This window comes from Salvelinus fontinalis, chromosome 40 (assembly GCF_029448725.1).
Source record: "Salvelinus fontinalis isolate EN_2023a chromosome 40, ASM2944872v1, whole genome shotgun sequence".
Taxonomy (NCBI): Eukaryota; Metazoa; Chordata; class Actinopteri; order Salmoniformes; family Salmonidae; genus Salvelinus; species Salvelinus fontinalis.
The window spans coordinates 14,913,907-15,031,012 of NC_074704.1; the positions used below are offsets into that span (position 1 = coordinate 14,913,907).

The 117,106-nt window shown below is 43.7% G+C and overlaps 5 protein-coding genes across 5 annotated transcripts; 4 read left to right on the forward strand and 1 right to left on the reverse strand.

The window, feature by feature from the left end:
• The first annotated feature begins 21,621 nt into the window (after nucleotides 1-21,621).
• LOC129839294 (paralemmin-2-like) lies at nucleotides 21,622-43,168 on the forward strand. Its single transcript, XM_055906609.1, has 7 exons — nucleotides 21,622-21,702; nucleotides 22,773-22,853; nucleotides 25,454-25,569; nucleotides 38,822-38,894; nucleotides 40,138-40,165; nucleotides 40,464-40,520; nucleotides 41,277-43,168. Exons 1-7 carry the CDS (start codon nucleotides 21,658-21,660, stop codon nucleotides 42,377-42,379), a joined length of 1,503 nt encoding a protein of 500 aa, XP_055762584.1. The 5' UTR covers nucleotides 21,622-21,657; the 3' UTR covers nucleotides 42,380-43,168.
• A 3,927-nt stretch (nucleotides 43,169-47,095) lies between these two features.
• LOC129839295 (uncharacterized) lies at nucleotides 47,096-50,598 on the forward strand. The gene is made up of 3 exons (XM_055906610.1): nucleotides 47,096-48,781; nucleotides 49,319-49,563; nucleotides 50,231-50,598. The coding sequence occupies exons 1-3, from the start codon at nucleotides 48,593-48,595 to the stop codon at nucleotides 50,424-50,426; spliced, it is 630 nt and encodes a 209-aa protein (XP_055762585.1). The 5' UTR covers nucleotides 47,096-48,592; the 3' UTR covers nucleotides 50,427-50,598.
• Nucleotides 50,599-55,033: 4,435 nt separating this feature from the next.
• On the forward strand, nucleotides 55,034-70,220 carry LOC129839576 (uncharacterized). Its single transcript, XM_055907105.1, has 3 exons — nucleotides 55,034-57,957; nucleotides 59,004-59,077; nucleotides 66,445-70,220. The coding sequence occupies exons 1-3, from the start codon at nucleotides 55,128-55,130 to the stop codon at nucleotides 66,544-66,546; spliced, it is 3,006 nt and encodes a 1,001-aa protein (XP_055763080.1). The 5' UTR covers nucleotides 55,034-55,127; the 3' UTR covers nucleotides 66,547-70,220.
• A 6,453-nt stretch (nucleotides 70,221-76,673) lies between these two features.
• LOC129839282 (uncharacterized) lies at nucleotides 76,674-95,436 on the reverse strand. The gene is made up of 9 exons (XM_055906592.1): nucleotides 95,070-95,436; nucleotides 93,236-93,625; nucleotides 92,779-93,078; nucleotides 92,633-92,665; nucleotides 85,596-85,697; nucleotides 85,360-85,390; nucleotides 84,976-85,025; nucleotides 84,821-84,855; nucleotides 76,674-77,044 (listed from the first exon to the last, which is right to left on the reverse strand). Exons 1-9 carry the CDS (start codon nucleotides 95,434-95,436, stop codon nucleotides 76,949-76,951), a joined length of 1,404 nt encoding a protein of 467 aa, XP_055762567.1. The 3' UTR covers nucleotides 76,674-76,948.
• Nucleotides 95,437-106,985: 11,549 nt separating this feature from the next.
• Nucleotides 106,986-113,526, forward strand: LOC129839648 (Kruppel-like factor 1). The gene is made up of 3 exons (XM_055907189.1): nucleotides 106,986-107,425; nucleotides 107,844-108,777; nucleotides 112,717-113,526. The coding sequence occupies exons 1-3, from the start codon at nucleotides 107,348-107,350 to the stop codon at nucleotides 112,890-112,892; spliced, it is 1,188 nt and encodes a 395-aa protein (XP_055763164.1). The 5' UTR covers nucleotides 106,986-107,347; the 3' UTR covers nucleotides 112,893-113,526.
• The last annotated feature ends 3,580 nt before the right edge of the window (nucleotides 113,527-117,106 follow it).

Sequence of the window (117,106 nt, forward strand, 5' to 3'; positions counted from 1 at the left end):
TTTTTTTCTACCTCTTTGTTTCCATTTTACTGTCTCTCTTCCAATTCCTCTATCGTTGTCTGTTTCTTTCTTCCAATTCCTCTATCGTTGTCTGTTTCTTTCTTCCAATTCCTCTATCGTTGTCTGTTTCTCTCTTTCTCTTTCATTCCTTCTCGCAGGTTCCGTTCTGCTCACTTACATAACAGTTCCTGTACATGACATTGACTAATTATTACCATTAGAAGTACTGTAGCAGAGATCCCATGCTCTCTACACTGTAGTACATATAACTCCAGTGATCTGTCTCATCAGTCTGTGTGATGTCAGTCTGCTTTGTCTTTCATACCTGATATTAGAGGTTCCCCAGGTGTTTGTGGTATGTGTAAGTGGGAATCTTTTTGTGTCTCCGTATTCTTTTCACCAAACAACCGTTGTTTGTCAATGTCTGGACTTGTCCGGGAAGGTAGTGTGAACTGGAGAAGGTACAGTTTACATTTTGTGTGTCTCCCACTGTCTAGAATCATGTGACAGTGACCCAACAAAATAAAAAGTACTCTTTTGAAAAGTTTACTTTCTCCTATACCCACAGTACAAACCCCTCCTCCACACCTGCTGGCAAGGCAACACTACAGACCACATAAAACACCAAGACAATTATGTGACACTTTAAATCATTTATTATTGATGTCGAGGTAATGGTCTGGGGGTGATAATATAAACAAGGAAATGGGGCCTATTCTGACATGATAAAGTCAGCTGTTTAGCTCTTAGTAATTACCTAGCCCTTTATCATAGCGAGCAACCCATGAAACTGGTGTGTGTGTGTGGGAGGGCAAGTCCAAGGTAACGAAATTACGCCGACTCAGGTTTTTCACTTTAAAATGTATGCCAAACAAAAACCAATGATTGCAAAGTTAAAGAAACCATACAGCTCTATGCACAAGGACTACTTTTAACAATTTCCACAGAAAGAAATACAAAAACACATTTACTCGAAAAGTGCAGATGCACATTTTGGTAACATAATTACAGTTTGTGTGGTACAAACTGTAATTATTTTACCAAACTTTGCACATTTTATCGTGGAATTGCCCAGTAGTAGTTCTTTTACCTGAGACCCTAGTTAAGGAAGCTATTCCAGGCACCTGATTTATGATGGGGAGGAGGGGCCAATTTAAGGTTGTCACAATGTTTATCTAACCTTAACTCTCTTTGCTATCTAACAATGATAGTAGCCGTTGAGACTGCTATTTACTGCAGTGTGTGTGTGTGTGTGTGTGTGTGTGTGAGCAGTGCTTACTCAGTGTAAGGTAGAGGAGCCTGGTTTGTGAATGATGTTTTTGATCAATGGGCATTTCAGCTGCCCGCAGGTTGTCATGACGCCAAGAGGTTGCCATGGTGTGAAAGGGCTGACTTGTCTTATGGGTGTGGACTAACCTAAGGCTCCTTTTTGGCTTTGAGTCAGTTTCGTTGGTATGGTCTCTTGTCTACAATAGAATCATTCACTACATTGTACAACATTAGCTGATTGTTTGCTCATCGTGATAAGGACTCTTATTTTGGAGTCTCCTTTGAAAACCATTTGCATGATCACCTACTGTTTGTTAGATATGTGCTCGTGTGGCCAGGCATGCTTAATCTGTGCAAGCAGTGTGAAATACCAATGCAACTGCCATGTTTGGATGTCTGGGGGTGAAACCTGACATCGGTCTAATATATGGTATCTGTTTGCTTCAGGTTGCTTAGGCCACACCCACCACCCCTGAGATGTTTGCTTAGGCCACGCCCACCACCCCGAGGAGTTTGCTTAGGTCAGTTGGGTAGCCTACTTGACAGTTAATAACATGGTGACTCAGATTTAAATGGTTCCACTCAGACCAGATCAGATGGGTGATTTGACATAAGCTGAGGTCAAAGGTCACTCTTAGTTCCTCAGCACTGTGAGCTGGGTCACCAGTACACCAGGGTCAGGAGGTGACTGTGTGGGATACCATGGTATGTCTGCATACCAGAGACATCTCTTAGACAATGTGTACTCCCCTTAGATTCCCAAGGTTTTGTCAACATGGCTAGATTCATAAAGACATGCTTGTGAATCACAACCTGCTGGTGTATCACAGCCCCAGATGGTAAGCATAAGTTGGCCGAGAGACGAAACCCAACGTTGGCCTTTGGAGTGATACCATACTCTAAATCCCACTGTTTGTTTGATTTCCTTATTAATCCAATCACCCACATTTTCTCTGATTAACAATCCCACAGAAGAGGGGTGATGTATTGTCTCTCATTTCCTCCTCCAGTGGGTTGGAATGGGACTATGTTTGTCCCGTTGGAACGGGGCTACGTTTGTCCCGTTGGAACGGGGCTACGTTTGTCCCGTTGGAACGGGGCTACGTTTGTCCCGTTGGAACGGGGCTACGTTTGTCCCGTTGGAACGGGGCTACGTTTGTCCCGTTGGAACGGGGCTACGTTTGTCCCGTTGGAACGGGGCTACGTTTGTCCCGTTGGAACGGGGCTACGTTTACGTTTGTCCCGTTGGAACGGGGCTACGTTTACGTTTGTCCCGTTGGAACGGGGCTACGTTTACGTTTGTCCCGTTGGAACGGGACTATGTTTGTCCTGGGTGATGATGAGGAATGTTGACGTTAAACATTACAACTGTTGTCTGTCTGTCTGCAGATGGAGCACATCTATTCAAGGACTTTGTCTCTGTTTCAGAAGTAGGGTAAGGAGTCACTGTGACCTGTCTGAAATGGGTCCTTCGGTTTAGATGAGGTTTCTCTGTTAGCTTAGCTTAGACTCGTTAGCTTAGCTGCTAGGCCCCAAGGCAAACAAAGTCTTCACCCAATGATAACAGTGGAGATGAACTGAGACCAGATGACACCAGTCCTGGTTACCTCTCTCCAAACCTGTTTCAGAGTTACACAGATATGCATACATGCAGGCACACACACACATACACACACGCTATAATCCTTTACACACACACACACAGACATAACAGGGGAAACCACTGAAGCAAGCCAGTACATGTCACACCTCACAGAGCTGGGATGAGACTACTGCTGCTGCTGCAGCTGCACCCAGACAATGTTAGGCGGAGGTGACTCAATATTCTCATTACAGAACAGCCCAAAATAGTTTGATCAAAAGTAGGTCAAATGACAGAACCATACAATATCATATCCTATTGTCTGTGTGAGCAGCTAGGTTTAGGTGTGTTAGGCTTGTTTGGATTAGGCATGTTTGTATTATGCTCGAGTGTGTGAGAATACACGTGGCCCTGTGTATATTCAACGAGCTGGTTTGACATGTCATTTTGTGCTTTAACTGATGGAATCAGTGATGACAAAGGGGATAATAAGTAGGGATGTCAGTTCTCAGAAACATCTGAACGTCTCTGGCGACAATTGGAAATCATGTGTGTGTGACATGTTTGTGCTGTGAGGCAGCCCGAGGTGTCTTGTCAGAACAGGTGTCTCATCCTGGGCCCCTGTTAGTCTCTTGATCTTATTCTCTCTTGCGCTCGATTGCTCTCTCTCTCCGTTGCTCACTCTGTTTCTCTCTGACACTTTCAATTCAATTCAAGAAACAAAGTTTATTGATATGGAAAGTGTAGCAACTTACAAAGTCAAACATTTTGCCAAAGCAAACGTGTAAGAACATTTTAAAGAAAGAATTAATATGTACCCAGCAGTTCTATCTCCGACTCCTCCCCTATCCGACTCCTCCCTCTCTCCTGGTTATGTCAATCAACTGGTGCTTCACCGTGTGTGTGTGTGTGGTGCGATTTGTGTTACCTGTCAGGTTGTGTTTAAACAGTGGTTCTAGATACGAGACCTACATGCTGACCTTTCACCCCTCTCTCACCTCTATATATACACACACTCCCACATTTCCTGACGATATAGAGCCTGACATATGAGTGCTTATGATTAACTCAAATAAGCCACACACACACATACACACACACGTATCACAGACATATCAGTGTTTCAACAGCATGTCGTGTCCTGCTCTGTCTCAGTAGAATGTTGTTGTCCTCTCATCTCTTGTTCTCTCTCTCTCTCATGGCTTAGTCTTAGACAGTCAGCATGGCTTACTCTGCAACTACATAGAACCCTCAGCTCTCTGCCTGATCAATGGCAAAAGTTAAACTTTTTTTTTGTCTGGTACTTTATCCTTTTAACTCCCCTCAATTCACTGAATGTGTCCCAATGCCACACTATTCCCTACGTAATACACTACTTTTGACCCAGGCCCATAGTGCACTACTTTTGACCAGAGCTCTATGTAGGCAATGGGTTGCCATTGGGACGCAGCCAGTGTAGCTCAGATAGTTCAGCTGGTAATTCCCCTCAGAGATGTGTTCAGTAGGCCAGGCTTAGAGAGCTGCCTCCAGGGCTGAGGGATCAGGTAGGCAGTGAGCGAAGTGATGGTGTGTGTGTTGTACCTTAGTGTTCCATGACTACACCAGTGGAGGATATTGCAGAGAGCGCGGTGGAGGAGGAGAAGCCTGGCCCCTGGACAAACAGAGACACTATTGTGTGTGTGTGTGCGGAACTCAAAGGAGCACCTGACAGAGGGGGCATTGATGCACCCTGGGCTGAGACTCCTTACAGCCCAGCACTATGAAGAGGAGGAAACATCCCACACAAACCTACATGTTATTTGTCATGGGACATGATGTACTGTATAATGACATTACTGTGCACTCCAGGCACCGTTGCAGATAATGATGCAATACTGAAATAATCAAGTGGTGTGTGTGTGAAGGAAGTCATTGAATCCACTAGACATTGGTTGTGTGGGGTAACTTGATAAATGACTAAGAATAGTGATCTGTAGTTTACTTTGGTAATCCCTGCCACACTCCCAGTCTGTTCACTGTTGACACTGGGCTGCTATTGCAGCATACACATACATACAAACACCGCTCAATAGGAATGCAGTGTTTTCATTCCCCTGACCCAGCCTGTCACAAAGAAATTATAGTGGGCAGTGTGCTGTTGGATCTGGCCCAAGCAAACACCATAGATTCCTGTCATCACACACACACAATATATATACAGTGCCAGTCATAAGTTTGGACACACCTACTCGTTCAAGGGCTTGTCTTTATTTTTACTGTTTTATACTTTGTAGAATAATAGTGAAGACATCAACTATGAAATAACACATGTAGTAACCAAAAAAGTGTTAAACAAATCAAAATATATTTTAGTTTCTTCAAATTAGCCACCCTTTGCCTTGATGACAACTTTGCACACTTGGCATTCTCTCAACCAGCTTCACCTGGAATGCTTTTCCAACCATCTTGAAGGAGTTCCCACAAATGCTGAGCACTTGTTGGCTGCTTTTCCTTCACTCTGTAGTCCAACTCATCCCAAACCATCTCAATTGGGTTGAGTTCGGGTGATTTGTGGAGGCCAGGTCATCTGATGCAGCACTCCATCACTCTCCTTCTTTGTCAAATAGCCTTTACACAGCCTGGAGGTGTGTTTTGGGTCATTGTCCTGTTGAAAAACAAATGACAGTCCAACTAAGCGCAAACCAGGTGGGATGGCATATCTCTGCAGAATGCTGTGGTAGCCATGCTGGTTAAGTGTGCCTTGAATTCTAAATAAATCACTGCCAGTGTCACCAGCAAAGCACCATCACACCACCTCCTCCATGCTTCACGTGCAGAGATCATCTGTTCACCTACTCTGCGTCTCACAAAGACACAGCGGTTGGAACCAAAAATGTGTTTTTGGCCAAAGCAAGTCTCTTCTTATTGGTGTCCTTTAGTAGTGGTTTCTTTGCAGTAATTCGACCATGAAGGCCTGATTTGCGCAGTCTCCTCTGAACAGTTGATGTTATGCTGTGTCTGTTACTTGAGCTCTGAAGCATTTATTTGGGCTGAAATTTCTGAGGCTTGTAACTCCAATGAACGTATCCTCTGCAGCAGAGGTAACTGTGGGTCTTCCTTTCCTGTGGTGGTCCTCATGAGAGCCAGTTTCATCATAGCACTTGATGTTTTTTTTTTTCAAGTTCTTGAAATGTTCCGTATTGACTGATCATGTCTTAAAGTAATGATGGACTCTCGTTTCTTTGTTTATTTGAGCTATTCTTGCCATAATATGAACTTTGTCTTTTACCAAATAGGGCTATCTTCTGTATACTACCACTACCTTGTCACATCACAACTGATTGGCTCAAACAAATTAAGAAGGAAAGAAATTCCACAAAATAAAATGTAACATGGCACATCTGTTAATTGAAATGCATTCCAGGTGACAACCTCATGAAGCTGGTTGAGAGAATGCCAAGAGTGTGCAAAGCTGTCATTAAGGCAAAGGGTGGCTACTTTGAGGAATCTCATATGAAATATATTTTGATTGAACTTTTTTTGCATACTACATGATTCCATATGTGTTATGTCATACTTTTGATGTCTTCACTATTATTCTACAATGTAGAAATTAGTCAAATTTAAAGAAAACCCCTTGAATGAGCAGGTGTCCAAATTTGACTTGTACTGTATATCAGATAACACTCGGTCACGTACACGGTCTTCTCATCTCTCTCACACACACTCGCAACACTATGATTGATTTATCTGTCTCCTCCTAGGTTGGTGTCTGTATCTAAACCAGCAGCACAACCATGACAAAGAGGGTTTCTCTACTAGACTGACCCTCTGTGAGGAACTGAAAATCTATGGGTGATGAAAAAGCACTTTGCAACAAATCGCCCCTTCAAGCTATAGACTCTATGATTGAGTGTACACACACACACACACAGAGAGGAATTGCCTTTGATTATTTTCTTACACACATAAAGAATGAGGACTCTTTCCAGGAACTCTATGTTATGATTGGTGGGGTCTATTTCAATCAACTTCTGACTGGCAGCCAATAACAACAGCAGGGGATGTGTGTGAGCTCTGGGTCTTTGTGATTGGATGGCTCGTCGCCGATCGTCTGGAGGACGCTTACTGGTGTGTGCTCTTTCCCTCTTCCCAAACAGAGAGAGAGATGCGATGCCAGTTTCCAATGGCCTTGGACTGTAGCAGTGTGTCTACACTGATATTCCCTGAATCTGATATTATTGATGTCAGACAGAGGAAGAAGCCTTGATTCTTAATTTTAATTTGTTGGGCCCATGGTGCTATTCAGCATCCTTTTGAAAGGCTGTCTTGTTGTGTTGGGTGCTGAAGCCTGCCCCCCCCCCACAGACACTCACACCACCTTATCCCCACAACACATCTCTCTCACATTCACACACCAGACCGGACTTCCTTTCTGTCGTCAAGAGGTGGCCAGTCAAGGCTAGTCGAGCACAGTTGCACTTCCCCCCCAGAGGCTAGGGGGCGTAGAGCCCAGATAATTCTGATTTGTTGAAGTCCTCTCGGAAAGTAAAATACTGCCTCTGGCCGCTCAGACTTAAAATATACTTATTCACACTCTAGATTGGATTAACTCTGTCTCCATGGCAACAAGTGAGCCCTTTTACATCTCATCTTCAGTCCCAAGTGACCCAACCTTCAGTGCAATACGTATTGCTCCAGTGCAACCTCCAGTGTAGTGTATTCCATTGTCTTACCCCATGGCATGACACCTTAGTGGTAGCTTACTAGTGCAGATCAGAACCCTGGGGTACTAGTGGAATAGCCTGGATAGGATACAAATCTGTTTATGCTTTAGCCACTACTGTACAACTGTTGTCTGCACCCTGAAATCATCATACATGTGAATGAAGCCATACTTGTTCATTTACTTTACATTACTGTGCTAATTGAGGTAGTGTGGACATGCTCCACTAACAAGTACTACCTCTACCTGTGCTTATGGACAAAGGGTGTGTGTGTGTGTGTGTGTGTGTGTGTGTGTTTCCTGTTTGAACCTCACAGGGTCAGCCCGGTCTCTGTCCCTCTCTAACTCCAAATGTCGGGAGGAAATGGAGCAGAAACAATCATTGCTTTGAAGTGTGTCGTGCTGCGTCGGTCGCCGACGGCAACACGGGGGTAATTGTGTCAGTGTGCGTGGCTGAACTCTGTTTGATCGCCACGGTGATGTCACTGTATGGACTAATTTAGCCTTTTACCAACCTGACCCTCATCATTTGATCTGAGACTTGACTAGAAACCCCTCACTGTTACTGGGTCTGGGCTTGGACGTAACCTTCACTACTGTCTGTGTGCTCATGGCTGCATGCTTGTTTGACACAACCCCCAACACGTCCACCTCAATGTGTACTTGTGCATGACACGTCCATAACCTATTACTGCTGAGTAACCGTGTGTCTGTGAGAGACCGACATGGTGGCGGCACCTTGAGGGAAGAATGCTCCATATAAACCATATAACCCCCTGCTCAGTGGCGTAGCTTCAGCCGGTGCGGTCGCACCAGGGCCCGTACCAGGGCCCGTGACGCACCAGGGCCCCCTATGTCATTTGAATAGCGCTCCACCATGCCCAAGTATTAATTGTTGACGCGGGTCCATCACGTCTACGATTTGACGAGAAGATCTTTCTTTAAAGTAGGCTATATGATAAATGATCCCGCTGATGGTTTCAGCAACATTTTTTTTTGCCACTACATAAGTCAGCGTGATATTTTAGTGTATTGATGACAATAAATCCATTTAACTTGCTAAATAAATCATATTATTCAACAGTTTCAATACCAAGTTTAAGATAATGAAATGGATTCTGGGACTCATTGTCCAAATACTCTCCAAAGCGTTGTTTCTGTCATCGTTTTCAGCAAAAACTGAGCTAGCTATCAAGAGACAACGGCCTATAAATTAATAAAGAGAGAAAGTCGAGAATAAAAAATTACGGATTTAAAAAGTGGAGCCCAAAAGAGGAAGGGCAAAAATAAGAAAGCAAAGCAAGAATCAAAATTTGTTTCATTTTTCAAGTGCAGCCATTGCTGGCACAAGCCATGTAGCGGGACCAGAAGAGGATGTAGGTTTCTCATCGCCAGCAGCAGCTTTTAGCGGGTCAAGTGAGCCACGGCCAAGCTGTTTCATCCTGCCAGAAGAAGCAACTGTGACAGAGGAGGATACTGGTTGTCAGGTATCGGCGGATACGACCCTGAGCACAAGCCAGGCCGGACAAGCTATCCCCGGGCGGGGAGGAAGAGGAGCAGGGCGAGGCTAGAATCGTGGCGGCTGAGGAAACAGGTGGAAGTGGGACAGATGGCCTTTTTACCAATCCAACTGACAGGGGGCATTATGCAACAAATGTGGATGCAAAAGATAAACGGCACGTTATTGCATTAGGCTCGTGTAAGCCTACTGGCCCATTCCCAAGAGATGACGAAAGGTGGTGCTTTTCCAAGTCGTATTACACCACTACAACCAAGGCTGGAATCAAATGACCACGTACATGGCTATGTTGTGCGTATTGTGAGCCTTGCTGGCTGTTCGGAGATCGGAGTGCCCCTTCTCTGGTGAATGGGGTGAGAGATTGGCGCCATCTAACATCCAAAATAGCATGTCATGAGACATCCCAGAATCACATGGCTGCCTGTTTGGTATATGAGCAATGGAAGCTCAATGGCACCTTTGATGCAGAAATGGAGAAAGGCGTACGTAACACAGCAAATTTCGGGCAACAGGTGTTTGAGCGCATAGTTAATGTAACTTTCACACTTGCATCATGTAATTTGGCGTTGAGGGCACTGTGAAAAGCTGGGGCAGACCAACAGTGGGAAGTTTCTCAGGAAAATTCAACTGCTGTCATTTTACGACCCAGTTCTGAAATAACTTTTAGAATGCCCATCGGGATCCGTTAACTATCTCAGTCCTCAAATCCAAAATCAGCTGATTTTATATCTTTGCCGAACAAGTGAAATGTGACATTCAGGGAGAGATGCAGGAAGACCCATTTAAAAAAATATATATATATACTTCAATTTTTTTGTATTATGGACACCACACCGGATGTATCCAAAGTAGACCAGTTAAGCCAAGTTTATCGCTATGTGAGAGTGATAAGGGATGTAAATAATGTCACCACAGATCTGACCATCAGTTGTTTTGGGGATTTCTGTAGACTGCTGACACATCAGCAGCTGAGCTTCAACATAAAATGCTGGGCAGCATAGAGGATAATGGGCTGGATATTTCAAAATGTCTTAGGCAGGGGTATGATGGAGCTGCTAACATGAGCAGGGTCTATTCGGGGTGTGCCGGCCAGAATATCAGAAAGAGCGACGCTTGCTGTTTATGTGCATTGCAACTCTGTCACATTGACAACTCTGTCAAGAATGTGCCAAATATGATTTTTTTATGATGCTGTTGAACTGTTATACACCTTCTTCGGCATAGCATAAAGAGATGGTGAGTGTTATTTGAGTTTGCACCAGAAAAGAAAATGTAACTCTAAAACGACCAGCGGGTAGGGCCCAGTCATCTAGATATGAGTCCCTTGCTGCCCTGAGATACAGATATGTGGACGTAATGAAGGCCCTCACCAAGACTGGTGCTGTTAAGTGTCAGGAAGGACGAGAGGGATGATGCAGCAGCACTTGAAAAGAAAGTGGTTTTAGTCTGCAGACTAAGGTTTTAGAAAATGTGAACGTCGTCTCCAAAACGTTTCTGACTTAGAATATGTGGACAACTACAAATACCTAGGTGTCTGGTTAGACTGTAAACTCTCCTTCCAGACTCACATTAAACATCTCCAAACCAAAATTAAATCTAGAATCGGCTTCCTATTTCACAACAAGGCCTCCTTCACTCATGCTGCCAAACATACCCTCGTAAAACTGACCGTCCTTCTGATCCTCGACTTCGGTGATGTCATTTACAAAATAGCCTCCAACACTCTACTCAGCAAATTGGATGCAGTCTATCACAGTGCCATCTGTTTTGTCACCAAGGCCCCATATACTACCCACTACCCTGTGACAAGTACACTCTCGTTGGCTGGCCCTTGCTCCCATACTCGTCGCCAAACCCACTGGCTCCATGTCATCTACAAGTCTCTGCTAGGTAAAGCTCCGCCTTATCTCAGCTCACTGGTCACCATAGCAGCACCCACCCGTAGCACATGCTCCAGCAGATATATCTCACTGGTCACCCCCAAAGCCAATTCTTCCTTTGGCTGCCTCTCCTTCCAGTTCTCTGCTGCCAATGACTGGAACGAACTGCAAAAATCACTAAAGATGGAGACTCTTACCTCCCTCACTAGCTTTAAGCACCAGCTGTCAGAGCAGCTCACAGATCACTGCAACTGTACATAGCTCATCTGTAAATAGCCCATCCAATCTACCTCATCCCTATACTGTATTTTTTTAAATATATATATCTTGCTCCTTTGCACCCCAGTATCTCTACTTGCACATTCATCTTCTGCACATTCTACCATTCCAGTGTTTAATTGCTATATTGTAATAACTTCGCCACCATGGCCTATTTATTGCCTTACCTCTCTTATCCTACCTCGTTTGCACATATATATTTTTTCCTACTATATTATTGATTATATGTTTGCTTTATTCCATGTGTAACTCTGTGTTGAGGCACAATAGGGACGTAGGACGGCGGACGTAAAGGTAACGTAAAGGTAATGGCGGACTGAACGAAGTTATGTAGAGCACCTCAAGATAAAACATAATATTCTAAATATCTGCTAAATTAGACTAAAATATTAGCACTAAATAATCTGATGGGTGATAACCTTCAATCTGGATAATAACACAAAACAAATCCTAAGACTAGAGACATTTATCGACAAATATTACGAAAACAAGCAATACCCAAACATGACGGAGAGTAAGACAGGGGAACCGATTCAAAAACAAAAACGTGACTCCTCAACCGACACTGATCTAATATTCTCACCACCGGCAATGGTAAAGGTCGAAACCGATCTGTTTAAATCAATAAATGACAAACTGGGTATACTTGAATTAGTTAGTAAAGATATAAAAGAGTTGAAGGCAAGCCTAGAGATGAGTGATGAAAAAGCTGCGACATTGGAGAAGGAACACACGCAAATAATGGTTAAAAGCCTGGGTAAGACTTGCTGGGACCAAAATTGGCATGAATGATCAGTTTCCGAAAGAAATTGCAGAACGGCGCAAAGTTCTGTATCCAATTTTCAAAGAAAATAGATTAAAAGCGAAACGAGTAGCTCTCGTCGTTGATAAACTATATATTGATAACCAGTTGTTCAGAGACACAAAGACTACTCCATGGTTATTTTAAAAATTACAAAGTTCTCATAGATGAGGAAAATAAACACAATTCAAGTCCGGTTATTGATTGTAACAATACAATACAAAATATAGCTTTTCTATAAATCCTCACATATAACTAATTGAACACAAGCACTATTTCTACATAGTGAAGATAAAAACTAAGTAAACAGAAGGCACAGTATGTGTGGATGGTGTGGTGTTAACTTAAGATCCAGTGTAATATATTATAAAAATAAAGCGAACTGGATGGAATATGGGGAAAAATGCACCAAATTCTTTTTCAATCTTCAATATAGAAATGCTACCCCAAAAAAAACGTATTAAAACTTGTTACGCATGATTCACCAAATGATATTTTGAAAGAGGAAGTAAAGTACTTTAATAATATGTTTTCGTTTCAGGCTCCTCCATCTCCACTAACTGAAACTAATTGTATGGATTTTTTCCCTAATAATAATGTAAAATTAACATCTGTACAGAAAGACTCATGTGAAGGCCTAATTACAGAGGAGGAACTACTTGATGCAATTGGGGCCTTTAATGATGGGAAAACTCCAGGACTGGATGGCATACCAGTGGAAGTATACAAACATTTTTTTGATATACTCAAAGGACCATTATTAGCTTGTTTTAACCACTCCTATATAAATGATAGATTATCAGACACGCAACAAGGTGTGATATCATTATTACTGAAACAGGACCCAAGTGGTATATATAAAGATCCAGTCCATTTAAAAAAATGGAGACCTCTTACACTTCAGTGTTGTGATGCAAAAATCCTAGCAAAATGCTTGGCGCATAGAATAAAAAAAGTTTTGTCAGATATTATTCATCCTAATCAGACAGGTTTTTTACATGGATGATACATTGGAGATAATATAAGGCAAGTACTGGAAACAATAGAACACTATGACATATCGGGGACACCAGGCCTGGTTTTCATAGCTGATTTTGAAAAGGCTTTTGATAAAGTACGACTGGAGTTTATATATAAATGCCTAGAATATTTCAATTTTGGGGAATCTCTTATAAAATGGGTAAAAATTATGTATAGTAACCCTAGGTGTAAAATAGTAAATAATGGCTACATCTCAGAAAGTTTTAAACTATCTAGAGGAGTAAAACAAGGTTGTCCACTATCGGCATATCTATTTATTATTGCCATCGAAATGTTAGCTGTTAAAATTAGATCAAACATTAATATTAAGGGATTAGAAATCCAGGGCCTAAAAACTAAGGTGTCATTGTACGCTGATGATTCATGTTTTCTTTTAAAACCACAACTAGAATCTCTCCACGGCCTCTTAGAGGATCTAGATACTTTTGCTATCCTCTCTGGATTAAAACCAAATTATGATAAATGTACCATATGTCACAAGCCGGCTCATAGCCTGTGACAAAAATGAGGGGACACGAACAACAGGTATAGGCCAATTAAAAAGTGTTCTTTATTACAAACAAAACTATTAACTTAAAACTAAGAAAAAGGAATGAGGTGTGGAAGTATTATAATGTAAGGTGTATGTAAAGTGCATGGATGCATGAATAAGTGTGTGTGAACATGACTGAGTGAAAACTATGCAAAACTACAAAGGAACAAACAAATCATGAGCATACCTGGAGGAGCAGAGAGAGAGAGAGATGATTAGTAAGCAGTTTTATACCCTGAGCCCAGGTGGCTCCAATCACTTAACGACCCTCCTCTGCCTGCAGGAGGAACCGCCCCCTGCACTGCAGAGGAGGAGCCGTGACACATATTACGTATTGGATCACTAAAAAATACACATTTTACATTGCCATGTAGTTTACCAATTAAATGGTCTGACGGAGATGTGGACATACTCGGTATACAAATCCCAAAAGAAAGAAATGATCTCACTCCAATACATTTTTATAGAAAGTTAGCAAAAATAGATAAGATCTTGCTACCATGGAAAGGAAAATACCTGTCTATTTGTGGGAAAGTCACACTGATTAACTCTTTAATCATATCACAGTTTACCTATTTGCTTATGGTTTTGCCTACACCTAGTGACCTGCTTTTTAAATTATATGAACAAAAGATATTCCATTTTATTTGGAACGGCAAGCCAGATAAAATTAAAAGGGCCTATTTATATAACGAATATGAATTCGGAGGGCAGAAATTATTAAATATTAAAGCATTAGACCTCTCACTAAAGGCATCAGTCATACAAAAGTTATACTTAAATCCAAACTGGTTCTCTAGTAGATTGGTGCGAATGTCTCATCCTATGTTCAAGAAGGGCCTTTTCCCCTTTATTCAGATTACACCTGCTCACTTTCGGGTTGCTTGAAAAGGAAATAATCTCCAAAATATCTTTATTTTTTAAACAAGCCTTAGAAAGTTGGTTGCAATTACAGTTTAATCCACCTGAAAGGACGGAACAAATAGTACAACAAATATTGTGGTTAAATTCAAATATAGTAATTGATAAAAAAACTGTATTTATCGAAGAAATGTTTAAAAAAGGTATAATTTTTGTGAATGATATCATAAATAGGACTGGTGGAGTAATGTCACACATGCAGCTAACACAGACATATGGAAATGTCTGCTCTACCCAAAATTACAACCAATTAATTGCAGCATTACCACAAAAATGGAAGAGGCAGGTAGAAGGGGATAAAAGTAAGGAACTTGTATGTCGGCCTTATATTAAAGAACATAAATGGTTAAAGAAAAGTGTGATAAATAAAAACATATACCAATTTAATTTAAGGACCAAAAAACTTACAGCTGTGCCATATAAATTGCAAAATAGTTGGGAAGAGATTTTCGATGTACTGTTAGAGCTGTCGCTCTCCTCATCCTCAGATGAGGTGAGGAGAGAAGGATCTTCAGACCAATATGCGGAGTCAGGGAAATATGCCATCTTTTATTATTAATACGAAAACTGATGACAGGAAAACAAACACTTTCAAAATTTACAAAATAACAAAACGACGTACACGCAACCTGAACATAAACTTACATGGACAAACGTAAACTCACGAACAGGAACGGACATCGAAACATACGAACAGCCAAACAGCTCCAAAAGTGAATACAACGAACATAACGAAGACATCACAGGAGACAATCACCCACAAACACACAGTGATAATGCCCTACCTAAATATGACTCTTGATTAGAGGAAAATGCAAACCACCTGCCTCTAATCAAGAGCCATACCAGGCAAACCGAAACCAACATAGAAACAGGTAACATAGACTGCCCACCCAAAACACATGCCCTGACCAAAAACACATAAAAACTAACATAAATAGGTCAGGACTGTTACAGTACCCCCCCCCCCAAGGTGCGAACGCCGGGCGCACCAGCACAAAGTCCAGGGGAGGGTCCGGGTGGGCAGTTGACCACGGTGGTGGTTCCGGTTCCGGACGCTGTCCCCATACCACCATAGTCACTCCCCTCTTCTGTCTACCCCTACCACTGACCACCCAAACATTACCTTCCCCTAAATAATCAGCTAGCACCGGAACAAGGGGCAGCACCGGGACAAGGGGTAGCACCGGGACAAGGGGCAGCACAAAAACAAGGGGCAGCACCAGGATAAGGACCATCACTGGAATAAGGGGCAGCACCGGGACAAGGGGCAGCACCGGGACAAGGGGCAGCACCGGGACAAGGGGCAGCACCGGGACAAGGGGCAGCACCGGGACAAGGGGCAGCACCGGGACAAGGGGCAGCACCGGGACAAGGGGCAGCACCGGGACAAGGGGCAGCACCGGGACAAGGGGCAGCACCGGGACAAGGGGCAGCACCGGGACAAGGGGCAGCACCGGGACAAGGGGCAGCACCGGGACAAGGGGCAGCACCGGGACAAGGGGCAGCACCGGGACAAGGGGCAGCACCGGGACAAGGGGCAGCACCGGGACAAGGGGCAGCACCGGGACAAGGGGCAGCACCGGGACAAGGGGCAGCACCGGGACAAGGGGCAGCACCGGGGTAAGGGGCAGCTCCAGGGTAAGGGGCAGCTCCGGACTGAGGAATGGCAGCTCCGGACTGAGGGACTGCAGCTCCGGACTGAGGGACTGCAGCTCCGGACTGAGGGACTGCAGCTCCGGACTGAGGGACGGCCCATGGCTGGCTGACAGATCTGGCTGCTCATGGCTGGCTGACGGATCTGGCTGCTCATGGCTGGCTGACGGATCTGGCTGCTCATGGCTGGCTGACGGATCTGGCTGCTCATGGCTGGCTGACGGATCTGGCTGCTCATGGCTGGCTGACGGATCTGGCTGCTCATGGCTAGCTGACGGATCTGGCTGCTCATGGCTAGCTGACGGATCTGGCTGCTCATGGCTAGCTGACGGATCTGGCTGCTCATGGCTAGCTGACGGATCTGGCTGCTCATGGCTAGCTGACGGATCTGGCTGCTCATGGCTAGCTGACGGATCTGGCTGCTCATGGCTGGCTGACGGATCTGGCTGCTCATGGCTGGCTGACGGATCTGGCTGCTCATGGCTGGTTGGCGGCTCTGGCAGATCCTGTCTGGTTGGCGGCTCTGGCAGATCCTGTCTGGTTGGCGGCTCTGGCAGATCCTGTCTGGTTGGCGGCTCTGGCAGATCCTGTCTGACGGACGGCTCTAGCGGCTCCTGTCTGGCTGGCGGCTCTAGCGGCTCCTGTCTGGCGGACGGCTCAGTGGGCTCATGGCAGACGGGCGGCTTTGCAGGCTCATGGCAGACGGGCGGCTTTGCAGGCTCATTGCAGACGGATGGCTCAGATGGCGCTGGGGAGACGGATGGCTCAGATGGCGCTGGGGAGACGGATGGCTCAGATGGCGCTGGGGAGACGAGCAGTTCAGTCAACGCTGTGCAGACGGCAGACTCCTGCCGGCTGAGGCGCACTGTAGGCCTGGTGCGTGGTGCCGGGACTGGTGGCACCGGGCTGGGGACACGCATCTCAGGGCTAGTGCGGGGAGCAGCAACAGGACGCACAGGACTCTGGGGACACACAGGAGGCTTGGTGCGTGGTTTAGACACTGGTGGTAAAGGGCTGGAGACACGCACCATATAGCTAGTGCGTGGAGGAGGCACTGGTGGTACTGGATTGGGGCGGGGAGGTGGCGCCGGAAATACCGGACCGTGCAGGCGTACTGGCTCCCTTGAACGCCGAGCCTGCCCAACCCTACCTGGTTCTATGCTCCCCGTCGCCTGACCAGTGCGGGGAGGTGGAATAACCCGCACCGGCCTATGTAGGCGAACCGGGGACACCATGCGTAAGGCTGGTGCCATGTACGCCGGCCCGAGGAGACGCACTGGTGACCAGATGCGTTGGGCCGGCTTCATGACATACGGCTCAACGCTCAGTCTAGCCCGGCCGATACGTGGAGCTGAAATGTACCGAACCGGGCTATGCACGCGTACAGGAGACACCGTGCGCTCTACTGCGTAACACGGTGTCTGCCCGTACTCCCGCTCTCCACGGTAAGTACAAGGAGTAGGCGCAGGTTTCCTACCTGACTTCGCCACACTCCCTTTAAGGCCCCCCCCAAGAAATTTTTGGGTTGTACTCACGGGCTTCCAGCCTTGTCTTCGTGCTGCCTCCTCATATCGCCTCCTCTCGGCTTTAGCTGCCTCCAGCTCTTCACGAGGAAGGCGATATTCTCCCGGTTGAGCCCACGGCCCCTTACCATCCAGTATCTCCTCCCATGTCCATGAATCCTGTGTAGGTAGGTCCTGTTGCCGCCTTCCATGCCGCTTGGTCCTATGGTGGGTAATTCTGTTAGAGCTGTCGCTCTCCTCATCCTCAGATGAGGTGAGGAGAGAAGGATCTTCAGACCAATATGCGGAGTCAGGGAAATATGCCATCTTTTATTATTAATACGAAAACTGATGACAGGAAAACAAACACTTTCAAAATTTACAAAATAACAAAACGACGTACACGCAACCTGAACATAAACTTACATGGACAAACGTAAACTCACGAACAGGAACGGACATCGAAACATACGAACAGCCAAACAGCTCCAAAAGTGAATACAACGAACATAACGAAGACATCACAGGAGACAATCACCCACAAACACACAGTGATAATGCCCTACCTAAATATGACTCTTGATTAGAGGAAAATGCAAACCACCTGCCTCTAATCAAGAGCCATACCAGGCAAACCGAAACCAACATAGAAACAGGTAACATAGACTGCCCACCCAAAACACATGCCCTGACCAAAAACACATAAAAACTAACATAAATAGGTCAGGACTGTTACATGTACCCATTCCATGGCACATGGTTTATGAATTGATACGCAAAACAACGCCGGATTCAAAACTTCGAATTTTTCGATTTAAATTATTGTACAAAATTCTTGCAACTAATAGAATGTTATATATATGGGGGATACAAACTTCCCAGCTCTGTAGATTCTGCTGTGAGGAGGCAGAGTCATTAGACCATTTATTTTGGTATTGTCCGCATGTAGCTCGTTTTTGGTCACAGGTCCAGGAATGGTTGAAGAATTGCAACATTTGCGTAGAACTAACGCTACAGATAGCAATACTGGGGGATTTGAAAAGCCATAGTCAATCAATCAATAATATAACAATTATTTTAGCAAAACATTTTATTTTTAATTTACAATCCGTGGAAGCTATGAGAATAGGAAGATTCAAATCTTTTGTGAAGCATCACAGCACAGTTGAAAAATATATGGCAAATAAAAATCCGAAATGGATGATGTTGGAAGATAGATGGGAAAGGTTGGGTGGAGCTGAAGGGTGGGACTAATAACAAGATAAACAATGTGGGGCATACGGGATCTGTGAAATGTGTATAGGTGCGGAGCTATTGTGAAATAGCACAGTTACAAGTGGAAATCAAACTGGATGGACAACAGAAATAGAGGAAGGACTAAGAACAAACAAGAGAGAACTATTATAAAGTAGACTGTGTCTGTAAAATGTGTATAAGATGTATAAATTGAAGGTAAAAACAGAAATGTTTATCAGTTTACTCCAATTGGGGGATCGGTGGTAGGGTTTGCGGGGAATAATAATAAAGGTATACTCTTTTAAAAAAGTATGTATGTCTATGTAGGTATGTGTATGTATATATGTGTATATGTATGCATACGTGAATGGATATATATATTTACCCAAAAAAATATGGGGGATTGGAAATGATGCAGACAATTACATTGGAAGCAACATTCTGTCCGCAATATTAAGCTGATCCACCCCCCCCAAAAAAATAAAAAAAATGTTTTAAAAAAACTCTGTGTTGTATGTGACTAACTGCTTTGCTGTATCTTGGCCAGGTTGAGAATAGCTGTGTTTCGGTGTTTCTGTCGAGAGATTGATCTATATATTTATGTTTTATAATATAGGCTATTGCCTATTATTTGCAGATAAAATAGGGTGTTTCTTGACCGATTTGTGCTTTCGGTGGTGTTGATCAACTTATACAGGTTAATTTCTGACCGCTGTCCATGGTGCTGAATGTATTGGCTATATTGCGGCTTCTCTGGGAACAGCTTCAAATGTGCCCTTAGATTAGGTTCTGTTCTGCTATTACAATGTTTAGTAATATTAACACACAGCCTTACCAACAAAATAATTGACATTTTAAGGGAAATATGGGTGGTGATATGGGCACCTGGGCCCGTCATGATTAAGATAGGCTACCGCCCCGCTATACAACCACGTGTTCCCACAGAGAACGCTACGCTAGCAGAAACCATGTAGCCTCCCCACAGGGCAAATATACATCCTTTTACACACTGTGTGTGTTGCACACCAAGGCTCTGGGAGTGTTTGCACTGAAGCCATGCCAACCAAATAAACGTTAACCACCGCTAGCTAGTGTGGTCGGTCCAGAAGACGAGGTTTCTCATCTACTCTAGCGGATTTACACACACACACACACACACACACACACACACACACACACACACACACACACACACACACACACACACACACACACACACACACACACACACACACTGAACCAGTTCCTCCTCTAGACTTAACCATCCTGCTTGTGCCTCTTTTCTCTATCAATCTCAACTAGTTGGTTGATGAACTGAACTGAGGGAACTCTCTAGGGAACTTGTTCGGGGGGATTGGAACATACTTAGTAGTTAATGTCTTTGGGGGGGTCTGAGAGCATTGCCATAGTAACAGTTACTGGTACCTTGTGTGTGTATATATGTAAGTTATCGTTACTCATTGTGTATTTGTTCCTCGTGTTATTATTTCTCTCTGCATTGTTGGGAATGACCCGTATGTAAGCATTTCACTGTTAGTCTACACTTACAATTTGATTTGTAAGTGTCATTGAGTTAACAGTGTAGTGCGTAGGGACCTGGTCTGGGCGGAGTGTCTGTTACACACCGGCCCTCATGTGGCGTAGAAGCATGTAGGAGATCTCCACAACTCAGTGAATACTGTGAAGACAATGGATTACGCACTTGGACTAATACTAAGTCATTGTGTGCAAGTTTTTCTCCAACTTTCTCTCTCCCTCTCTGCTGTGTATCATCATACTGTATCTAATTATCAGACTCCGTCTGTAGGGAGCTCAACAATGCTCCTCATCAAAGACAGTTTGTTTATCTCCTCACTGCTATTCCTGGCTGCCCTTGAGACCTAACGTCGTCCCTACGGAGGCTCATAAGCTGGTTATAAGCTGTCATAGCCCCAATGCCTCCAAACACCAGGGAGGTTGGGGTTTGAGGGAGCTATCAGGGTGTTTTCTAAGGCTTGGAGCAGAGGATAGGAACTGTGTGGAGAAGGATGAAGGGTAGGTGGTGATTGGTTGCCAGATCGCAGGTATAAACGAGTGATTGTCGTGTTTTCCTAGTGGATTGGGTCCAGTCTCCAATATTCCCTTGGGAAGTAGGAAATATCACTGTTTCTACACAGTAGAAATATATCTCCTGGTCCTCTATCGATCAGTTGGTAGAGCATGGCGGTTGCAAAGCCAGGATAGTGGGTTCAATTCCTGGGACTACCCATATGTAAAATGTATGCAGGCATGACCAAGTCGCTTTAGATAAAAGCATATATGGCATATATGATCTGTTTCTAGGCTCTATAATAAAGGTTGGCGGGTACAGCACATCCTCCAGGCTGTGTTCGTACGTACCAAGTCAGGCTAGTCATATTGTCCCGCTGTGTGTCAGCTGTGAGGATCCAAACATGTAGTTACAGTCATTTGCCTTGTGATGCCTGAGGCCATGTCACAAGGGATACGTAATGTGAAACAACACAAGCTAGATAGAAACGTCCAGATGAATTCCCAGAAAAACAACTAAGGCTTCCAGGTATCTCAGGGTCAGAGTGCTGATCTAGGATCAGGTCCCCACCTGTCCATATAACCATATTAATTGTGCTCTAAAAGGCAAAACTGTTCCTAGAGCAGCACTTTAACTACTTCCTTAGGTAAATGATGGATGTAACCTATAACCTTTAACCCCTTGTCTTGTCATACAGATTGAAGATGGACGAGGCAGAGAAGTACACACAGAGACTGCAGGCGATCACTGTGAGTCAAGCACCTGACACACACACACCCACACATACAGACCCATGGAAACTAAGCACTGCTCCTTGCGCTGTCTGTCCATAGCTACTGAATAATTTACCCATAGTGCAGTGTGTTGCACCAGGCCGCCTCCCTCAGCCCAGTAAAACAACGCCACAGTATTTCCATGGAGACACAGTGATTATTATAGGATGGCTACCTCTCTAGGATAATGGTGACAGGTTTGACCAGGTGTTTTCCTCTTTATTACCTCTTCTTTCTGTTTTCTCTTTATTCTCCCTCTGTTTCTATTTTTTCCTCTTTGTTTATCCCTCCACCTCTCTCATTGTCTCGCGCCCCTTCTCGCCCCTCTCTCTCGCTCTCCCCCCTCTCTCTCGCTCTCCCCCCTCTCTCTCTCGCTCTCGCACCTCTCTCTCTCGCTCTCCCACCTCTCTCTCTCGCTCTCCCACCTCTCTCTCTCGCTCTCCCACCTCTCTCTCTCGCTCTCTCCCCCCTCTCTCTCTCGCTCTCTCCCCCCTCTCTCGCTCTCTCTCCCCTCTCTCCCCTCTCTCTCGCTCTCTCCCCTCTCTCTCGCTCTCGCCCCTCTCTCTCGCTCTCCCCCCTCTCTCTCGCTCTCCCCCCTCTCTCTCTCGCTCTCGCACCTCTCTCTCTCGCTCTCCCACCTCTCTCTCTCGCTCTCTCCCCCCTCTCTCGCTCTCTCTCGCTCTCTCTCCCCTCTCTCCCCTCTCTCTCGCTCTCTCCCCTCTCTCTCGCTCTCTCCCCCCTCTCTCTCGCTCTCTCCCCCCTCTCTCTCGCTCTCCCCCCTCTCTCTCGCTCTCCCCCCTCTCTCTCGCTCTCCCCCCTCTCTCTCGCTCTCCCCCCTCTCTCTCGCTCTCCCCCCCTCTCTCTCGCTCTCCCCCCTCTCTCTCGCTCTCTCCCCCTCTCTCTCGCTCTCTCTCCCCTCTCTCTCGCTCTCTCTCTCTCTCGCTCTCTCTCTCACCTCTCTCTCGCTCTCTCGCTCTCTCTCTCTCCCCTCTCTCTCGCTCCCTCTCTCTCCCCCTCTCTCTTGCACTCTCTCCCCTCTCTCTCAGGAGAAGCGTCGTCTGCAGGAGGAACAGGAGAGGGCCAAGAGGGAGATGGAGGAGGAGAGGCTGAGGCTACAGCAGCTCAAGGTGACACACACACACACACCCTGAAGGTCTGACCGTCACCCCTCTCACTGTCCCCGACCCGTCATCCCTCTCACTGTCCCCGACCCATCACCCCTCTCACTGTGTAGGACTATTTATTCTGAGGTGTAACGTCAAATGGCCAGAAAAGTGACCACACACACTCAGACACACGCTCTCTCTGTGAATATGGTGGTGGATACTGGACAGAACCTCCACACTCATTCTTCTTTCCCCACAAATGTAGAATGTAGCCATAATGTTGTTCCGCCAAAATCCTGTACGGACTCATTCCAGCGTGTTAGCAAGGGGCTTACTTCAGTTCCAAATTCCATTCCAAGCAACACACAACTCCTAGTCTACTTGAGAACACACCCTTCCTGAAACTGCCTGCCAGAGTTGGGAGGTTTGGCCTTCCTTCACTAGAATGGTGTGTGTGTGTTTACGTGCTCTGCTCTCTGCACTGGACGGCTCTATTGTTTTCACACCACTTCCAACTGCCTGCCGGGCGCATTCCTCAAATCCTTGCTGTGTGCTTGTGTACACCCAATGAGAAAATGGTTTCAGGTGACTGGTCTGCCTTAGTCTGCTACCTGGAGCCACCTCCAAGAATGATTACCCCAACCACCCTTATGAGGCTAAATTATAACGAACTTGCATTAACCATAGTTTTTAGTTGGCTAACTTCTAACCTACAAGAACGCCTCTGTCTACAACTGTACTGTACCGACTACTGAAGGAACAAACCCTGCTCTGTACTCCTCAGAGGTAAAGGTAGTACTGAGCTCTCAATGGCTGTCACCAGCAGTGATCTCTCGACTTCCTCAGAGGTCAATTACAGCCTGCTATCACACCCACAGCTTTAAAGCCTTCTAATTGTTATCGTCATGCAACGTGATCTCATGTTTGTCCTCTGGGGGAAGGATGTGGACTGTTTTGTATTCAGCCACTCTTTGAGGACAATGGGTATTTCTTAATTATGCAAAAAGTTGTGATGGTGTCCACACTCAAAAAGATGTCCCATAAAGCTTACTGTATTTCAAAAATATATATTATTATTTTCCCCGCGTCAGGGATAGCGTGCGCAGATGTTTCGGCTTTGCATCCTTCTTCAGTACCTACACACTGTAAAGCCGAAACGTCTGTGTACTCTATCCCTGATGCAGTGAAAATACATCTTTTTTTATAGTCAAATGTAGTAAAGTTTATGCGACATCTTTTTGAGTGCTGACCCATCATGTCTTTTTACTTATCTGAATTTCTTGGTTTTACCCACCAATCAAACTTCTGACCCTCTTGATGAGGTATTTCTTAGAAGGAGAAAACGATCCATTTAATTGAACTTCATATTAGTCCTGTTGGGTTAGAGGGAGGTGTTCTGCAAACACACATGTTGGCTCTGAGAGGACCTGTGCTGCTACAGCAACAGGAAGGAAGTGCTCTCTGCAGACTTCCTGTCAGTGGTCTGCTATACATTTCACCTTCAGCTGAGGTGGTGAGACGGGGCCAGCGGGGAGGAGCGGAGAGGGGGAGAGGAGGCCAACGGGGGGGGGGGGGGAAGTGGTAGGATAGGAGAGACCTTGTGTCCCAATTTGTTACCTTGCTCGCAAAAGTGTGCACTCATTCACTCCCCCTCATGCATTTAAAAGCATTGGATTGGTGTAAGCATGGGCTAGTAATCTTTTAAATCTATAAGGTGAAGTGAGCAAGTGCACACTTGGGGCAGAAAGGAGTGTGTTCCTGTCTGAATGTATGGGATATGAGTTAAAGGGATGGGACACCTGTTGAGGGCTTTATTGAAGTGTTAAAGGGATGGGACACCTGTTGAGGCCTTTATTGAAGTGTTAAAGGGATGGGACACCTGTTGAGGGCTTTATTGAAGTGTTAAAGGGATGGGACACCTGTTGAGGGCTTTATTGAAGTGTTAAAGGGATGGGACACCTGTTGAGGGCTTTATTGAAGTGTTAAAGGGATGGGACACCTGTTGAGCGGTTTATTGAAAGGAAGTGGAGTAGGGAATGAGGTCTAATAGAGAGATGTGACCTAAGCTGATTGGATGGGGAGGTTTAAAGGTCACAGCCACCGACTGACACCATAACAATAGTGTGTGAGAATGAAGACAAACCTGTCAGATTTAAAGACAATGCCATGTTGCATTAAGCTCATGTTGTGTCTGAGTAGGAGTGCATGGTTTGGATGATGCCTATGACGTTGACAACGTTGACTGACATACTTCTCTTGCTCTCCCTGTGTCCTCCCTCCCTCCCTCTCTCCCTGTGTCCTCCCTCCCTCTCTCTCTCCTTGTGTCCTCCCTCCCTCTCTCCATGTGTCCTCTCTCCCTCTCTCTCTCCATGTGCCCTCCCTGTGTCCTCCCTCCCTCTCTCGCGCTCCCCATGTGCCCACCCTGTCTCCATGTGTATTCTCTCCATGTGTCCTCCCTCTCTCTCTCCATGTGCCCTCCCTGTCTCCATGTGTCCTCCCTCCCTCTCTCTCTCCATGTGTCCTCTCTCCCTGTGTCCTCCCTCCCTCTCTCCATGTGTCCTCTCTCCATGTGCCCTCCCTGTGTCCTCCCTCTATCTCTCGCGCTTTCTCTCTCCATCCAGAGGAAGTCTCTTAGAGACCAATGGCTGATGGATGGCCCCTCTTCCCCAACATCCTCAGAGCCTCGTTCCCCGCTGTGGGGCTCCCAGGTCCAGGAGATGGAGCAACGCATAGACAAGTAGGAATCTCCTATTATACACCCCATACTCACCACATTACCTGTATAGGGCTACCTGTATACTCACCACATTACCTGTATAGGGCTATCTGTATACTCACCACATTACCTGTATAGGACTACCTGTATACTCACCACATTACCTGTATAGGGCTACCTGTATACTCACTACATTACCTGTATAGGGCTACCTGTAAACTCACTACATTACCTGTATAGAGCTACCTGTATACTCACCACATTATATGTATAGGGCTACCTGTATACTCACCACATTACCTGTATAGGGCTACCTGTATACTCACCACATTACCTGTATAGGGCTACCTGTATACTCACCACATTACCTGTATAGGGCTACCTGTATACTCGCCACATTACCTGTATACTCACCACATTACCTGTATAGGGCTACCTGTATACACACCACATTACCTGTATAGGGCTACCTGTATACACACCACATTACCTGTATAGGGCTACCTGTATACACACCACATTACCTGTATAGGGCTACCTGTATACACACCACATTACCTGTATAGGGCTACCTGTATACACACCAAATTACCTGTATAGGGCTACCTGTATACTCACCACATTACCTGTATAGGGCTACCTGTATACTCACCACATTACCTGTATAGGGCTACCTGTATACTCGCCACATTACCTGTATACTCACCACATTACCTGTATAGGGCTACCTGTATACACACCACATTACCTGTATAGGGCTACCTGTATACACACCACATTACCTGTATAGGGCTACCTGTATACACACCACATTACCTGTATAGGGCTACCTGTATACACACCACATTACCTGTATAGGGCTACCTGTATACACACCAAATTACCTGTATAGGGCTACCTGTATACTCACCACATTACCTGTATAGGGCTACCTGTATACACACCACATTACCTGTATAGGGCTACCTGTATACACACCACATTAACTGTATAGGGCTACCTGTATACACACCACATTACCTGTATAGGGCTACCTGTATACACACCACATTGCCTGTATAGGGCTACCTGTATACACACCACATTACCTGTATAGGGCTACCTGTATACACACCACATTACCTGTATAGGGCTACCTGTATACACACCACTACCTGTATACTCACCACATTACCTGTATAGGGCTACCTGTATACTCGCCACATTACCTGTATAGGGCTACCTGTATACACACCACATTACCTGTATACTCACCACATTACCTGTATAGGGCTACCTGTATACACACCACATTACCTGTATAGGGCTACCTGTATACACACCACATTACCTGTATAGGGCTACCTGTATACACACCACATTACCTGTATACTCGCCACATTACCTGTATATATAGGGCTACCTGTATACACACCACATTACCTGTATACTCGCCACATTACCTGTATAGGGCTACCTGTATACTCGCCACATTACCTGTATAGGGCTACCTGTATACTCACCACATTACCTGTATAGGGCTACCTGTAAACTCACTACATTACCTGTATAGAGCTACCTGTATACTCACCACATTATATGTATAGGGCTACCTGTATACTCACCACATTACCTGTATAGGGCTACCTGTATACTCACCACATTACCTGTATAGGGCTACCTGTATACTCACCACATTACCTGTATAGGGCTACCTGTATACTCACTACATTACCTGTATAGGGCTACTTGTATACTCACTACATTACCTGTATAGGGCTACCTGTATACTCACCACATTACCTGTATAGGGCTACCTGTATACTCACCACATTACCTGTATAGGGCTACCTGTATACTCACCACATTACCTGTATACTCACCACATTACCTGTATAGGGCTACCTGTATACACACCACATTACCTGTATAGGGCTACCTGTATACACACCACATTACCTGTATAGGGCTACCTGTATACACACCACATTACCTGTATAGGGCTACCTGTATACACACCACATTACCTGTATAGGGCTACCTGTATACACACCAAATTACCTGTATAGGGCTACCTGTATACTCACCACATTACCTGTATAGGGCTACCTGTATACTCACCACATTACCTGTATAGGGCTACCTGTATACTCGCCACATTACCTGTATACTCACCACATTACCTGTATAGGGCTACCTGTATACACACCACATTACCTGTATAGGGCTACCTGTATACACACCACATTACCTGTATAGGGCTACCTGTATACTCACCACATTACCTGTATAGGGCTACCTGTATACACACCACATTACCTGTATAGGGCTACCTGTATACACACCACATTAACTGTATAGGGCTACCTGTATACACACCACATTACCTGTATAGGGCTACCTGTATACACACCACATTGCCTGTATAGGGCTACCTGTATACACACCACATTACCTGTATAGGGCTACCTGTATACACACCACATTACCTGTATAGGGCTACCTGTATACACACCACTACCTGTATACTCACCACATTACCTGTATAGGGCTACCTGTATACTCGCCACATTACCTGTATAGGGCTACCTGTATACACACCACATTACCTGTATACTCACCACATTACCTGTATAGGGCTACCTGTATACACACCACATTACCTGTATAGGGCTACCTGTATACACACCACATTACCTGTATAGGGCTACCTGTATACACACCACATTACCTGTATACTCGCCACATTACCTGTATATATAGGGCTACCTGTATACACACCACATTACCTGTATACTCGCCACATTACCTGTATAGGGCTACCTGTATACTCGCCACATTACCTGTATAGGGCTACCTGTATACTCACCACATTACCTGTATAGGGCTATCTGTATACTCACCACATTACCTGTATAGGACTACCTGTATACTCACCACATTACCTGTATAGGGCTACCTGTATACTCACTACATTACCTGTATAGGGCTACCTGTAAACTCACTACATTACCTGTATAGAGCTACCTGTATACTCACCACATTATATGTATAGGGCTACCTGTATACTCACCACATTACCTGTATAGGGCTACCTGTATACTCACCACATTACCTGTATAGGGCTACCTGTATACTCACCACATTACCTGTATAGGGCTACCTGTATACTCACTACATTACCTGTATAGGGCTACTTGTATACTCACTACATTACCTGTATAGGGCTACCTGTATACTCACCACATTACCTGTATAGGGCTACCTGTATACTCACCACATTACCTGTATAGGGCTACCTGTATACTCACCACATTACCTGTATACTCACCACATTACCTGTATAGGGCTACCTGTATACACACCACATTACCTGTATAGGGCTACCTGTATACACACCACATTACCTGTATAGGGCTACCTGTATACACACCACATTACCTGTATAGGGCTACCTGTATACACACCACATTACCTGTATAGGGCTACCTGTATACACACCAAATTACCTGTATAGGGCTACCTGTATACTCACCACATTACCTGTATAGGGCTACCTGTATACTCACCACATTACCTGTATAGGGCTACCTGTATACTCGCCACATTACCTGTATACTCACCACATTACCTGTATAGGGCTACCTGTATACACACCACATTACCTGTATAGGGCTACCTGTATACACACCACATTACCTGTATAGGGCTACCTGTATACACACCACATTACCTGTATAGGGCTACCTGTATACACACCACATTACCTGTATAGGGCTACCTGTATACACACCAAATTACCTGTATAGGGCTACCTGTATACTCACCACATTACCTGTATAGGGCTACCTGTATACACACCACATTACCTGTATAGGGCTACCTGTATACTCACCACATTACCTGTATAGGGCTACCTGTATACTCACCACATTACCTGTATAGGGCTACCTGTATACTCACCACATTACCTGTATACTCACCACATTACCTGTATAGGGCTACCTGTATACACACCACATTACCTGTATAGGGCTACCTGTATACACACCACATTACCTGTATAGGGCTACCTGTATACACACCACATTACCTGTATAGGGCTACCTGTATACACACCACATTACCTGTATAGGGCTACCTGTATACACACCAAATTACCTGTATAGGGCTACCTGTATACTCACCACATTACCTGTATAGGGCTACCTGTATACTCACCACATTACCTGTATAGGGCTACCTGTATACTCGCCACATTACCTGTATACTCACCACATTACCTGTATAGGGCTACCTGTATACACACCACATTACCTGTATAGGGCTACCTGTATACACACCACATTACCTGTATAGGGCTACCTGTATACACACCACATTACCTGTATAGGGCTACCTGTATACACACCACATTACCTGTATAGGGCTACCTGTATACACACCAAATTACCTGTATAGGGCTACCTGTATACTCACCACATTACCTGTATAGGGCTACCTGTATACACACCACATTACCTGTATAGGGCTACCTGTATACACACCACATTAACTGTATAGGGCTACCTGTATACACACCACATTACCTGTATAGGGCTACCTGTATACACACCACATTGCCTGTATAGGGCTACCTGTATACACACCACATTACCTGTATAGGGCTACCTGTATACACACCACATTACCTGTATAGGGCTACCTGTATACACACCACTACCTGTATACTCACCACATTACCTGTATAGGGCTACCTGTATACTCGCCACATTACCTGTATAGGGCTACCTGTATACACACCACATTACCTGTATACTCACCACATTACCTGTATAGGGCTACCTGTATACACACCACATTACCTGTATAGGGCTACCTGTATACACACCACATTACCTGTATAGGGCTACCTGTATACACACCACATTACCTGTATACTCGCCACATTACCTGTATATATAGGGCTACCTGTATACACACCACATTACCTGTATACTCGCCACATTACCTGTATAGGGCTACCTGTATACTCGCCACATTACCTGTATAGGGCTACCTGTATACTCACCACATTACCTGTATAGGGCTATCTGTATACTCACCACATTACCTGTATAGGACTACCTGTATACTCACCACATTACCTGTATAGGGCTACCTGTATACTCACTACATTACCTGTATAGGGCTACCTGTAAACTCACTACATTACCTGTATAGAGCTACCTGTATACTCACCACATTATATGTATAGGGCTACCTGTATACTCACCACATTACCTGTATAGGGCTACCTGTATACTCACCACATTACCTGTATAGGGCTACCTGTATACTCACCACATTACCTGTATAGGGCTACCTGTATACTCACTACATTACCTGTATAGGGCTACTTGTATACTCACTACATTACCTGTATAGGCCTACCTGTATACTCACCACATTACCTGTATAGGGCTACCTGTATACTCACCACATTACCTGTATAGGGCTACCTGTATACTCACCACATTACCTGTATACTCACCACATTACCTGTATAGGGCTACCTGTATACACACCACATTACCTGTATAGGGCTACCTGTATACACACCACATTACCTGTATAGGGCTACCTGTATACACACCACATTACCTGTATAGGGCTACCTGTATACACACCACATTACCTGTATAGGGCTACCTGTATACACACCAAATTACCTGTATAGGGCTACCTGTATACTCACCACATTACCTGTATAGGGCTACCTGTATACTCACCACATTACCTGTATAGGGCTACCTGTATACTCGCCACATTACCTGTATACTCACCACATTACCTGTATAGGGCTACCTGTATACACACCACATTACCTGTATAGGGCTACCTGTATACACACCACATTACCTGTATAGGGCTACCTGTATACACACCACATTACCTGTATAGGGCTACCTGTATACACACCACATTACCTGTATAGGGCTACCTGTATACACACCAAATTACCTGTATAGGGCTACCTGTATACTCACCACATTACCTGTATAGGGCTACCTGTATACACACCACATTACCTGTATAGGGCTACCTGTATACACACCACATTAACTGTATAGGGCTACCTGTATACACACCACATTACCTGTATAGGGCTACCTGTATACACACCACATTGCCTGTATAGGGCTACCTGTATACACACCACATTACCTGTATAGGGCTACCTGTATACACACCACATTACCTGTATAGGGCTACCTGTATACACACCACTACCTGTATACTCACCACATTACCTGTATAGGGCTACCTGTATACTCGCCACATTACCTGTATAGGGCTACCTGTATACACACCACATTACCTGTATACTCACCACATTACCTGTATAGGGCTACCTGTATACACACCACATTACCTGTATAGGGCTACCTGTATACACACCACATTACCTGTATAGGGCTACCTGTATACACACCACATTACCTGTATACTCGCCACATTACCTGTATATATAGGGCTACCTGTATACACACCACATTACCTGTATACTCGCCACATTACCTGTATAGGGCTACCTGTATACTCGCCACATTACCTGTATAGGGCTACCTGTATACTCACCACATTACCTGTATAGGGCTATCTGTATACTCACCACATTACCTGTATAGGACTACCTGTATACTCACCACATTACCTGTATAGGGCTACCTGTATACTCACTACATTACCTGTATAGGGCTACCTGTAAACTCACTACATTACCTGTATAGAGCTACCTGTATACTCACCACATTATATGTATAGGGCTACCTGTATACTCACCACATTACCTGTATAGGGCTACCTGTATACTCACCACATTACCTGTATAGGGCTACCTGTATACTCACCACATTACCTGTATAGGGCTACCTGTATACTCACTACATTACCTGTATAGGGCTACTTGTATACTCACTACATTACCTGTATAGGGCTACCTGTATACTCACCACATTACCTGTATAGGGCTACCTGTATACTCACCACATTACCTGTATAGGGCTACCTGTATACTCGCCACATTACCTGTATACTCACCACATTACCTGTATAGGGCTACCTGTATACACACCACATTACCTGTATAGGGCTACCTGTATACACACCACATTACCTGTATAGGGCTACCTGTATACACACCACATTACCTGTATAGGGCTACCTGTATACACACCACATTACCTGTATAGGGCTACCTGTATACACACCAAATTACCTGTATAGGGCTACCTGTATACTCACCACATTACCTGTATAGGGCTACCTGTATACACACCACATTACCTGTATAGGGCTACCTGTATACACACCACATTAACTGTATAGGGCTACCTGTATACACACCACATTACCTGTATAGGGCTACCTGTATACACACCACATTGCCTGTATAGGGCTACCTGTATACACACCACATTACCTGTATAGGGCTACCTGTATACACACCACATTACCTGTATAGGGCTACCTGTATACACACCACTACCTGTATACTCACCACATTACCTGTATAGGGCTACCTGTATACTCGCCACATTACCTGTATAGGGCTACCTGTATACACACCACATTACCTGTATACTCACCACATTACCTGTATAGGGCTACCTGTATACACACCACATTACCTGTATAGGGCTACCTGTATACACACCACATTACCTGTATAGGGCTACCTGTATACACACCACATTACCTGTATACTCGCCACATTACCTGTATATATAGGGCTACCTGTATACACACCACATTACCTGTATACTCGCCACATTACCTGTATAGGGCTACCTGTATACTCGCCACATTACCTGTATAGGGCTACCTGTATACTCACCACATTACCTGTATAGGGCTACCTGTATACACACCACATTACCTGTATAGGGCTACCTGTATACACACCACATTACCTGTATAGGGCTACCTGTATACACACCACATTACCTGTATAGGGCTACCTGTATACACACCACATTACCTGTATAGGGCTACCTGTATACACACCACATTGCCTGTATAGGGCTACCTGTATACACACCACATTACCTGTATAGGGCTACCTGTATACACACCACATTACCTGTATAGGGCTACCTGTATACACACCACTACCTGTATACTCACCACATTACCTGTATAGGGCTACCTGTATACTCGCCACATTACCTGTATAGGGCTACCTGTATACACACCACATTACCTGTATACTCACCACATTACCTGTATAGGGCTACCTGTATACACACCACATTACCTGTATAGGGCTACCTGTATACACACCACATTACCTGTATAGGGCTACCTGTATACACACCACATTACCTGTATACTCGCCACATTACCTGTATATATAGGGCTACCTGTATACACACCACATTACCTGTATACTCACCACATTACATGTATAGGGCTACCTGTATACTCACCACATTACCTGTATAGGGCTACCTGTATACACACCACTACCTGTATACTCGCCACATTACCTGTATAGGGCTACCTGTATACTCACCACATTACCTGTATAGGGCTACCTGTATACTCACCACATTACCTGTATAGGGCTACCTGTATACACACCACATTACCTGTATAGGGCTACCTGTATACACACCACATTGCCTGTATAGGGCTACCTGTATACACACCACATTACCTGTATAGGGCTACCTGTATACTCACCACATTACCTGTATAGGGCTACCTGTATACACACCACATTACCTGTATACTCACCACATTACCTGTATAGGGCTACCTGTATACACACCACTACCTGTATACTCGCCACATTACCTGTATAGGGCTACCTGTATACACACCACATTACCTGTATAGGGCTACCTGTATACACACCACATTACCTGTATAGGGCTACCTGTATACACACCACATTACCTGTATAGGGCTACCTGTATACTCACCACATTACCTGTATAGGGCTACCTGTATACACACCACATTACCTGTATAGGGCTACCTGTATACTCGCCACATTACCTGTATAGGGCTACCTGTATACACACCACATTACCTGTATACTCACCACATTACCTGTATAGGGCTACCTGTATACACACCACATTACCTGTATAGAGCTACCTGTATACACACCACATTACCTGTATAGGGCTACCTGTATACACACCACATTACCTGTATACTCACCACATTACATGTATAGGGCTACCTGTATACTCACCACATTACCTGTATAGGGCTACCTGTATACACACCACTACCTGTATACTCGCCACATTACCTGTATAGGGCTACCTGTATACTCACCACATTACCTGTATAGGGCTACCTGTATACACACCACATTACCTGTATAGGGCTACCTGTATACTCACCACATTACCTGTATAGGGCTACCTGTATACACACCACATTACCTGTATAGGGCTACCTGTATACACACCACATTACCTGTATAGGGCTACCTGTATACTCGCCACATTACCTGTATAGGGCTACCTGTATACACACCACATTACCTGTATACTCGCCACATTACCTGTATAGGGCTACCTGTATACTCACCACATTACCTGTATAGGGCTACCTGTATACTCACCACTACCTGTATACTCGCCACATTACCTGTATAGGGCTACCTGTATACACACCACATTACCTGTATAGGGCTACCTGTATACACACCACATTACCTGTATAGGGCTACCTGTATACACACCACATTACCTGTATAGGGCTACCTGTATACACACCACATTACCTGTATAGGGCTACCTGTATACACACCAAATTACCTGTATAGGGCTACCTGTATACTCACCACATTACCTGTATAGGGCTACCTGTATACACACCACATTACCTGTATAGGGCTACCTGTATACACACCACATTAACTGTATAGGGCTACCTGTATACACACCACATTACCTGTATAGGGCTACCTGTATACACACCACATTGCCTGTATAGGGCTACCTGTATACACACCACATTACCTGTATAGGGCTACCTGTATACACACCACATTACCTGTATAGGGCTACCTGTATACACACCACTACCTGTATACTCACCACATTACCTGTATAGGGCTACCTGTATACTCGCCACATTACCTGTATAGGGCTACCTGTATACACACCACATTACCTGTATACTCACCACATTACCTGTATAGGGCTACCTGTATACACACCACATTACCTGTATAGGGCTACCTGTATACACACCACATTACCTGTATAGGGCTACCTGTATACACACCACATTACCTGTATACTCGCCACATTACCTGTATATATAGGGCTACCTGTATACACACCACATTACCTGTATACTCGCCACATTACCTGTATAGGGCTACCTGTATACTCGCCACATTACCTGTATAGGGCTACCTGTATACTCACCACATTACCTGTATAGGGCTACCTGTATACACACCACATTACCTGTATAGGGCTACCTGTATACACACCACATTACCTGTATAGGGCTACCTGTATACACACCACATTACCTGTATAGGGCTACCTGTATACACACCACATTACCTGTATAGGGCTACCTGTATACACACCACATTGCCTGTATAGGGCTACCTGTATACACACCACATTACCTGTATAGGGCTACCTGTATACACACCACATTACCTGTATAGGGCTACCTGTATACACACCACTACCTGTATACTCACCACATTACCTGTATAGGGCTACCTGTATACTCGCCACATTACCTGTATAGGGCTACCTGTATACACACCACATTACCTGTATACTCACCACATTACCTGTATAGGGCTACCTGTATACACACCACATTACCTGTATAGGGCTACCTGTATACACACCACATTACCTGTATAGGGCTACCTGTATACACACCACATTACCTGTATACTCGCCACATTACCTGTATATATAGGGCTACCTGTATACACACCACATTACCTGTATAGGGCTACCTGTATACACACCACTACCTGTATACTCACCACATTACATGTATAGGGCTACCTGTATACTCACCACATTACCTGTATAGGGCTACCTGTATACACACCACTACCTGTATACTCGCCACATTACCTGTATAGGGCTACCTGTATACTCACCACATTACCTGTATAGGGCTACCTGTATACTCACCACATTACCTGTATAGGGCTACCTGTATACACACCACATTACCTGTATAGGGCTACCTGTATACACACCACATTGCCTGTATAGGGCTACCTGTATACACACCACATTACCTGTATAGGGCTACCTGTATACTCACCACATTACCTGTATAGGGCTACCTGTATACACACCACATTACCTGTATACTCACCACATTACCTGTATAGGGCTACCTGTATACACACCACTACCTGTATACTCGCCACATTACCTGTATAGGGCTACCTGTATACACACCACATTACCTGTATAGGGCTACCTGTATACACACCACATTACCTGTATAGGGCTACCTGTATACACACCACATTACCTGTATAGGGCTACCTGTATACTCACCACATTACCTGTATAGGGCTACCTGTATACACACCACATTACCTGTATAGGGCTACCTGTATACTCGCCACATTACCTGTATAGGGCTACCTGTATACACACCACATTACCTGTATACTCACCACATTACCTGTATAGGGCTACCTGTATACACACCACATTACCTGTATAGGGCTACCTGTATACACACCACATTACCTGTATAGGGCTACCTGTATACACACCACATTACCTGTATACTCACCACATTACATGTATAGGGCTACCTGTATACTCACCACATTACCTGTATAGGGCTACCTGTATACACACCACTACCTGTATACTCGCCACATTACCTGTATAGGGCTACCTGTATACTCACCACATTACCTGTATAGGGCTACCTGTATACACACCACATTACCTGTATAGGGCTACCTGTATACTCACCACATTACCTGTATAGGGCTACCTGTATACACACCACATTACCTGTATAGGGCTACCTGTATACACACCACATTACCTGTATAGGGCTACCTGTATACTCGCCACATTACCTGTATAGGGCTACCTGTATACACACCACATTACCTGTATAGGGCTACCTGTATACTCACCACTACCTGTATACTCGCCACATTACCTGTATAGGGCTACCTGTACAGCTACACAGTAGCTGTATGAAGACTCTTAGAGAATAAGACATTCTATACTCTCCATGTTGTCTGTCTAGGGTTGTGGCTGTTTGTTAGACCTCTGCACCTCGTAGTGGTTATAGCCTCTACACCTCGTAGTGGTTATAGCCTCTACACCTCGTAGTGGTTATAGCCTCTACACCTCGTAGTGGTTATAGCCTCTACACCTCGTAGTGGTTATAGCCTCTACACCTCGTAGTGTTTATAGCCTCTACACCTCGTAGTGGTTATAGCCTCTACACCTCGTAGTGGTTATAGCCTCTACACCTCGTAGTGGTTATAGCCTCTACACCTCGTAGTGGTTATAGCCTCTACACCTCGTAGTGGTTATAGCCTCTACACGTCGTAGTGGTTATAGTCTCTACACCTCGTAGTGGTTATAGCCTCTACACCTCGTAGTGGTTATAGCCTCTACACCTCGTAGTGGTTATAGCCTCTACACCTCGTAGTGGTTATAGCCTCTACACCTCGTAGTGGTTATAGCCTCTGCACCTCGTAGTGGTTATAGCCTCTGCACCTCGTAGTGGTTATAGTCTCTGCACCTCGTAGTGGTTATAGTCTCTGCACCTCGTAGTGGTTATAGTCTCTGCACCTCGTAGTGGTTATAGCCTCTGCACCTCGTAGTGGTTATAGCCTCTGCACCTCGTAGTGGTTATAGTCTCTGCACCTCGTAGTGGCTATAGTCTCTGCACCTCGTAGTGGTTATAGTCTCTGCACCTCGTAGTGGTTATAGTCTCTGCACCTCGTAGTGGTTATAGTCTCTACACCTCGTAGTGGTTATAGTCTCTGCACCTCGTAGTGGTTATAGTCTCTGCACCTCGTGGTGGTTATAGTCTCTGCACCTCGTGGTGGTTATAGTCTCTACACCTCGTAGTGGTTATAGTCTCTACACCTCGTAGTGTATTTTCATGTATTGTAAGTGTCTGATAGCACTACCTTTTATCAATGCGAGGTTAAAAGTGAATGATTTATTCTGGCTGAGGTTGGAACTGAACGCTAAAAGACTGTGTGTGTGTGTGTGTGTGTGTGTGTGTGTGTGTGTGTGTGTGTCAGGTTGCAGACAGAGAGTCAACGGTTAGCGGAGGAGGAGGAGAAACTGGAGCAGCAGATGGAAGATGGCCGAGCTGTGAGTGACACACACTATGTCTTACTATACTTGTGAAGACCTTTTGAGGACCAACAATTGATTCACATTTTCCCCCTAAACTGTCATTCTAACCCCTAAGCCTAAAATATACTTTTTACAAGTGAGGACTGGCAAAATGTCCTCACTTGGTTTACTATTCTTGTGAGGACTTCTGGCACTAAAATGTGTACACCTACACAGACACAGAGAGAGAGAGAATTAGGATGGCCAAGCTGTGAGTAACGCACACAAACACTCACTGATACACAAGCACACAGACCAATTGACTGGGTTAGCTAGAACAAGTAGCCCCAATCATTACGTCCGTTCTTCCCACCAGTCCTGACCGACGAGGCTCCTTTCAGAGGAATAATACATTTTTCCATAATAATACGTTAATGCAGCTTTGATGTAGCCCCTCTCGTTCAGAAGCAGGAGCTTTAGAAAGACCACGCCCTCCTTGCATAAACAATGTTCCACTTAGACGTGTGTAATCGCTCCACCTCAAGGCAACCGTGACTGTTTACCTCAGAATGACCTTATACAACAAAGAATTCTCCTCTTCAAGTCTTTTGTTCTTTTGTTTGTATTTCTTCTCCTAACCTTGATTTTTAGAGGTTGTAAAGACGGGAATCACAAACCGAGCGTGTTATTTAGTCTCGTAGCCAAGGAGCAGACAGGTGATGGTTGACTCATATGATAGTGGGGGTTTTTGTGACATGGCAGAGGAACTACCCTCAACACTGGGCTCTTGTTATAAAGGGGGTGTCCTCCCACCCTCTTTAAAGGTCGACTCAGTGATCTGACGTAGAAGCAGAAAATAAACGGCATAGTGGGTCAATTTCCGTAACAACTAAGAGCGCTGAAGCGCGAGGCTCAACTTCTATGCTGTTTCGGTGCCCTGGCAACCAGGCTGTAACTAAGAGAACCCTGTACACACGCGCAGATACTGTGTGAGAGGGAAGTCTTTGCATCTCACTCATCTCAATATCTGTCATTTCACAGAGTCTACCTTTTTAAAGTAGGCATATTTAGTATTGAATAGTCACTGGTGGATGGTGGGGCCCTAAAGTCTAATTGGCTCCCTCTTGTGGGTTGAAAATGCATGAATGACATTGCTCATCTACCCTTTATAATGTTATTCCTCATCTAGGGTCACGGTTACAACTTGAGACTGAAAGTAATAAAAGAATGGTATGTGGTTGGAGTGTCTAACCCCGCCCCCGTCTGTCTCCTCCAATAGAATGCGGTGGTGGTGGAGGCTACAGCAGGTAGGTGTCACCCGTCTCTGAATGAATGAACGACTGTCTAGCTGTCACCACCGGTTACCGTTAGCAACTGCTAGTAGCAGTCGTCGTTCCACTGGCTTTATGTTACTTGACCCAATCAATTGAATTGTTGAAAGATAACATAACACGTCTTTGTTTCTGTTTGAGTTGATAATGAATGTGTTGTGCGGTAAAAAGACATCGTAAATAACCCAATAGATTTCAACAGAATCGGGACTGTTGAATGCTGGGCTTAATAAACACTGATTAAAAAAAGTCTTATTTCCATCTATTCCCACAGAAGCTGTCCAAGCAGTTATCTTGGAGAATGGACAGGAAGAAGTAGAGGCTGAATCCGGTAAGGGGTTAACAATGTTACCATCATCTCTCCTTCACTCTGAATCAACTGAAATGGGTTCTAGTCCCAGAAGACACTACAGACTGTACTGGCCTTTGATGGTATTTGTATTACAAAGGTAATACGTTGTATTCATTCGTCAGTGGAAGTTCATACATGCATACAGTATCTATGCATTTGAATGACATGGAATACATATAAATTGATGCTGATGAAGAATCTCATGTGTGAAGTTATCAGGGAAAAGCATAGAAATATAATTTCTAGAACATGAACATTCCTTTAGACCACTGCTGTTTGGCTGCACCATGATGGGTCTAGTAATTCTATTTCTATGGGGCAAAGAGCACACAACACAAGCCAAGTCAGTGGAAATGTTCTGGTTGGTTGGATTCAGGGTCACAGGGACTGGCAACATGCCATGCTGAAATGTCACTCCTATCATTATGACTGTCTGTCATGAGTCCAGAACAGAACAGTGTTGATTCTGGAAGCTGCTCTCTCTTCACTTCTTTTGGATTTCTAACATCACTCGTCCCATTGGCCGGCCTCTTTTCTTGTCTTTCTCCTTCACTCTCCATAACCTTCTCCAAGTTTCTACAAGTGTTCCACTCTCCTGCTTCTTCTGTGCTCACTATTCTAGCTGGACTTTCCAGAGCTTGGTAAGAGTAATGTGCATCCTTGCCAAGGGTCTTGCTGATAGAAGACTGGGAAGATGATTGAAACATTTCCTAACTATGATCTGTCTTGTCACAGTTCTAGGAACAGTTGAGGCAGCACTATTGGAACGAGCTGAGATCCTCACCAATGGGAGAGGAGAGGGGGAGGGGCAAGCTGCTACCCACGATGCATCAGAGGAGGGCGGACCGCCCAACGGCACCAACGGTCCAGTCACGGTCGTCCCTGAAGATGGTGCCATTACCATGACGTTCCTGGGGTTCACGGAGGCGGAGCCAGTACTTGAGGAAGGAGGAGTGATCATGATGCAAGCGGAGCGAGTGATTATCAATGACGAGGGAGACGAGCTGGCAAATGACCTTTCCTCTACGGGTCAGGAACAGGATGTAGACTCGGTAGCGTCCAATAAGAGCTCAGAATCTCCTGAGGAAGGAGGAATTGAGGAGGCAAAACCAGAGACAACTCCTGAAGAGTCCTCAGAAGTAGCAAAAGAGACTGAGGCAGACACAGTAACAGGAGGTTTAGGAGAAGGACAGATGGACACAGTAACCAGAGATTTAGGAGAAGGACAGATGGACACAGTAGCCAGAGATTTAGGAGAAGGACAGATGGACACAGTAGCCAGAGATTTAGGAGAAGGACAGATGGACACAGTAGCCAGAGATTTAGGAGAAGGACAGATGCACACAGTAACAGGAGATTTAGGAGAAGGACAGATGGAGGGTGTGGCAAACGGTGGTGGAGAGGAAGAGGCACAGCCAGTAGAGGAAGCTCCTGTGTCTGACCTGCAGGTCCCAGATGATGGCGTTGTGGCTGCCGTTCCCATCTACTCTGAGTCCTTACTCACCCCCAGGCCCGACGCAGAGGGAGAGGCTGCAGGCGAGCCGGCAGAGGGCGATGTGGAAGTGAAGACTGAAGTGGAAGTCAAGGGGGAAGAGGCGGCCTCGGTGTCCCCGGAATCAGCCATCCTCCCTGGGGGCCAGTTCCTGGAGGTGTCCCTAGTGGAGCCCCGGACTGAGGCAGACCCTGAGCAGGAGCCCCTGCTGTTCCCATCCAAGGCCCAGACGCTGGAGCAGGCTCCAGTCGCCCCAGAGACACTGACCGCTACCAGGGGAGAGGCGGAGGGAGGTGTCGGTGTGGCTCCCAAACGCCAGACCTGCCAGTGCTGCGCCGTCATGTGATCAATCATTTCGCTCTCTATCTCTCTTCCAAATTCTCCAATGCTTTCTCTGTGTAATACTACAAGAGGGACTTGACTCTGCCTCTAACACTGTGAACGATGGGGGGGTGGTAAGATGGTGTGTTATTACTGAAGTGCCTTGTGGATCTCCTTCCCTATGAGTATAGCTCAGTTACCCATCCAGAGGTACCTGGGTTTTGTTCAGTAGGGTGAAGTGCTTTGAAATGAAAAATAAAGAACAGTGTTTTTCTTATTGGACCAGGTTCAGGTAGGCCCACCCTGTTCAAGTCATGATTGAATCCTGACCAGTACAGTAGGGATGTGACAAAGGCCTGAGGATTGTATCATGACCAGTACAGTAGGGATGTGTCTGAAAGGCCTGAGGATTGTATCATGACCAGTACAGTAGGGATGTGTCAAAGGCCTGAGGGTTGAATCATGACCAGTACAGTAGGGATGTGTCACAAATGAAACCCTAGTCCTTACAAAGTGCTCTACTGTTGACCAGGGTCTATGGTCTCTGGTCGAAAGTAGGTTACTGAGTGTACAAAACATTAGGAACACCTGCTATTTCCATGACAGACTGACCAGGTGAAAGCTATGATCCCTTATTGATGTCACTTGTTAAATCCACTTCAATCAGTGTAGATTAAAGAAGGATTTTTAAAAATGTTTTATCCTTGAGACATGGATTGTGTGTGTGTAGCATTGAGGGCAAGACAACATATTGAAATGTTTTTGAACAGGGTTTGGTAGCAGGTGTCAGGCGCACCGGTTTCAGTGTCAAGAACTGCAATGTTGCTGTGTTTTTCACATGCAATAGCTTTCTGTGTGGATTAAGAAAGGACCACCACTCAAAGGACATCCAACCAACTTGACACACCTGTGGGAAGCATTGGAGTCAACATGGGCCAGCATCCCTGTGGAACGCTTTCAACACCTTGTAGTCCATGCCTGGAAGGAATTGAGGCTGTTCTGTGGGCAAAAAGGGGGTGTAATTATATATTAGGAAGGTGTTCCTCATGTTTTGTACACCGTGTATATAAAGGGAATAGTGGGCCTTTTTGGGTGCACTTATGTCTCAACTTGATAGTCTACATACAGTTTGAGATCTTTATTCCATTGTCTTTCTATTTGTTGTATGTGTTAGCCTTCTTGCCTACTTGAGTGTTATCAAGGTTTGTAAAGTTCCATTAACTTTCAGAAAATTCCCAGGTTTTCCTGGTTGGAGGATTTTGGATCTCCTGCCTATTTCCTTCCTGATTTCAGGGAATCTTCCAACCGGGATTTCTGGAAAGTGGCCAGGACTTTGCAACGTTACCGTTTTCATCTTATTTTGGTCCATTATCAATTGTTAAAGGGAAAGTATGTTTTTATATCTAAATGCATTTTATTTTATCGGTGTATTTTCCATAGAATACACACAGTGCTCTGGCATGTATATAGCTACCATGAAATCAAGCAGCAGTGGGGTTTATGTATAGAATGTATGTTTTCTCAACAGGATACTTTTGAACCAATCAATAATGATTAAACTGATATTTGTGAAATATTATTTGATGTCCTGTCTAACCATTTGTCAACATTGGACAATGAAAAACTACCATGTTGCTCCATTCTAAGATCAAGCACACAGATTATTGAGTAACCTTTGAAGTGAAAAGTCAAAACACACAATGACTGCGTCCCAAATGGCACCCCATTACCTTCATAGTGCACTACCTTTGACCAGGACCCTTTGGGCACTACCTTTGACCAGGACTCTTTGGCACTACCTTTGACCAGGACCCTTTGGGCGAGGACCTTTGGACACTACCTTTGACCAGGACCCTTGGGCACTACCTTTTGACCAGGACCTTTGGACACTACCTTTGACCAGGACCCTTGGGCACTACCTTTGACCAGGACTCTTTGGCACTACCTTTTGACCAGGACCCTTGGGCACTACCTTTGACCAGGACCCTTGGGCACTACCTTTTGACCAGGACCCTTGGGCACTACCTTTGACCAGGACCCTTGGGCACTACCTTTGACCAGGACCCTTGGGCACTACCTTTGACCAGGACCCTTGGGCACTACCTTTGACCAGGACCCTTGGGCACTACCTTTAACCAGGACCCTTGGGCACTACCTTTGACCAGGACCTTTGGACACTACCTTTGACGAGGACCCTTGGGCACTACCTTTGACCAGGACCTTTGGACACTACCTTTGACCAGGACCTTTGGACACTACCTTTGACCAGGACCCTTGGGCACTACCTTTGACCAGGACCCTTGGGCATTAGGGTGCCATTTGGGACGCAGGCACTAACTTTTTCACACATGGGCTTTTGCCATACCACTGTTCTGAACACAGCAAAGGTCAATTGTATTTTATAAACTTGGTGGTTCTGGCCCTGGATGAGGATTATCTGAAAGCTGTGGTATATCAGACCGTATACCACGGGTATGACAAAACATTAATTTGTTTCCTTGGTAACCAGTTTATAATAGCGATAAGGCACCTCAGGGGTTTGTGGTATATGGCCAATATAACATGGCTACGGCCTGTATTCAGGTACTCCGCGTTGATTCGTGCATAAGAACAGTCTTTAGCAGTGGTATATTGGCCAAATACCACACCCCTCTCTTGCCTTATTACTTAAGTATACTATACCAAAGCAATTGGTATACTATTTGTCTGTAGAAAAAACTCTTACTAAGAAATGTAGTATTAATTGGGAGAATATAAAAATGGGGCAGCAGGTAGCCTAGTGGTTAAGAGCATTGGGGCAGTAACCAAAAGGCCACTGGTTCGAATGAGCACACAACTGAACATGAGATGAGCATTAAAAAAAGCTTTTTTTATTTTGCAATCCTGGAATTTGCCATAGAAAAGGGTCATTTGCCTGGCACTCTGCAACTGTGCAACTTTCTGACATTTGAGGAACATTTTACCATAGCAGGACAGCAGAGCTATGACGGGACCCCTCTACCCCAGCACCAGTGTTCTATACACACAGACACATCAATGAAGTATAGATATACAGTAGATAGATACTGTTGATATAGAAATATAAGATAAATATAGTGATACATATTGTAGATATAAAAGATGTACTGTAGCTAGACCCACAGTAGATAGATATGGTGTATAGATATAGTGAAACCTAGATACTGAAGCCATGTTCGCTCTATATGCCACTCGCTCTATATGCCACAGCTCTCCTCTGCTTCCTGTGTTCGAGCCAATCAGCTCCTGCTTCAGCTCTAACCTGTGAGGACCTCCTTAAGCCCATGGATCCACCACGACTAGACCAGCAGCTCTTGGGAAGATGGGCCTTCGTCGCAGACAGTTTGAGCCACCCCTGGTATTACTCAACCATGTTCGCTCTCAAGGTAGCACCCTCTTGTATGTAGAGCACTGCTTTTGACCCTGGTCTAAAGTAAAGCTTTATATAGGGAATAGTGTGCCTTTTGGGTTAATAATACAAATAAATGACATGTCTACTAGGCTACATTTTACTTGTCATTCCCCATTATTCATTGTAATTGTGTTTTGATAGTTTTTTTACACTGTGATTTGTTTCTAATGTTTTTGTGGCTGCTGTATGAAAACGAATAATAACCACATCTCTTCTCTCAGAGAAAAGACAGTCACCATGGAGTTTACATCTGCTACCAACACCAGAACCCCAACACCACCACACCCGTCCACTACCCTCAGGCTGACCGGCATGGCGGCTGGTGCAAGTACTGTATATACCCAACAGCATCTCCATCGTCAACGGCAACAGCACCTTCCAGTTAGACATGAGGGGCTTTTGGAACATCACTGGGGTCTCCCTGGAGACCTCCTGCCCAGATTGCCTGGTGATGAGGTGGGTAGCATGATTAACTACAGTACCCATAATGCTCTGTGTAACATAAACCTGTTTGGTCTTATTAAAGATGTTCTTCAAGCTAACATAATGGTATCCCATCTCCTTTTCATTACAAGGTGAGCTCCGGAATAAGGGTGTCCACGGACCTGTATTAGCTGAGGAAGGTGGAGGGCGGGACGGGAGAGAGGTGGAGGAAGAGGAGATGGAGGAGTTCAGGAAACATGTGGAGTGCCTGGGGCTTCCCGCCGTCAGTGCTGGTGTAGCTTGGGAAATCCCTCTGTGATTCCTATCGTCCCTGATTCCCTACCCTCTTAAGACGGGTAGAAGAAGACCCATCAATGTGATAAAAGTATAGATTCTGGGAGAGAAAGAGAGATGTAGAGACACATGTTCTGTTTTGTAATATAGCAGTTCTGTATGTACTGTTTGTCAATGTACTGTATGATTGTACTGTACTGAATGATTTATCATATCATTCTGTCTTCTTGGCTTCTTTAAAAGATTTAATGGCATTCATTAATTAAAGTACAAGAGCTTCAGTTAATTCACAGAGACAGTGGAATCCAGTAGGAATGTTCACAGCAAATTCTTCAGCGTTGAATCAACTCTGAGTGTTCAGTTTAACACTTTTCCAGAGCTAAATGAAGACTTTGTTAAGAGTTGATGCCGTTACACTTACTCAGTGTTAAGGAATTAACACCTGCAGTTTTACAGTAACTCGTTTTGGGCGTTGACTATTTGAATCAGGTGTGCCAGTTTAGGGTTAAAACAAAAATGTGAAAGGTCTGGGGGGAGAGGAGAGGGTTGGGAAACCATGTTGTAGAGAACGCTGGCGGGCATCACTTTTAGCCTACGCATCAGATTCATCTGCTGTGGTGTTATAAACCTAAATAATACCCCCCCAAATATTTTTGATAGAATGTTGTCACGTTTTAAGAATATTTAGGTGTTTTAAAATATTTGTATAGTGTGTATTTTGAAGTACAGTACCAGTCAAAAACTTGCACACACCTACTCATTCAAGGGTTTTTCTCTATTTTTACTGTTTCCTACATTGTAGAATAAAAGTGAAGACATCAAAACTATAAAATAGCATATATGGAATCATGTAGTAACCAAAAATTGTTAAACAAATCAAAATATATTTTAGATTCTTTAAAAGTAGCCACCCTTAACCTTGATGACAGCTTTGCACCCTCTTGGAATTCTCTAAACCAGCTTCATGAAGTAGTCACCTGGAATGCATTTCAATTAACAGGTGTGTGTTGTTAATTTGTGAAATGTATTTTCTTAATATGTTTGGGCCAATCCGTTGTGCTTTGACAAGGTAGGGGTGGTATACATAAGATAGCCCTATTTGGTAAAAGACAAAGTCCATATTATGGCAAGAACAGCTCAAATAAGCAAAGAGAAACGACAGACCATCATTACTTTAAGACATGAAGGTCAGTCAATCTGGAAAATCAACCAACCCTAAACATTAGGGTTTTACAAGCCAAACTTTTCTTGTCAACAAAGGCATAATCTCTACGAACAATACAAAACCTGTTTTTATCCAGGGTGTTCCAATTTCCGGAACGGTTCTTTCCACAACTAGGCATTTGTATACATGAAAGTAAAAGTTAGAATTGTTATATAAATGCCTAGTTGTGGGACGACGCTAAGCCACACCAGTGCTCTGAACATACAAAAGGTAAATTGCACTGTGTACTGTAGCAGAGCAATAAAAAATAAAAATAAATCACCTTTATTTAACCAGGTAGGCTAGTTGAGAACAAGTTCTCATTTACAACTGCGACCTGGCCAAGATAAAGCAAAACAGAGTTACACATGGGATATACAAACGTACAGTCAATAACACAATTGACTGCAGACTGCAGACTGCAGAAAAACTAGGAGAATCCCAGAAGAATTAGGAGAACACTAGACGTACATATAAATGAGACTTCTGGATTGTTTCATGTTTGTCTCTATGGAATAATGTCTCAGATAAAAGCACACAACTTTTCACCAGATAAGCACAGAACATAGATTAACAAAAAGTATTGTTTTTATTTCGCAACCTTGGAATTGCCTTGGAAAAGTGCCAGTTTACTGGTACTCTGCAACTGTGGAACTTTCTGACGTTGAACATTGTACCATAGCAGAGCTATAAGACTGGACCCCTCTATCCCAGCACCAGTGTTCCATACACACAGACACATCAATGACACATAGACATGCTGTAGATATAGTGATATATATAAGATAGATATAGTGATACATATTGTAGATACTATAGCTATAGATAGACCCACAGTAGATAGATATACTGGTACATAGATATAGTGAGACCTAGACACTGAAGCCATGTTCGCTCTATGTGCCACGACTCTCCTGTACTTCCTGTCTTTTAGCCAATCAGCTCCTGCTGCAGCTCCAGCCTGTGAGGACCTCCTTAAGCCCATGGATCCACCACGACTAGACCAGCAGCTCTTGAGGAAATGGGCCCTCGTCGCAGGCAGCCTGAGCCACCCTGCATCCCTGGAGAATCTCAAGGTAGCACCCTATCCACTATGTGGCACCCTATTCCCTAGAACCCTATACGGACCCTGGTCCAAAGTTAAAACAAGGGATAGGCCTGGAGAAATGTAACCACTCTCAAATTCATAGACAGAGCTATGGATGCAAAGACTGACCATCCAATATATCACATTTATAGTTTTAAGCATGTTTTGAGGCATTTACAATGTTTACAAAACATTGGATTAAAGCAAGCTTATATTTGTGGTTCGGTATTGTGTATGACAGTTGAACTAAGCTCATGAGGCATTTATAAATTATATTCTTCAAGAATCAATTGGTACATATCATAAATGTTTAAGTCCAAAAATGGATGTAACAACTGCAGATTGCCCCCTTTAAATGGCTTTTTAGCACACTTGTCAACTAGGCTACATTTCACCTGCCTTTCCACATGCATTGTACCGGTAATTGTTCTGTGACAATTCTGTATGTTGTAATGATTGTTTCTATTGTTTCTATAGTGGTTTCTGTATGAAAACGAATAATAATCGCAACTCATCTCACTCACAGACCAGAGACGGCATCACCATGGAGTTTTCCCTCTCTACCCCCAACCCCAACCCCACCCAGAACTCCAACACCACCACAACCGTCCACTACACCCAGACTAACCGTTTCGGCAGCCGATGCGAGTATCGAACCTACAATATCTCACTCATCAACGACAACAGCACCTTCCAGTTCGACGTGGGGGGCCGATTCAACCTCACTGGGGTCTTCCTGGCGACCTCCTGCCCAGACTGTCTGGTGATGAAGTGAGTCATTTATAGAATTGTACATTTGAGCCATTTAGCAGACACTCTAATCCAGAACAACTTACTGTTAGGGGGTACTCCAGTGTTTTTCAACTCTGGTCCAGGTGTACGCCCGTTTCTGTTGGAGATCCACACAAACACACCTGATTGTACTAGTCAACTAATCACCAAGGCCTTGACAAGTTGAATCAGGCGTGGTTGCCCAGGGCTACAACAAGAATGTGTACTGTTGGGGGTAGATTAGGACGGGAGTTGAGAAACACCGATGTAGGCTATTCAACTAAGGTCAGGTAGGTAAAAACAACCACATACTGCATTACAATCACTGCAAGTGAACCGTTCTTCAAAACGCCCACTGGGCACAGAAGTCATTTCACTGAAATGACGTGGAAGCAACATTGATTCAACCAGTGTGTGCCCAGTGGATAGCCTCTATCAGCCTCAAACTCAACTCTGGACCTCTAATCAGGGACTGATTTAGACTTGGCACACCAGGTGGGTGCAATTAATGATCAGGTAGAACAGAAGAACCAGCAGGCTATGGATCTCGTAGGGTAAGAGTTGAATACGCCTGCTCTATCAGCTAAACCAGTGACAGGAAGAAAAATAAGTGCTGGTGTGAGTACAAGAAAGAAAAGTACAACAATAAAGTATAATTATTTTTTAGGTGGGAGGTGAGCTCCAGGAGGAGGGAGTCCACGGACCTGTACCTGCTGAGGAACGTGGAGGGCGGGAGAGAGGTGGAGGAAGAGGAGATGGAGGAGTTCAGGAAACAGGTGGAGTGTATGGGGCTGCCTCCGCCAGTGGTGATGGAGCCGGGGAATGCCCTCTGTGGTTTCCATCAGCTCATCTGGAAAAACTGAGGAGAAGGAGAAGAAGAAGACGAAGCTCGATCAGTGTGATCAGAGAGTGGGGGCCGGGAGGCAGATGTAGACACCGTTTCTGTCATCGGTTTTGTAATGCAACATTTCTGTGTTTACTGTTTGTCGATGACCTGTAGAATTTTGATAAAAAGATGCGCGATTTGTCATATTATTCTGGCTTCTTGGCTTCTTTGACAGATTTAATTACGTTCACAGAGTGATTTAATGTCCAAGAGCTTAAGCTAATTCGCAGAGACAGTGGGATCCAGCAGGAATGTCGGGACATCATTAGGACCGCTCCAAACTCTATGCACAATGGGAAAGAAAAGTATTTTTTTAATTGGATTACTTTTGTATAATTTGGCATAACCTCATTTGTCCATGCATTAAAGTGCTCATACTGTTAAATCTCAGATTAAACTGGATGGAACAGTGAACAATTTGTAATTTGTGAGTGAGTGAGTGTTTCTGCAGATGGGGGCGTGCACAAGCAAGGGGGGAAATGTGGGTGTGAGTATGGACAGGGACAGGGCCAGGGAGAGAGTAACCTACTTTCAGAACTATTGGGTACTTGGTCTTACTTTAGGTTCTGATTAGACATGACGTAGCTTTAGGATTGACGTCCCAAATTCCACAACAAGAAGAAGAAGGTCCCCTGTAGATCAGAAACGTTCCAGTCCAGTGGTTGTCGTCACCAGCACAGACGATACCATATCAACAGGTAGGTGCCATAAACTTACTAGGTACTGAGGGGCTCCTTTAAAGTGATGTCACAGTGTGTGCCGTGCACTGTATGTAACCATTGTACTGGTACAGTGTAGTCCTTCTTGTGCGAAGGTTAGCTTTATCAGATTGTAAATTCCTGTTACAGATCTCATTTGTGATATGCTGTTGGTTTAATGTCTTTATTCAATGTTTATTACATGGAAAACAGATTTTATATACCACTAGTTGTTCATATAAAATAATTGCCACCCATAAAAGAAAATAGGAAGTTTATATGCAATACCCCCTGTGGGAAATGTATATTTAATGATGATCACATTTCCTGAAGCTCCTTTGATAAAGTTTAGCCTCGTTGCTAATGAGGAGAAATATTATCCTATTATATTATATCCCACTAATCTGCATCTTTCCCAACTCCCTGTTACCCCACGGCACATGGGAATATCCCGAGACAGTCCCATTGGAGGTTAGCTTTGTGCTCCCTGTAAAATACACTATATATACACAAAAGTATGTGGACACCCCTTTGAATTAGTTAATTCGTGAGTTCAGTCACACCCGTTGCTGACAGTTGTGTAAAATCGAGCACACCGCCATGCAATCTCCATAGACAAACATTGGCAGTAGAATGGCCTTACTGAAGAGCTCAGTGACATTAAAGATGGCACCGTCATAGGATTCCACCTTTCCAACAAGTCAGATTTCTGCCCTGCTAGAGCTGCCCCACACGAAGTAAACAAAAAAAAATCGGACCAACTGGGAACATTTTGTCAGTCCCCACAAGAAAAAAGGTCATTTCTAGCCGTTTATGGTTAAAGAAAGAATTAGTGTTAAGGTTAGGTTTTGGGGTTAAAGTTAGTGTTAACGTTCGAGTCAGGGTTTAGGGAAAATAGGATTTTGAATGGGAATCAATTGTGTGTCCCCACAAGGTTAGTTAAACAAGACTGTCTGTGTGTGTGTGTGTTCCTAAATAGGGATAAAAAGAGCTTTCTTTCTCACAATAGTTAAATGTTTACTCCTCCCTACTGTGGCGAAACATCATTTTCGTGTGTGTGTGTGTGTCCCTCCTCTTTCATAGCCCAAGGACCTGTTCTTCTCTCAAGTGGAGAGTTACATTTGAAATGCATTCAGTGTTGGAATCGAAGTCAGGCTGCGTCCCAATGTACACTACCTTTGTGGTTGACTTGCACGTTTCCAATATTCATATATGTTGTAAAATGTGTGATCTACTTTGAAGATAGAAATGTAATGGTTAGAGGGGACAGCCTTGTCTGTCACAATATAATTTATCTGTAAAAAGGTGCATGTTCAATCTTGAAATTCTAGCTCTATCCACAACATTTTCCCACCAATGGGCAGGCCCCTATGGCCAGTTATAAACCAATCATCCCATGTCCTATCCCATGTTCTTCCATTCATAGTGAAGGTGTCCAGGCTTGTCCGCTCTAACAGGGCATTATTATGTGAATGTAATCATGTCCAGGTCAGGACATAGCATTGTTTTCTGATTGTAATGTGCAGTATGCCAGGCCAGGACCGCTGCACACTGTCGTACTGTCCCAGATCTACTGTTCATCCCATTGGTTCACCCCCAGTCCTCTCTGTTCTGTTCCACATGCCTCTGCTAATGATTCCTTACAGCGCGTGCCAAAACCCAGGGCACTGTTTGTGTGTGTCTGTGTGTGTGTGTTAAAACCCACAGTACTGTGAATCACACTGTGAATGGTTTAGCAGGGAGGGGAAGCAGGGGGGATGGATGTGTAATCTTTTTTTTCTGTCTGGTGCTAGAAACTGAGGACCTGAGTAACCAGGCAGAGAGAGAAGGGGGGAGGCTAGAGATAGCTAGAGAGAAAGTGTGACTGAGAGAGAAGGGGAATAAATGAGATAGCTAGAGAGAAAGTGTGACTGTGAGAGAGAAGGGGGATAAATTAGATAGCTAGAGAGAAAGTGTGACTGTGAGAGAGAAGGGGGATACATGAGATAGCTAGAGAGAAGGTGTGACTGTGAGAGAGAAGGGGGATACATGAGATAGCTAGAGAGAAGGTGTGACTGGGAGAGAAGGGGGATAAATGAGATGGCTAGAGAGAAAGTGTGAATGTGGGAGAGCAGGGGGATAAATGAGATAGCTAGAGAGAAAGTGTGAATGTGGGAGAGAAGGGAGATACATGAGATAGCAAGAGAGAAAGTGTGAATGTGGGAGAGAAGGGAGATAAATTAGATGGCTAGAGAGAAAGTGTGAATGTGGGAGAGCAGGGGGATAAATTAGATGGCTAGAGAGAAAGTGTGACTGTGAGAGAGAAGGGGGATAAATGAGATGGCTAGAGAGAAAGTGTGACTGTGGGAGAGAAGGGAGATAAATTAGATGGCTAGAGAGAAAGTGTGACTGTGGGAGAGAAGGGAGATAAATTAGATGGCTAGAGAGAAAGTGTGACTGTGAGAGAGAAGGGGGATACATGAGATGGCTAGAGAGAAAGTGTGAATGTGGGAGAGCAGGGAGATAAATGAGATAGCTAGAGAGAAAGTGTGAATGTGGGAGAGAAGGGAGATAAATGAGATAGCTAGAGAGAAAGTGTGAATGTGGGAGAGCAGGGAGATAAATGAGATAGCTAGAGAGAAAGTATGAATGTGGGAGAGCAGGGAGATAAATGAGATAGCTAGAGAGAAAGTGTGAATGTGGGAGAGCAGGGAGATAAATGAGATAGCTAGAGAGAAAGTGTGAATGTGGGAGAGCAGGGAGATAAATGAGATAGCTAGAGAGAAAGTGTGAATGTGGGAGAGCAGGGAGATAAATGAGATAGCTAGAGAGAAAGTGTGACTGTGGGAGAGCAGGGAGATAAATGAGATAGCTAGAGAGAAAGTGTGACTGTGAGAGAGAAGGGGAATAAATGAGATGGCTAGAGAGAAAGTGTGACTGTGAGAGAAGGGGAATAAATGAGATGGCTAGAGAGAAAGTGTGACTGAAAGAGAAGGGGGATAAATGAGATGGCTAGAGAGAAAGTGTGACTGTGAGAGAAGGGGAATAAATGAGATGGCTAGAGAGAAAGGGGATAAATGAGATGGCTAGAGAGAAAGTGTTGATGAAAGTAAGGATAGGGAGTAAAATATTCAATAGTGGTTTTGGGGCTTAAGTGATAAATTGGAAAGTGAGACTGTTTTGGAGTGTAAATGAACCTATTAAAGGTATTTGAAAGGGAGAGAGAGAGGTGCCATGGGTGCCATGGCAATAATGAGGACAAAGTACAGACCCATTGTTCTGCTCACTCAGCTGGTGTACAACACTCGCATGCATGTGTGTGAGAGAGAGCATTGCTGAGCCTCTTGCTCTGAGGTGGTTAAGCACATTAAAGATTGACCCACTCAGCAGAAAACTTTCCAAGTTGCACTGCAGAGGTTGCCTGGCTAGCCAACCATATTGCTCCAAACAAACGCCACGCCCATGAACGTTTCTTCTCCTCACTGAAGTATGCAGCGAACTATAAAACAGCGGAAGAATTCAGTTTGAGTCGTCAGCCTACTGCAGAGGAGGAGAATCGTGTGTGTAGTAGTAATTTTTACCTTATTGCCAAAGACTAACACAATGCAATACAATACAATACCATAACCATTCTGCAATGCATTAACAACAACAATTGGTTAGCATTATAACAGGTGTATGAACCATTTAGCTTTACAACACAGAGTGAATGGTGTGTCAAACAGTAAGGAGTATGGGAATACAGTATGAATGACATAATACAACAATATTTTACTTTATGCGTTTGTAGCCTAGAGGATAGAAAATGGATCTGAAAATTGGTCTGAAAATGGGTTTCCACACAATGTTTGTTTTGTTCAGCACCGCTAATCGTTCCATTTCCTCTCTGTCCTCTTTCTCCCAGACCGACCCGCTGAAGACTGACTGTTACAAACTGTTCTAGTCCAGACTGTTATTTCAAGTCAACAGAGACAGCCAATTGGCAGTCTACCCGTCTCATCATGTCAACAATGGAGCCGGTGGCCAACCGACAGAGCTCAGCCGAATCATTGGACAAGTGGGCCAGCGAGGTTTGGTGGACGGAGGAGGGCGAAATGGACCCCACTCTGGCCCAGGACACTACCCCTCCTCCTCACCCGTTGGTCAAACAGGCACCCAGGGCAAAGTCAGAAGACCTGGGGTCGGAATCTCCAGATGCTCCAGAGCCTAGACCTCAAGTGTCTCCCTCAAGTGAGAACCTTAGAGACTCAACAAACAAAATGGCAGGAGTGGTTCCTAAAATGGAGCAGGAGGCACTTTCTGGGGTAAATCAGGTGCCTAGCAGTAGAATCCAGGTGGGTGATAGTGAATTGGAACAAGACCTTAAAATGATAGATGACAATCACTGTGAGATGGAAGATGCCATTGCTTTTCGGTCGCCTCTTGCCTGCACTGACCAAGCCTCACCTGCAGAGGGCGCTCCAGAGACCCAGCCATATCCATTGGAGGAGGAAGAAGAAGAAGAGGAGACCATTGACTGTATCAGTGATGGTAAGGCGGAGGTGATCTCAAACCCTGTAGAGGAGGAAATGTCGTCATCTGACAGCCAGGGTAGCCAGGAGTGGCCCTTGAGATCTCACCTTGATGACGTTGTGGAGGAAGACAAAGAAGAAGAAGATGGTGCCAAGAAAGACAAAGTAGAGGAGTTTCAGTCTGTTGAGATGATGGAAAATGGCGCTGTGCGGTTGGAGTTGAATACAGAATGTTCAGCTAGTAGTGAACTTGAGCAGGGGCTGTCAGAGACGGTGTGTGCTACAGAGCAGGTAGCTGACAAGCAAGAGGCTAGTGAATGCCCAATCAGTAGTGACAGAGAGAAGACAATGTCAGACAATAACAACCATGATACTATGAAGGCTGCTGAAACTAGCACTACCACCCACTCTCCACTAAAAAGAGAGAGTTCCGATGACATATTCTCTGAGTCCCCAGAAAACCCTGAATCAGCTTTTGCCGGTGATGGAGAGGAGAACCTGAGTGTTGACTCCAAGCCTTTAGACATCAGCTCAGCCCGGAGGCAGTGGGTTAGGCTGGACAGTACCAGAAGCAAAGCCCCTCAGCCTGAGCAATCCAACTCCTCTAGATCCTCCTCTTGTAGCCACCTAGTAGACCTGGCTCAGCCCCTGGGTGTAGTTACACCAGATAAACAGCAGGGGGAGCAGTTGTTACGAAATGTCACTGCTGCCCTGACGCATCATAGTAACCAGGAAGTGGCAGCACAACAGGTGTTCAAGGGAGCAACTCCGGCTCCGCCCCTGGCGACGGTCGCCAAGGAGCCAGCTAATCAGGTCAAGGCAGATCTCCTTGGCTCTGGCTGTGTTGTAGTGAAAGAGCAGGCGGGTGGAGAGAGAGAGGAGGGAAAGAGGGAGGGAGACAACAGGCAAACAGGTGGAGAGAGAGGGCATAGAGCGAGTGGACTTGGCGCAGCGGGCGAGGCAGACAGGAAGAAAAGAGTGAAACGGAGCGAAGAAAAGTGGACAAACCCTGGGTTGTTGATGCCGAGAGACAGTCACAGCAAAGCTTCCAAGATGAAGTTGGGAGGGGACTTGTTCGATGACAGCCAGAGTGACAGCGGCGTATCTGCCGACTTCTCCCCTGGTAGTACCGTGGAGCTCCAAACCACCACCTCCACCCCCACCCTCACCTCTCCTCCTGCCGACGAGACCCCCATCGAGAGGGAGATCCGTCGGGCAGTGCAGCGTGAGCAGTCCCTCAGGAGATCCAGGGGCCTCCACAACAAGCCGCCCACCCAGGAATATGTGGACATCCCCCTAAGGAAGTCAGTCTTGACTGAGACCCTGCCTTCCAAACTGGACAAGAGCCAGGAGGGGAAGGACCGTCAGTTTGCGGGGAAGAAGATGCAGAAGGAGATCAGTGTAGAGACCCAGAGGGAACAGGTCCTGGTTCAACTAGGGAAAGTTAGAGGTTCCTATGACAAGGGGACAGTACGCCAGCTCAAGGAAAGGAAGAAGTTATTTGAAGCTTTCCAGGAGCCCAAGGAGACATCCTTGATGATATTGTCCCAGAGCAAGGCACCCTCCTGGGCTTCGGCGAGTGACCTCTCCACCCTGGAGATCCAGGGGAACGACGCTTCATCTGTGTCCTTTGTCGGAGGCTCGTTTGGGGAGAGAAGACGTAGTAGCCTGGAGCTGATGTCCCAGAACCAGAGCCCCTCTGGAACACCTAAAGGCATCACCTACACCCCTCATGGGGCCCCTGTCCCCCGGGGACCCATTCTCTCCGAGAGCACCGGGGGCCAGATCATCATCCTGGATAACCACCACCACCTGGTTCTTCCCGCTCCGGCCCACGTCCACCACGTCTCCAAGCCCCTCAGGCACTCCCACAGTATGGGCACGCTCACCGAGACACAGGGCCTCACCGTGGTCGACTCCGCTTCCATATACTCCTCAACCAGTGCACTCAGCGGAGAAGAGAGAAGGGGTTTTTGGAGGGATGAGGATGGAGGGAGGATGGATCAGGAGGAGGAGGAGGAGGAGGAGGTTCCAAAGGAGAACCCCTTCTTCAAGCTGCGCTCCTCATCGGTGTCTCAGGACAAGGTGGAGCAGGATATCCGGGAAGCCAGGGAGAGAGAGAAGGAGCTGCGGAGGCAGAGGAGCAGTCTGTACGGGGGAGGAGGAGGAGGAGGAGGAGGAGGAGGGGGGAGGCCAGCCAGTAGGGAGGTACAGAGTCCCACTTCTCCTCCTCCTCCACCTCTACTTCTACAGAACGGACTGGCGACCTCTGAACTATCTGTCACCCCCTCATCGCGTACAGCCTCTGCAACACCAACAGGTCAGTGTATAGTGTGTGTGTTCAATTTTTTTCCGTGTGTGTGTTTGTGTGTGTGTGTGTGTGTGTGTGTTTGTGTGTGTGTCAGGAGAGATGATGAAAAGACAATGTAATAGTTCAGTGAGGATATCATTTCATCTCCCATTGGGTCAGGTAGTGTTACATCATCAAACATCTAACACAACATTATCACTGTCATCAGGAGTTCTGCTCCAGAGATCACAGTCTTTGTGTGCATCGCAAATTGTACCCTATTCCCTAAACAGTGCACTACTGTTGACCAGGGCTCTGGTCAAAAATAGTGCACTAAATAGGGAATAGGGTGCCAAAGTAGTGCACGGAATAGGGTGGGTGCCGTTTGGTAAGCAACCCTTGCCAACAGGCTGAATGATACACTACTGGGTAACTAACTAAACTAAAGTTGGGATCTTCTGTACAATTAACTGCCGGATCAAAAGTGAGTGAAAATATATGAAAGTGAAAATCACTGACTCATGTCTTGACCCTTCATTGTGTCAGCAAAACACAAAGCTCTTTAGAAAATCTTTTCCAAGATGAATTGTAGAACCCAGCCTAGAATACATGCTTGTGAGGCAACTTTGGATTCTGGGAGTTGGTAGACACTAAGGGATGTTTAACATGAATGAATATGTAACAAACTAATACAATCTAATGGTTATACATTTCAGAGCGTAAATCACCCTTGGAAATCATTCAAAGTGCTTAGTGATGTGACCAGTATGAAAAACGCTTTTCAAATAAAGCTGTTATCACAGTAATAATTAGTACCAGTGTTATTACGATGTGCTGTGCCAAGGCAAGCTGGGTGTATTGTGTATGTTGTCAGTGGTAGGCCCACAGTAGCTGCCAGACAGACAGGGACAGGCCTGGCTCATCTGGGTACAGTACTGAATAGAGGGACGCCAGGGTTAGGGTGTGCTAATACCACAAGAGTCCTCTGTGACTCCGTGTCTGAGAAATTATAGTTTTATTATAAATTATAGATCATTATGTAACTATAATTTCCTCTCGCCTCCCACTCTCTCCAGCGCGACAGTCTCTTGGGAAGCTGGGCATGTGGCCTCCACCACAGACAGATGGGTATCCGGATAGCCAATCAGAGGTATGTTAATTCCTTCCCTCACCAAACATAATCTATATAGGCCCAGGAGTTTTCCTGAGTAGGTAAAACGTCGGGGCTTAATCATACGCTTTGATGAGCGCTCTTAGTTTATATCATGACGAGCCCTCTTAGTTTATATCATGACGAGCGCTCTTAGTTTATATCATGACGAGCCCTCTTAGTTTATATCATGACGAGCGCTCTTAGTTTATATCATGACGAGCGCTCTTAGTTTATATCATGACGAGCGCTCTTAGTTTATATCATGACGAGCGTTCTTAGTTTATATCATGACGAGCGCTCTTAGTTTATATCATGACGAGCGCTCTTAGTTTATATCATGACGAGCGCTCTTAGTTTATATCATGACGAGCGCTCTTAGTTTATATCATGTTGCACCGGAAGAAACACTGGTGGCTCAAAGTTGATTTCCTGGTTAAGTCACAAGGTCAGTAAAACCACCTGGCCCTAACATACGGTCGTCACTAGTTATCACAGCCACAAAGTCATAAACACTGCCTATTTCTTCTTAAAATTATATTTTAAACTTAACCCTAACTTTAACCACACTGCTAACCTTATCCCTAACTTTAACCATACTGCTAACCTTATCCCTAACTTTAACCATACTGCTAACCTTATTCCCAACTTTAACCACACTGCTAACCTTATCCCTAACTTTAACCACACTGCTAACCTTATTCCTAACTTTAACCACACTGCTAACCTTATCCCTAACTTTAACCACACTGCTAACCTTATCCCTAACTTTAACCACACTGCTAACCTTATCCCTAACTTTAACCACACTGCTAACCTTAACCCTAACTTTAACCACACTGCTAACCTTATCCCTAACTTTAACCACACTGCTAACCTTATCCCTAACTTTAACCACACTGCTAACCTTATCCCTAACTTTAACCACACTGCTAACCTTATCCCTAACTTTAACCACACTGCTAACCTTATCCCTAACTTTAACCACACTGCTAACCCTATCCCGAACTTTAACCACACTGCTAACCTTATCCCTAATGTTAACCACACTGCTAACCCTATCCCTAATGTTAACCACACTGCTAATCTTATCCCTAACTTTAACCACACTGCTAACCTTATCCCTAACTTTAACCACACTGCTAATCTTATCCCTAACTTTAACCACACTGCTAACCTTATCCCTAACTTTAACCACATTGCTAACCTTATCCCTAATGTTAACCACACTGCTAACCTTATCCCTAACTTTAACCACACTGCTAATGTTATCCCGAACTTTAACCACACTGCTAACCTTATCCCAAACTTTAACCACACTGCTAACCTTATCCCTAACTTTAACTACACTGCTAACCTTATCCCCAACTTTAACCACACTGCTAACCTTATCCCTAATGTTAACCACACTGCTAACCCTATCCCTAACTTTAACCACACTGCTAATCTTATCCCTAATGTTAACCACACTGCTAACCTTATCCCTAACTTTAACCACACTGCTAACCTTATCCCGATCTTTAACCACACTGCTAACCTTATCCCTAACTTTAACCACACTGCTAACATTATCCCTAACTTTAACCACACTGCTAACCCTATCCCGAACTTTAACCACACTGCTAACCTTATCCCTAATGTTAACCACACTGCTAACCCTATCCCTAACTTTAACCACACTGCTAACCTTATCCCTAACTTTAACCACACTGCTAACCCTATCCGAACGTTAACCAAACTGCTAACCTTATCCCTAACTTTAACCACACTGCTAACCTTATCCCTAACTTTAACCACACTGCTAACCTTATCCCTAACTTTAACCACACTACTAACCTTATCCCTAATGTTAACCACACTACTAACCTTCTCCCTAATGTTAACCACACTGCTAACCTTATCCCTAACTTTAACCACACTGCTAATCTTATCCCTAATGTTAACCACACTGCTAACCTTATCCCTAATGTTAACCACACTGCTAACCTTATCCCTAATGTTAACCACACTGCTAACATTATCCCAAACTTTAACCACACTGCTAATCTTATCCCGAACTTTAACCACACTGCTAACCCTATCCTGAACTTTAACCACACTGCTAACCCTATCCTGAACTTTAACCACACTGCTAACCTTATCCCTAACTTTAACCACACTGTTAACATTATCCCTAACTTTAACCACACTACTAACCTTATCCATAATGTTAACCACACTACTAACCTTATCCCTAATGTTAACCACACTGCTAACCTTATCCCTAACTTTAACCACACTGCTAACCTTATCCCTAATGTTAACCACACTGCTAATCTTATCCCGAACTTTAACCACACTGCTAACCCTATCCTGAACTTTAACCACACTGCTAACCTTATCCCGAACTTTAACCACACTGCTAACCTTATCCCTAACACCTAACCACACTGCTAACCTTATCCCGATCTTTAACCACACTGCTAACCTTATCCCTAATGTTAACCACACTGCTAACCTTATCCTAAACTTTAACCACACTGCTAATCTTATCCCTAACTTTAACCACACTGCTAACCTTATCCCGAACTTTAACCACACTGCTAACCTTATCCCTAATGTTAACCACACTGCTAACCTTATCCCTAACTTTAACCACACTGCTAACCTTATCCCTAATGTTAACCACACTGCTAACCTTATCCCTAACTTTAACCACACTGCTAATCTTATCCCTAATGTTAACCACACTGCTAACCTTATCCCGAACTTTAACCACACTGCTAACCTTATCCCGAACTTTAACCACACTGCTAACCTTATCCCTAACTTTAACCACACTGCTAACCTTATCCCTAATGTTAACCACACTGCTAACCTTATCCCTAACTTTAACCACACTGCTAACCTTATCCCTAATGTTAACCACACTGCTATTCTTATCCCGAACTTTAACCACACTGCTAACCCTATCCTGAACTTTAACCACACTGCTAACCTTATCCCGAACTTTAACCACACTGCTAACCTTATCCCTAACACCTAACCACACTGCTAACCTTATCCCGATCTTTAACCACACTGCTAACCTTATCCCTAATGTTAACCACACTGCTAACCTTATCTTAAACTTTAACCACACTGCTAATCTTATCCCTAACTTTAACCACACTGCTAACCTTATCCTGAACTTTAACCACACTGCTAACCTTATCCCTAATGTTAACCACACTGCTAACCTTATCCCTAACTTTAACCACACTGCTAACCTTATCCCTAACTTTAACCACACTGCTAACCTTATCCCTAATGTTAACCACACTGCTAACCTTATCCCTAATGTTACCACACTGCTAACCTTATCCCTAATGTTAACCACACTGCTAACCTTATCCCTAATGTTAACCACACTGCTAACCTTATCCCGAACTTTAACCACACTGCTAACCTTATCCCGAACTTTAACCACACTGCTAACCTTATCCCTAACTTTAACCACACTGCTAATCTTACCCCTAACTTTAACCACACTGCTAACCTTATCCCTAATGTTAACCACACTGCTAACCTTATCCCTAATGTTAACCACACTGCTAACCTTATCCCTAATGTTAACCACACTGCTAACCTTATCCCGAACTTTAAATTAAGAAAAAATAAACATTTTTTTTCATGATTTTTTACGATATTACCCAATTTTGACTCTGTGGCTGTGCTATCTACATTCTTAGAAAAAAGGGAGAGGAGAGAACCCTTTTGGGTTCCATGTATAACCCTCTGTGAAACCAAAAAGCATTCTACCTGAAAATAAAAAGGGTTCTTCAAAGGGTTCTCCTATGGGGACAGCTGAAGAACCCTTTTAGGTTCTAGATATCACCTTATTTTTAAGAGTGTAGTGGAAACCATAACATACCCAAACAAACATGTCCTCTCCATACTTCATACATAAACACCAGGACACTATCACTGCATTAGACTCAACATTTAACCATATTTAGCCATTTAGCCATATATACCGTAGCACCAGAGCACGTGTAGATTTTCCATTGGTGGCATTTTCTCAGTGAATTCAGCCCTCAGAGCAAATAACACCACATCTGATAATAAGGAGCTTCCTTAATCAATTGAGATAAGAGAGAGAAGGGGGAGAGAGGGAAGGAGAGGGAGAGAGAGAGAGCAGTGGATTCGAAATATGAATAGAGTTTGGGTATGGAAAGAGCGAGAGAGAGAGAGAAAGAGCAAAAGAGAGACAGAACGAAAGTGGAGAGAAAGAGAGAGTCCCTCCTGAGTTCCTCCACGGTTGCTCTCTTGGGTTACACATCTCTCTGAAGTTGAAGTGACTACAAGATTAGCATCGGCTGACTGCAACTTTATAAATCTGACATAATTGTAAATCAGTCTGACAGCTAGAAGCACTGTTCCCTAGCCTGAGCCCCATGCAGTCCCTTTAGCCTGGTCCCAGATCAGTTTGTGCTGACTGATCAAAGGGGTTCAATTGGCAAGAAAGCACAAAGGGATCTGGGACCAGGCTACAGTCATTCTGCCTGCTACATTATCTACAGTGTATATCTACACAGACTACAGATAAGAAAGATTCAATAATAACGGATGGAGGGAGAAAGATAGCGATGCTTGTCAACTTAGAGCAGAGGCCTGAAAACAGCATAACTTGGTTTAAGGATTACGGTCTAATAAATTCACATTTTAATTTGATTTAAAAAAAAATGTACTTGATCTTTATCTGCATTGTTGGAAAAGGACACATATGTAAGAATTTCACTGTTAGTCAACACCTGTTGTTTACAAACAACGTGACAAATTTGATTTGACATGACCTCGGTGCTAACGATGTTGATCCATGAGATGTGATCTCAAATCATCCTTTTTCATCATCCCCTCTTTTCTAACTCCCTCTACTCTCTATTATACCTCCCTCTACTCTCTATTATAACTCCCTCTACTCTCTATTATAACTCCCTCTACTCTCTATATTAGCTCTCTCTACTCTCTTTTATAACTCTCTCTACTCTCTATTATAACTCCCTCTACTCTCTATTATACCTCCCTCTACTCTCTATTATAACTCCCTCTACTCTCTATTATAACTTCCTCTACTCTCTATTATACCTCCCTCTACTCTCTATTATAACTCCCTCTACTCTCTATTATAACTCCCTCTACTCTCTTTTATAACTCTCTCTACTCTCTATTATAACTCCCTCTACTCTCTATTATACCTCCCTCTACTCTCTATTATAACTCTCTCTACTCTCTATTATAACTCCCTCTACTCTCTATTATAACTCCATCTACTCTCTATTATAACTCCCTCTACTCTCAATTATAACTCCCTCTACTCTCTATTATAACTCCCTCTACTCTCTATTATAACTCCCCCTACTCTCTATTATAACTCTCTCTACTCTCTATTATAACTCCCTCTACTCTCTATTATAACTCCCTCTACTCTCTATTATAACTCTCTCTACTCTCTATTATAACTCTCTCTACTCTCTATTATAACTCCCTCTACTCTCTATTATAACTCCCTCTACTCTCTATTATAACTCTCTCTACTCTCTATTATAACTCCCTCTACTCTCTATTATAACTCCCTCTGCTCTCTATTATAACTCCCTCTACTCTCTATTATAACTCTCTCTACTCTCTATTATAACTCCCTCTACTCTCTATTATAACTCCCTCTACTCTCTATTATAACTCTCTCTACTCTATATTATAACTCTCTCTACTCTCTATTATAACTCTCTCTACTCTCTATTATAACTCCCTCTACTCTCAATTATAACTCCCTCTACTCTCTATTATAACTCCCTCTACTCTCTATTATAACTCCCCCTACTCTCTATTATAACTCTCTCTACTCTCTATTATAACTCCCTCTACTCTCTATTATAACTCCCTCTACTCTCTATTATAACTCTCTCTACTCTCTATTATAACTCTCTCTACTCTCTATTATAACTCCCTCTACTCTCTATTATAACTCCCTCTACTCTCTATTATAACTCTCTCTACTCTCTATTATAACTCCCTCTACTCTCTATTATAACTCCCTCTGCTCTCTATTATAACTCCCTCTACTCTCTATTATAACTCTCTCTACTCTCTATTATAACTCCCTCTACTCTCTATTATAACTCCCTCTACTCTCTATTATAACTCTCTCTACTCTATTATAACTCTCTCTACTCTCTATTATAACTCTCTCTACTCTCTATTATAACTCCCTCTACTCTCTATTATAACTCTCTCTACTCTCTATTATAACTCCCTCTACTCTCTATTATAACTCCCTCTACTCTCTATTATAACTCCCTCTACTCTCTATTATAACTCCCTCTACTCTCTATTATAACTCCCTCTACTCTCTATTATAACTCCCTCTACTCTCTATTATAACTCCCTCTACTCTCAATTATAACTCCCTCTACTCTCTATTATAACTCACTCTACTCTCTATTATAACTCCCTCTACTCTCTATCATAACTCCCTCTACTCTCTATTATAACTCTCTCTACTCTCTATTATAACTCCCTCTACTCTCTATTATAACTCCCTCTACTCTCTATTATAACTCCCTCTACTCTCTATTATAACTCCCTCTACTCTCTATTATAACTCCCTCTACTCTCTATTATAACTCCCTCTACTCTCTATTATAACTCCCTCTACTCTCAATTATAACTCCCTCTACTCTCTATTATAACTCACTCTACTCTCTATTATAACTCCCTCTACTCTCTATCATAACTCCCTCTACTCTCTATTATAACTCCCTCTACTCTCTATTATAACTCCCTCTACTCTCTATTATAACTCCCTCTACTCTCTATTATAACTCTCTCTACTCTATTATAACTCTCTCTACTCTCTATTATAACTCTCTCTACTCTCTATTATAACTCCCTCTACTCTCTATTATAACTCTCTCTACTCTCTATTATAACTCCCTCTACTCTCTATTATAACTCCCTCTACTCTCTATTATAACTCCCTCTACTCTCTATTATAACTCTCTCTACTCTCTATTATAACTCTCTCTATTATAACTCCCTCTACTCTCTATTATAACTCCCTCTACTCTCTATTATAACTCCCTCTACTCTCTATTATAACTCCCTCTACTCTCTATCATAACTCCCTCTACTCTCTATTATAACTCCCTCTACTCTCTATTCCCCGTCATTATAAACTCCTATACTCTTTCTCGATGTCCCCTTCTCTTTTTTTCTCTTTTCACTTTCTACTCTCTTTCGCGTTGTCTGCCTCTCTCATATTTCTCTCTAATCTCTTTCTCACACACACATTTGTCTCCCTCTCTCTCTTTCTACTCACTCACTTTTTCACCTTCTCTTCTTTCCAGGGCCTCCAGAGCCCGCGGACCCCCAGACAGAAGACTCCTCTCCTGCAGCGCTGGGAGTCCGGCCAGGTCATGAACGGCCATGGAGGGGAGGAGGAGGACTAAGACAGGCCTTGTGTCAGTTTGTCCTTTTTGAGCATAATGAACAAGATTACAATGACAATGGGGGACTTGACCCTAGATCAGTACTCCTATTATGAGACGGTTTATGAATACAGGCCCTGATCTACTGCTGAAAGCTCAGCGGAAGGACGGGAAGAAACCAGATCATTGGAATGAAGAATTAGAAACAGACAACCATGGAAGTAGAATATGTGAAAATGCACTGGAGAAACAGAGGTTTTGGGAGTTGGAACTCTGGACTTTTGGAACCATTTGAATGTCATATCAGAACTTTGGAACTGAACTGTAAATTGGAGCTTTGGAATGCAGTGGGAGAGATTGGAACCAATGGATGGTCATTGGAAGATGTTTTTACCAGAAGAGACTGGCCGAATCTCTACAGTACGGTTTTTGTGAGGGTTGAAGGAAGTCGAAATGGGTTACGTTGTATTGCTTCTGAAGCACATGACTCAGCATGGATGTATATGGATATGTATAAAATGCACATTTTGTGATGAATCTATTTTGGGAGAATATTTCCTTCCCCGTAGTTTCTATTTACTATAGATAAGCCGTTTCTACAGTATGTAAGTTGACATTATGATATAATTATGTGTAATTAATTAAGTGATTAACAAATGCAATCTACATTCAGTCAGCTACTACAAATCAAGTGAGTCCACATAGTAAATACTGCTAAATCTAATGTATGATACCGATCTAACATAATCATTCATCAGAGATGGTGTTTTTATGCAAGATGATGTCCATAAAGTAGTCAAGAGGAACAATTACATACATGTAAACCCAATGTCTTTCTGCTTTCATGTTTGTGTCTGATTGCTACTAAAACACACAGGAAGAATGATTAGGTGCACACACAGTAGTGGTGATGTGAGGAGCTGTTGTATCAGCAGGGTGGATCACCCATTGTCACAGTGTAACTCGTGAGACTTGCCCAGTTTTTACTGCCTTTGGGCTGGGCTGACACAGGCATAGGGAGTCCAAATGTCATACACTCAATCAATGAATGACAGCGTAGTGGCAATGACATCAATGGCGTGACTTAGTAGAGTTTTGTTTCAAGTTAAAACGCCTAACATGTACCTTGCCCTTTTTGGGTGGTTGTGTCCAACAATGATTGAGCTAAACGCGCGCTGGAAGTTGCGACTGGCAAACTTGAAGGTCCAGCGTGGGTTTAGTGGGAACACTGAGGCTGTACCTGCTTTAAGTTACAGTTTTAACAGTGGCCAAGTAGGCTAATGTGGCTATTTGATCGTAATGTAGGCCTGCCAGAGTGGCCTACCATCAAAAACAATGGAGAAAATCAAATGTTATTTGTCATATGCGCTGAGTACAACAGGTACAGTGAAATGCACCGTACAGTGAAATGCTTACTTACAAGCCCTTAACCAACAATGCTTTAAGAAGTTTTAAGAAAAATAAGTGTTAAGTAAAAAATAGATAAGTACAAAATAGTAAATAAAACAAACAAATAATTTAACAGCAGCAGTAAAATAACAATAGCGAGGCTATATACAGGGGTTACCAGTACAGAGTCAATGTGCGGGGGCACCGGTTAGTCGAGGTAATATGTACATGTAGGTAGAGTTAAAGTGACTATGCATAGATAATAAACAGAGAGTAGCAGCAGCGTAAAAGAGGGGTCTGGGTAGCCCTTTGATTAGCTGTTCAGGAGTCTTATGGCTTTGGGGTAGAAGCTGTTAAGAAGCCTTTTGGACCTAGACTTGGCACTCTGGTACCGCTTGCTGTGCAGTAGTAGAGAGAACAGTCTATGACTAGGGTGGCTGGGGCCTTGACCATTTTTAGGGCCTTCCTCTGAGACCGCCTGGTATAGAGGTCCTGGATGGCAGGAAGCTTGGCCCCAGTAATGTACTGGGCCGTACGCACTACCCTCTGTAGTGCCTTATGGTCGGAGGCCAAGTGGTTGCCATACCAGGCAATGATGCAACCTGTCAGGATGCTCTTGATGGTGCAGCTGTAGAACCTTTTGAAGATCTGAGGACCCATACCAAATCTTTTCAGTCTCCTGAGGGGGAATAGGATTGGCGTGACCTCTTTACGTGTTTGGACCATGTTAGTTTGTTGGTGATGTGGATCCCAAGGAACTTGAAGCTCTCAACCTGCTCCACTACAGCCCCGTCGATGAGAATGGGGGCATGCTCGGTCCTCCTTTTCCTGTAGTCCACAATCATCTCCTTTGTCTTGATCACGTTGAGGGAGAGGTTCTTGTCCTGGCACCACCCAGCCAGGTCTCTAACCTCCTCCCTATAGGCTGTCTCATCGTTGTCGATGATCAGGCCTACCACTGTTGTGTCACCGGCAAACTTAATGATGGTGTTGGAGTCGTGCATCCCATAACATTTTAACATGAAAATAGTCGTTCTATCATTCAGCCTACAGTAGCAGCCAATGTGTGGTGTTCAATGTAGGCCTACAATCCATGAGAAAAAAACATGCAGGGCTTGACATTAAGGGCTTGTCAGTCACCTCCTTCAAACACATCCCCACAGCATGATGCTGCCACCACCATGCTTCACTGTAGGGATGGTGCCAGGTTTCCTCCAGACATGACGCTTGGCATTCAGGCCAAAGATTTCAATCTTGGTTTCATCAGACCAGATAATCTTGTTTCTCATGGCCTGAGAGTCCTTTAGGTGCCATTTGGCAAACTCCAAGTGGGCTGTCATGTACCTTTCACTGAGGAGTGGCTTCTGGCTGGCCACTCTACCATAAAGGCCTGATTGGTGGAGTGCTGCAGAGATGGTTGAGCTTCTGGAAGGTTCTCCCATCACCTCAGAGGAACTTTGGAGCTCGGTCAGAGTGACCATCGGGTTCTTGGTCACCTCCCTGATTGCTCAGTTTGGCCGGGCGGCCAGCTCTAGGAAGAGCCTTGGTGGTTCCAAACTTCTTTCATTTAAGAATAATGGAGGCCATTGTGTTCTTGGGGATCTTCAATGCTGCAGAAATGTTTTGGTACCCTTCCCCAGATCTGTGCCTCGACACAATCCTGTCTTGGAGCTCTGCGGACAATTCCTTCGACCTCATGGCTTGGTTTTTGTTCTGACATGATATGTCAACTGTGGGACCTTTTATAGACAAGTGTGTGTCTTTCCAAATCATGTCCAATCAATTGAATTTACCACAGGTGGACTCCAATCAAGTTGTAGAAACATCTCAAGGATGATCAATCGAAACAGGATACACCTGAGTTCTAGAAACCTGTTCTCACTTTTTCATTATGTGGTATTGTGTGTAGATTAATGAGGATTTTTTATTTATTTTATTAATTTTAGAATAAGGCTGTAATGTAACAAAATGTGGAAACAGAGAAGGGGTCTGAATACTTCCCAAATGCACTGTACATCTTCTGCGCTCTGTGCCGTAGAGTTGTGCCTCAAGGATGCGTTTTAGGTCCCCTGTTGTTTGTCTGTAAACTAAATTCAACTAAATTGGGAGACATATTGAGACAGCTGATGTACATTTTTATGCAGATGACACTGTTCCTTATTCAAGTAGCAGCAGTTTGACTTTGGCTTTTGAAAAAGCTCAAACCTGTTTTAACATCATTCAACAGAATCTGTTTAATTTGTGAGCTTGTTCTGAATTCCTCTAAAACGTGTATGGTATTTTCCAATAATAAACACTGAAAACCATCTAATTAATTCCTTGGAGACATACAAATATCTGGGAGTTTGGGTGGATGAGAATTTGAGCTTCACCACTCATGTAGAGAACCTTGTCCGGAAACTCAAGCTGCGTTTTGGGTTTTACTACCGACACAAAGCTTGTTTTTCCTTTGCTGCCAGAAAGGAGTTGATTCGTTGTACATTTCTCTCTGTGTTGGACTATGGTGATACTGTTTATGAGCAAGCTTCACGCTCTACACTGAAGGTTCTTGACTCTGTGTCATGCAGCCCTTCGTTTTTGTCACCAATCAGAGACATCTAACTCACCATTGTGATCTCTAGTGTTGTCAGGTGGACATCATTGGCAACACAAACACTGGTAGATTCTTATTCAGAATACCATTTTAGGAAAACTGCCATTTTATCTATCCTCTCTTCCAGCTCGACATGAGAACTCATACAAGCTCAGATCTCTATCTTGCTTTATGCTAAGAGTCCCGAAAATTAGAACCAAGCATGGAAAAAGGTTGTTTGATTTTTCAGCCCCCTGGTGTTGGAATTCCCTCCATGCCAACCTAACACTACAGGACCTGGTGTCTGGAGGAGTTCAAAGGACAAATAGATGAACAGGTTGTTGAGACATGTAGCAGTTTCTAGCTGTCACTGGTTTGCGTTTCCTTATGTTAGGAAGAATGTTGTTTCACTTCACACACCCATCCACTGTTTATTTGCTGTTTTAGTTGTGCTGTTGCCAGTGTCTTCTGTTTGTTTTGTCTTCCAGGTCTTTTTTTTCTCCCCCGGCCCCACAGGAGGCATTTTACCTCTTCCCAGGCCATTATTATAAAGAAGAACTGGTTCTTAATTGACTAGCCTGGTGAAATGAAGGTTAAATAAAATCAATAAAATCACACGCTCACTGAACCATCCACTGACCCACACAGGTGAGATCATAAGACCTGAAGATCACGCTTTTAGTGACCTCCCCAATCTCTCCTTTTAATAATTCAACAGTTCCAGTCTGACTGGACGCAGCCCATTGGTGCTGGCAAACATTATGGGGTGTCTGTCATTGGTGCTGCCATAGCAATGCTGGCTGGCGGTGCGCAAAATTAATAATATGACACGCACACGATTACCCAGCAAGATCATCTGTATAACAACTCATTCATAATACACACATTTTATCTGAGTAATATTGTACGATGCCAAGTCACATGGTAAATCAACCCAACTGTTCATATAGAACATCAAAATGATATCACCTGACAGAACGTCAATATCAAGAATAAATCAGACACACCTCACCACATACTTTAATGATGACACCTGGACAATGAAGTGTGGATACCACCATATGAAGGGATAAAGTACAGAGTTGAACATTTCTATGAGTCTGTACTAAAAGTGCTCTATCTGAAGAACTTGACTGCTGACAATGAAATGCACACTATTGGGGCCCGATGAATGGACGGATGAACAAAACACAACAAGATCTATCTGAACTATGCCTTTGATCATCATTTCTGTAGCCGCAAATCTCCAACCAAAGCAGCTTTATACAAGCCTGAGTTTTACCTTGACAAATCATGCATCCTACAGCGTGAATGCATGGCTGCAGCATTGTGGTGTGAAGGTGTTGAGTGGATTAGTAGGCCTGTTGTGATGGCTCTTTGTGGCAAGGACAGAATAATCAGAGAGTTGTGTGTGTGCATGTGCGTGTGTGTACTGTATATGTGTGTTGTGTCACCCAACATGCCAGTAAACACAGTGTGCCTTCTTCACTGAGATGGGAAAGGTGGGGCGAAAGTTCAGTTTTCATCTCCCATTCATTTACGAGGAATCATGTAAAACCTTATTTCCCTATTGTATGCATGGCCTACTAGGGCTGGGTGGGGCATTGTTATCATACAGTAGCCTACAATAGTCAGGTATGCTGACAAACACCATACAGATACCAGGTGTACGACACCATTTATAGTCCCTACTCACAGGTGTGTGTGCGTGTGCGTGTGTGTGTGTGTGTCTGTGTGTGTGTGTGTGTGTGTGTGTGTCTTCTAGATTAATGGGAGTTTTGCATGCCCTGTGTGGGTGTGTGCTCTGTTCTTTTGATACCTGGCAGAACAGCGAAATGAATGAAATACTTCAGTTAGTAAAACACGCAGAGCTACTGAATATCTTATGGTTGAAGAGGGAGGGTGGTACTCTTAGAGCTACTGAATATATTATGGTTGAAGACGGAGGGCCGTACTCTTAGAGCTACTGAATATCTTATGGTTGAAGACGGAGGGCCGTACTCTTAGAGCTATTGAATATCTTATGGTTGAAGAGGGAGGGCCGTACTCTTAGAGCTGCTGAATATCTTATGGTTGAAGACGGAGGGCCGTACTCTTAGAGCTAATGAATATCTTATGGTTGAAGAGGGAGGGTTGTACTCTTAGAGCTACTGAATATCTTATGGTTGAAGAGGGAGGGCCGTACTCTTAGAGCTGCTGAATATCTTATGGTTGAAGACGGAGGGCCGTACTCTTAGAGCTACTGAATATCTTATGGTTGAAGACGGAGGGCCGTACTCTTAGAGCTGCTGAATATCTTATGGTTGAAGACGGAGGGCCGTACTCTTAGAGCTGCTGAATATCTTATGGTTGAAGACGGAGGATTGTACTCTTAGAGCTGCTGAATGTCTTATGGTTGAAGAGGGAGGGTTGTACTCTTAGAGCTACTGAATATCTTATGGTTGAAGAGGGAGGATTGTACTCTTAGAGCTGCTGAATATCTTATGGTTGAAGACGGAGGGCCGTACTCTTAGAGCTACTGAATATCTTATGGTTGAAGAGGGAGGATTGTACTCTTAGAGCTACTGAATATCTTATGGTTGAAGAGGGAGGGTTGTACTCTTAGAGCTACTGAATATCTTATGGTTGAAGAGGGAGGGTCGTACTCTTAGAGCTGCTGAATATCTTATGGTTGAAGAGGGAGGGCCGTACTCTTTTCACACTACCGAGCAGAGCTTTATTGAGCTGGCCTGGTTATTCATCCAACATAGTGGCTGGACCTGTGCTATAAAGGACCATGTGAAAATCACGGTATTGACAGGGTTAGCACGACGTGTGAAAAAAGCATCGGTGTTGACCCTAAATAAATGACATGTATCTTTCAGGAATGTGATGATCAATGCTCAGCAAGGGTGTAGTGGTCCTACTGTACAATCTCTATTTCCAGACACTTTTAAAACAATGATGTTTCTGCTTCCTTCCAGGCAATAAGCCAGTGGTTATTGCTGAAACAACATCCTTTGTCCTGACCTGAGGGATTGTAGATTTGTGCTCAACATTCACATCACTTATTCAATCCATCATGGGCAGTTACATATTCATACGACAAAAACTCCTGGGATGTATCCAAAATGGTACCCTATTCCCTAGATGTAGTGCATTACTTTTGACCAGGCCCCATAGGGTGACGTGTGTCCCCATATAGTAGGCTATATACTTACAGTGAAGCATTACAGTGAAGAAATAGGGTGCCCAGGTCATCCATTAACTCATATTCATGTGGAGTGTTTTGAACAGAGAGCAGCCTTTGGCTTGAACAGTGGCGCTGGATTAGTGGGTACCCTATTCCCTATGCAGTGCACTACTTTTGCCCAAAGCCCTATGGGCCCTGGTCAAAAGTAGTGCACTATATCAAGAATAGCATGCCATTTGGGACGCAGGCATCGTCAGCAGCTCTTATCTCCTGAAGTCTTATCTCATGGCCACCTGTAACTCACAGGTCCGGCTAACAGCGACCCCATGTAACCCTGTCCAACTTATACAACTAGGAGTCATACAGAGTATCCTTTCTGACCAATTGCCACCGGTACAATGATGCTACTATTACTTGTGTGATTTATAGTCTGTAATAGAAACTCATAAACAAGTATCAGTGATGTATCACCATAATACTTCTCTCCTCTCTCTACCTTTAGTAATGCTTTGTGCTATCGCTCAGTATCGGTCTAGCAGTGTGTCTCATTGACTTCCTCTACCTTTTGGACATCTAAGCAACAACCACACATCTGATAATAATACATAACAATATGTGGTTTCCACTCCTGTATTTATTGTGAACACATTGTTCCAGAGCTCTAGGGTTTGCTGTAACCTGGCCCTCTCTAAGTTTTTCCACTGACAATAACTGTGGGTGAGACATTAAATTGGTGAGGTGGAGCTGAACTGATGCATGTTCAATAATTTCCAACTGACAAATTGTAAAAGAGATGCTATCGCTGTAAAAGTACTAACTCTTCATGGAGAGTGCCCTCTAGTGTCACTTTCAAGGAACTTCAATGTAAAAAAAATTGTTGGACAAATGAATACTCTGAAAATCGTGCCCAGAATAAACTGCCTGCTACTCAGTCCCAGTTGCTAATATATGCATATTATTAGTAGATTTGGATAGAAAACACTCGGAAGTTTCTGAAAATGTTTGAATGATGTCTGTGAGTATAACAGAACTCACATGGCAGGCAAAAACCTGAGACAAATCCAACCAGGAAGTGAGAAATCTGAGGTTTGTAGTTTTTCAACTCTTGGCCTATCGAATACACAGTGTCTATGGGGTCATATTGCACTTCCTAAGGCTTCCACTAGATGACAATAGTCTTTAGAACCTTGTTTGATGCTTCTACTGTGAAGTGGGGGCGAATGAGAGGGGATTGAGTAAGGTCTCTCCCAGAGTGCCATGAGCTGACCATGCACGTTCACGTGAGAGATTTAGCTTGCGTTCCATTGCATTTCTGAAGACAAAGGAATTCTCCGGTTGGAACATTATAGAAGATCTATGTTAAAAACATCCTAAAGATTGATTCTAAACATCGTTTGACATGTTTCTACGGACTGTAACGGAACTGTTTGACTTTGTCTGCTCCTAGTGATCGCGCGTCATGAATTTGGGATACTGGGCTAAACTCGCTAACAAAATGGAGGTATTTGGACATAAAGATGAACTTCAGCGAACAAATCAAACATTTATTGTGGAACTGGGATTCCTGGGAATGCATTCTGATGAAGATCAAAGGTAAGTGAATATTTATAATGCTATTTCTGACTTCTGTTGACTCCAACATGGCGGATATCTGTTTGGCTTGATTTGTTGTCTGAGCACCGTACTCAGATTATTGCATGGTTTGCTTTTTCCGTAAAGTTTTTTAAAAATATTGACACAGCGGTTGCATTAAGGAGAAGTATATCTTTAATTCTGTGAATAACACTTGTATCTTTTATCAATGTTTATCATGAGTATTGCTGTAAATTGATGTGGCTCAGCACATGTGCAAATTCACGGGATGTTTTGGAGGCAAAGCCAAATGTAAACTGAGGTTTTTGGATATAAATATGAACTTGATCGAACAAAACATTGTGTAACATGTTGTCCCGGGAGTGTCATCTGATGAAGAATATCAAAGGTTAGTGATTCATTTTCTCTATTTCTGCTTTTTGTGACTCCTCTCTTTGGTTGGAAAATGGCTGTAGGCTTTCTGTGACTAGTTGCTGACCTAACATAATACGTTCTGCTTTCGCCGAAAAACCTTTTTGAAATCGGACACTGTGGTTGGATAAACGAGAATTTTATCTTTAAAATGGTGTATAATACTTGTATGTTAGAGAAATTTGAATGATGAGATTTCTGTGTATTGAATTTGGCGCCCTGCAATTTCATTGGCTGCTGGCGAGGGGTTCCGCTTTCCCAGACAGGATAAAGGGAAATTTCATATTTTTACATGTGGCCTTACTTTCAGAAAAGAGTGAAAATAAGTCTACATGCATCACACTCAAACACATGAAGCCGCTAGATTAGAATTAAATTACAGCTTTTATTATAAAATAGATTTTATGTACATGAAACAACTTATGAAATTCAATAAGATTCAGTGAAAGTGACCTAATGCAAACTTGTGAAATGCAACACATGTTAGAGGAAATGTGTACTTCTCTGTTCCTCTAATCACGGCTAGGTTTTCAGCAAAAAATGTAAACCGAGAGAACATGTTTCCCATAGATAGATAGAGAGAGAGAGTTGTGATGTATGATTAGACGTGTGGTTGTTGCTTAGATGTCCAAAAGGTGGAGGAAGTCCGAGTAGGCTTACCTTTTAGATAAATTAATATAGATAGATAGAAAAGAAACGGGTTCAAGGAGAGAGGAGAGACGGATAGAGAGGGTAAGGGTTCAGGGAGAGAGAAGAGACGGATAGAGAGGGTAAGGGTTCAGGGAGAGAGAAGATACGGATAGAGAGGGTAAGGGTTCAGGGAGAGAGAAGAGAGAAGAGACGGATAGAGAGGGTAAGGGTTCAGGGAGAGAGAAGAGACGGATAGAGAGGGTAAGGGTTCAGGGAGAGAGAAGAGACGGATAGAGAGGGTAAGGGTTCAGGGAGAGAGAAGAGAGAAGAGACGGATAAAGAGGGTAAGGGTTCAGGGAGAGAGAAGATACGGATAGAGAGGGTAAGGGTACATGGAGAGAGAGAAGAGACGGATAGAGAGGGAAAGGGTTTATGGAGAGAGAAAAAAGGATGGAGAGAGAAAGAGAGAGAAGGATGGCGAGGGAACGAAAAGGTGACAGAGAGAACGAGAGATCAGAAAGAAGGACAGGGAGCATGAAGAGATGTACTGTATAGAGATAAGAAGGGTCAGGGAGAGAGACATAAGAAGATGGACAGAAAAAGGAATAGAGAGAGAGCGAGTGAGAATAGAGGGAACGAGAGAGAGGTGAAGGAGGTCAGGAGGATGGTGTGTTGCCAAACGTAGAGAGAGTTCTCCATGGAGGGGACCTGCTGAAGGCTGTCTCTGCTGCGCTGTCGTCGTTACCCCATTCCTGCACACACAAGCGGTTTCATTATTACAGCACATCTAAGGCAAATTTGAAAACTTCCTTTATCTTTTGAAGCAACACACAAATGCGGTTTCATTACGTAAAATCTAAACACTTCCTTCTGAAGATTCTCTTAGTATCCAAAGACAGTCAGTTTCCCCTGATGGATTATAGCTTCACATGAAGTCATGATGATAGCATTGCGTTGACACTGTCCACGGTAACCCATACACTAACACCTTGTCTGGGGAGAGGGTTTAGCTTAATAAGTCCACCTCATCAAGCTAATTAATGAGATGATTAGAGCTAACGAGAGGAGGAGGGCCTGTGCAGGCTGGCCCAGGTCACAGAGGAGCAGTAATGAGAAGTTGACTCAAAGAGTGCTTGTGTTCAGTAGGGAGGCAGACAGAGACCACAGAGCCCCAGGACAGCAACACATTTAGACCCAACCAAAACATGAGAAAACAAAAAGATCATTACTTGACACATTGGAAAGAATCAACAACAAAAAAACCAGAGCAAACTAGAATACAATTTGTTCCTAAACAGAGAGTGCACAGTGGCATAATAGCTGACCACTGTGACTGACCCAAACTTAAGGAAAGCTTTGACTATGTACAGACTCAGTGAGCATAGCCTTGCTATTGAGAAAGGCTGCCGTAGGCAAACCTTGTTCTCAAGAGAAGACAGGCTACGTGCACACTGCTGTTGTGACAAGAAAAGGGAAACCAGGGAAGAACAAACACCATTGTGAAAACAAACATATTGATGTTTCATTATTTTCCCTTTTGTACTTGAACTATTTGCACATTGTTACAACACTGTATATAGACATAATATGACATTTGAAATGTCTTTATTCTTTTGGAACGTCTGTGAGTGTAATGTTTACAGTTAATTTTACTGTAAATGATCTACTCCACTTGCTTTGGAAATGTTACCATATGTTTCCCATGCCGATAAAACCCATAAATGAGAGCGAGAGAGACCTCCGCAATCTCCCCCAACTCAAGGATCGTGGTGTCAACCCTTCTACAGAGGAAGGACTTCCACCCTGCCACAATCCAAAGAATAAACGCCAATGTACGCCTGGCCCACCATCCCGCCCTCGATCTGGACTGTCTCTAGGACCATGTTCACCTGTACTGGGAGACAGTCCCCATCCTTGCCAAGACTCTCAAGGACGTCGCTTTAAACCGCAGCCCGACCTCTCCACCCAGGAACAGCGAAGCAATCTCCACCCCCCGAGATCACTAAGGCAACACCCCGGACCAGCACCCAGGCTCCCCCAGCCACGGCCAGACGAGGCCTAACCCCCCCCCCCCCCCTCCCTCAGCATGTGTTTAATGCTACGCACAAGCTGTGAGAGGAGCAACTGGCCCAGCCCACCAACTACATGAGTAACATTAAACACATGCTGAGGCTACTATGCTCACAATCAACAAGGAGGCTATCTTAACTGATAAAAACGTCTTCCTCTGTGCCTCATACATTCCCCCCTCAGAGTCACCCTACCTCAATGAAGAGAGTTTCTCCATTCTACTTCAGGCCCAAGACAGCGTACTGGTCTGTGGAGACCTGACTGCTAGAACAGCAGAAGAACTAGACACTATTAAATTTGGCAGTTTGGAACAGAAACTTTATATTTGAAAAATGAGCCTCCTTGGCTAATCTAAAGAAACATAAGAGCAAACCAAAAATAATAGATAATAAAAAATGGCTTGATAATGATAGCAAAAATGTAAGAAAGTCATTGAGAAATATATCTAATGCAAAACAGAGAATCAGACAACAAAAATATACGCCTTCAATATGGGGAAACACTGAAGCAATACAAACACACCCTAAAAACAAAAAGCAACAGCACATTAGAAATCAGCTGGATGTAATTGCGGAATCCATAGAATCAAACCACTTCTGGGAGAATTTGAATATTATTAAACAAACCTCATGAGGAATTGGCTTCCCAATATCCGATATGTGGAGAATCACCTTTACAAACCTCTACAGCAATATAACAAAGGGCCCAGAACAAAAAGATATACAAGAAAAATATAAAATACTTGAATCAGCAGTCAAAGACTATCAGAATCCTGTGGATACCCCAACTACTACTGTGGATACCCCCACTACACTAGTGTAGTGTTAGCTAGCTACATAGTTGTCTTTGCTGTCTTTGTATCTAAGATAATTGTGTAGTCTAGAGTAATTATCGGTTAGCTAGCCAGCTATTTTCGTCCGCCGCGCTGCCGTTCTCCTACCTAGTCAACACTGCTAGCTAGCCAACTTCTACCGAATAGCAGCACTGTAGAAACTATTACATTACAACGGAACGATTTGATTAGTGTAGTGTTAGCTAGCTACATAGTTGTCTTTGCTGTCCTTGTATCTAAGATAATTGTGTAGTTTAGAGTAATTACCTAGCCAGTTATCGAGGTTACCTGGCCAGCTATCGAGGTTACCTGGCCAGCTATCGAGGTTACCTAGCCAGCTACACTTTCAAACAAAGTCAACAACACAGCCACTGCTAGCTAGCCTACTTCAGCAGTACTGTATCATTTTAATAATTTTAGTCAATAAGATTTTTGCAACGTAAGCTTAACTTTCTGAACATTCGAGACGTGTAGTCCACTTGTCATTCCAATCTCCTTTGCATTAGCGTAGCCTCTTCTGTAGCCTGTCAACTATGTGTCTGTCTATCCCTGTTCTCTCCTCTCTGCACAGACCATACAAACGCTTCACACCGCGTGGCCGCGGCCACCCTAACCTGGTGGTCCCAGCGCGCACGACCCACGTGGAGTTCCAGGTCTCCGGTAGCCTCTGGAACTGCCGATCTGCGGCCAACAAGGCAGAGTTCATCTCAGCCTATGCTTCCCTCCAGTCCCTCGACTTCTTGGCACTGACGGAAACATGGATCACCACAGATAACACTGCTACTCCTACTGCTCTCTCCTCGTCTGCCCACGTGTTCTCGCACACCCCGAGAGCTTCTGGTCAGCGGGGTGGTGGCACCGGGATCCTCATCTCTCCCAAGTGGTCATTCTCTCTTTCTCCCCTTACCCATCTGTCTATCGCCTCCTTTGAATTCCATGCTGTCACAGTTACCAGCCCTTTCAAGCTTAACATCCTTATCATTTATCGCCCTCCAGGTTCCCTTGGAGAGTTCATCAATGAGCTTGATGCCTTGATAAGCTCCTTTCCTGAGGACGGCTCACCTCTCACAGTTCTGGGTGACTTTAACCTCCCCACGTCTACCTTTGACTCATTCCTCTCTGCCTCCTTCGTTCCACTCCTCTCCTCTTTTGACCTCACCCTCTCACCTCCCCCCCTACTCACAAGGCAGGCAATACGCTTGACCTCATCTTTACTAGATGCTGTTCTTCCACTAACCTCATTGCAACTCCCCTCCAAGTCTCCAACCACTACCTTGTATCCTTTTCCCACTCGCTCTCATCCAACACTTCCCACACTGCCCCTACTCGGATGGTATCGCGCCGTCCCAACCTTCGCTCTCTCTCCCCCGCTACTCTCTCCTCTTCCATCCTATCATCTCTTCCCTCTGCTCAAACCTTCTCCAACCTATCTCCTGATTCTGCCTCCTCAACCCTCCTCTCCTCCCTTTCTGCATCCTTTGACTCTCTATGTCCCCTATCCTCCAGGCCGGCTCGGTCCTCCCCTCCTGCTCCGTGGCTCGACGACTCATTGCGAGCTCACAGAACAGGGCTCCGGGCAGCCGAGCGGAAATGGAGGAAAACTCGCCTCCCTGCGGACCTGGCATCCTTTCACTCCCTCCTCTCTACATTTTCCTCTTCTGTCTCTGCTGCTAAAGCCACTTTCTACCACTCTAAATTCCAAGCATCTGCCTCTAACCCTAGGAAGCTCTTTGCCACCTTCTCCTCCCTCCTGAATCCTCCTCCCCCCCCCCCCCTCCTCCCTCTCTGCAGATGACTTTGTCAACCATTTTGAAAAGATGGTCGACGACATCCGATCCTCGTTTGCTAAGTCAAACGACACCGCTGGTTCTGCTCACACTGCCCTACCCTGTGCTCTGACCTCTTTCTCCCCTCTCTCTCCAGATGAAATCTTGCATCTTGTGACGGCCGGCCGCCCAACAACCTGCCCGCTTGACCCTATCCCCTCCTCTCTTCTCCAGACCATTTCCGGAGACCTTCTCCCTTACCTCACCTCGCTCATCAACTCATCCTTGACCGCTGGCTACGTCCCTTCCGTCTTCAAGAGAGCGAGAGTTGCACCCCTTCTGAAAAAACCTACACTCGATCCCTCCGATGTCAACAACTACAGACCAGTATCCCTTCTTTCTTTTCTCTCCAAAACTCTTGAACGTGCCGTCCTTGGCCAGCTCTCCTGCTATCTCTCTCAGAATGACCTTCTTGATCCAAATCAGTCAGGTTTCAAGACTAGTCATTCAACTGAGACTGCTCTTCTCAGTATCACGGAGGCGCTCCGCACTGCTAAAGCTAACTCTCTCTCCTCTGCTCTCATCCTTCTAGACCTATCGGCTGCCTTCGATACTGTGAACCATCAGATCCTCCTCTCCACCCTCTCCGAGTTGGGCATCTCCGGCGCAGCCCACGCTTGGATTGCGTCCTACCTGACAGGTCGCTCCTACCAGGTGGCGTGGCGAGAATCTGTCTCCTCACCACGTGCTCTCACCACTGGTGTCCCCCAGGGCTCTGTTCTAGGCCCTCTCCTATTCTCGCTATACACCAAGTCACTTGGCTCTGTCATAACCTCACATGCTCTCTCCTATCATTGCTATGCAGACGACACACAATTAATCTTCTCCTTTCCCCCTTCTGATAACCAGGTGGCGAATCGCATCTCTGCATGTCTGGCAGACATATCAGTGTGGATGACGGATCACCAACTCAAGCTGAACCTCGGCAAGACGGAGCTGCTCTTCCTCCCGGGGAAGGACTGCCCGTTCCATGATCTCGCCATCACGGTTGACAACTCCATTGTGTCCTCCTCCCAGAGCGCTAAGAACCTTGGCGTGATCCTGGACAACACCCTGTCGTTCTCAACTAACATCAAGGCGGTGGCCCGTTCCTGTAGGTTCATGCTCTACAACATCCGCAGAGTACGACCCTGCCTCACACAGGAAGCGGCGCAGGTCCTAATCCAGGCACTTGTCATCTCCCGTCTGGATTACTGCAACTCGCTGTTGGCTGGGCTCCCTGCCTGTGCCATTAAACCCCTACAACTCATCCAGAACGCCGCAGCCCGTCTGGTGTTCAACCTTCCCAAGTTCTCTCACGTCACCTCGCTCCTCCGCTCTCTCCACTGGCTTCCAGTTGAAGCTCGCATCCGCTACAAGACCATGGTGCTTGCCTACGGAGCTGTGAGGGGAACGGCACCTCAGTACCTTCAGGCTCTGATCAGGCCCTACACCCAAACAAGGGCACTGCGTTCATCCACCTCTGGCCTGCTCGCCTCCCTACCACTGAGAAAGTACAGTTCCCGCTCAGCCCAGTCAAAACTGTTCGCTGCTCTGGCACCCCAATGGTGGAACAAACTCCCTCACAACGCCAGGACAGCGGAGTCAATCACCACCTTCCGGAGACACCTGAAACCCCACCTCTTTAAGGAATACCTAGGATAGGATAAAGTAATCCTTCTGACCCCCCCCCTTAAAAGATTTAGATGCACTATTGTAAAGTGGCTGTTCCACTGGATATCTTAAGGTGAATGCACCAATTTGTAAGTCGCTCTGGATAAGAGCGTCTGCTAAATGACTTAAATGTAAATGTAAATGTAAGAATTATTGGAAAAACTATATACTCTCCAACCCAAAAAGTCCTGTGGTGCTGATGGTATTTTAAATGAAATGATCAAATTTACAGATCACAAATACAAATTTGCTATACTCAAACTCTTCAATGTTATCCTCACTGCAGGCATTTCCCCCTATTTTTGGAACCAAGGATTGATCAGACCAATTTATAAAAATGGAGACAAATTTGACCCAAATAATTTGAGGAATTTGCATTAACAGCAACTTGGGGACAATTCTCTGCAGTATCATAAATAGTAGACAACGTAATTTCCTTGATGAACACAACATCCTGAGCAGAAGCCAGAATAAAAAAATTAAAAAGTGTACAGACCACATTTACACCCTCCACACACTAATTGACCAACAAGTAAACCAAAACAAAGGCACGAACGATCTACTCGTGTTTTGTCGACTTCAAGAAAGCATTTGATTCAATTTGACACACAAGTATTTTTTTATAAGCTAATAGAAAGTGGTATTGGAGGGAAAACATAATGATGTTATTAAATCAATGTACACTAAAAACAAATATGCGGTTTGCAACAAGCAAACAGACTTATTTTCTCAGGGACGGGGAGTGAAACAGGGCTGTAAGTCCAACACGATTTAACACCTACATTAATGAACTGGCAAAAACATTAGAAGAATCTGCAGCAACTGGTTCCACCGTACACAACCCCGAAATCAAGTGTCTGCTGTACGCAAATGACCTGGTGCTGCTGTCTCCCACTGAGGGGTTACACCAGCACCAAGATCATCTGCACAGGTTCTGTCAGACCTGGGCTATGACCGTTAACCTAAAAAACCTGAATATAATGATTCTATTTGGACACAGTTCTATTAGGACACATCAAAAACGACACGTATCTAGGACTAAATATCAACAACACGGGTAGCTTTCACATGGCTGTAAACGAGCTGAGACAAAGCTAGAAGAGCATTCTATGCCATTAAAAGGAACATTAAAATCGAAATTCCAATTAGAATCTGGCTCAAAATTTTCCAATCAGTTATAGAACCAATTGCTCTATATGGCAGCGAAGTATGGGATCTGCTCTCTAATAATGAATTCACTAAATGGGGCAAACGTCCCATCGAAATACTGCATGCAGAGATTTGCAAGACTGTATTGCAAGTGCAAAGAAAAACTCAGAATCGGGCCAATACCCCCTCCTTATTCGAATAGATAAAAGAGCCATCAAATTTTACAACCATCTAAAAACAAGTGACCCCAAAACATTCCATCACAATGTCAAGAGATGAAACAAGAGAAGAGTCCCCTCAGCCAGCTGGTTCTGAGGCTCAGTTCCCCTACCCAAACCAACCCCATAGAGCCTCAGGACAGCACTCAGAAAATCTGGTCCAACCAAATCATCACAAAGCAAAAAAATATATATCACCTATTGGAAAGACACCACAAGACAATCAAAGTAAACTTCAATGCTATTTGTCTCTAAACAGACAGTACATGGTGACAGACTATCTGACCACTGTGACTGATAAAAAAAACTGAGGGAAACACTGACTAGGTACAGACTCAGGGAGCCCACAACAGGTCAGCCAGTGAAAAGTGCAATGTAATGTCAATAATATTTCCCGTTTTGTTTTTCCTTTTGCCATGTGGCTTCTCAGTCAGGTTGAGACTAGTCTACTAACATTGCTTATTAAATGTATTACTATTCTCATAAAATATTGTTGTTGTAGTTGCTGTTAATGGTAATCCCATTTCCACTACTACTATTGTTATTGCTATTGATCACTCAATTTTTTATATACTGTATGTATATTTTGACAATGTAAGTAATTTAACTTTCCATGTCAGTAAAGTATATTAGAGAGAGAAACAGAGTTGTGATGTATTATTATCAGCTGTGTGGTTGTTGCTTAGGTGTCCAAAAGGTGAAGGAAGTCAATGAGAGCAGGTTTACCTTTTAGGTAAATAAAAAAAGTATATTCAGTTGAATTGGAGAGAGAGACCTTACCTGAGAGGTAATGCTGACATGTTTGAGGGTAAGGTCTGGAAAACAATAACACACAAATAAAATAATGTAAAAAAGGATGTCAGTGATGATGACTACATGAAAGCATTATGAGACATAAGATCATTGAATCACTCTATTCACTGAAAAACTCTCACCAAGAACATGGTCCTCAGAATGAAGCTTGGCCCATAGGAGAGCCCCCTCCCTAGGAGAGAGAAATACTACTATAAATACTATTTTAAAGGGAGAAATACTACTATAAATACTATTCTAAAGGGAGAAACACTATTAGAAATACTATTCTAAAGGGAGAAATACTATTAGGAATACTATTCTAAAGGGAGAAATACTATTAGAAAACTATTCTAAAGGGAGAAATATTACTATAAATACTATTTTAAAGGGAGAAATACTATTAGAAAACTATTCTAAAGGGAGAAATACTATTAGAAATACTATTCTAAAATATCTCATTCTCTATGATATTACTGTACTTCTCCGAAGGTTAGAAACTCATAGATAGAGGATCCAACACCCACCTTTTACGCTTTTCTTCCGCTATTACCTTAACTGGACAATGAGAAGAGAAATGAGAGAAGATAATTAAAAAGTGAAAAGGTGTATGGTAAAGGACACTTCTTTAAAGGTTTACTAGCCTGGTCCCAGATCAGTTTGTGCTGTCCTGCCAACTCCTATTAAGGTAAACCGCTCCTGGTTGACAAGAGAGCACAAACTGTTCTGGGAACAGAGTATAGGTTAACAGGTGTAACATTACCTTTCCTCTGCACCGCCACACCCACGCCCACCAGTACAATGAAGAACAGAACCACAACAGAAAGACATCCCAACACCAGAGGCCAGTCCACACCAGTCAGCCCTACCAGAAAGACAACATCACCTGTCAATCAACGAGCCCTCATATACAGATGTAGGATCTTAGTTTGAGCCAGTGTGCTACAGCAGGAAAATAATCCTGCAGCAACAGGAAATGTTGTTGTAATTTCCAGATTAAGTTGAAAAACTTTTCGTAATGAAAAATCTGTGGGAACAACAAACTTCAGAATCCTTCACCTCAAATGGATTACACATTTGAAATGTCCTGCATTGCAGGAAAGTTCTTCTGCAACAGGGTGATCAAATTAAGGTCATACCTCTGTAGAGTAGGCAACACGAAAAATACCCAGCACCAGGCCCACACTGTGTCTAACATCAATACCAAACATCAGGCCCACACTGTGTCTAACATCAATACCAAACATCAGGCCCACACTGTGTCTAACATCAATACCAAACATCAGGCCCACACTGTGTCTAACATCAATACCAAACATCAGGCCCACACTGTGTCTAACATCAATACCAAACATCAGGCCCACACTGTGTCTAACATCAATACCAAACATCAAGCCCACACTGTGTCTAATATCAATACCAAACATCAGGCCCACACTGTGTCTAATATCAATACCAAACATCAGGCCCACACTGTGTCTAATATCAATACCAAACATCAGGTCCACACTGTGTCTAATATCAATACCAAACATCAGTCCCACACTGTGTCTAATATCAATACCAAACATCAGGCCCACACTGTGTCTAACATCAATACCAAACATCAAGCCCACACTGTGTCTAACATCAATACCAAACATCAAGCCCACACTGTCTAATATCAATACCAAACATCAGGCCCACACTGTGTCTAACATCAATACCAAACATCAGGCCCACACTGTCTAATATCAATACCAAACATCAGTCCCACACTGTGTCTAATATCAATACCAAACATCAAGCCAACAATGTGTCTAACATCAATACCAAACATCAGGCCCACACTGTGTCTAATATCAATACCAAACATCAGGCCCACACTGTGTCCAATATCAATACCAAACATCAAGCCCACACGGTGTCCAATATCAATACCAAACATCAGGCCCACACTGTGTCTAATATCAATACCAAACATCAGGCCCACACTGTGTCTAACATCAATACCAAACATCAGGCCCGCACTGTGTCTAACATCAATACCAAACATCAAGCCCACACTGTGTCTAACATCAATACCGAACATCAGTCCCACACTGTGTCTAATATCAATACCAAACATCAGGTCCACACTGTGTCTAATATCAATACCAAACATCAGGCCCACACTGTGTCTTATATCAATACCAAACATCAGGCCCACACTGTGTCTAATATCAATACCAAACATCAGGCCCACACTGTGTCCAATATCAATACCAAACATCAGGCCTACACTGTCTAATATCAATACCAAACATCAAGCCCACACTGTCTAATATCAATACCAAACATCAAGCCCACACTGTGTCTAATATCAATACCAAACATCAAGCCCACACTGTGTCTAATATCAATACCAAACATCAGTCCCACACTGTCTAATATCAATACCAAACATCAAGCCCACACTGTCTAATATCAATACCAAACATCAGGCCCACACTGTGTCTAACATCAATACCAAACATCAGTCCCACACTGTGTCTAATATCAATACCAAACATCAAGCCCACACTGTGTCTAATATCAATACCAAACATCAGGCCCACACTGTGTCTAACATCAATACCAAACATCAGGCCCACACTGTGTCTAATATCAATACCGAACATCAGGCCCACACTGTGTCTAACATCAATACCAAACATCAGGCCCACACTGTGTCTAACATCAATACCAAACATCAGGCCCACACTGTGTCTAACATCAATACCCAACATCAGACCCACACTGTCTAATATCAATACCAAACATAAGCCCACACGGTGTCTAATATCAATACCAAACATCAGTCCCCCACTGTGTCTAATATCAATACCAAACATCAGGCCCACACTGTGTCTAACATCAATAGCAAACATCAGGCCCACACTGTGTCTAACATCAATACCAAACATCAGGCCCACACTGTGTCTAATATCAATACCAAACATCAGTCCCACACTGTGTCTAATATCAATACCAAACATCAAGCCCACACTGTGTCTAATATCAATACCAAACATCAGGCCCACACTGTGTCTAACATCAATACCAAACATCAGGCCCACACTGTGTCTAATATCAATACCAAACATCAGTCCCACACTGTGTCTAATATCAATACCAAACATCAGTCCCACACTGTGTCTAATATCAATACCAAACATCAGTCCCACACTGTCTAATTTCAATACCAAACATCAAGCCCACACTGTCTAATATCAATACCAAACATCAGGCCCACACTGTGTCTAATATCAATACCAAACATCAGTCCCACACTGTGTCTAATAGCAATACCAAACATCAGGCCCACACTGTGTCTAATATCAATACCAAACATCAGGCCCACACTGTGTCTAATATCAATACCAAACATCAGGCCCACACTGTGTCTAATATCAATACCAAACATCAGGCCCACACTGTGTCTAAAATCAATACCAAACATCAAGCCCACACTGTGTCTAATATCAATACCAAACATCAGGCCCACACTGTGTCCAATATCAATACCAAACATCAGGTCCACACTGTGTCTAACATCAATACCAAACATCATTCCCACACTGTGTCTAATATCAATACCCAACATCAGGCCCACACTGTGTCTAATATCAATACCAAACATCAGTCCCCCACTGTGTCTAATATCAATACCAAACATCAGGCCCACACTGTGTCTAACATCAATAGCAAACATCAGGCCCACACTGTGTCTAACATCAATACCAAACATCAGGCCCACACTGTGTCTAATATCAATACCAAACATCAGTCCCACACTGTGTCTAATATCAATACCAAACATCAAGCCCACACTGTGTCTAATATCAATACCAAACATCAGGCCCACACTGTGTCTAACATCAATACCAAACATCAGGCCCACACTGTGTCTAATATCAATACCAAACATCAGTCCCACACTGTGTCTAATATCAATACCAAACATCAGTCCCACACTGTGTCTAATATCAATACCAAACATCAGTCCCACACTGTCTAATATCAATACCAAACATCAAGCCCACACTGTCTAATATCAATACCCAACATCAGGCCCACACTGTGTCTAATATCAATACCAAACATCAGTCCCACACTGTGTCTAATATCAATACCAAACATCAAGCCCACACTGTGTCTAATATCAATACCAAACATCAGGCCCACACTATGTCTAATATCAATACCAAACATCAGGCCCACACTGTGTCTAACATCAATACCAAACATCAGTCCCACACTCTGTCTAATATCAATACCAAACATCAGTCCCACACTGTGTCCAATATCAATACCAAACATCAGGCCCACACTGTGTCTAACATCAATACCAAACATCAGGTCCACACTGTGTCTAACATCAATACCAAACATCAGTCCCACACTGTGTCTAATATCAATACCAAACATCAGTCCCACACTGTGTCTAATATCAATACCAAACATCAAGCCCACACTGTGTCTAATATCAATACCAAACATCAGGCCCACACTGTGTCTAACATCAATACCAAACATCAGGCCCACACTGTGTCTAATATCAATACCAAACATCAGTCCCACACTGTGTCTAATATCAATACCAAACATCAGTCCCACACTGTGTCTAATAGCAATACCAAACATCAGGCCCACACTGTCTAATATCAATACCAAACATCAAGCCCACACTGTCTAATATCAATACCAAACATCAGGCCCACACTGTGTCTAATATCAATACCAAACATCAGTCCCACACTGTGTCTAATAGCAATACCAAACATCAGGCCCACACTGTGTCTAATATCAATACCAAACATCAGGCCCACACTGTGTCTAATATCAATACCAAACATCAGGCCCACACTGTGTCTAATATCAATACCAAACATCAGGCCCACACTGTGTCTAAAATCAATACCAAACATCAAGCCCACACTGTGTCTAATATCAATACCAAACATCAGGCCCACACTGTGTCCAATATCAATACCAAACATCAGGTCCACACTGTGTCTAACATCAATACCAAACATCATTCCCACACTGTGTCTAATATCAATACCCAACATCAGGCCCACACTGTGTCTAATATCAATACCAAACATCAGTCCCCCACTGTGTCTAATATCAATACCAAACATCAGGCCCACACTGTGTCTAACATCAATAGCAAACATCAGGCCCACACTGTGTCTAACATCAATACCAAACATCAGGCCCACACTGTGTCTAATATCAATACCAAACATCAGTCCCACACTGTGTCTAATATCAATACCAAACATCAAGCCCACACTGTGTCTAATATCAATACCAAACATCAGGCCCACACTGTGTCTAACATCAATACCAAACATCAGGCCCACACTGTGTCTAATATCAATACCAAACATCAGTCCCACACTGTGTCTAATATCAATACCAAACATCAGTCCCACACTGTGTCTAATATCAATACCAAACATCAGTCCCACACTGTCTAATATCAATACCAAACATCAAGCCCACACTGTCTAATATCAATACCCAACATCAGGCCCACACTGTGTCTAATATCAATACCAAACATCAGTCCCACACTGTGTCTAATATCAATACCAAACATCAAGCCCACACTGTGTCTAATATCAATACCAAACATCAGGCCCACACTGTCTAATATCAATACCAAACATCAGGCCCACACTGTGTCTAACATCAATACCAAACATCAGTCCCACACTCTGTCTAATATCAATACCAAACATCAGTCCCACACTGTGTCCAATATCAATACCAAACATCAGGCCCACACTGTGTCTAACATCAATACCAAACATCAGGTCCACACTGTGTCTAACATCAATACCAAACATCAGTCCCACACTGTGTCTAATATCAATACCAAACATCAGTCCCACACTGTGTCTAATATCAATACCAAACATCAAGCCCACACTGTGTCTAATATCAATACCAAACATCAGGCCCACACTGTGTCTAACATCAATACCAAACATCAGGCCCACACTGTGTCTAATATCAATACCAAACATCAGTCCCACACTGTGTCTAATATCAATACCAAACATCAGTCCCACACTGTGTCTAATATCAATACCAAACATCAGTCCCACACTGTCTAATATCAATACCAAACATCAAGCCCACACTGTCTAATATCAATACCAAACATCAGGCCCACACTGTGTCTAATATCAATACCAAACATCAGTCCCACACTGTGTCTAATAGCAATACCAAACATCAGGCCCACACTGTGTCTAATATCAATACCAAACATCAGGCCCACACTGTGTCTAATATCAATACCAAACATCAGGCCCACACTGTGTCTAATATCAATACCAAACATCAGGCCCACACTGTGTCTAAAATCAATACCAAACATCAAGCCCACACTGTGTCTAATATCAATACCAAACATCAGGCCCACACTGTGTCCAATATCAATACCAAACATCAGGTCCACACTGTGTCTAACATCAATACCAAACATCATTCCCACACTGTGTCTAATATCAATACCCAACATCAGGCCCACACTGTGTCTAATATCAATACCAAACATCAGTCCCACACTGTGTCTAATATCAATACCAAACATCAAGCCCACACTGTGTCTAATATCAATACCAAACATCAGGCCCACACTATGTCTAATATCAATACCAAACATCAGGCCCACACTGTGTCTAACATCAATACCAAACATCAGTCCCACACTCTGTCTAATATCAATACCAAACATCAGTCCCACACTGTGTCCAATATCAATACCAAACATCAGGCCCACACTGTGTCTAACATCAATACCAAACATCAGGTCCACACTGTGTCTAACATCAATACCAAACATCAGTCCCACACTGTGTCTAATATCAATACCAAACATCAGGTCCACACTGTGTCTAACATCAATACCAAACATCAGGCCCACACTCTGTCTAATATCAATACCAAACATCAGTCCCACACTGTGTCCAATATCAATACCAAACATCAGGCCCACACTGTGTCTAACATCAATACCAAACATCAGGTCCACACTGTGTCTAACATCAATACCAAACATCAGTCCCACACTGTGTCTAATATCAATACCAAACATCAGGTCCACACTGTGTCTAACATCAATACCAAACATCATTCCCACACTGTGTCTAATATCAATACCCAACATCAGGCCCACACTGTGTCTAATATCAATACCAAACATCAGTCCCACACTGTGTCTAATATCAATACCAAACATCAAGCCCACACTGTGTCTAATATCAATACCAAACATCAGGCCCACACTATGTCTAATATCAATACCAAACATCAGGCCCACACTGTGTCTAACATCAATACCAAACATCAGTCCCACACTCTGTCTAATATCAATACCAAACATCAGTCCCACACTGTGTCCAATATCAATACCAAACATCAGGCCCACACTGTGTCTAATATCAATACCAAACATCAAGCCCACACTGTGTCTAATATCAATACCAAACATCAAGCCCACACTGTGTCTAACATCAATACCAAACATCAGTCCCACACTGTGTCTAACATCAATACCAAACATCAGGCCCACACTGTGTCTAATATCAATACCAAACATCAGGCCCACACTGTGTCTAACATCAATACCAAACATCAGGCCCACACTGTGTCTATTATCAATACCAAACATCAGGCCCACACTGTGTCTAATATCAATACCAAACATCAGGCCCACACTGTGTCTAATATCAATACCCAGTCAGAGGGTGATTTGTTGATTGTAATGGCTCTGTGAGTTACCTGGTGAGGAGGGAGGGGAGATGGTGGTCTTGTCTGGAAGAGAATGACAGACATTATAGGTGAAAAATAATTAAAGGCTGCCTCTTGAGTTGTATGAGTTGACGCACACAGGCTCAGGCAGACACAGACATCAGAGAGATGCAGACCTATGACTCTTGGCACAGCCAGCAGTGGACTTCTCTCTGAGTGGCTCCACTCTGCTCCCAGCAGGGAACTGTATTGGCACTGGTAGTGGTCCGACAACGGGCCGTCCTGGGCAGGCAGGGATGAGAGAGCAAAAAGGGCACGATGTCGGGTAGCGGGGGCATTACTGGTGGCATCAGGGAAGGTACTTCCCAGGTGGTATAGAGAGAAGCGAGCACCAGGGAAGGCAGGTGAACCAGTACACACCAAGGCCCACTCCCCAGCCTGGCTCTGGAGAGAGAGAGTGGGCACCGGCAACAGCTCTGGGATGACAGGCCCACCAGAGAAAAGATGGAGAGAGAGTATGGATATCAGATTTTTCTCACACACAATTCTAACCTTAACCATTGGGAATAGAATACATAACTGACATTAGATCAGTGTCTAGTTGCAATTTCACCCCTCAACCAGATCTCTCACCTGTGACCGTGACAAGAACTGGATGACTGGCGGTTGAATTAGCCGGTCCCTGACGAGGCACTGTAACCTGGTAGAGGCAGGTGTAGGATCCCCCCTCGCCTCCCCTCACGGGCCCCAGGTGGAAGGCCCCGGTCTGGGCTGTGGAGTGGGACACCAGGGAGGCCTGGGGGTGGACCATGGAGCTCCCCATGGAGTGCCCAGTCGCTTTAGCTGTCCTCAGCAGTAGGAAGGCCTCTGGTTTAGGGCTCTGCTGGGAGTGAGGAGTAGGCAGAGAGCAGTGGAAGGATAACGTCTGGCCGTGCTTCACCTGCCCACCTGCGGGATCAACTGAGAGGAGGGGTGGGAGGAGAGGGAGGGAAGGAGGAGGAGGAGCTCTAGGAGAGGCTACACCTAGAGAGAGAGAGGGAGAGAGGGAGAGGGGGAGAGAGGGAGATGCTGCATTAATTTATCGGGGGGCTAGGGTCAGTCTGTTATATCTGGAGAATTTCTCCTGTCTTATCATGTGTCCTGTGTGAATTTAAGCATTCTCTCTCTCTCTCTATCTCTCTCTCTCTCTCTCTCTCTCTCTCTTTCTCTCTCTCTCTCTCTCTCTCTCTCTCTCTCTCTCTCTCTCGCTCTCTCGCTCTCTCTCTCTCAGGACCTGAGCCCTAGGACCATGCCTCAGGACTACCTGGCCTGATGACTCCTTGCTGTCCCCAGTCCACCTGGTCGTGCTGCTGCTCTAGTTTCAACTGTTCTGCCTGTGGCTATGGAACTCTGACCTCTTCACCGGACATGTTACCTTGTCCCAGACTTGCTGTTTTCAACTCTCTAGAGTCCGCAGGAGCGGCAGAGATACTCTGAATGATCGGCTATGAAAAGCCAACTGACATTTACTCCTGAGGTGCTGACCTGTTGCACCCTCGACAACTACTGTGATTATTATTATTTGACCATGCTGGTCATTTATGAACATTTGAACATCTTGGCCATATTCTGTTATAATCTCCACCCGGCACAGCCAGAAGAGGACTGACCACCCCTCATAGCCTGGTTCCTCTCTAGGTTTCTTCCTAGGTTCTTGCCTTTCCTGAGAGTTTTTCCTAACCACTGTGCTTCTACACCTGCATTGCTTGCTGTTTGGGGTTTTAGGCTGGGTTTCTGTACAGCACTTTGTGACATCAGCTGATGTAAGAAGGGCTTCATAAATACATTTGATTGATTGATTAATTGATTTGCTATAAAGGGGTTGTAATGGTGAAGTCTTCCTACTTTAAGAAAAGTCAAGAAGGGAGCTTCCTTTCAACTCCAAGGAGATGAATTCAAGAGCTTGTTACTTTCGTAATAAACTTTATCAAACCAAATGCATAGTAGTCTATAGGCATTGTGTACTATTTAGCAGAAGCTGTATATCCGGTCTCTGAGGTAATGTGAGAACTGCCATTTTAAGTTTACCCTCTGTTGTCATTCACACTTCCTGCCTTAACTGTCAAGCTTGATGTTTGTGGTTTCTATATGACCTGCAGGGTGTAACAGTACGATACACACATCCAAGCACACACACACGTAACCACTGAGAACACCTATGGCAGTTTTGCCAGTGGTGGTGGAGAAGCGGATGGGAGTGTTTACTGACTTCCACCACCAGTGGCTTTAAACAGTTTCTCACTTTGAAATAGCATTTCCATGTACTGTTACAATAAATCACAGAAAAAGATTATTATCATTATTTGTAGTGATCATGGTGCTTGCAGTAGTTTCTGTCCCAGATCCACGGCTCCAACATACTTGGACATACTTGATCCAAAATCATCAATCATAAATATAAAACTCACTATAAAACTAGAAATCTCACCTTGTTGATTCAGAGTCAGATAGTGGCTGTATGGGCTATACATCCCCTGGCTGTTCTGATACAGGCAGCAGTATAGAACCTCCCGGGCTGAATCCTCCCTCACTCTCACTGTGAACTGGGCCTCCTGTGTCTCACTGGGGAAAGTCATGGTGTCCACCAGCTTTTTAACCCGGTGGAGTCTGAACAGGGTCCCTCCAGGGCCCTCAGGGGCCCGACAGACCAGGACCACAGCCCCCAGGACGGTGTTGCCTACAGAGGAGGCCTGGGTGAGGGAGGGTGTTGGGAGGGAGACCAGGAGGAGGTCTGAGGATACTCTATCTGGGGAGGAGCAGTCAAGTGTGAGACCCACTAATAGTAAACACTGCATTCCACTAAACAGATAGAGGACAGTGGAGGCTGAGGGGAGGACGGCTCATAATAATGGCCGGAACGGAGTAAATGGAATGGCATCAAACACCTGGAAACCACGTGTTTGATGTATTTGATACCATTCCACTAATTCCACTGCGGTCATTACCACGAGCCCGTCCTCCCCAATTAAGGTGCCTCCAACCTCCTGTGACCTAGGATCACATTACCCCAACGAAATAGACTACTTACATTTTCAGGAAATAAAGATGACAGAACTGATGCCAAACATCATTGAAATATCTCTGTAACTGAAATGGCTCAACTACTTTACCCTGAAATCTACAACATAAGTGTCAGTAAATTCATATTCGAAGTACTTACCCCAAAGTTGTAGATAAGAGATAAGCAGAACAAATATCCAAAGTGGGAGATGGTTTCGACAGACAAGCATCTTTGAAGGAGCAAGCAGTCTCTCTTCTGTGTGGATGTGGAAGCATCTGCTCTAGGTGGAGGCAAACAGGATCTGCTGTGTGTGTGTGTGTGTGTGTGTGTGTGTGTGTGTGTGTGTGTGTGTGTGTGTGTGTGTGTGTGTGCGTGCGTGCGTGCGTGCGTGCGTGCGTGCAAAAAGTATGACAATGTCTTAAAATAGGACTGAGGGGAAGTACAACATACAAGCACACTTCCTTTTAAGGTGTTTGTTAATGGGATGTGAGATCCTATGATAATAAACCAAGACCACAGAATGTCCCTGGTGTGTGGATCCATGCATATTGTACACAGAGCATGAGACATACACTGAGTGTACAAAACATTAAGAACACCTGCTCTTTCCATGACATAACTGGCCAGGTGAATCCAGGTGAAAGCTATGATCCCTTATTGATGTCGCTTGTTAAATACACTTCAATCAGTGCAGATAAAGGGGAAGGAGACAGGTTAAAGAAGGACTTTTAAGCCTTGAGACAGTTTAGACTTTGATTGTGTGTGTGCCATTCAGATGGTGAAAGGGCAAGACAAAAGATTTATGCGCCTTTGAACAGGGTATGGTAGTAGATGCCAGGCACACCAGTTTGTGTCAAGAACTGCAACACTGCTGGGTTTTTCACACTCAACAGTTTCCCGTGTGTATCAAGAATGGTCCACCACCCAAAGGACATCCAGCCAACTTGACAAAACTGTGGGAAGCATTGGAGTCAACATGGGCCAGCATCCCTTTGGAACGCTTTCGACACCTTGTGGTGTCCATGCCCCGACGAATTGAGGCTGTTCTCTTTATGTAGTCTTCACAATTTCATTAATCATATGGGTAAGTAGGCAACATGCACAGAGCAGACACAATGAAGTAGTGTAATCCATCTGGAGACGCCTTGCAGTACAACACTGACACCTAGTGGATGAGAAGTTGCACTGTCGTCCTGCCATAGATCATATAGGACTTTTATAAACAAGGACTGGGACAGTTCTGAAGCATAATAAAAACCAAACTTGAACGCTATTTAAAGTCAAATCATTTGTGCTTTTAACATCATATTTCAATGGAATTCATTTATTTAGTGAAACTTAATGTATTGCTTTGACATTTATTAAACAAAGGGATATATCTATTAGCTCTGGTCCATGGCAAGAGTGTGGGTTTCTCTACTAACCTCTACTAGTGAAGGACTGCGCCCTGGACCAGAGCTAGATATTGACTTCAAAGTGGTGATAGTGCGTTCGCTGCGTAAACACGCACAATAATAGAGGTGTCCACAGTGGAAATGTCATAATACCCATGCAACCTAGCGGTCAAACAGGGAAATGGTTACAATCGTTTTTCCACCCTTCATTTATCTCGATAGAGGATTTTAGAAACACTTAAAATAAGTGGAGGACTCCAAATATGCAGAACAAATCGAGAACTCTAAATATGAGGAACTACTCGCTAATGTCCAGTCCCTAGTTAACAAAGTCGACGAAATCGGGGCAAGAGTTGCTTTCCAAAGAGATATCCGGGATTGTAACATACTCTGTTTCACGGAAACATGGCTAGCTGGAGACATACTGTCAGAGTCAGTACAGCCAACAGGATTTTCAGTGCATCGCGCCGACAGGAACAAACATCTCTCTGGTAAGAAGAAGGGCGGGGGTGTATGTTTCATGATTAACGACTCATGGTGTAATTGTAACAACATACAGGAACTCAAGTCCTTTTGTTCACCTGACCTAGAATTCCTCACAATCAAATGCTGACCGTATTATCTCCCAAGAGACCTACCCTCGGTTATTGTCACAGCCGTGTCCCATCGCAAGCAGATACCAAGACAACCACTGGAACTTCACTGGACTTTATGCAAACCGGAAACCATATATCCTGAGGCTGCATTTATTGTAGCTGGGGATTTTAACAAAGCTGATTTGAGAACAAGGCTACCTAAATTCTATCAGCATATCGATTGCAGTACACGAGCGAGGAACATGCTCGACCATTGCTACTCTAACTTCTGCGATGCATACAAGGCCCTCCACCGCCCTCCTTTTGGCAAATCTGACCATGACTCCGTCTTGTTGCTCCCCTCCTATAGGCAGAAACTAAAACAGGATGGCAGCATTCGAGCAAAACTGAAAGCACGTACCACAACATTTAACCATGGCAAGGTGGCTGAGAATATGGTTGAATACGAACAGTGTAGTTATTCTCTCCGTAAGGCACTCAAACAGGTAAAACGTCAGTACAGAGACAAAGTGGAAATGCAATTCAACGGCTCAGAGACGAGACGTACAGTGGGGCAAAAAAGTATTTAGTCAGCCACCAATTGTGCAAGTTCTCCCACTTAAAAAGATGAGAGAGGCCTGTAATTTTCATCATAGGTACACTTCAACTATGACAGACAAAATGAGGGGAAAAAATCCCGAAAATCACATTGTAGGATTTTTTATGAATTTATTTGCAGATTATGGTGGAAAATAAGTAATTGGTCACCTACAAACAAGCAAGATTTCTGGCTCTCACAGACCTGTAACTTCTTTAAGAGGCTCCTCTGTCCTCCACTCGTTACCTGTATTAATGGCACCTGGTTGAACTTGTTATCAGTATAAAAGACACCTGTCCACAACCTCAAACAGTCACACTCCAAACTCCACTATGGCCAAGACCAAAGAGCTGTCAAAGGACACCAGAAACAAAATTGTAGACCTGCACCAGGCTGGGAAGACTGAATCTGCAATAGGTAAGCAGCTTGGTTTGAAGAAATCAACTGTGGGAGCAATTATTAGGAAATGGAAGACATACAAGACCACTGATAATCTCCCTCGATCTGGGGCTCCACGCAAGATCTCACCCCGTGGGGTCAAAAAGATCACAAGAACGGTGAGCAAAAATCTCAGAACCACACGGGGGGACCTAGTGAATGACCTGCAGAGAGCTGGGACCAAAGTAACAAAGCCTACCATCAGTAACAAACTACGCCGCCAGGGACTCAAATCCTGCAGTGCCAGACGTGTCACCCTGCTTAAGCCAGTACATGTCCAGGCCCATCTGAAGTTTGCTAGAGAGCATTTGGATGATCCAGAAGAAGATTGGGAGAATGTCATATGGTCAGATGAAACCAAAATAGAACTTTTTGGTAAAAACTCAACTCGTCGTTTTTGGAGGACAAAGAATGCTGAGTTGCATCCAAAGAACACCATACCTACTGTGAAGCATGGGGGTGGAAACATCATGCTTTGGGGCTGTTTTTCTGCAAAGGGACCAGGACGATTGATCCGTGTAAAGGAAAGAATGAATGGGGCCATGTATCGTGAGATTTTGAGTGAAAACCTCCTTCCATCAGCAAGGGCATTGAAGATGAAACGTGGCTGGGTCTTTCAGCATGACAATGATCCCAAACACACCACCCGGGCAACGAAGGAGTGGCTTCGTAAGAAGCATTTCAAGGTCCTGGAGTGGCCTAGCCAGTCTCCAGATCTCAACCCCATAGAAAATCTTTGGAGGGAGTTGAAAGTCCGTGTTGCCCAGCAACAGCCCCAAAACACCACTGCTCTAGAGGATATCTGCATGGAGGAATGGGCCAAAATACCAGCAACAGTGTGTGAAAACCTTGTGAAGACTTACAGAAAACGTTTGACCTCTGTCATTGTCAACAAAGGGTATATAACAAAGTATTGAGATAAACTTTTGTTATTGACCAAATACTTATTTTCCACCATAGTTTGCAAATAAATTCAAAAAAAATCCTACAATGTGATTTTCTGGATTTTTCTTCTCATTTTGTCTGTCATAGTTGAAGTGTACCTATGATGAAAATTACAGGCCTCTCTCATCTTTTTAAGTGGGAGAACTTGCACAATTGGTGGCTGACTAAATACTTTTTTGCCCCACTGTATGTGGCAGGGTCTACTGACATTCACGGATTACAAAAAGAAACCAGCCCCGTCGCGGACATTGACGTCTTGCTTCCAGACAAATTAAACAACTTCTTTGTGTGCTTTGAGGACAATACAGTGCCACCAACGCGGCCCGCTACCAAAGATTGTGGCCTCTCCTTCTCCATGGCCGACGTGAGTAAAACATTTAAACATGTTAACCCTCGCAAGGCTGCCGGCCCAGATGGCATCCCTAGCCGCGTCCTTAGAGCATGCGCAGACCAGCTGGCTGGTGTGTTTACGGACACATTTAATCAATCCCTATCCCAGTCTGCTGTCCCCACATGCTTCAAGATGGCCACCATTGTTCCTGTTCCCAAGAAAGCCAAGGTAACTGAACTAAATGACTATCGCCCCGTAGCACTCACTTCTGTCATCATGAAGTGCTTTGAGAGACTAGTCAAGGATCATATCACATCCACCCTACCTGTCACCCTAGACCTACTTCAATATGCTTACAGCCCCAATAGGTCCACAGACGACGCAATCACCATCACACTGCACACTGCCCTGTCCCATCTGGACAAGAGGAATACCTATGTAAGAATGCTGTTCATTGACTACAGCTCAACATTCAACACCATAGTACCCTCCAAACTCATCATTAAGCTTGAGTCCCTGGGTCTTGACCCCGCCCTGTGCAACTGGGTCCTGGACTTCCTGACTCCGCTGATTCTCAACACTGGGGCCCCACAAGGGTGCGTTCTCAACCCCCTCCTGTACTCCCTGTTCACCCATGACTGCGTGGCCATGCACGCCTCCAACTCAATCATCAAGTTTGCAGATGACACAACAGTGGTAGGCTTGATTACCAACAACGACGAGACAGCCTACAGGGAGGAGGTGAGGGCCCTTGGAGTGTGGTGTCAGGAAAAAAACCTCTCACTCAATGTCAAAAAAACAAAAGAGAGGATCTTGGACTTCAGGAAACAGCAAAGGGAGCACCCCCCGATCCACATCAACGGGACAGCAGTGGAGAAGGTGTAAAGTTTTAAGTTCCTCGGTGTACATATCACCGACAAACTGAAATGGTCCACGCACACAGACAGTGTGGTGAAGAAGGCGCAACAGCGCCTCTTCAACCTCAGGAGGCTGAAAAAATTGGCTTGTCACCAAAAACCCTCACTAACTTTTACAGGTGCACAATCGAGAGCATCCTGTCGGGCTGTATCACCGCTTGGTACGGCAACTGCATCGCCCACAACCGCAGGGCTCTCCAGAGGGTGGTGCGGTCTGCACAACACATCACGGGGCTAAACTACCTGCCCTCCAGGACACCTACACCACCAGATGTCCCAGGAAGGCAAAAAATATAATCAAGGACAATAACCACCCGAGCCACTGCCTGTTCACCCCGCTTCCATCCAGAAGGCGAGGTCAGTACAGGTGCATCAAAGCAGGGACAGAGAGATTGAAAAACAGCTTCTATCTCAAGGCCATCAGATTATTAAACAGCCATCACTAGCACAGAGAGGCGGCTGCCTACCTACAGACTTGATATCATTGGCCACTTTAATAAATGGATCACCAGTCACTTTAATAATGCCACTTTAAGAATGTTTACATATTTCGCATTACTTATCTCATATGTATATACTGTGTACTGTATCTTACACTATCTATACTATGCTATCTATTGCATCTTAGCCGCTCTGTCACTGCTCATCCATATATTTTATAGTTATATATTTTTATCCCATTCCTTTACTAGATTGTGTGTATTAGTTTTTGTTGTGGAATTGTTAGATATTACCTGTTAGATACTGCTGCACTGTCGGATCTAGAAGCATAAGCATTTCACTACACTCGCAATAACATCTGCTAACCATGTGTATGTGACCAATACAATTGGATTTGATTTGATTTGAAACACAGCCCTTATATTAAGTGTTTCTAAAATCTCCTGTGGGAAAAATGATTGGAGGAAAAACTATTTCCTTGTTTGAGCGCTAGGTTTTATGGGTATTATGACTCATACTGTGGTACTCTATGCCAATACTTATTGATTTTGAAAATAGATTGTTGAACCTAACAGTATGGATTTGACCACTCTTGCTTGCCGCTTTCTTGATAATTTGCACAACACAAAATTATTGAAATCACAGTATTTTTCCTGGCATTTGTGGATGCTCTTCTCATCTAAATAATTTGCTACCTTTTGTTAATTTAAGAATTTGTTGCTCTCCTGCGATTTAATATGTATCATCCAAATGGATGATAAAGTCATCACGGAAACCTCTCCTTCCGTAAAGGACTCCAAATATAATATCAGACACTATTTCATTAGGGGGGGGGGGGGAAATATGGACCGATCTTTATTGACTTGGTCACTAATTGGCAACATTGTCTTGCAGAAAAAGCTCTTTAGGGAGTGCATGCACCTCCAGGAACTGGGTGGAGTGCCTCCTCACATCATCATCAGACACATTAAAGTCCAGGACAGTCTTCCTGGAAGAGGGAGTCAGACTTGCCATGTAATCTGATAGATCTAAATGGTATGTGTATGTGTTAACTTGTCAGAATGGGTGTCAACACTGATGAGTTTAGAAACTGTTTGGTGACATTGAAGAGAACACATGTAATGTTTAAAGTTCATTTATAGCAACTTTCCTGCAATTCTACACATTTTGTCATAGGGAGAGGCAAACGCTTGCAGTTTTTTATGTGATAACTGATGATCAATGGGTCGGTAATTTGACCATCCTTACTACTAGTTTAGATAGCTGGCCGCTAGACTAACTTACCAATCTAAAAATAATTAGCTGACATGGAATGACTGCTGTCATGACTCTCCTGTGACGATCTGAAGGATCAGGTTACACTGGGTCCGCTCTACAGTGTGCTCTGTCTCGTAGAGGGGAAGAGCGGGAAGTCGGCTGTTTTATGGCGGTCGTAAAATACGCCGCCTCTATGCTCTGTAGTGTTTGAGATTGGAATGTAAACTATGGAACACAGAGAGACACTTGGACATCAAAAGTTTTAATAATGAAACAATATTTGTATTTTTGAGAATGAGGGAATGGTCCGTGGACAATCCTGTTCGAAGTTGTTTTGTTTTGTGACATCAGAAAGCAGTAGGACAAGATAACGGTATCTCTGGAAGTGTACATTCCTCAGTTATTAGTTTTCTACCTGAATGTTGTATAAAATGAATGAGTAAATATGAAACTATTTGTGAAAAGATGTAATGTGATGTTAGCCTTCTAAATTATTATTTTTTCTTCATATAAAGGTTTTAACCAAGTCAGTGGCCACGCCCACGTGACCAGACATCACATTAGGCGTCCTGGAACCGCCCCTTCTTCCACAGAGTATAAAACCCACCTCCGACAAAATTTACATTAAATCAGAAAACATGAAGTGGTGGCTACATGTTGAAATGGTTGGCAACTGTGCCAAAGGACAAGACCAGAGAATGTGGAGATCATTCCCACGTTAAAATGGTGAAGAAATCTACAAACGAAAGAACAATTATTCAGACTACAGCTGTTTAAATACTTTAATCTGGTAAACGCATCCAAGCTACATTTCCGAATGGTAGTCTGAATTTGCCAAGAGTGTGCAAAGCTGTCATCAAGGCAAAGGATGGCTGCTTTGGAGAATATAAAATATGAACAGTTGATGTTGAGATGTGTATGTTACTTGAACTCAGTGAAGCATTTATTTGGGCTGCAATCTGAGGTGCAGTTAACTCTAATGAATGTATCCTTTGCAGCAGAGGTAACTTTGGGTCTTCCTTTCCTATGGCGGTCCTCATGAGAGCCAGTTTCAGCATTCCAGGTGACTACCTCATGAAGCTGGTTGAGAGAATGTCAAGAGTGTGCAAAGCTGTCATCAAGACAATGTTGGCTACTTTGAAGAATCACTTTTTTGGTTACTACATGATTCCATATGTGTTATTTCATAGTTTTGATGTCTTCACTACTATTCTACAATGTAGAAAATAGTAAAAAATAAAGAAAAACTTTTGACGTGTACTGTACATGTTTTTATTTTCTAACCCGCAAAACCTGATCAGAACCCGGACAATGTCGCCATGGAGAAAGAGCTGTTCTCTGAGCCCATGCCAGAGTCATTGACCACAGCCTATTGTCTGCAGTTTGGCCCCAGTGTAAAATTCATGAGTATCTACAAGAGGGCGTTTGGCCAAGACCACCAAGTGGCCAAGCACAAGCTCCACTGGAGGTTAACAAAGCTCTTTGTGGACTTTGATGCCACCTATAACATTGAAAACATGAATGCCCTCAACGGCTGCATGGAGGTATATTTGAACCTTGACCCGGAGGTGAAGCTTTTGCAGGAGGAAGATCTTCAAGAGGTGGAGCCTCTGGGGAAGGAGTCTCTCTAGATGAAGGCTCTGGAGGTGGAGAAGGAGGTGGTGGAGTAGGTAGTTGAGGGGGAGGTGGAGAAGGAGGTGGTGGAGAAGGTAGTTGATGTGGAGGAGGTTGAGAAGTAGGTGGAGAAGGATGTGGAGGTGGAGAAGGAGGTGAAGAAGGATGTGGAGGAGATTAAGAAGTAGGTGGAGGTGGAGAAGGATGTGGAGGAGGTTGAGAAGTAGGTGGAGAAGGAGGTGGAGGTTGAGAAAGGTTGAGAAAGAGGTGGAGGTGGATAAGCAGGTGGAGGAGGTTGAGAAGGAGGTGAAGAAGGAGGTGGAAGTTGAGAAAGGTTGAGAAAGAGGTGGAGGTGGAGAAGCAGGTGGAGAGGGATGTGGAGGAGTTTGAGAAGTAGGTGGAGGTGGAGAAGGATGTGGAGGAGTTTGAGAAGTAGGTGGAGAAGGACGTGGAGGTGGAGAAGGGGGTGAAGAAGGATGTGAAGGAGATTAAGAAGTAGGTGGAGGTGGAGAAGGATGTGGAGGAGGTTGAGAAGTAGGTGGAGAAGGAGGTGTGGGTTGAGAAAGGTTGGGAAAGAGGTGGCGGTGGAGAAACAGGTGGAGGAGTTTAAGAAGCAGGTGGAGAAGGAGGTGGAGGATGAGAAAGGTTGAGAAAGAGGTGGAGGTGGAGAAGCAGGTGGAGAAGGATGTGGAGGAGTTTGAGAAGTAGGTGGAGGTGGAGAAGGATATGGAGGAGTTTGAGAAGTAGGTGGAGAAGGACGTGGAGGTGGAGAAGCAGGTGGAGAAGGATTTGGAGGAGGTGGAGAAGGACGTGGAGGTGGGAAAGGGTGTGGAGGAGGTTGAGAAGGAGGTGGAGGTGGAGAAGGATGTGGAGGAGGTTGAGAAGGACGTGGAGGTGGGAAAGGGTGTGGAGGAGGTTGAGAAGGAGGTGGAGAAGGAGGTGGAGGTTGAGAAAGGTTGAAAAAGAGGTGGAGGTGGAGAAGCAGGTGGAGAATGATGTGGAGGAGTTTGAGAAGTAGGTGGAGGTGGAGAAGCATGTGGAGGAGGTTGAGAAGGATGTGGAGGTGGAGAAGGAGGTGGAGAGGGATGTGGAGGAGGTTGAGAAGGAGGTGGAGAAGGAGGAGGAGGTTGAGAAAGGTTGAGAAAGAGGTGGAGATGGAGAAGCAGGTGGAGAAGGATGTGTAGGAGTTTGAGAAGTAGGTGGAGGAGTATGTGGAGGAGTTTGAGAAGTAGGTGGAGAAGGACGTGGAGGTGGAGAAGGAGGTGGAGAAGGATGTGGAGGAGGTTGAGAAGGAGATGGAGAAGGAGGTGGAGGAGTTTGAGAAGTAGGTGGAGGTGGAGAAGGATGTGGATGAGATTGAGAAGCAGGTGGAGAAGGATGTGGAGGTTGAGAAAGGTTGAGAAAGAGGTGGAGGTGGAGAAGCAGGTGGAGAAGGATGTGGAGGACGTTGAGAAGCAGGTGGAGAAGGAGGTGGAGGTTGAGAAAGAGGTGGAGGTGGAGAAGCAGGTGGAGAAGGATGTGGAGGAGTTTGGGAAGTAGGTGGAGAAGGACGTGGAGGTTGAGAAGCAGGTGGTGAAGAAATAAGAAATAAGAACCACCTAGCTACAATTCTTAAAATATTGAATCCAAAAGAAAATGATATTGCTGAGTGATTATCATCATTATCATGGTGTGTTCATAATATATATGTGTTGTTTAGTTCTTTTTAACACTGATCTTGTCTGTCTGTCTGTCTGTCTGTCTGTCTGTCTGTCTGTCTGTCTGTCTGCCTGCCTGTCTGTCTGTCTGTCTGTCTGTCTGTCTGTCTGTCTGTCTGTCTGTCTGTCTGTCCACCCGAAGACGAAGAAGAAAACAAAGTGCATTAGGTTTTTCAGGGGAGTTTGGACATTTCGGACCAGCTTTTCCAACCTTCCCAAGGATAACTGAGCCCCACCTGAGCTGCCTGCATCTCACACACACACACAACAAAACATTAGATATATTTGCAAAAAGCAATACTTGCAATGAAAAAAAATTGAATTGCTTGGAAAATATGAACATTGTGTCCTTGACCTTTTTTACATTCATAGAATCTGATTATTATTACAATTCATGTGTACCAATACAGTACATTGAACTTTATTACACCAATGATAGCACCAATTCATTATAATGATGGTGCCATAATATAAACAGTATTTGTAAAAAGTGGCTATAGGGCATTCATAACAAACGTTAGTGTAGCTCCTTTCTAACACAAGGTTTTTCCCAAGTAATACGCCTCTGTAGACGAAAGTGAAAGATTGTAAAAAAGAGTGAGAGAGTCTTTATCTGTGTATGGAGCAGTCAGCAGAGACAGGCCGTAGTCAGCAGCACCATTATCTGTTGTCAAACAGGGGCCTCTCTTGGCCCCCGTGCACACTGATAAACACAGCCTAGCACATAATCACCTACTAGACACACAGGTCTTCTCAGAACCACATGTCCCAGAGGTGTGTGTACTGCTCAATGTGTGTGTAGCAGTTTTAGTAGTGGGGGAGGGGAGTTTGAGTTGTTTCATGAAGCTGAATGAAGAGGCGAATGTCAGTATGATATTCTGCTTGCACTGTATGCCGTAACATGTCAGAGAAACAACAACTCTAATACACTTGAAATGACATGTTCAGTTGTTTTGTGCAAAACAAAGTGCATAACATTCATTATCTAGAATTACATCTGTTTATTCTATTTCTCTTTGGAATTGTTTTGCTGGCCGTAGATTTCTGCTCAGGATCCAAAAACAGGGAGGGGTAGCGAGGGGGGAGATAGCACAACTGTTCATTCACTCTTTCTCCTGGTTAAGAGGAGAGGACTGGAGTAAGAAAAGGAGTTGGCATAGAACACACACACACACACACTTACGTCCCACCCCCAAACAGTCATCAGAAGATACATGAACGGAGAAGATTTGAAGTCACGTTCACTACTGAGAGAGAAAGAGGGGGGGGATACGGTAGACGGGTAGAATGGAGAGACGACAACTGTAAAAAGAAAGTAGGCTACTTGGCCTGTCAAATTGGATAAGAGACAGGTGTAACTGTTTTCAGGATGACTGGTTACTTACAATTTGCAGTAGTCGAACCATTGTGAGATGGTCATGTAAAAGAAAATACAAACCTCACATTATTGTCACCACTGTAACCTGTGTAAAGTTGACGTCTGACTCGAACTGATCATATGTCTGGGACACAAGCTGCTGTGCTGCCATCATTCAGCTCCTTCTCAAACTGTGTTCACTCTAATGACATTATGAAGGTACGTAATTCCACTTGTTACTTTCATTTTGGTTTCTACATTTTGCTGAAACAATAAAAAGTGTTGTCACTTGTATAACTTTGTTTTAAGAGGGTGAGTCTTGGGGCTAATAGCAGAGTGTCTAAATGCCATCAACTTTTCTTTGAACAAAATGTTTTGACTCGCAATGAAGAGGCCCTGTGAGCACAGCCTCATATCCCCAACAAAACCAACACATTTAATACAATACGTGTATTTTGATTTAAGATCTGTTCAAATATAAAATGGATTTAATTTGGAAAGTTATTACAAAACTAGGATTTAATTATAAAATTGTTATTTTAATTTGTTAGTGGATGTTGTTTGGTTATTTCCATATTTATGTGAAGTTAGTAAGAGAGACTCGATATGAACTGATGTTTTCGTACTGTCACACAAGGTGTGGAAATTTGAGGATGGCGCTCTCAGTCTGGAGTCTCAAACCAAGAGGACGTCACCTGGCAACACCAGTGACCAGCAGCCAGTTCTTCCTCACCTGGACGATGAAAGTGAAACCTCATGGGACATGGACTTCTTGTTGTCTGACTGGAGCAACCCATCACCTGAGCTGAACCCCTCTCTGGACTACAACACTCAGCGTCTTCCTCAACCGGACCAAACTGGACTCTACCATGATAGAGGAGGGGTGTTGACGGACCAAATAAGTTCAGACAGGCTTCATACGGGCAGCAGTAGCCTGATGGTTGAGCTGCTCACCCCCTTGGAGACCATTGGTTCAGGCATACCAGAACTTTACAACCAACAGGTTCGGTCATCATCATCATTATCATCATCATCGTCATTCCCCATTCAACCAAACGTGGCCCAGTATGGTTTCAACCCCGGAAGCAACCAGGAGAGACATGGCAGAGATAGAGCCACTGCTGTCCTCACTAAGGCCAAATCATGGGACTTTGGAATGGGACACTACTACCCCCAACAACACACTTCCATGGTGACGTTTCAAGATGGCAGATTCCTCCAAGCCCCTGTCTCCATGACAACCTCTATGACCTCTGAATCTCGAACCCACCACTACAGCTTCCTCCAAAACTACCCCCACCACCAGGGTCTGTACCGCAACCAGAGAGACTACAACCTCCACGGCCACCACCACCAACAAGCCTCCTCCAACCACTTCCCCTACTCCCAACACCAGCAGCCCCACCTAGCTATCTCCTCCTCAGGGGTTCCCCCTGGAGGCTTGGAGGGGAAGAACGGCCGCAGGACAGTGGTGAAGAAGAGAGCTGCTACACACAGCTGTGAATACTCAGGTTGTAGTAAGACCTATACCAAGAGCTCCCACCTCAAGGCTCACCTCCGCACACACACAGGTAAGAAGACATACATTAGAACACATTACACAGGTAAGAATACATACATTAGAATACATTACACAGGTAAGAATACAGCGATTAGAAAACATTACACAGGGAAGAATTCAGAGAATAGAGTACATTACACAGATAAGAATACATAAATTAGAATACATTACACAGGTAAGAATATATAAATTACAATACATTACACAGGTAAGAATATATAAATTAGAATACATTACACAGGTAAGAATACAGCGATTAGAAAACATTACACAGGGAAGAATTCAGAGATTAGAGTACATTACACAGATAAGAATACATAAATTAGAATACATTACACAGGTAAGAATATATAAATTAGAATACATTACACAGGTAAGAATACATACATTAGAATACATTACACAGGTAAGAATATATAAATTAGAATACATTACACAGGTAAGAATACAGCGATTAGAAAACATTACACAGATAAGAATACAGACATTAGAATACATTACACAGGTAAGAATACAGAGATTAGAATACATTACACAGATAAGAATACATGAATGAAAATACATTACACAGGTAAGAATACAGAGATTAGAATACATTACACAGGTAAGAATACATAACTGAAAATACATTACACAGGTAAGAATACAGAGATTAGAATACATTACACAGGTAAGAATACATACATGAAAATACATTACACAGGTAAGAATACAGAGATTAGAATACATTACACAGGTAAGAATACATGAATGAAAATACATTACACAGGAAAGAATACAGAGATTAGAATACATTACACAGGTAAGAATACAGAGATTAGAATACATTACACAGGTGAGATTAAAACACATTACACAGGTAAAAATACAGAGAATAGAATACATTACACAGATAAGAATACATAAATGAAAATACATTACACAGGTAAGAATATAGAGATTAGAATACATTACACAGGTAAGAATACAGAGATTAGAATACATTACACAGGTAAGAATACATACATTAGAATACATTACACAGGTGAGATTAAAACACATTACACAGGTAAAATATAGAGATTAGAATACATTACACAGGTAAGAATACATAACTGAAAATACATTACACAGGTAAGAATACAGAGATTAGAATACATTACACAGATAAGAATACATTAATGAAAATGCATTACACAGGTAAGAATACAGAGATTAGAATACATTACACAGGTAAGAATACAGAGATTAGAATACATTACACAGGTAAGAATACATACATTAGAATACATTACACAGGTGAGATTAAAACACATTACACAGGTAAAATATAGAGATTATAATACATTACACAGGTAAGAATACATAAATGAAAATACATTACACAGGTAAGAATACAGAGATTAGAATACATTACACAGGTAAGAAAACAGAGATTAGAATACATTACACAGATAAGAATACATGAATGAAAATACATTACACAGGTAAGAATACAGAGATTAGAATACATTACACACGTGAGATTAGAACACATTACACAGGTAAAAATACAGAGATTAGAATACATTACACAGGTAAGAATACATAAATGAAAATCCATTACACAGGTAAGAATACAGAGATTAGAATACATTACACAGGTAAGAATACACAGATTAGAATACATTACACACGTGAGATTAGAACACATTACACAGGTAAAAATACAGAGATTAGAATACATTACACAGGTAAGAATACAGAGATTAGAATACATTACACACGTGAGATTAGAACACATTACACAGGTAAAAATACAGAGATTAGAATACATTACACAGGTAAGAATACAGAGATTAGAATACATTACACAGTTAAAAATACAGAGATTAGAATACATTACACAGGTAAGAATACAGAGATTAGAATACATTACACAGGTAAGAATACAGAGATTAGAATAAATTACACAGGTAAGAATACAGAGATTAGAATACATTACACAGGTAAGAATACAGAGATTAGAATAAATTACACAGGTAAGAATACAGAGATTAGAATACATTACACAGGTAAGAATACAGAGATTAGAATAAATTACACAGGTAAGAATACAGAGATTAGAATACATTACACACGTGAGATTAGAACACATTACACAGGTAAGAATACAGAGATTAGAATACATTACACAGGTAAGAATACAGAGATTAGAATACATTACACAGGTAAGAATACAGAGATTAGAATAAATTACACAGGTAAGAATACATAAATGAAAATACATTACACAGGTAAGAATAGAGATATTAGAATACATTACACAGGTAAGAATACAGAGATTAGAACACATTACACAGGTAAGAATACAGAGATTAGAATACATTACACAGGTAAGAATACAGAGATTAGAATACATTACACAGGTAAGAATACAGAGATTAGAATAAATTACACAGGTAAGAATACAGAGATTAGAATACATTACACAGGTAAGAATACAGAGATTAGAATAAATTACACAGGTAAGAATACAGAGATTAGAATACATTACACAGGTAAGAATACAGAGATTAGAATAAATTACACAGGTAAGAATACAGAGATTAGAATACATTACACACGTGAGATTAGAACACATTACACAGGTAAGAATACAGAGATTAGAATACATTACACAGGTAAGAATACAGAGATTAGAATACATTACACACGTGAGATTAGAACACATTACACAGGTAAGAATACAGAGATTAGAATAAATTACACAGGTAAGAATACATAAATGAAAATACATTACACAGGTAAGAATATAGAGATTAGAATAAATTACACAGGTAAGAATATAGAGATTAGAATACATTACACAGGTAAGAATATAGAGATTAGAATAAATGACACAGGTAAGAATACAGAGATTAGAATACATTTCCCAGGTAAGAATACAGAGATTAGGATAAATTACACAGGTAAGAATATAGAGATTAGAATACATTACACAGTTAAGAATACAGAGATTAGAATAAATTACACAGGTAAGAATACAGAGATTAGAATACATTACACAGTTAAGAATACAGAGATTAGAATAAATTACACAGGTAAGAAAACAGAGATTAGAATACATTACACAGGTAAGAATACAGAGATTAGAATAAATTACACAGGTAAGAAAACAGAGATTAGAATACATTACACAGTTAAGAATACAGAGATTAGAATACATGACACAGATAAAAATACAGAGATTATAATACATGACACAGATATTGGGGCATTAATGCATATTCTAGGGATTAGAATACATTACACAGTTAAGAATACAGAGATTAGAATACATTACACAGGTAAGAATACAGAGATTAGAATACATTACACAGTTAAGAATACAGAGATTAGAATAAATTACACAGGTAAGAAAACAGAGATTAGAATACATTACACAGGTAAGAATACAGAGATTAGAATACATTACACAGTTAAGAATACAGAGATGAGAATACATGACACAGATTTTGAGGCATTAATGCATATTCTAGGGATTAGAATACATTACGGCTAATAGGCAGAACTGCATGATGGACAACTTCATATGGATGAATAATGATTCTTGGCTTTTAGTAGTAATGGCTATTGAATAGAAAAAGTCTAAACCATCCTTGGGACGTCCCAACTCTGACGTCAACCCATTGAAGTTGAAATGTAAAACAGTTAAGGAAAGGGTTAGGATTAGGTAAGGGTTAAGGTTGGGTTAGGGTTAGGGTTAGGTTAAGGATAGGGGTTAGGGTAGGGGTTAGGGTATTGGCGTCCCAAGGATATTTGATTGCATTAACCCTAATGAACAGAATACAACTTACACTATGAATTATCAACACATTTTATCAACAAATGCAGAGGGACTACAATTGCTACGGAGTGTTTAAAACAAGTCACTTCTGAGCCAACTGATTCTGACACTGGTTGCTTTTGTGTGCTATTAATTCCATAGGGGAGAAGCCATACCACTGTACGTGGGAGGGCTGTGGGTGGAAGTTTGCCCGTTCGGACGAGTTGACCCGTCACTACCGTAAACACACGGGTCAGAAACCCTACGCATGTCTGCAGTGTCAGAGAGCCTTCTCCCGCTCAGACCACCTGGCCCTGCACATGAAGAGACACACATGATGAGAGGAGTGGAGGATGGGTATGACTGGGGCTGTGTGAGATCATGCACACTAATATGTGTGTACCTGTATACACACACTCTCCACTGTCATTCTGGTTCTCTCTCTCTCTCTCTCTCTCTCTCTCTCTCTCTCTCTCTCTCTCTCTCTCTCTCTCTCTCTCTCTCTCTCTCTCTCTCTCTCTCTCTCTCTCTCTCTCTCTCTCTCTCTCTCTCTCTCTCTCTCTCTCTCTGATTGTCTCCTTTCTCTATCTCTCTTTCTCTCTCTCGCACACTAATCTAATCAACACACGCGGTGCACACGCAACTACTAGGCAGAGTAGTGTTATCATGGATGAAGAGCAGACGTGACTACTCAAAGATATACAGTGGACACACACACGTTGTCCACACACTATAAACAGATAAAGTAAACGAAGAGCCTTACAGTTACAGACTGACTTAACACTAAAAATAAACATATACATTTGAGTCATTTAAGAGACGCTCTAATCCAGAGTAATTTACACTCAGAGTTAGGTGGGACAACCACATATCACAGGGATAGTAAGTACTCTTTTCCTCAATAAAGTAGTTATCAGCAAAGTCAGAACTAGAAAGGCGGGGGTGGAGTCAAGAGCAAGTGTTAGTTCAGGATTTGTAGAATTTTAAATGTTTCTTTGAGGGGGGGGGGGGGGGGGGGGGGGGGGCTCGAGGTGAGGAGGGGGATTACTTAAGATACTCTTTGAAGAGGTAGGGTTTCAGATGTTTTCTGAAGATGGGCAGGACTCTGATGTCCTAGCTTCAGGGGGAAGAGGGTTCCACCATTGGGGTGCCAGGACAGAGAAGAGCTTTGACAGGGCTGAGCAGGAGCTGCCCTCCCGTAGGGGTGGGAGGGACAAGAGACCAGAGGTACCAGAACGGAGTGCTCGGGTTGGGGTGTAGGGGTTGAGCATAGCCTGAAGGTAGAGAGGGGGGGGGGGGGGGGGGGGCAGTTCCTCTTGCTGTTCTTGTAGTGGAGACGTCCAGTGGAATGCAGTCTGGGAACTAGGTTAGAACATTAGCACCCAAAATGTACACAAAGTTCAAAGGTCAATTTTGGCTGAAACATTGTACAAGGAACTTCATACAAATATGGCTGTTTCCAATATCCAACACTATATTTATGGATCTTAATATTTCCTGTAAATTATCTAAAGATATTTTTTTTTATTAAGGCTAAAATGTGTCTTGAATTAAGGTTAAGATTTGGTTAAGATATCAACTTTTCATGTGGTACTAGTGTCTTAATTTCATGGAGACAGATCACCTCAACTGAACCACATTGAAAATACACCAAGCAGATCAATTTTGTATAATTTCCAATTGAATAGATGTATTTATTTGCAAGGCTTTTCATATTAATATAATCATAACTTTACATACTTTTTATATCACTTTGGTAATTGAGTGCTTTAAACTTTTCTCAAAAGTTTTATTTGTATAACATGCACATTTTTATACATTTATTTGGCTTTGCATGATTGAGTTTGTTTCTAACTTCTAAGTTATCTGCAGTAAAATGTAAGTTAATTCAATAAATGTGTACACTTACGAGTGAAGCGCAAATATGTAATTTAACCACTAGGTGTCTCTGTTCTATAGGGATATTATGAAGTGATACATTTTTGAACTTTTTAGTCATTTAACAGACACTCTTATCCAGAGCAACTTTTAAGGTAGGTAAGACGACCACATATCACAGTCACAGTGAGTCAAACTGTTCCACAATATCAGCAAAGTCAGTGATAGTAACAAAAGATAAGTGCAAGTGTTAGCGCAAGAACGTATAGGAACACCTATCTAATGTTGAGTTGCACCCGCGTTTGCCCTCAGAACAGCCTCAATTCGTTGGGGCATGCACTCTACAAGCGTTTCACAGTGACGCTGGCCCAAATTGACTCCGATGCTTCCCACATTTGTGTCCAGTTGGCAGGATGCCCTTTGTGTGTTGGACCATTCTTAACACACACACATCAAATAGATAGTTTTTTTTAAATTTTGTTTTTACGAGCCCTTAACAAACAATGCAGTTCAAGAAATAGAGTTAAGAAAATATTTACTAAATAAAGTAAAGTAGAAAATGTAATAAAAGTAACACAATAAAATAACAGGTTAGTCATGGTAATTTGTACCTGTAGGTAGGGATAAAGTGATTATGCATAGATAATAAACAGCCAGTAGCAGCAGTGTAAAAACAAAGGGGGGGGGGGGGGGGGGTCAATGTAAATAGTCCAGGTGGCCATTTGATCAATTGTTCAGCAGTCTCATGGCTTGGGCGTAGATGCTGTTGAGGAGCCTTTTGGACCTAGACTTGGCGCTCCGCTACCACTTGCCGTGGGATAGCAGAGAGAGCAGTTCATGACTTTAGTGACTGGAGTCTTTGACAATTTTTGGGGCCTTCCTCTGACACTGTTTAGTAATAGGTCCTGGATGGCAGGAAGCTTGGCCCCAGTGATGTACAGGGCCGTACGCACTACCCTCTGTGGCGCCTTACGGTCGGATGCCGAGCAGTTGCCATACCAGGCAGTGAGGCAATCGTTCAGGATGCTCTCGGTGTTGCAGCTGTAGAACTTTTTGAGGATCTGGGGACCCATGCCAAATCTTTTCAGTCTCCTGAGGGGGAAAATGTGTTGTCGTGCCCTCTTCACGACTGTCTTGGTGTGTTTGAACTGTTAGTTTCTATATATCAGAGTAAGAACTAGACGGACACTATGAAAGCTTAAAGCAAGTTTATTCACCCCAAAGGATGGAACACCTGGACAGACAAAAGACATATTCAGACAAGCACTGATATTTAACTCTTTCTCCTATGCTGAGTCTCCTCCTCCACATCTGAACAGCCAAAGCATCTCTGTTGCTAGACAAAACCTTAGTAATATCTGGTCTTCCTAACTTCATCTGACCTGATCCCTGCCCCAAAGTGCTCACTGCTCCCCAACTCACGGCTGTCATGTTGACTCGTACCAGACTGTGTCTCTTTTCCTCCCATAGGTGCCCTTATGGCTAACAATAACATATCCTGACATCATGTAAATGTTATACACTACCCTCTCTCCCTCAGTGACATGAATAAGTATATTTCATATTCTCAGAACCCAACAGGACCATGATAGTTGGTTGGTGATGTGGACACCAAGGAACGTGAAACTCTCCACTCGCTCCACTACAGCCCCATCGATGTGAGTGGGGGCGTGTTCGGCCCTCCTTTTCCTATAGTCCACGATCAGTTCCTTCGTCTTGCTCACATTGAGGGAGAGGTTGTTGTCCTGGCACCACACTACCAGGTCTCTGACCAGGTCTCTCCCTATAGGCTGTCTCATCATTGTCAGTGATCAGGCCTACCACTGTTGTGTGGTCAGCAAACTTAATGATGGTGTTGGAGTCGTGGTTGGCCACGAGTCGTGCTTGGCCATGGGAGTACAGGAGGGGACTAAGCACGCACCCCTGAGGGCCCCCCGTGTTGAGGATCAGCGTGGCAGACATGCTGTTGCCTACCCTTACCACCTGGGGGCAGCCCGTCAGGAAGGCCAGGATCCAGTTGCAGAGGGAGGTGTTTAGTCCCAGGGTCCTTAGCTCAGAGATGAGCTTTGTGGGCACTATGGTGTTGAACACTGAGCTGTAGTCAATGAACAGCATTCTCACATTCAGTTGAAGTCGGAAGTTTACATACACCTTAGCCAAATACATTTAAACTCAGTTTTTCACAATTCCTGACATTTAATCCTAGTAAAATATAGCACAAATATAGCACAAAATATAGCACAGCGAGGTCATCGAGAGTCTGATGACTCTCACAACAAGGGTAATTTGTTGACAATCTTAGAAGAAATAGCAAAGCATGACCCTCTCATAGAGAAAAGGATGAATGCATGTGGTAATGCTAAGTACACAAGCCACCAAATCCAGAAGGAAGTTCTTGAGGGCTGAGCTGAGATGGTACAAAGTGAACTAATAAGAGTAGTAAAAGAAAGTGAAGTTTTTAGTGTAATTGCAGATGAAACCAAAGAGTTAAAGAAAAAATAACAAACGTCTTTAGTTGTAAGGTACTATTACAACGGGGCCATCCACGTAAGCTTTTTACACTTTCAGTCAGCTGAAAGCTTAGTTGCAGCAGGTCTCACAGAAATTATAATTGATTGCCTTGAAGAACATGGTCTGGACTAGAGAAATAATCTTGTCATGAGCAGAAAGCATT

Excerpts from the sequence above, each read along its gene's own strand:
- LOC129839294 (XM_055906609.1), top strand. The coding sequence starts at position 21,658 with ATGGACGAGGCAGAGAAGTACACACAGAGACTGCAGGCGATCACT. Across the intron at positions 21,703-22,772 it reads AGAGACTGCAGGCGATCACT|GAGAAGCGTCGTCTGCAGGA; the intron begins GTGAGTCAAGCA and ends CCTCTCTCTCAG. Across the intron at positions 22,854-25,453 it reads TGAGGCTACAGCAGCTCAAG|AGGAAGTCTCTTAGAGACCA; the intron begins GTGACACACACA and ends CTCTCCATCCAG.
- LOC129839295 (XM_055906610.1), top strand. The coding sequence starts at position 48,593 with ATGTTCGCTCTATGTGCCACGACTCTCCTGTACTTCCTGTCTTTTAGC. Across the intron at positions 48,782-49,318 it reads CATCCCTGGAGAATCTCAAG|ACCAGAGACGGCATCACCAT; the intron begins GTAGCACCCTAT and ends TCTCACTCACAG. Across the intron at positions 49,564-50,230 it reads CCAGACTGTCTGGTGATGAA|GTGGGAGGTGAGCTCCAGGA; the intron begins GTGAGTCATTTA and ends ATTATTTTTTAG.
- LOC129839576 (XM_055907105.1), top strand. The coding sequence starts at position 55,128 with ATGTCAACAATGGAGCCGGTGGCCAACCGACAGAGCTCAGCCGAATCA. Across the intron at positions 57,958-59,003 it reads AGCCTCTGCAACACCAACAG|CGCGACAGTCTCTTGGGAAG; the intron begins GTCAGTGTATAG and ends CACTCTCTCCAG. Across the intron at positions 59,078-66,444 it reads ATCCGGATAGCCAATCAGAG|GGCCTCCAGAGCCCGCGGAC; the intron begins GTATGTTAATTC and ends TCTTCTTTCCAG.
- LOC129839282 (XM_055906592.1), bottom strand. The coding sequence starts at position 95,436 with ATGCAGTGTTTACTATTAGTGGGTCTCACACTTGACTGCTCCTCCCCA. Across the intron at positions 85,698-92,632 it reads CTCCCCTCCCTCCTCACCAG|GGCTGACTGGTGTGGACTGG; the intron begins GTAACTCACAGA and ends TCTTTCTGGTAG. Across the intron at positions 85,026-85,359 it reads GCGGAAGAAAAGCGTAAAAG|GGAGGGGGCTCTCCTATGGG; the intron begins GTGGGTGTTGGA and ends TCTCTCTCCTAG.
- LOC129839648 (XM_055907189.1), top strand. The coding sequence starts at position 107,348 with ATGTCTGGGACACAAGCTGCTGTGCTGCCATCATTCAGCTCCTTCTCA. Across the intron at positions 107,426-107,843 it reads ACTCTAATGACATTATGAAG|GTGTGGAAATTTGAGGATGG; the intron begins GTACGTAATTCC and ends CTGTCACACAAG. Across the intron at positions 108,778-112,716 it reads TCACCTCCGCACACACACAG|GGGAGAAGCCATACCACTGT; the intron begins GTAAGAAGACAT and ends TTAATTCCATAG.